At 41.5% G+C, this 131087-nt stretch overlaps 3 protein-coding genes and 2 long non-coding RNA genes across 8 annotated transcripts; 1 reads left to right on the top strand and 4 right to left on the bottom strand.

The window, feature by feature from the left end:
• Positions 1-14223: 14223 nt before the first annotated feature.
• LOC124268157 lies at positions 14224-29223 on the bottom strand. The gene is made up of 3 exons (XR_006896221.1): positions 29144-29223; positions 28719-28721; positions 14224-14234 (listed from the first exon to the last, which is right to left on the bottom strand). It is a non-coding gene; the product is annotated as an uncharacterized LOC124268157 (long non-coding RNA).
• Positions 29224-33379: 4156 nt separating this feature from the next.
• LOC124268155 (polypeptide N-acetylgalactosaminyltransferase 11-like) lies at positions 33380-64333 on the bottom strand. Of its 3 annotated transcripts, none has more exons than XM_046703179.1 (13): positions 64316-64333; positions 61293-61626; positions 60423-60504; positions 60069-60235; positions 59277-59401; positions 57445-57689; positions 50944-51061; positions 49905-50057; positions 48030-48161; positions 45762-45854; positions 43299-43406; positions 42108-42260; positions 33380-33534 (listed from the first exon to the last, which is right to left on the bottom strand). In XM_046703179.1, exons 2-13 carry the CDS (start codon positions 61561-61563, stop codon positions 33403-33405), a joined length of 1779 nt encoding a protein of 592 aa, XP_046559135.1. In that variant the 5' UTR covers positions 61564-61626; positions 64316-64333; the 3' UTR covers positions 33380-33402. The 3 variants fall into 3 exon arrangements, with proteins under 3 accessions (XP_046559135.1, XP_046559134.1, XP_046559132.1); XM_046703178.1 differs by lacking the exon at positions 64316-64333 and adding an exon at positions 64045-64092; XM_046703176.1 differs by lacking the exon at positions 64316-64333 and adding an exon at positions 63824-63970.
• On the bottom strand, positions 51369-56814 carry LOC124268156. The gene is made up of 3 exons (XR_006896220.1): positions 56690-56814; positions 56428-56430; positions 51369-51404 (listed from the first exon to the last, which is right to left on the bottom strand). It is a non-coding gene; the product is annotated as an uncharacterized LOC124268156 (long non-coding RNA).
• Positions 64334-64549: 216 nt separating the features above from the next.
• On the top strand, positions 64550-91908 carry LOC124268160 (polypeptide N-acetylgalactosaminyltransferase 11-like). Its single transcript, XM_046703182.1, is given in 13 exon segments — positions 64550-64634; positions 65966-66258; positions 67032-67113; positions 67696-67862; positions 70137-70264; positions 70727-70841; positions 70844-70970; positions 81329-81446; positions 82233-82382; positions 83588-83719; positions 85707-85799; positions 87856-87966; positions 91774-91908. Coding segments are annotated over 12 exon segments (1617 nt in total). The 5' UTR covers positions 64550-64634; positions 65966-65999.
• Positions 91909-102492: 10584 nt separating this feature from the next.
• Positions 102493-105901, bottom strand: LOC124268154 (zinc finger protein 680-like). 2 transcript variants are annotated; one of them, XM_046703174.1, is made up of 2 exons: positions 105810-105901; positions 102493-105362 (listed from the first exon to the last, which is right to left on the bottom strand). In XM_046703174.1, the coding sequence occupies exon 2, from the start codon at positions 105254-105256 to the stop codon at positions 104210-104212; it is 1047 nt and encodes a 348-aa protein (XP_046559130.1). In that variant the 5' UTR covers positions 105257-105362; positions 105810-105901; the 3' UTR covers positions 102493-104209. The 2 variants fall into 2 exon arrangements, with proteins under 2 accessions (XP_046559130.1, XP_046559131.1); XM_046703175.1 differs by having other exon boundaries at positions 105720-105810.
• Between the last annotated feature and the right edge of the window lie 25186 nt (positions 105902-131087).

Genomic DNA, 131087 nt, shown 5'->3' with positions numbered 1-131087 from the left:
TTGTTTTCTTCCGTTCAGTTACATTTATTCTTCTTCATACAAGAAAATACATCAGATTTCATTTAACTCTCAGAGTCGGCTTTTTTTTGAGTGAAATCCAATGTCAACTTGGAGATGTCTACTAACAACAATTCTCATTGGAAAATTAGCCTGGTGTCAACCATTCATGTTTTGCCTTATTTCATACCTTTCGAAACTGCTTGAGATGGAGTCAAAATTACGATATTGTTGATAAACCTCACACCAAAGTACCAACTTTCACAACTTTAAGAACCCATGAAAATCACAGGTTAAAATTGATTTTTAGTAACCTATGTTTGTAAGAAGAGTATGAAATCGAATCAGGCAGTTAGGCTCTTCCGCTGACTTGGTGGACACACATGTAATCATTATCCCAATCACTGCTATCACTGGATTGTCCTGTCTAGGCTGGATTATTTAAGGACCGTCCCCTTATAGCTGGAATTTTGCTGGCGTGGCGTAAACAACAAACCAACCAAAACTTTAGGTGTGAAGACATATGGTTTAAAATCACTGACTTTTCTTTGGCTGGGCATTCGCAGCATCCACTAAAACCAGGGATAGGCTACTGCTTCAAACACTCCCCATTAGCTCTATCTAGTAAATCCCTCTTATGCAAGAAAAATTCAAAAGGTGTTAAAGATGCACTGACAAAGCGATGTGCAGGAATGAACATGTAGCTGCTAGTATAAGTCTGGAAAAATGTGACCCGTGAAGGTCTGGGTTAGAACTGATCTTCAGTAACCCATGTTTGTCGAATCTGCGAGGCAACTAACGGGATCGGTGGTCAGGCTACGCTGGCTTGGTTGACACATGTCATTGTATCCCAGTTGCACAGATCGATGCTCATACTGTTGATCACTGGATTGTCTGGTCCAGACTTGATTATTTACAGACCCGCCATATAGCTGGAATATTGCTGGAGTGTCCTGTAAGCTAAACTCACTCACCCACTCACTCACTCAGGAACAATGCTAGATTGATACTGCCACAGAGACAACCATAGTCTAAAATGGAACACAGACCTCACTGACAAGTACCATCTTTTACAGTGTTAGAAACCTTTCAAAATTTCCCACTATACCACAGTGAGTGGACAATAATTAGTGGTCCTGTCTGGCCACTTCACTGGTCCAAAATAACATTAAGATAGATTTACCTAACTTCGACTTGCGGTATTCCTTTATTTGAATCTTTGTTAAAATATCACGATCTCACTTTCTAATTCAAAGACAATTTTAATTATTTGATGGGAAAAATTCACTGGCCACCTGGACCACCTGCAAACTTATCATTTAGCTGTCCTGATGAATTTTTACTAGTCAGGGACCACAGGACCAAATGTAATTTCGCGACCCTGCTTTTACACATATAGGTATGAGAACCGTGATGAAACAGACTTTCTGCTCTTTAGAACAAACTTGCTATCCACTGGACCACGGACACTTTTAAAACTTTTTCTAAAATGTCTAGAAATTGAATCATTTGGCAAAATCTAGCTAGGTTTGCCTGGCCTATAATTCTTTCCTCTTGCTAGGAGATGATTTCTCCTAAGATACTCCTAGGCCAAATCTTAAGAGATAGCATCAAAATGAGGTCATATATATGATGCACCTGGCCTTATCATCCATACTGCATATCCTGACCATGTTGAACACCAGTGCTTGGCACCGTCCATTAGACCATGGGGTTATACTCATGCAGATGGTCTGTGAACATGTGGACACTGTTTCAACAGTGGGGTAAACTTGGGGTGAAACGGTATAAAGCTGAATTAGGTTTGGCTCTTGTTGTCAATTTTCTGCATTATGATGATATCTCACATACCGAAACGGACCAGGCCGAACCGAACCAAAGGAAAATACTGCAATACGTGCCGTGCATCACGTAAGAACGCGTACCGTTTCACCCCTACCAAATTCCAACGTAAATCCTTACCTGTAAGCTGTCACAGTAGTAGGCTGCAATCTGTAACAAAACAAGCAAATATGAAACCAATGTTCAGAACAGGTCTCAAGGTTACCTTCCACGCCATTCAGAATTTACTCTCAAGTTATCATTCACATTGGATAATGATTAGGGCTGGCTAAAAAGATCAATAACTGGAGATATTGTTGATGGGAAAAATTAATAATGATTTCAATATGAAAAGTGTGTCATCGATAATATTGAACTTAAAAGTTAAACTAGGGTATTAAATAATGTTCTCATTTACTCAGACAATGCAAAAGATTAGGTCTTGATTCATGGGCTGCTTTTAAATAATGGTCAGGAAGGTATTTTCTTAATAATCCAAGCCTAAATATGTCACCACTCACCATAGATTTGAAATATGTGAAATATGTTGATTTCTTTCAGATATTTTTGCTCAAAGTTACTTTTCAATATTTATCGATAATCAATTGATATAATAACGACATTTGTAATGCACTAAATTCCAAATCCCAGAGGGCACACTCAAAGCTAACAATCTGATTATTATTACCTTGGATAACACAAGCTGCCTGTGAGGCTAGACAGTTAATAGTCACATGACTTATCCCACGAGGTACCCATTTTCTGTTGGGTGAGCGGTTACCCGATGACTGATCTCTATGATTTATATCGATAGCCAGCCCTAGTAAATTGAGATTACTAAACGAGTGTCTGTCAGATACCATTTATCTTCTAGAGTTGTTTCAAAACATATTTAACGAGCAAAAAGTCAGTTAAATTAGTTTTGAAACAACAACTTGTAAGATAAGTGGTATCTGACAGACACTGTAGGTACAGTAATCTGTTTCTTACACACCATTAAATCGCACCATTTGATGGTTGATTAGATTCATATTTCATATTTTCTCATCACAGCTGGCAATAATACACAACACAACGTTTATGAATGAGTGACGCCCTTGGCTTCCTAATCACTACTCATCCCCATGGTGGGGAGTGGGGTAACCAGTGGTTAAAGCGTTGGCTCGTCCAGCCCGAAGACCCGGTTCGAATTCCCACATGGGTACAATTTGTGAAGCCCATTTCTGGTGTCCGCCATGTGATGTTGCTGGAATATTGCTGCGGCGTAAAACCAAAATTCAGTCATTCCCATGGTGACCCCTCCACAAAAAGTTTCTGCCACCTCTTAGCATCATGAGGCAATAGTGATAATAATAACTAACTAGATAAGATCACGGAAAATGAATTTAACCCTCTAAAATGATGATGTTACCATGCAAATGTGGATGATTTTAATTCTTTCAAAGTAAAATATTTGAGTGTGTGATGTCATTGTTATTACTTGGTGGTTGTCGTCATCAGAAGATTGTTTTGGATATGTGCACATTGGGGATCTGTACTTGTGTACCAGTTTACGTTCATAGTTCTCCCATCAACCAGAGCCAAAACTTTTGAGTGTGTGTATTTAGGTGCACCCAGTGTGCTTGAATGTGACATTGCTGAGGTTACGTTCACTATCAATGGGGACTACTCTTCTTTGCCAAATCCTTCGTTTTCCCGAACCAGAAACTGCCACTTGGAATGTAATGGAATTTCACGGAGTTTTCAGTATGAAATGTGAGTTGATAACATCCTGTATGTTATCAAGACATAAAATTGCATTATCATCGTCGGGAGGAATATCTTGAGCAATGGCGTATGTGTAGATCAACTGTTCCTGTACATGTTCAAATAGAAAGGATGTGTACGCCATTTTCACTCATGAAGCCTTGCCAAAACCTTCCATGTCGCATGGTACATTGTTTCAACGAGGTGTGTTTTGGTTCTGATTGTCATGAGTGAATTTGATAACATTGGAATCACATAGTATCTCGGAGCTGGAAGTGGGTCTTCATCATGTGTATCAGTGAAAAATGTCATCTTCATCAATGCATCAAAGAAACAACGAGGCAAATCGATCTCACAATGGCCAGGCACTGACCTTATCGTGTCTTGTGTTTTTGCAAGACGACACATGACACTTGTCGCATCTCTCCAATAAAAGTACCAATGTTGTACATTTTGAATATACTGAAGGAATCCAAGGCTTTATCTCTAACAGTGATTTTCACATAATTGTTTACACAGGTATCACTGATTGTTCGAGCCATTTTGAATTCATGACTAGAAATCAAAAGTTTTAATAAAAGGATGAGAAAATAAATACATTAGAGTTATATTTATTCTACTTGTGACTCATTGTATAAATACCTGTTCATGTTGCAATCGCGAAAATAACAGGTAGGTGTAGAGGGGTATTTTTTGCAAGAGTAACAGTTCCATTGAAGCACGAGTAACTTATCAATGAATCAGGAAAGTAGTCCGTCATAACCTGACCCTAGGTCATCACCATGGAGTAGCCAATCACGGGGATTAGATATCGATCTCACACATATGTGTGATACCAGTGTTCTCACATGGGTTTCTCACCCACAGGTGTGTAAGAATGATAATTATCACATCAGTTCAGCTAATGCCACAAGTGTGTAACATGTTGCATAAACTCACAACAATAATGTTCTATTGATTATGTACTGCAGTAAAGTTTGTGATACCAGGGATTTACAGGACCCGAATTCCTGCCCTATACACATGAAATTGACGATGGATGCAACAAAATTTATTAGCATGTCTACAGGGACTCAGAAAAAGTCCAATACGTTTTGTAAATTTTCCAATCAAGTGACGATAAGTTATCACTGAGTTTGCTACTAGCTGGGTTATGGTATTATTTGCAATTTAATTACTAACAATGTGATGATCATGATACACAATACAATAACAGTATTAATAATAATATTTAAGTGTCTGGGACCCCCATATTTGTATGCAACTCAACATGCTCAAACAATGTACCCATGTGGGGAATCGAACCCAGGTCTTTGGCGTGAAAGGGAACGCTTTAACCACTAGGCAACCCCATTGCCCCTTTTCCGCCATACCCGTGAAGATCCAGGTTTGAATTGGTCTTCAGTAACCCATGCTTGTCGTAAGAGGCGACTTATGGATCGGGTGGTCAGGCTCGCTGACTTGGTTGACATATGTCATCGGTTCCCATTTGCGCAGATCGATGCTCATGCTGTTGATCACTGGATTGTCTGGTCCAGACTTGATTAGTTAGCAGGGTCCTGTAATACTAGCAATGCTACGACTGTCTTAATTCCTAAAATTCATCCCAGACCTACGATAGTCGTAGCTCTACAATTAGCTCAATTTGTATTCTTTGAATTATTATCAGTGTATTTCTATTGTGTTTTTGCTCAGTTCAATGTAAAAACAAAATGGAATGAATCATTAGACTTGCCACCCTGAGTGCCTCCACCATTGTTACCCGCCATGACCATTTACAGGATTACTATTACTGGCTTCACAAAACTATATGTCAGACTTAAGGTTTTAAAGGTCAGATGGGACAAACAGGTCCTGGGTACTAATACAAGGCAAATAATCACGGCTACAGTGTGTAAATAGTACTTAAACGACTCCCATTGAAAACCCCTCCGATTACCTGTGACAAGTAGAAACTGTGTCTCTGGCCCCATAATAAATCAACACCAAGTCAATAGGTAAGGTTTATATCATATTTGGTTCACAACTTATTTCATGAAAAATATTGGTTAGGGGTGAAAAGTAGACTCAAGAAAATTAGAAAAAGTAGAAAAAAAATCTGGATTTTCTGGACCTTTGTTGATTCTTGTAAGACATGCAATTTAAGGCTGTGCAAATAAATGTCCTTACTTGATTAACATAATGTCTTTACTTTCAGCAACCTGTAAATAATCGAGTTTAGACCAGTCAATCCAGTGATCAATAGCATGAGCATCGATCTAATTGTGTCAGTGAGACTGACCCCCGGGTTGCTGAAGACCAATTGATGGGTTCACAGGTACTGAGAATTCACCCTAATTTCCTGATTGGCTGTTTGTTTTATTAGAAAATTTACCCCAAGAAATAGTGATTATTAACTGAGAATGTTACAAAATTGTACCTATCACATATTTGACAAAAGATGCAAGCCTTTTGTGACCTGTGACTATGTCGTCAAAACCGGTTTGTGATGATCATACATGCGTCGGTGGGGGGTTTGCATATCTTTTGGAATGGAATATTCTTCACCAAAATATTATTGTAATTGTTTAACAATTCCATGTGATGGAATATTTCTATGGCAAACAACCAACACAAAAAACAATGTTGATCTTGCATACTGAATGTTCTTGAAAGCGACTGCAAATATATATTCTTTAAACAAAGTAGGGGAACTTAATATTTCATTTACAATTGCAAAAATTGGGAGATATGTCGGAGTAAATCAATGTTAATTTGTTGATAATGAATGTTTTGAGAGTGAATCACTACTTGCACTTCCTTATGACCATAGTTGTTTGTACAGTTATTGCTCTTGAAAGATGATTGGTGTATGACGTGAAATTTGCATGCGTACATTTTTCATTTTCAGACAAAAGAACATGGCTAGAAACAAACACTGACTGACTGACTGACTGAGTTTTGGTTTTACGCCGCTTTTAGCAATATTCCAGCAACATCACGGCGGGGGACACCAGAAATGGGCTTCACACATTGTACCCATGTGGGGATTCGAACCCGGGTCTTCGCCGTGACGAGCCAACGCTTTAACCACTAGGCTACCCCACCGCCCAGAAACAAACACTAACAACTGTGGGATGCAAGATGATTGTCAAAATTAATGGTCTACAAATTTATATAGACCATCTTGATAACTGTCAAAATCAAGAATGATGCTCCATGCACGTGTTTGGGGCAACTGCATGGGGCACTTGTTTAAGGGGGTGGTAAACAGAAATGGTGGTGTGTTCATAAGATTCTTATCCAAATTGAAAATTCGGGTTCCCTTACTGTTTTTTTTTTTAAGAGCATATATAAGAGGGACACAGCGCTTCTTCACTTGTACCTTGTCAAGGTCTAACAACCCCAAAGGATTTTTGGCTGTTAATATGTCACACTCATACGACTAAGTACCTGATTCACCAACTTAGCATTTGGTTGTAGCAAAGATGTGTTGAATAGTTTTGACAAAGCAAACTAATGGAACACAAGTATAACGGATTGTGTTCCACAGGAGATATTGCTTGTGTAAGATCAAACAATATCAACTACGAGATATCGTTTTGACAGTAGATTTTGTACAATGCCCTAAAGTAGTAGACAGAGTGAGGCTTCTGGATCAGGGTAATCTAAGGCTTCATTTAATAGATAAAGCCTTAGTTGGACCCTTCCCATTACCCTCTACTACAGAGCTTTATTTCATAAAATAAGACTTTTTCAAGCAAAAATGTCCCAATTCCCAAAGAAATGTATTCCCCAAGGGGAATTGTGTCTCTCATATCACACGAAACGGTGGGATACGAACTGCTTGCGCAGACTATATATAATGGGTCGACTGAGCTACCGCGGACTTAGCTGAAGTAGGTCAGTTTAACGGGTAGATCATACGCACCCACGCATCACGTGACACGTTGTCTGGAATCAATAATTCCTGTCTGCCTAGCCCATCCTCAAGTAGTTCGTTTTATCTATATCCATGTGCCGCTATGACACTATGTCACGTTGACCTCGACGAAACAGTTTAACGTGAATCGCCTAGGATCTCTTTGGTGTTGGTAATGAAAGCTTGCTGGGCTTTTCGTACCCCCTGTTCTATGTACTTTTTTTTCTCGTCTTCGCTGATAGCAGCAGACTTACGAGACTTGGACCGGATATCTTGTTTCATTTCGTTATATTTTGCGAGTTCAGAGAGGACTAAACGAAACTCCTCCTCCGAGATTTTGTTATCAGTGAGTGCCGTGGAAATAAGATCGCTTATGGTGTTAAGCTTTGCTTCAGCCAGAACCCTGATCTCATCATGCTTCAATGCCTTACGTTGCAGTCTGCGAGAAACAAACTTAAACATCAATCCAACCAACCCTGACACCCCCGCTGTTATTTCGATGCCTAGCACTATGGGTGCGGCTACGATGGTGGTCAACAACCCCACACCTACTGCCCCTAACCCCATACTGGTAGCCATAAGGGTGGTATCAACCCCATCCACAGCATTGAAAGCTCTATGGTACTTCTTGTACAATGCTGCCCGTGTAATGTCGCGGTCTTGTTGTAGTTGGCGTTTCGTCCACATAACTGCCTCAAAGCGAAACCGATCTGGGTTTCTAAGGTCTTCGCTACTTCCTCTACGACTGGGTACAGTCCCATCCTATAATATATATTACAAAAGATATTTTAATTGAGCATCACTTAATAGTTGGCCAGCGTGCCTGAGGCTTATAAAACTTAGATTCTCGTGATGTGTAGATACGGAAGGGTCAATAGGTAACTTTTGGTCTATCTCAACATCATAGCAGTTTATTATGGGGGTAGTAATCCCTGTTGGGAGTCCCCAATCGTATCACCGAATATGCAAGATAAAAACCTGATGTTAAGGGGCCATTACCCCAACGTATTGTTACACCAGGTAAAAGTTCCAAGTTTGGGGATGGGTCAAAGGTCATCCAAATCAAACTTATCCTTGTAACCGACTTCTACGATGAGTGTGGAGTTTGTTTCCATACCCTAACCCCTATTATGGAATGATGGTGGTGGGTGGCTATTAACTGAGACTTCCTGGCTGAAATTAACAGGGTGTCCCTAGGCCAATATTCAGAGTTAGAAACTATCATCCTTTCAGTTGGAATGAAAGAGCGTGAGCAAGGTACCGTTGTTCCTAATTTCAGAACATAACCATCTTTGTCTAGTGAGATATAAGGTCGCGGTGGTGGTCACGTTGATCACCCATTTAGGTTCTTTTAAGACTGCCAGGTTCTGCATTATGTACACACCGTTGTTAAATAATAGGACGTGTATGAGGTGTTGTTATGACCAGGCTTATCAAATCCCTCCGTGTCCCCTAGATGGTTAAGCGTAGTGTTGGGGTGAAGCCAAGACATTGTTATAATACTATTACGCGAGATAATTTCCAACTAGTGTTCTGGTACTAATTCAGGGATATAGCTCAATCCCATAATATATTTTAATTGGGTTTCATTTAACCTTCGATTAATGTACTTAAAGCCGATAATACTTAGATTAACGTCGTGTAAAAGCGGGGTCTTAGCTCGTCCATTAAGGCGAACCCCATCAAGGGTTGGTACAGGGGTCGTTTCCGATACCTTAATAATACAACAGCGTTGGTTATTACACCTGGCTTCCCAACCTATCAGCATATCATCTATAATTTTAATATACCTTCTAGTCAAACTTATATCCCGAGATAGGCGTCTATGAGGAATGTGAAGTTTTCATCGCGACATTTCTAAAGACCTCTTGGTAATCGAGTAATTTGATCTCTGTCTTGACCGTCCCACTGGAAGCTAACATGTTGCCGAGTGGTCTGGTATTGGTATGACTTGTACACTAGATTCGAGACGAGCGATCCTATAATCATACCGTTGTTCCTAATCTCGGAGATAGTATTCTTTTGTTTCAGGGGAGATATAAAAGTGAGGTGAGGTTAAGTTGACTAACCATTCAGGCTCTTTAAAATCTGATAACGACACCCGCCTATACCGCGTTGTCTTTCAAGTGCAGGATGTATAAGGTGTCTTCCTCACCAGGCTGATCGAATCCCTCCGTGTCCCCTAAGTTACGTTAATCGTAGTGTTGGGGCCCGAATCCAAGACATTGCTATATTATTGCGAGATAATTTCCAACTGGTTTTCTGATAATAGTTCAGGGTGCACTTCACCCCATGAAGTGTATGTTGTCAGGTAGGAATATCTTGGTTAGTGATATAGTGTCTTCCACGACCACGGTGACACCCTGCAGACTGGTTTTGGAGTCGACACCCACCCGCCGCGTAAGCGTTGCAAGCGTGATACTGTTGTTGTTTCCCCACGGAGTTTGACCCCCTTCCGATCTCTACATTATCCAGCGATGGTTCCCCTAGGTAGACTTGGATGATCAGTGTTGAGTTAGCCGGTAGACTCTCTCAGGATCCTGACCACACCTTCAATTCAGACACCAACTGCAATGTCACGTTTTGCATCCCAGCTTTACTTTCGATAGCATGTGGGCTGCCATACTGGCGAAGTGGGCTGATGACTTCGCTTCGTCTCTGAGTCGGGATGTAAGCCACGAGCAGGGTTCGTTGTTCCGCGACTTTGTTTAGGTGGTTGTCTTTGTTATCCGTAAACACGTAGGGGCGAGTCTAATATTGAGAAACCAGTCGACTTTATCCGGTAATAACACCCACTTGTCATCATCGGTGAAAGCAGGTATATGGTTTGTTTGGGCGACGGTAGTGCTCTCAACATCGGTTAAGTCGAACAGTTTGCCCCGATATGGGTATATCATCCAGTTATCATCCCGGTGGTGACAAGGGTGTACTTAGTGTTGACTGCGCTCTTGAGGTATCTACTATATCGCAGGTTGCTAGTACCACGGAAACTTCAGCAGCGTTTGTAAATGCTGTTTTAAGTTGCAAAGGCGTACACTTTACCATCTACTCGAGTCGATGAATCCGGCGTGTGTCCCGAGATCGAGATCCCCACATTGGTGCATTTTTCAACTTCATTCCGGGACCTTGTCGCTGGTCATTTTATGTGCAGCGTTACGCTGAGGTATCCTATATTCACGAGATTATGATTTATATCTAACACCGATATTATCAGCTCAGGGATATTGCCCTGGGTTAACCTCTTATATTGCCACGTTGAAGCGACTTCGGTTCTGCCGTGTCGTTGTATTTCTCCGTTTTCACCGGTGCGGCTCTCAATATAGTGGAAGGGTGACCTCCTTGAATATTGTCCGTTATTGCTAACCTGGTTGAGATGAATGCACAGCTTCGATGCGGTACTAAATTCGGGTAACTTAGTGCCTGTGACTGTAGTCGTTGGTTTTATCTCTTCAGGCTGCATACGAGTGTCCTCGCCAGTGGTCGACCGAGCCTCAAGGAGTTTCTTCCGTTGTTGATTAACACCACTGTACCGTTTGAGTCGTTCATCTTGAGTTAGGCTCCCAATGGTTTGAATACCTGCATTAAAGCTTAGAGCACACGCTGTAGTAACCATCAATTATCTTGTTGCTAAGCGCCACCCTACGAACAGTTTATTGTTGCTAGCGTTGATGTTAGTCCATCGCGGTAGGTAGGTTATATCGCACAGTGCTATTCGAGTTGACCCGACGTGTTATCGATCGGCGTCGTCAGCTGAGCGGCCTCGCCGCTCGTTATTCCTGGAAGTGTTATGTACATGTTATATAAACTCATTATATAATAGTTTTAAAACATGAAGATCGTGGTGCGCTGATGGATTGTATTTCGACGCCAGTTCATAGATGTGTTCGATAAATTATAAGTTTTCGGTGACTAACGTTAAGACAGTGCACTTGGTTCAACAACCGATGCAGTTCTGGCAGAATCAACTCAACTTAGCCGTGTGAAGTGCGCTACAACGGGGTGTGGTGTATCCGACATTCGGCGTGGACCGCTGAGTCAGTCTGTGTTCCGTTTCACGTGTACTACCAGGTCAGGCGTATCCTCAAAGAGATCAGCCCCGCTCTCACAGGAAAAAGCGTGGAATGCAGTAAACAACCAATGCGATAGAAGCGGGCCTCTGACGTATTTGCAAAGAATTGAATCGACACTAAAGCGGATTGGCGTTTGCGGGACCGAACCACGGATTAGGTATTCCTATCGTTCACAACATGCCTCGTGGAAGCCAGCGAAAGTTGAAAGAATGGGGTGGTGAAGCGTTATCACGAATGCTTACGTCACAACAAGCGAAAGTGGGATGACCGTTATATGGCATTCGACGACAGCAAGGATTACCGAGTTTGGAGGTTCGAGCAGGGGTGATTGGAAAAATTCATGTTGGAATCGAAAGGGTATACTGCGTTGCGGCACGAGCGGCTTGAATGACGATCGAGCGATGCGTGTGCGGGCACTGTTGGGTCGCAGACGCAAAGCGCAGCGTTCAAATATCCTAGGCAAAGGGACTGCTTCGGCGGCGGCTCAGAAACAGTTAAGTTGTCAATGTTGAGGATGCTATCAATGCTCCAGTTGATCTCCGAGTGCCATCAAAGCGCTACCAAGGCGTGTTGGAATATGCCAGGTCGAAAATTCGACTCGTGTTCGACGTGGGACTGTACATATGGCTCGGCGATATGCAACTGAGAGTAAAAAAAGTGGTGGGCTACAACAACGAAATAATTGTAGCCACGGCGGTCAAAAGTTGGGCGTCAACCTCGATGTCAATGTCCCCGTCCACCACCCACGACCGGTGAAGCGGGTATAGTGAAACCATCCCGGAACCTAGGGTTCAACACACACCTACAGTCCCAGTCTGCACCACTGTGGGTTCACAGCACATCGATCGTTAAAACAGCCATGGTGGTTGGTGGGGTGGCTTTGGGGCTCATTTGGTTAAAATTCCTTAGCCTTCATTACGCAAACCAGCTACTGCGGCGATGGCTGCCCACAGGTTTTGACTGAGCCACGTAGCAGTTTAGCTAAAACACTCAGCAACCACGCGAGGCGATGCTACCCAGGATGCCGGGCAGGGCCGACTGCCTTACCAGCCAGTTTAGCCGAGAGTTTCCCCTAGTTTTTAATCCACTCTTTGACACCACCTGTGCCACCACCGCCACCACTTGGGGGTGTGGGGTACCACTCAGTGACACCACCAGGGTTGATATGATGAAGCCCAGTGCAGTCAAAATGCTGGCGATGGTGATGCCTTGTTCACGGAACAGGATTCGGATCCTGTCAGCTAAGCGTGGTGTCTTCATTTAGGACTTCGATCGATGGTTTCCATTACTCTACTGATCTGAGATCGGAGGGCTTCCGGTTGAGGAAGCGGACTCCAACCGAGTCCGTCTCTCGTCTTCCAAGTTTTTATTCTCTCCTCGATCGGCGTTTCATATCATCGTCTTCAGTTTCGTGAGTTTTATTTTCTCCATGGCGATGCGTCGCTCATCGACTTCGTTCAGTTTACCCATGTTGTTAGCGAGTTCTCCGTACACATGTTTCCAAGGCTTGTCGTCTAGGCCTCGCGAAGTTCTCTCAGAGGAAATTGAGACCGGCAAGGGTTTGTCATGATCATGTAGCCAATATTTTTCGATACTGTCTGGCGTTTCTTTAGCGTTCCTAGTATTGGCTCTGGCTGCTTGCAGATCTTGGGCGGTCTTAGGAGGAAGTTTAGGTCGCTAGCGCCCATCGTAATCCACGAAAGCCTAGTTCATCACGGATAAAGTTACTACCATGGCGACTGGTGAGTGTTGATAAGGCAAAGCGGTTCTCTCGTGCTTATTCATGAGATCGATCTCGGGTAAGCCTTCAATCATAGCGTGCCCTTATTATCGACTGTAAACTTGGAATAGTCCCTCCCCAGCGGTTTGATGTCTTCTCTATTTTCAACTGCGTTGTAATAATCGTTGACAGTTGGCTGTATGCGAGTTCACCACTTAATGAGGATGAAACATCATCCTGGGCACTATTATCCCACATATCCTCCATAGGGATATACTCGGCCATTATTTAGTATTAAAACTTATATATTTCATTTATATAACAATATGCGGTAGAAAACTAGATCCTTTCAGAAGATCGAGAGAGCCACTAGGTGTCAAAGCCGTCGTCAGTCGGTGACCATCACCAACAATCCCAGCAAGATAGACCAGAATCAAAAGCGCTGCTGGTTAGATTTCCAAACCTTAGGCGCGAATGACCTCATTGTACCAGGCACTGTTCGACTGGCGTTCAACATCCGTTGACCTCCGACAGCGACAAACGCGAGCTAGTGCGGGAGCGTGGAAGTCGAGCTATCATCAAGAAAACGACCATCAAGATCACCCGGTAGCGAGGTGCTGAGTATCGGCGATAGCGGCGTCTTTCACTGCTACAAGGACCTCTGGAAGCGAGGAGAGAGCGCGTCAATGGCGTGTACCAAGGTATCAGTAAATCGACCAGATCGGCGCGTGGGTATGCCTTCACGGCAGACCAGTTAGATAAGCTATCAGGCGGGTGAAAAGGCCATCGCTCAAGCGTCACGGGAACCGGTTCTGCGTGCCATTTCGACTTGAGTTGCTCCGCGGAACACGCGCCCGTTTTACCAAGCGCAGCTGGGTGATAGGCTTGAATCTGAGCTCCGCGTTTAATGACTACAGTAAAGTAGTGCGTGCGTCGCACGAGCGGTGATGAGGCCAGTTACGCCATAGACAACATCTCTCTGAGTTCGACATGGTCACTAACCCGGAGCTGGCAAGGCAGGTTGAAACCAGTACTTTCGGGTAATGTAGCCATCCTGTATACGATCGTATACTGAGGCATAGATCCATCGATGCGGGATAAGAGCGACACTGTGTGGAATATCAACCTGAGCGTGCGGCCGCGATCGATGAAAGGCATCCTGGTAGTTCCTGTGGAGGATTACGAGCCGTTCGGAGGGACAGCGAGTTTTTCAACCCAGAGATCGAAAAGGTGGAAGTGACCATCGGTGCCCAACCAGCTGTTTAGTCATGGTATGCGTCGCGTTACCAGCAGTGGGATGAGATAAAAAGCTGCCGAGCAAACATCCATATATAGCCAAAGACCTGGACCTATCCTCCGTTACAAATCGGTGAATACTTAACTAACAAGTGCAGCTGTGGTTGGACATGCGATCCACGGATGGCGATAAACTGCTGCGGTAGCGGCCGTGAGAATAGACAATGGTAGCGAAGGAATTACTATCCAGATTACTAAGAAGGCTCAACCCGCTGGCAAGTTGAAATTATATCTATGCGTTAATTATGGATGGCGCGAACTTAATATAGACAATGGGAGATTAAATTTGCAAGCCATTTACTGATTTGCCCTGCTGACCCACACTGCGCCATAGTGTCTTGCGGGCAGACTGGCTGTGGGAAGACCGTTTTCGTGTTGGATATGTTGGAGGGTACTACAGGGATGTGTTCGACCACATCGTTATCATGTGTCCTACTCTGAGCATGAATAAAAGCGTTACCGGAAAGACCTTGGGTTATGGCCGGACCCTGGCGTTACACAGAGTCGATCCGGGCCACGTCTACAGGACTGGTTAAAAGCTTACCATATGAAATTTAAAGGGTCGGCGTTGTTCATACTGGGCGACTGCAGCTATCGCCGAGATAACAAAAAGAGAGATATGCTATCGTACCTGGCATTTTTTCAGGCCGACCGCATAAAGCACAGCGTCTGGGTGCTAACGCAGAAGTTCAACTTCGGTGTTGAAAGACCTCCGAGCAGGCGCGATGGGTGGCCTTATTTCACTGCAAGGACAGGGATTCGTTGAAGAGTGTTTGAGAGAACGATGTGATGAGCAAATTAGAAGCGAGGAGCGGGTGAAGAAACAGCTAGCTGAAACTAAACACGCTAAGCTCGTGCTCAAGACAGACCAACCAGTAGCCTATAGTGTGTTTTAGCTTAGCAATGCTTAGCAATGCTTAGTAAATTTTTAACAATGCTTAGCAAAAGCTTAGCAATGCTTAGTATAAATACTTAGCATTTAGTTATAGTTATGGTATTTGAAGTGCTGCGTCGTGTGCAACTTAACTTTCATTTCTCTGTGTTTAAACTTATATGGTATATTATATTGTTAAAACTAAAACTTACTTATCATATTATAGGATGGAGTGTGAGGAGTTGCTAGAGCAACTGTTGGTACCCAAATACAGGTGGATGATGATAGCGAGAGAAACTGGTGGCGTTGGCTGTTGGTGGCAAAGCCAAACATTACTTTAGGAGTACACTCGGGATAAAATTCACAAAATGTCAGCCCGAAGAAATCGATAAACTGTGCGCTAAATCTGAGACTAGACTAGGTGCAGAGATGACAAAGACAATAGGATCGGCTATGACCCAGATATACACTGGTATTGCGTCATACTTCCTTCCCATCCCGGGACGTCGACTTTACCTGTGGGAAGACTTAGAGAAAGACCCTTTTATCGAACACGCCTTGAGCTCTATCAGCTGCGAGCTGTACCATAAATCACGGTATGTTGTTAGCCCGGTGGCCGGCGATTATCACGACAAAGCATTGTCAATTTGAGAGGAAAAATAATAATAATAGTATAGATGGATGCTGCACAGGAGACCCCCAAGGAGGAGACCCTTCAGAGGAGACCCCACCCCAACTGGAGGAGACCCCCTCACAGGTGACTGTGAACCCTCCCACAGTCACCAGACAGAAGAATCCTAAGAGAGTAGCTGCCGGTAAAAAGCGGTGGTGTAACCAACATAAAATTATCAGGGTGACTCACCGGGCGACTCTTGTTGGTTGTATGCGCAACTGCTGCGTGGCTATCTGCATGGGTTATATACACGCGACACAGGGATCTCAGGGAGGAACCCCCACAATTAGAGGTCAACCCGCATATCATGTTATAATTTAATATATTTATATCATATACATAATGTCTGAGGGGAAGCGTTAAGTCAACGAGCGCATACCACGCCACCGTGGTCGCCAGTCTAGCCGTGGGATGCGCTTCGGTTGACCAAAATGGTGCTTAAACAACCGACTATCAAGCTAGATTTCAACCTGCAGGATATGGGTATGCTAATAATGAACCTTGGTATGGCGATGGCCACAAAGACATCCTAGTAAAACAAGGAATAATTCCTGAAGATATTATGAAATAAATATAAGGATGGCTCACGATTGCTATGATGGTCGGTGGTGCGTTAGTGAATGCCCTGGCATTTTCGGGGAGTAATTTCCTCTTTTCTAACTTCACGAGAGAGTCACACGCGGCTGAAATACAGGCGGAGAGGAAGCGTACGATCTCGCTATTGAGAACTTACAAATAGCACAGGCCGAGTGCGCTAAACAACGCCTCCAGCGGATCGATTACATTAACGAACAACTCAGGCGTGAAAACCATGCCGTTCAAACATTCCACGATGTCGACGACGCGCAGCGAGACAATACTACTTATTAACTGGTAAGCGATTGGAGCCACTACAGAAGCCAACACTTTCGCTCAGTACTACACACCATCCAAGGGACAAATGGACCGTGAACTGACCTTCATAGCGCTGGGTATAGCGGCTGACTGCTTTGGTTGTGAAACAATTAGACTAATACACATATAAATATGTTAACATGTATAGATGTGAATACATACTTATGGGAAGACCGAGACCTGTGGTAGGGTATCGCGGTACTCATGGGTACTGTTATTCCCACATGGGAAGTCCCAACTACTTCGTGTTCTGTGTGTGGTATAGGAGTCAAAGGACACTATTGTTTATGTAAAGCTCCGCGGTGAGCGTAGTCAGACATCACCTCATCTACGAGAATAAAAGGCCTACATAAAAGAGCGTGGCGATTTCTCAAGATAGACCCCAATTAGAGATTATTACACACTTACGTATATAGATATGTTTGTGGAACTTGATCCCAGTGAAGACATCGAATCTCAGGTAAAAACATACTCAAAGATAAACTGAACTTCAGATTTCAGGTAATATTGAAAATGGTATGGATTAAAGATGGTGTTAAGTATACTCGTCCCTTAAGTATGTGTGGGACCATCACGACTCAACACCAGATAGATTGTTTTACAAGTATATCGGAATACCTGCTAAACTTCAAAAATACTATATCAAACAGTGTGAGCACTGGATCGAAACAACCCATCTAAAATAGTTCATTGGGGTGAGGAGAGGATATATAATTTTTTACATTTACGGCTGACCCAATTAGACATTAATTCCTTAGGTGTATGCGCAATTATGAATACTATACAGTTAAATGCGCACTGAGCGCTGTAGGTAAATATTTAAGAGGCTGGCGCTTGGCGTTGATAGGAATATAGATGTCTCAGATATTAAGCCCCTGATAGATGATAAAATAAAACAGGAACTAGCCAGTCTTGGAAGTATCAAATTTCAAATCACAATTAAAATGACACTTTCGAAAAGAGCGTGGGGATGTTACCGATACGTTCAGCCTTACTTCGAGGTGTACAAGAGGTCGTGACCCAGATAGAGACTATAAACACATCGATCGATACTAGTTTTCAGCAGATACAGGAACACCTAGAACGCTACACACACTTGGGATCCGGGTGGGCTGTAGATAAAATCGATATTGTCTATCTAGACATAGCTAACTACGTGCCGTTCAAAGGCGGGTCATACCTAGATTTGCCTCCCTACTATAAGAAAAAACATGCCATAGTCAACGTCAAGAATAGAGGAAACGATTGCTTGAGATTAGCTATCAGATCAGCCTTGTTTCCAGCTGACACTAATTCGAATAGGCCTTCTAGTTATCCCCAAGACGATGGACTCAACTGGGATGGTATAGATGAACCAACCACCATATCTCAGATCACTAAAGTAGAAAAACAGAATAATCTAGCTATAAATGTCTTTGGACACGAAGACGACACAACAATAATACACAGGCTCAGCTCGTTGGTGGGAAGCGTGTTATCAATATATTCATGATCCAGCGAGGTGAAAAGTATCACTACCGCGTGGATAAAACATTTCAATGCGGTTGTTGTGCGATCAGTCGAAACACAAGAGGAAAAACACTTTTGTATGCGATGTCTACACGGTTTCAGCCGAGCTGATTTATTAGAATCCCACCAGGAGTATTGTCAAGGTGTGGGACAGACGGCTATACGCATCGACATGCCCGAGGAAGGCGACAATATCCTAAAATTCTACAACCACAAGCACCAAATGTCCGTGCCTTATATTATATACGCCGACTTTGAAGCCTTGGTCAAACCAATTAAGGTTGTTGGGGATACTCCCACCACATACAAAACACAAGAGCATGAAGCATGTGGATTTGGATACATAGTAGATCCGTTGTGGCGGTGAAACGAAATCTCCGTGGTGTACAGGGGTCCTGGCGCGGTTGAAAGGTTTCTAAAGTGTTTGAAGGAGGAAGAAGAAATTATTAGGGAAAAGTTGCATAGAATCGGCTCCCATGCGTATGACCCGAGCCGACAGGTTAGCTCACTCCGTAGCATTAACTGTCACGTGTGTGACTCACCACTGAACGGTGATTGGGTGAGAGATCACTGTCACATAACCGGTAAGTATAGAAGCTCATAGCGAGTGTAACCTCAAGCTTAGAATCAACCCTAAGACAATAAACATTCCGTTGTCTTTCACAACTTGAGAGATGCGACTCTCACTTAATCATGCAGGCCATCGCGAAAATCGATGGTAATATAGCGATGCATTCCCAACAACATGGAGAAATATCTCTCTTTCAGCTTAGGCGGACTTAGGTTCATTGACTTCGTGTCAATTTCTATTGTCGTCATTAGCCAGCCTGATCAAAGCCAACGATACCTTCCCTATCACCGATCGATACACAGGCGCCGAGACTAGATCTCTGCTTATGAGGAAGGGTGTGTACCCTATGAATACATGGATAGTTGGACTAAGTTAGCGAGACCAGACTACCTCCCATCAGAGAATTTTACAGCAATCTGACCGACTCGGAAATATCCGAAGACGATTACTTCGTGCGCTATTAATGTATGGAATAAACTTGGTTGTAAAACCTGGGTGACTATCACGATCTGTACTTGAAGATGGATGTACTACTATTAGCCCGGCGTGTTTGAGACATTTAGACGGACATGTATCAAGCAGTATAAACTAGATCCAGCATGGTATTACACCAGCCCAGGTCTGTCGTGGGATGCCTTGCTTAAAAAGACCGGAGTTAAGTTGGAATTGCTTACAGATTATGACATGCACCTATTCATTGAGAAAGGCTTGCGAGGTGGGATCTCCATGGCAACCAAGCGATACGCGAAAGCAAATAATCAATACGTGAATGACTACGACCCTAGCAAACCAACCAATCACATTCTCTATCTCGACGCAAATAACCTGTACGGATGGGCCATGAGTCAGTATCTACCAACAGGGGGATTTAAATGGGTATCATCCGATTTCGATATTATGAGCATCGGCGGATTCGAACAAAGGTTATATCCTCGAGGTTGACTTGGAGTATCCCAAAGCATTACACGAATCACACAACAGCTATCCACTAGCTCCCGAACGTATGAGGGTTAATCCAGACTGGATGTCTGAATACCAACATAACTTGTTAGATAGGCGGGTGACGGTTGCTGCGAAAACTCGTGCCTAACTTAATGAATAAGACCAAGTACATAGTTCACTATCGCAACCTGCAGCTGTACCTGTCGTTGGGTATGAAACTGACCAAAATACACAGGGTGCTCGTGTTCGATCAGAGCCCCTGGATGGAGCCTTACATCAGAATGAACACGGACCTCCGAAAGCTGGCCACCAGTGACTTTGAGAAAAACTTGTATAAGCTCATGAACAACTCGGTATTCGGTAAGACGATGGAGAACCTGAGGAAACGCGTGGACGTGAAGCTGGTTCGGTCGAATGAGGAGGAAAAACTCAGGAAGCTGATCGCTAACCCTGCATTCAACCGTAGCAAGATATTCGATAACGACCTGGCTGCCATACACATGAAGAAAAGTCACATAATATTAAACCGGCCTGTTTACGTGGGGATGAGCATCCTCGATTTATCCAAACACCTGATGTATGATTTTTATTACAACGAGCTGAAGAAACAGTACGATGACAGGTGTGAAGTGCTGTACACTGACACGGATTCCCTGCTGATGGAGATTCGAACCGAGGACGTGTACGATGACATGAAAAAACACCTCGATTTGTACGACACCAGCGATTACCCCAAGGACCATGCCATACACAGCACGGTGAATAAAAAAGGTCCTAGGTAAGATGAAGGACGAGTGTGCTGGCACGCCCATAGCCGAGTACATAGGGTTGAGGCCTAAGATGTACTCCATACTGAAGGCCGACAATGGTGAAATCCGGAAAGCTAAGGGTGTTAAGAAGTACGTGGTGAAACAGCACATCAAACACGCCAGATTCAAGGAAGCTCTGTTCAAGACTCGTACCTTTAAACATAAAATGAACACACTTAGAAGTGATGGGCATAGGATATACGGGTTGACTATAAATAAAACATCATTATCCCCTATGGATACCAAACGTTGGATAGCCATTGATGGGATAAACACGTATGCGTATGGACATGAGAAAATTGAACCAAGAACATAGGTATAAATAAATGGTGACATGTCACGGAACCAGAAAAAATTTGAGGCTATTTACTACAGTCCGCGTGGATATTGGAAAGGAGCTAGCGCTGTAGATAAGCTATCTAAAATAACCCGAGTATCCCCGGAGGAGGTCAAAACATGGCTTGAAAAACAAGCACTTTGGCAGATATATTTACCACCACCACGCTATGTGCCTAGAAGGAAGTTCGGTATTAACATAACTAATAGTGTTCACCAAGCAGACCTACTATTTCTACCTCACGATAAAACCTACAAGTATGCCCTGACTATCGTGGATGTAGCCAGCCGGTATAAGGAAGCTGAACCATTGACCACGAAAGACTCGAATCAGGTGGCTCAAGCCATGGAACGCATATACAAACGCAGTCCGCTGACGTGGCCAACAGAGCTCCAAGTTGACCCTGGTCGGGAGTTCATGGGAGTTGTGTCTCAGTTGCTGACTAAGCACAAAGTACGAGTGAGGCGTGTACGGTTGGAGCCCATCGCAGTCAAGCTATAGTAGAGAGATTTAATAGGACTTTGTCTGAACGTTTATTCGGGTATCAATATGCGAGAGAAATGAGCAACCCGGAAAAACGATCGACTGAATGGGTCAAAAGGTTACCTAAGGTGGTGTCGGCAATCAATCATGAAGTTACTCGGCTCACTGGTAAGAAACCGGCAGACGCTATCAAATTAAAAACAGTGATGGCTGAACCGTCTGCTCCTTTGCGTGGGAAGGAGAAACAAATACCAGATAGATCCCTAGTTAGGTATCTTTACCAGCCAGGGGAACACGAAGGGGACACTCGGAAACGAGCTACTGACCCAATATGGTCAATCAAAACTTACAACATAGATAAAGTTGACATCAAAGCAGACGAGCCTACCTTGTACTACTTGATGGATGGGCCAGGGAGGGGGTTTGTAAGAGAAGAATTATTGATCGTACCGTACGGTACAGTATTACCTCCCGTCAACACGACATAGAGGTAAGATACCTGGTGGAGTTCGTATCCCACCGTTTCGTGTGATATGAGAGACACAATTCCCCTTGGGGAATACATTTCTTTGGGAATTGGGACATTTTTGCTTGAAAAAGTCTTATTTTATGAAATAAAGCTCTGTAGTAGAGGGTAATGGGAAGGGTCCAACTAAGGCTTTATCTATTAAATGAAGCCTTAGATTACCCTGATCCAGAAGCCTCACTCTGTCTACTACTCCTAACAATGTTATGACATCATGAACTTGATGATGCACAATGCTATGACATCTCTGCACTGCAAGTCTAATGACAGTCCCCGGTTCCGAGATGTGCATGTTTCATTGAAAACTAAAGAAGAGTGACGTTTGATGATAAATAGAATCTCACCTTCGTCTCTTCCGATATTAAATATATCAACACTCGTTGACAAAAGTAAAAATATCCTCGTGAAGCCTCAGATATTTGTAACTTTATCAACTCATGGTGATACTCGGGTGAGATTCTCTATGTAATCAAATAGTGGTATTGTAACTTCTTTGTGTGGCATTTTAGAAATTGGAAAGTACAACGTTGACAAACTTTATGGACATCAAGTTCTATTCTTTCTTGAGCATTATTGTTGAGTACTATGTTTCGATAGAGATTATTGTACCACTGTCAAGCTGAAATGTTGATCAACACTAGCAGTCGTCAGTAGTCATATAGTTGCGGCATTCAGTTACCATGGTTACTATCAATCAATCTTTATTTCATACTGAAAAGCCCCAGGCCTGCAGTAAGATACAATTATTCATGTGGGTAGTAATATTAAATAAATTCTTTCTGAGAATAAAAGCTGGGTGAATTTATATGGACAAATTTTCTAAATGTGTTTTACTGGCATTATTCATCAATGATAAATGAGTTTCTGGATGTACAGAATAATATTTCTTCATATATCTATTTCTTAACGAGAGGTATGCTGGGCAAACACATAAAAAATTTAATTCATCTTTGACTCCATTTAAGTTGCACGTTTGACAGACTCTATTTTCTTTCTTACTTCTTTGGTATCTCCCAGTTTCAATATATATACATCATGCCCAGAGCTGCGGAATCTTGCCAGTGAAGATGTATAATTCCTTATGGTCAAAACTAAAAGATAATGTTCTGCATATGTGGAATCAATGTAGTTAAACATTTATTAGATAATGATAATAATTAGATAAAGATCATACGCTCTCACAAACACTTGGTATTTCTTTTCCATTTCTGTAATCTATTTTAGTGAAAACTTGATCAAAGATCAAGTACAATATGACATAAGCATACATACTGAATGAAAAGTTTATTAGAATCTGTTCATGGATCACACAGAGGGTTAATGCATATGTTAACACTTCATCTGTAAACTAATTAATCTGTTTACTCAAGACAGTGTCACAATCCAAAGCCAAGTGACCATGGTTACATAATTTGCAACATGAGTTTTTTAATTCTAAGTTGATATGACACTGAGTCTGTGATGTGTCCTGACTTCCGTGTTATGATGTTAATCTATACAAATAATGCATGAATTCCTTTCTTTACACATTTACAATTTTGGATCTTACATTCTTCAAATACTTCTGGGACTAAATCTTTGGCATATTTCACTTCTATATTATTGAAAATGAACTTTTATGAATTGAAACCCTGAAATAGTGACCTTCATTCTTTCAGCATACATATACAGTATCAAATGACCTTGTTCATACCTCTCTTTATATCACTGTTTATACAATCTGAAAGCTACAATCGTTTTATTTCCGTCAACAGATCAACTGACTTAAATTAATGAGTAGGTCACTAGATTATATTGAGATATGCCATGAAGAACCCGTTATTTTTGTAAAATATTACAAAACAAAGTACTATGTATTCCCTCCAAACGCTAAAACGTCACAATAAAATCAACAGAACATCTCAAACATTGATGCCTAATTTCACAACCGAAAGTAATTTACTTAGTAATGGGCACCATTTGGAGGATTGTTCACGTGGTAAAATTGAAGTGTGTCCGTACAGCATATGTTCATTTTATTTAATGTCACATTGGTTGTGATGTTTAGACAGAACGAGCTGTGAACAATACTGAAAATTTATATACATTTCTGAGCAGGAAACAAAGCCTTTTGTCCAGCCTTTCGAATGTTTGTTTTGTGAAAATTAAGAAGATATGGAATCAACAGACCAATAAATTCACCCTCTGCCATGGAAAACGGATGCCAATTTGACTACAAATTGCTATCATTAAAAAGACCGGTCCCAAACGCTAATCGAAAACAAATAAAATACCCTGCCATATTGGCATAAACGTACCTCAGACACGCATACTGCAGCAGATATCGTCAATCCTAATGTTTTGGCCGCCATTTTGGTTTGACCTTTGACCTTAAATCATCTGATCAATACGTAATTTCCTCGTTAACGGGAGTGCGAGATATAAACTTAGTGGACACAGATCCTGATACATGCTTAGCTATTGCGACAATGTGAATCCAGGAGTTGTGTAGTTAATTCAATACCTAACTGACATATACACGTGAATCTGACACCCTTTTCTCCATATTATCATCTCCATGTACATGGGGGGACAGCATTAAACGTAATAGCTGCTTGTTGACAATGCTGTATTTTGATTGGTCAAAATTGTCGGGCACCTGAGGTCATGCCTCGAGATTTTAGTGTTGTTTATGTTGCGTAACAACTGTATTTACAACACAACACGATATCCCCGAATGATAAGTGAAACAAACAACAGTGCGGCAAGCGACCTGTTAAACTGCCGGAAACCTTCATAAAGATATAAATTTAATGTAACGGAAAGTTAAGCAAAGTGACGATGAATATAAATGTACCCCTGTATCTCTATTTATTGTTACAAACAAATCATAACTCCAAATAAGCATAGTACATGCATGTGTAGGCATCAATGCATCTCCATATCATTTTCAATGTAGGTAGGTGTAAAACTGAGAGAGTTATCGGCAAGTTAAGATTAGAAACATTCTGTAAAACATAGAAAACTATGCATTGTGTCAATATAAATGTATTAGGGAAGAAATATATAATGAAATCATATTTGTAAAAGTTTAGTGCTCATTTGGGCCAATTTCCTAGTTATTTACTTTACTATTTTTAAAGAATTTATTAAAACTGTTTAATGAAGTGATCGTGATCGCGTGACTGTACGCGCTTTGTACACACTTCAAGTGATTGTGGTTTTTTGTTGCAGTTATCGGAGTTAGCATTTATAATCTCATGCGTCAGTGGCTTCATAACAACTAAAATGATTGAAGTTGAACACCTTGATCTCAGCTTCATTAGCACTGGAAGCGAAAAAGATGTAAATTCTATTAAAAAGATGGAGCATGTTGATGACAACGGGCTTACAGCCTGTACAATATGTAACTAAAGTACCAAGTACTACAAGACTCATGAAGTGTTCCGTATAACCAGCAGCTCTGTAGCTTTTACCCCGCTTTTAGCAATATTTCAGTAATATCACGGCAGGGGACACCAGAAATGGGCTTCACACATTGTACCCATGTGGGGAATCGAACCCGGAACGAGCAAACGCTGTACCCACTAGGCTCGCCCACAAGGAAATGACTGATTATGAGTACGTACAGAGCATATAGCTAGATTTGCATTGTGCTGACTGAGTTTAGTTTTACGCCGCTTTTAGCAATATTCCAGCAATATCACGGCGGGCGGGACACCAGAAATGGGCTTAACACATTGTGCCCATGTGGGGAATCGAACCCGGGTCTTCGGCGTGACAAACCAACGCTTTAACCACTAGGCTACCCCACCGCCCCAGATTTGCATTGTAACAACTCAGCTAATGAAGGTAAACGTGGAACAAATTCCTGGCCCAAATTTAAGTGAACCCGCTTCCATAAAAGAACTAGCTATATATTTTACTTTCATATTAGAAGTCTACGATACAAACTGAATGGAATGTCTAATCAAAATTCTAAAAACGTTATATTGTGTTCAACTGAAACATGCCTTGGTGGTTCTGTAAGCACAAAAAATTTGGAATTACACCTTTTTCATTCTTGTTTTAAAAAGGGTAGATTATCATTTAATATATTTCATAATTGTACGTTAAACGAAGAGAAGATTTAGAGTCATACATATATAAAAAATATGTATTTCTAGGCTTTCCTGCCACAGAAGAGTTTATTATTATGTGCATCGTACAGGCCACCTAACACCCTTGTGTTATACTGGGATCAAGAAGAATATTCATTTGAAATTGCACTAGATTATACGCCATGTCTTGTTCGATCTGGTGATTTTAGTGCAGATTTCGAGAAGCATAGAGCTCGATCTCATATAAAGATTTATGTAAAATTGAAACACTTTCGTCTCACAAGTAAAACAAATTTCTTTTTGTGTAGGGGATTACCTGCGAGGTGTGGAACAATTGTTCTGCCTTCAGTGAAAATAAACTTGAAATATAGTTGCGAGCAGCGATGTGGGCTCCTTGGGTTTGATACAATCTAGCCACTTGTACCTGTGATGTAGATGTTGAAAGTAGTAATGGCTACTGTTAATAGGGATCATATCACTGCCAGTAATAGGAAATTCGTCATTCGTTAACTTTGAATTCATATGGTCCAGGGTTAGATGGGTTAGATACAAAGGATTGTGTAGTATTGTGTGGATAATGACACTTTCGATGTAGATTCTCACATCGTTATCAAGCTAACAGTGACTAGAACCAATTACTGAAAAGTGTTCACTGTGAATAACACTATAAGGACTCCTGAAGCAACAAGCCGATATAGACACCACATTCTCCACTTGAAAAGGTCCGGATTAGAATGTCCCTTCTGTAACCCATGCTTGTCGTAAGAGGCGACTAACGGGATCGGGTGGTCAGGCTCGCTGACTTGGTTGACATATGTAATTGGTTCCCATTTGCACAGATCGATGCTCATGTTGATCACTGGATTGTCTGGTCCAGGCTCGATTATTTACAGACTGCCGCCATATAGATGGAATATTACTGAGAGCGGCGTAAAACTAAACTCACTCACTCATGGCAGTTTTGAAGACTCATGAAGATTCTCATGTTAGAATAGGCCTTCAGCAACTAAGGTTTGTCGTTAGTGTGTGTTCGCGCGCGTGTGCGTGCGTGTGTAGGGGGGGGGGAATTAGGATCGCAGAAGTATAGTTGAAATTAAATATATCTTCAGTTGTTTTAAATACATCCATATTATATTTAAAGATATCAATGATGTGTTAAGATATCGGTAAATAACTGAAGATATCTTTAATTAATTTCCCATACCACTTGTTGCTTCCAGGGGTTTGATGGATATATAAATCTGATTGTCATCTGCATAGATGTTGAACTTCAGTCCATGGTTCCCTGTGCACTTAAAAGAACCCACGAATCCGTTGGTATATGACCAGATGGTGGTCACATGAATACGTGCAAACACCCAGTTGCGGGTACAGCAACGTGCAGTGAACTTGGACAAAGTACTGTGACTATGTGTCCCAGTGCACCCAGCTGTGAATGGGTACCTCGTAAGGATGGGAATGCCACAATAACTCGGTGCGCCTAGTGGCTGCAAGAGTTGTATGCTCCCCAGGGAGTTGAGATTGACAATACGATGTGCCGTTGAGATTGACATCCAGTGAACGAGGGAAAAACAACAGCACCTTTGAGCAGCTGAGCTGAGCTGGATATCGGCGCTATACAAATGTATAAATGTAATGTAATGTAATGTAAAAATGTCTCTAATAGGCAGATTGTAGGGCTGAAAAGCATTAGGCCAAGAACCGAACCTTGAGGAACGCCATACACCATGTGTCTAGGTGTTGGGTAAAGTGAAGACATGCCATAACATGGCAGCTAATATACACTAAACGCCAAAAGAAACGTTACCCTCCTTCTTTAATGACGGAGGTACCTATTTTCAGCTGGCGTTGTGATGCGTGGACGTCCACTTCTTGGTCTATCTACGGTGACCCCAGTCTGTCTGAAGCCCTGAATAAGTCTTATAACCATGATACGGTGGCATCCGAGGGCGACCCCATCTGCACCATCTCAGTGGCTCTTTCTCTCTCTTCAGCTGTTAATCGTGGCATATTTCTCGTACATGTGTATCATATGTATTTTAGGTCCTCTTCATATCCTATAGAATAACGCGCCCTCGGGATTTCCTTCCCCTGAGGTTTTACAATCTCAACCAAAACCGAGGAAGAGTCTTTTATCCTACACTTAGAACATAGCCCTAGTGGTTCTAGTGTGATGTTCTCCTTCAAAATTGGTTATACCTACTTGGGTTGTCAGTCAAGACGTGATAAGGGGATTTTACGACGACGTCGTATTGGCCACAGTCGGTTTACTAATGACTACTAGGATCTCCTGAAAACGGATGCATGGGGATGGACCTCCCACGTGTGTCTCTTGCGATGAAGTGTTCACCATCAAGCATATTCTGCTTGACTGTGTGGACTTACCGACCGCAAGGGATTCACATTATGATGTGAGAAATCTGAAATATCTATTTTCCCTTCCCGCGTGAGCGGACATCTCATTGTGAACTACCTGAGGGAAGTTAACCTGTATCATAAATTGTAACAATGTAACGTGAATGGCGAATTGCTCGCTTCTAAATTTGGTATGACATTTTCTGTTTTTAAATAATAATGTAATCAAATTATATGTCTTTTAACATGGACTTTGTACTTGGAATGCTTATGAATGAATACTTGATCTCGTCTCTATATGGCTGTAATAATGCCGATGCGACGTAAAACCCAACTCAACTCAACTGAACTCCTTCAAATAAATTTTCACGGATATACGACCGTTGGGACTTCGGGGCGGAATCAGTATCATTTAAGACAGCGTCAGGTTCTTGACAGAGTCGATCGTTACAACTAAACAAAGGTGGTGGATCCAGAAGGATCTTATTTGAATGGGATCTGGACATAATAGGTCTTTTCGTACACACTGTAAGCAATGACAGTTGAGGGAGTTTAGTTTACCACGCTTTTAGCAATATTCCAGCAATATCAGGGGGCACCAGAAATGTTCTTTACACATTTGGAATCGAACCCAAGTCTTCGGCGTGAACACTTTAACCACTAGGCTACCCCACCAGCCCTGACTGACCGCCTTTATAGAAATATCTTGGGAAGAGACAATCTCACATTCGGCTAAGTATGTTGTTTCGTGTTGTTGTTTTTTCAATCACAATCATTTAACCAGAAAATGATTTATACAAATCTAAATTGTCAAATCTATAAGTGACCACACAAGATCAAAGAGAATTAACATATTGTAATAAAGCACAAATTTGTTACTTAAAGAAATACAAGAAAATGATGTCAGCAATAAATAAGAGACCCTACAATTTTATGTCAGTGCACTCATGTTCCGGATAGTCGGACTGTGGACGGGCTTGGAGGGGGCGGGTAGCCTAGTGGTTAAAGCATTCACGCAGCACGCCGAAGACCAGGGTTCAATTCCCTACATGAGTACAAAGTGTGCAGCTCATTTATGGCTATCTGCTGGAATATTGCTAAAACAACGTAAAACCACACTCACTCACTGAAGTAAGTAGAACAACTTGTTCCGCGCGGTAGTTGGAACAGTGAAACAAATGCACGTGCGGTGCGTGATGAGCGTTAACTAAGACTACCGTAGAAACCAACCCCTTCATGTTCTCGGGGTTTCATTTAATGTGCATACCCCCCTGTAATACAAACCAATAATAGCGATTTGAAACTATGATCGTTTGTTAAACAACTTATATCCCGAGTTGAATAAAATTCTGAGATTTTAATGTCTAATTGGCATGGTAAAGTTATGAGGATTGGTAATCTTAATTTAACTGTATTTGATTTACTTTTTTGTTTAAAGTGAAATTCATCTGTACGTTTTCACTGCACACAGACTATAATATCTCTCGAAACCAAGAAATAAGAACTAGATATGAGAATGTCGTCTGTTGGCAGAGAGCTCCACAGATCCAACACTGGTCATCACTTCCATATTTGTTTTAACCAACAATAAAGTTTGTTCTGTCATGTGAGCAGTTGGTCACAAGTAGAGATTCAAAACACTAACCACTCTGTAAAATCATCGAATTCCACAACAGTGGTGGCGCGTGGTCCTGTGCTGAAAGTTAAGCAGCGTCCGGAGAGTCCTTGGATGGGTGACCGTGTTTGGCAGCTTGACTCCTGAGAGTTTTTTTTGAATTGAGTCCTGCTTCACAACGAAGCACATGTGACACATGTGGTCTCACCTTAGACAAGCGAGTTTGTTCAAACTTGTCTCTGTTCACCCAACAGGAAAATGGGTACCCAGTGGAAAAAGTCATATGACTATAACCTTTTAGCCCCTAACAGGCAGCTTGGGTTATCCGGGGTAATAATGTGCTGTGCCTTGATTGTTAGCCCTATGAACATACCTAGTGTGGAGTTTGGCGCTATATAAATGGACACATTATTATCTGTAGCACAAAGAGCATGCCCTTGAGGTGTGGAGTTACTACTGCGCTCTACAAATGTCCATATTATTATTATTAACCTTAAAAATGACAACAGATATTTAGACATCATCCATTGTCATTCGTCACCTCTCGCCCCTTTCCATAACCTCCAAACTGGTATTTGGTATCCCAGAATAACACGAGTTGGTCGTGAATGCATCCATTGTATTAACTGGTCTGTAGCAGACTAGACCTAACTTCCAACAGGAGACGGATTTGTTCAATCTATGCATGTTTACTATACGAGTAGTTTACTGTATTATGTTGGCAGTTTGTACTGACTGACTGAGTTTGGTTTTACGCCGCTTTTAGCAATATTCCAGCAACATCACTGCGGGGGACACCATAAATGGGCTTAAAACATTGTACCCATGTGGGGATTCGAACCTTTTGTTCTCAGAAAACCTAAAGGCAGGAGGGAAAAAAGTAAAAAGAAATCAATACTAAAATTATTTCACTTTTGGCAATTTATGAAGTGTATATGGGGCAAAGCACAAAATAGAAAAACAATTTATTGTAAATTTATATTTTTGACCAATAAAACATTAGGATATTATTTTTTGAGCGGTAAAAATTTACTTATATTATTTTTCTTATTCTTGAAAAAATATCACCGATGGATCCGTAACACAAGAAATAAAATTAGTCTGGCCTAAAGGACATGCACAAACAAGCCACCCACCTTACTCACCTCTTACTAAAAGCATGGGTTGAAGACCAATTCTAACCCAGATCTTCACGGGTGGGGACAAGCATGGGTTAAAGACCAATTCTAACCCAGATCTTCACAGGTATGTGGGGACAAGCATGGGTTGAAGACCAATTCTAACCCAGATCTTCACGGGTGGGGACAAGCATGGGTTGAAGACCAATTCTAACCCAGATCTTCACGGGTGGGGACAAGCATGGGTTGAAGACCAATTCTAACCCAGATCTTCACCAGTTCAAACCCACAAACCTCAATGACAAGTGTTGTCACGAAAGATCTTAATTCTGTTGCCCAGGTTCGATTCCCCACATGGGTACAATGTGTGATGACCATTTCCGGTGTCCCCTGCTGTGATGTTGCTGAAATATTACTAAAAGCAGCCTAAAAGTAAACTCACTCACCCATGTTAACAGAGCTCAAAGATGGATGCTATGTAATTCACAATCAGCTGAGAATTTGTGGCTGTAAAAACAAACCAGTATTCCACAGTAAACATGTCAAACCAACACTCATTCATTATAAGCATGTTCTACAGAAGTTAGGAGAATATATCCAGTGTGTTTATATTTAGTATTTCATCATTGGTTACAACCTCAAAGGTGCTGCTCATCTAAGAGTTGGTTGGTAAGTTGGTTTGTTGATCCCGCTAGTCACTTTTTAAAACAAGCATGGGTTGCTGAAGACCAATTCTAACCGGATCTTCACGGATGGGGACAAGCATGGGTTGCTGAAGACCAATTCTAACCCGGATCTTCATGGGTACTCATCTGACAGACAACAGATAGTTCTCTATGGTGTCCAGTCTACAAGAGTGCCTGTGAGGCCAGTATCGATGCATTTGAAATAATGTTTGTCCCAACAAAAGTTCAGTATCACTCCACAAGGCTAGTACTAGTGACTTCTCGTGTCAACCAGTAGTTGTAACTGAATGTTTCTCACACTTTCACAGTGTACTACACTCCTTTTGTGGGAACACAAGTCCTACATAATGATACCATTTCTGAAGTCGTATCAATGTCAGCTTCCATCTCGGTAACATCAGAAGTCACTGAAATTACCTCTTGCAGAGACCATGACCATGCTTTGATGTCAAGGTTAAGATTAAGTTCAAGGTTATCCTGTGACAGGATGTAAACTCTACTACTACAACCGTCAGTAGCCAAGTGGATACAGTGTTCGCTCATCACACTGATCACCCATGTTCGATACCCTTCATGTGAAGCCAATTCTGATGTTCCCCACCATGATATTGCCTGATTAGGCCAGACCAATTTTATTTCTTGTTTTATGGATTTTTGTCCTCAGAAAAAACCTAAAGGCAGGAGGAAAAAAATTGAAAATAAAATCACCAAAGTAATATTCTTTCTAAATACTAAAGTTTTTTACTTTTGGCAATTTATGAGCTGTATATGGGGCAAAACACAATCTAAAAGTTTTTTCTTTTAAGTTTACATTTTTAAGCCAATAAAAGCAATAGCATTTATTTTTTGAGCAGGAAAATTAATTTTATTTTTTTTTTCTTATTCTTGAAAAAATATGACAGGCAGATCCGTAAAACAAGGAATAAAATTGGTCTGGCCTTATTGATTAAAGCAGCATAAAACTCACTTTAGAAAATGCATACATTTTTCTGTGTATACACGTTTGATAAATTTGTATAGACATTTTAATGTTTATATGTATATATTAATAGCTTGTTCAATATTCTCCACACATGTGACTAGTTTCAATGAAGAAGCATGAAAAATTCAATCTCTTCCATTTATGCATTTATGCAAATATGAAAGCAGACACTGCTAATCTTCTAAATGTCGCCATCAAGATTGTAATGAAAAGTGTACTATAATAAGTATGCTCATAGAAACAAATAAGGGAACACATGAAAGTACAAGTGTTCCTTTATATATTTCCAGAATTTCACTCACAGTGCAATACATACCTTGTGAAGAAACCTGGAAAAGAATAAAGGAACTCTTGTACTTTCATGTTCAATAATCATTCCATGAGTATATCTCACACAATCATGAGTTGTCGAGAATAAAGTTTTGTCGTGATGTATTTTTACAGATATTCAGCTGCAGGTTGGAGTCTGGCTTTCCATCTCCTGATAGACACTTGCCACTGGCTGGGTTGTACAGCTGAGTTATCTCCCCCTGAAATAAATAACACTTGTTAAATTAAGTTCACGGGACAGTTCACAATTTATGAGTGAGTGAGTGAGTTTACTTTTACACGCACTCAGCATTATTCCAGCTATATATATGGTCTGTAAATGTCGAGTCTGGACTAGACAATCCAGTGATCAACAGCAAGTCACTGAGCCTGACTACCCTATCCCGTTAGTCACCTCTTATGAGAAGTATTGGTTACTGAAGATCACTTCTAACCTGTATCTTCACTTTTTCATAATTTATGGCTAGGTGGGGTGTGATGATGATTTTATGGGGGGGTCACCCATTTTGTTCTGGGGAGGTAGGGGGGTTTATATTTACAGAGTTTATTAATATATTTAAGAGCTGTTAGTATTACGTTTGCTTCTGCTGTGAAAATTGAACTGTCATTGGGTAATGTGGAAGATATTGTTTGGACCCAATGACAGTGGCACAAGCTACTGCACCACCATCCTTGGACCCATCTGTAAATAAGGATTTATATGTATTATATTTACTTTTTAATTTATTGTATTCTTGTTTATATTGTAATTCGTTAGCTTCTGATTTTTTCAATGTAGTGAGTGTTAGGTCGACTTGTGGCCTAACCAATTGCCAAGGAGGAGAAGAAAGAAGACGGGAAGGAGATATATTTTCGAGCTCAATGCAGGCAGCAGTAATGAATGGCTTAATCCTGAGCCCAAGAGGCGGAACAAGAGAAGATTTCTTGTTGTACAAATCCTCATAAAGAGGTTTAAAGATACAGTGAAATGCAGGAGTAAATTCGTTAGAATATAGTTTGGTAATGTATTGTAATAATTTGATACGGCGTTGTGCAAGAGAAGGCTGATCGGCCTCGACGTAGAGACTGTCAACAGGAGATGTTCTGAATGATCCAAGACAAAGTCTCAGACCTTGGTGTTGGACAGAATCTATTAGTTTTAAGTTGCTTTTGCAGGTTCCACCATATACGATGGAGCCATAATCAAGTTTTGAGCGGACCAATGATCTATACAGGTGTAGGAGGGTAGTTTGGTGCCCTCCCCACTTTGAACTAGAAACGACTTTCAATAAATTGAGTGCCTTCAGGCATTTAATTTTTAGGGATTTGATATGCGGAAGAAAGGTTAAATGGGAGTAAAAAATCAGACCTAAGAACTTGGCCTCCAAAACAACTTTGATGGGAGTGCCATTGAGAAACAGTTCAGGGTCTTTTTGCAGTTTATATTTTCTACAAAAATGTATACAATTAGTTTTTGATTTAGAAAATTTAAAGCCATTTTCAAGACACCGTTTATTTATTTTGTTTAAACATAACTGCAGTTGCCGTTCAATAGTATACATATTTTTACCACAACAAGAAATATTAAAATCATCCACAAAAAGTGATCCATCAATATTGAATCATTTAAAACCTTAGATAAACTGTTGATCTTAATGCTTAACAATGTGACAGACAAAATACTGCCTTGTGGGACACCCTGATCCTGATTATAATGGTCAGACAGGGTTGAGCCTACTCGGACTTGAAATTGTCTGTCATGTAAAAAGTTGGATATAAATTGAGGCAAACGGCCCTGTAATCCAAAATCATGTAAATCTCTTAAAATACCATATTTCCACGTAGTATCGTATGCTTTTTCTAAATCGAAAAAGATCAACACTGCATGTTGTTTATTAATTATGGCATTTTTAACAAAAGATTCCAAATGCACTAAATGATCAATTGTACTTCTGTTTTTACGGAAACCACATTGTATATCAGTTAATAGGTTATTGGTTTCCAGGTACCAAACTAATCCATTATTGATCATGCATTCCATGGTTTTGCAAACGCAGCTAGTGAGTGAAATTGGTCGATAATTAGAAGGATCGGTATGATCACGTCCAGGTTTAGGAATTGGAACAATAATGGCATCAGGCCATGAAGAAAGAAAATCCCTGGATGTCCAAATACTATCAAAGATATGTAAAAGTGTCTCTAAACAGGATTCTGGTAAGTGCTTCAGGAGTTGATAATGAATGCTATCAGCTCCTGCAGCTGTATCGTGAGCTTGGTCAAGAGCTTTATGAAGCTCATGAATAGAAAATAATTCATTATAGTCTTCCCCATTATCCGTGTTGAAATTAATAGGTATCTTTTCTTGTTGCTGTTGATATTTTTTAAAGTTAGTTAACAGTTAGAGGAGGAAGAGTGCTTAGCCAAAGTTTAACCTAGTTTGTTTGCAATATCTAAAGTATCTGTTAATATTTCATTTCCATTTTTATAGCGGTGGATGCCAGGTTTAGAGCCTTTACCTTTTATTTTTTGTACCATATTCCATACCTTGGACATGGGCGTACGTGAATTGATTTATGATATATAATTTCGCCAAGATTGGCGTTTACTTTGTTTAGAGGTACGCCTAGCTTTGGCATTTAAAATCTTAAATTTATTGAGATTATGGACCATAGGATGGCGACGGAAATAGTGCTCAGCCTTTGATTGCTTTGGAAATAGCAAACGGGTTGATCTTTAACTGAAGACCATTCTTAGATTCAACAACAATAAATCGTGCCCAAGAATTAGAATTTTGTGGAAGAGAAACATCATCATCAGACGACAATATGTCAGCTTCCAAACATCTCTTTTTTTCATTTCGGTTAGAACCAGAATGATTGTGAGCCATGATTATATCAAAGAGATTTTACAACCCTGCTCCCCATCCACCATGGAACGTCAACGAGGACGATGTCTAACTGCATCGGGTCTCCAGCATGCAAACAACAGGGATACAGGGGTGCTATACTGTAGCAAATATGACATGAATAGCTAGCTCTGTTTACTAAGTTCACTGTCAGGCTGGTTCTGCCCATAACAATAACTTATAAACATATAGAATTCAGCGGTCAACATCACCAGATTAGCCCATGAGCCACTGCCTTCTGGCATAGGACTCTAGACAATATAATATCATGAATAATTGGAATTTCGAAAAGCCAAGACCAAATAACATATCAAGTAACTTAGTAACTTAGTTTTAGTTGATATAAACAAACCAAAAGAGTTAACATGGAAACTCATGTAGGCTTTTGCTATGACTGGTGATATTTTAAATTGATTTTCCCTCCTGCCTTAGAGTTTTCTGAGGACAAAAATCTGTAAAACAAGAAATAATTTGGTCTGACCTAAGCAAGAAAATCTAACCATAAACAAGACTGTGAACCAATGTTAAAGTTTTCTTTATCTTAATTTCCGAACTTGGTTCAAAGAGTTTTTCATGGTCAAATATTAGAAAATGACTTCCTGTAAATCTCTAACAGGCTTAAACTTTTCACATGTTTGCTTGCATATTCATTATATGTTGTTCAAAGTCCAAAACATGCAGACACTTGAAGCTCATTTAGAAGTAATACACATAATAGAAAGAATTAATGGATGTCAACTTCTCAACGTATATTCTTACTCCTTTATTAGGTGAATGACGATCAGTTACTGAGCCTAAACCTGATAAGCGATGTAGTTATTGAGTATAAAACTAACAATCCATGTAGTTGTTGAGTCAAAATCTGACAATCCAGGCAGTTGTTGAGTTTAAACCTGACAATCCATGTAGTTGTTGAGTCAAAATCTGACAATCCAGGCAGTTGTTGAGTTTAAACCTGACAATCCAGGCAGTTGTTGAGTTTAAACCTGACAATCCAGGCAATTGTTGAGTCTAAACCTGACAATCCATGTAGTTATGGTGTATAAAACTAACAATCCATGTAGTTGTTGAGTCAAAATCTGACAATCCAGGCAGTTGTTGAGTGTAAACCTGACAATCCAGGCAGTTGTTGGGTTTAAACCTGACAATCCAGGCAGTTGTTGAGTTTAAACCTGGCAATCCAGGCAGTTGTTGAGTTTAAACCTGACAATCCAGGCAGCTGTTGATTTAAACCTGACAATCCATGCAGTTATTGAGTTTAAACCTGACAATCCAGGCAGTTGTTGAGTTTAAACCTGACAATCCAGGCAGTTGTTGAGTTTAAACCTGACAATCCAGGCAGTTGTTGAGTGTAAACCTGACAATCCAGGCAGTTGTTGAGTTTAAACCTGACAATCCAGGCAGTTGTTGAGTGTAAACCTGACAATCCAGGCAGTTGTTGAGTTTAAACCTGACAATCCAAGCAGTTGTTGAGTTTAAACCTGACAATCCAGGCAGTTGTTGAGTTTAAACCTGACAATCCAGGCAGTTGTTGAGTTTAAACCTGACAATCCAGGCAGTTGTTGAGTTTAAACCTGACAATCCAAGCAGTTGTTGAGTGTAAACCTGACAATCCAGGCAGTTGTTGAGTTTAAACCTGACAATCCAGGCAGTTGTTGAGTTTAAACCTGACAATCCAGGCAGTTGTTGAGTTTAAACCCTGACAATCCAGGCAGTTGTTGAGTTTAAACCTGACAATCCAGGCAGTTGTTGAGTTTAAACCTGACAATCCAGGCAGTTGTTGAGTTTAAACCTGACAATCCAGGCAGTTGTTGAGTTTAAACCTGACAATCCAGGCAGTTGTTGAGTTTAAACCTGACAATCCAGGCAGTTGTTGAGTCTAAACCTGACAATCCAGGCAGTTGTTGAGTTTAAACCTGACAATCCAGGCAGTTGTTGAGTTTAAACCTGACAATCCAGGCAGTTGTTGAGTTTAAACCTGACAATCCAGGCAGTTGTTGAGTTTAAACCTGACAATCCAGGCAGTTGTTGAGTTTAAACCTGACAATCCAGGCAGTTGTTGAGTTTAAACCTGACAATCCAGGCAGTTGTTGAGTTTAAACCTGACAATCCAGGCAGTTGTTGAGTTTAAAACCTGACAATCCAGGCAGTTGTTGAGTTTAAACCTGACAATCCAGGCAGTTGTTGAGTTTAAACCTGACAATCCAGGCAGTTGTTGAGTTTAAACCTGACAATCCAGGCAGTTGTTGAGTTTAAACCTGACAATCCAGGCAGTTGTTGAGTTTAAACCTGACAATCCAGGCAGTTGTTGAGTTTAAACCTGACAATCCAGGCAGTTGTTGAGTTTAAACCTGACAATCCAGGCAGTTGTTGAGTTTAAACCTGACAATCCAGGCAGTTGTTGAGTGTAAACCTGACAATCCAGGCAGTTGTTGAGTTTAAACCTGACAATCCAGGCAGTTGTTGAGTTTAAACCTGACAATCCAGGCAGTTGTTGAGTTTAAAACCTGACAATCCAGGCAGTTGTTGAGTTTAAACCTGACAATCCAGGCAGTTGTTGAGTCTAAACCTGACAATCCAGGCAGTTGTTGAGTGTAAACCTGACAATCCAGGCAGTTGTTGAGTTTAAACCTGACAATCCAGGCAGTTGTTGAGTTTAAACCTGACAATCCAGGCAGTTGTTGATTTAAACCTGACAATCCAGGCAGTTGTTGAGTTTAAACCTGACAATCCAGGCAGTTGTTGAGTTTAAACCTGACAATCCAGGCAGTTGTTGAGTGTAAACCTGACAATCCAGGCAGTTGTTGAGTTTAAACCTGACAATCCAGGCAGTTGTTGAGTTTAAACCTGACAATCCAGGCAGTTGTTGAGTCTAAACCTGACAATCCAGGCAGTTGTTGAGTTTAAACCTGACAATCCAGGCAGTTGTTGAGTTTAAACCTGACAATCCAGGCAGTTGTTGAGTTTAAACCTGACAATCCAGGCAGTTGTTGAGTTTAAACCTGACAATCCAGGCAGTTGTTGAGTCTAAACCTGACAATCCAGGCAGTTGTTGAGTGTAAAACCTGACAATCCAGGCAGTTGTTGAGTTTAAACCTGACAATCCAGGCAGTTGTTGAGTTTAAACCTGACAATCCAGGCAGTTGTTGAGTTTAAACCTGACAATCCAGGCAGTTGTTGAGTTTAAACCTGACAATCCAGGCAGTTGTTGAGTCTAAACCTGACAATCCAGGCAGTTGTTGAGTTTAAACCTGACAATCCAGGCAGTTGTTGAGTTTAAACCTGACAATCCAGGCAGTTGTTGAGTGTAAACCTGACAATCCAGGCAGTTGTTGAGTTTAAACCTGACAATCCAGGCAGTTGTTGAGTTTAAACCTGACAATCCAGGCAGTTGTTGAGTTTAAACCTGACAATCCAGGCAGTTGTTGATTTAAACCTGACAATCCAGGCAGTTGTTGAGTTTAAACCTGACAATCCAGGCAGTTGTTGAGTTTAAACCTGACAATCCAGGCAGTTGTTGAGTGTAAACCTGACAATCCAGGCAGTTGTTGAGTTTAAACCTGACAATCCAGGCAGTTGTTGAGTTTAAACCTGACAATCCAGGCAACTGTTGAGTCTAAACCTGACAATCCAGGCAGTTGTTGAGTGTAAACCTGACAATCCAGGCAGTTGTTGAGTTTAAACCTGACAATCCAGGCAGTTGTTGAGTTTAAACCTGACAATCCAGGCAGTTGTTGAGTTTAAACCTGACAATCCAGGCAGTTGTTGAGTCTAAACCTGACAATCCAGGCAGTTGTTGAGTGTAAACCTGACAATCCAGGCAGTTGTTGAGTTTAAACCTGACAATCCAGGCAGTTGTTGAGTTTAAACCTGACAATCCAGGCAGTTGTTGAGTTTAAACCTGACAATCCAGGCAGTTGTTGAGTTTAAACCTGACAATCCAGGCAACTGTTGAGTCTAAACCTGACAATCCAGGCAGTTGTTGAGTTTAAACCTGACAATCCAGGCAGTTATTGAGTTTAAACCTGACAATCAAGGCAGTTGTTGAGTCTAAACCTGACAATCCAGGCAGTTGTTGAGTTTAAACCTGACAATCCAGGCAGTTGTTGAGTTTAAACCTGACAATCCAGGCAGTTGTTGTGTTTAAACCTGACAATCCAGGCAGTTGTTGACCTTAAACCTGACAATCCAGGCAGTTGTTGAGTTTAAACCTGACAATTCAGGCAGTTGTTGAGTTTAAACCTGACAATCCAGGCAGTTGTTGAGTTTAAACCTGACAATCCAGGCAGTTGTTGAGTTTAAACCTGACAATCCAGGCAGTTGTTGAGTTTAAACCTGACAATCCAGGCAGTTGTTGAGTCTAAACCTGACAATCCAGGCAGTTGTTGAGTTTAAACCTAACAATCCAGGCAGTTGTTGAGTCTAAGCCTGACAATCCAGGCAGTTGTTGAGTCTAAACCTGACAATCCACTGTCTGACATGACCTGTTTCCATGCATGTGACCTCCCAGTGCTATAAGTCATCTTCTTACAACAGGGGGCGTTGGGGTAGCCTTGTGGTTAAAACATTGGCTTGTCACGCCGAAGACCCAGGTTCGATTACCCACATGGGTACAATGTGTGAAGCCCATTTTTGGTGTCCCCTGTCTTGATATTGCTAAAAGCGGCATAAAACCAGTGTTCACAATACCTGCCTGCCGACCGCCCGGGACGGGTTATTTTCAACGCGGACTGCCAGATTCTCAAATTAACCTGCCCGACGGTCGGGTTAAAATGTAGACATGAATATGAAGATATTCATCATATTACAGGATAATGAATCATTACTAATTCACTCAAAAATCAGAAATAAACAGTTAAATTTTTTTCTTGTATTGGCATGAGTTTTATCAATATTTCACAAGTTTTAATTTAATTATACTAAGTAAATTAGTAATTTTTGTGGGCAGGAAAGTTTTGGTCAGGGCTGGCAAGTAACCAGTTCCCCACCTAGTTACAACAAACACGAACCACCTTGTATTGACAAGACTTGATTATGCAAATAGCTTGTTGGGAAATCTAACCCAGGAACAGTTTGCCAAACTCCAACTGCAAAAACACTGCAGCACAGTTCATGACCTGAACGAGGAAGTGTGCACATATGACACCAGTGCTAACTTCCATACACTGGCTTCCAGTCCAAGTTCGAGTCCAATACAAGATTCTCACCTTCTTAAGTAAATGTGTCAATCAAACAGCTCCTGCCTATCTGACAGAACTGATTGGGAGATATGAACCTTCTTGGACACTAAGATCTGCTTATCAGTTACTTCTTGAAGTACCCAAAACTCGCCTTAAAAAAGTATGGACAGAGATCATTTGCTCACATGGCCCCAACTCTGTGGAACGATCTTCCCTTGGGAATATAGAAATCCCAATCATTACAATCTTTAAAAGCTGCATAAAGACTCATCTCTTCCAAAAGTTCTGTAAATATTGATATACCACTGAAAATATAGCACCTCTACTGCAGGGTATTTTAATTTTGTGTAGCGCCATGAGCAGACGCCAAGTGCCTGGAGTTTTGGCGCATAACAAATCTACTGTATTATTATTATTATCATTATTACCAACTAATCTAACTTGTGTCGATCACATGGATAGATTGCTGAGGGATAATTGTAACCCAGAAACCCATGTGAATATAATGACAAAATACTGCCTCAGAGATGTGCCCCTTATCTGGATATAAACTCAGCAGTTCCAAACATCAATGAAAACAGACTCTTAACAAAGGTTGCCGTCAGCACCAATATTTTCAGATTGACAGCGGATGACTTCCAATGACATAAGCTCACATCACTATTGATGCAAGGTGAGCTAAAACGTTACCAGTGAGACGACTACACACCTCATATAACCAGATCCATACTTGCGCTGCTCCAGACTTGTGGCATTTCATAGCCATCGGTTGAGCAAGGTTACCTCCCCTTTTCTGTGAGCTCTCCAGGCAAAGGCGTGTAGATAAGAGCAGAAACTGGTAATCAGACAGTTCTTGCCAAATCTTGAATAAACCATAAAAGACACTACATCAGTTATTCAGGATATCATATACCATTAAAAAAAAGTTGGGGATATTCCATTTTGCGAGCATACCACTAGCCACTGTCAATGCTTATGAGAAAAAGTAATATATATCCATACAGATGAAACATTTCCAATTGTCACATTTTCCCTTAATTTTTCTTCATCATCTGTTTCCTCCTTGGCTTCATCATTTGCATTTTATCAATGTTGTAAATCCAATGTTGTTTTTGAATGGCATATATCAGTGTATGAAATAAGCCAAAAGCCAGACATCAGGGCTGGTAACTTAAACTGTTTCCAGTCCAAAAATGGATTCCACCAGACCCGAAAATCCAAAGAAAATTACTCAAATGTATGGAACATGTTTTCAAATATTTGACCCTTACCATCGGGCTGGCTAGCTGTAAATTTAGACTGTCCGCCAGAAATCAAGCCCATCTCAGGTGGTCAGACAGGCCTTATTTCATACACTGCATATATACATTCTATTATGATATAAACAATGTGTACATCCATTCAGCACCATTACTGGTATATCACGGGCGGTGGGGTAGCCTAGTGGTTAAAGCGTTGGCTCGTCGTGTCGAAGACCCGGGTTCGATTCCCCACATGGGTACAATGTGTGAAGCCCATTTCTGGTGTCCCCCGCCGTGATGTTGCTGGAATATTGCTAAAAGCGGCGTAAAACCAACCTCAGTCAGTCAGTGGTATATCCCTCTCTCTTATCATCATTCTGACGAATTGAAAGGCCAAAACTCTTTGACAAGGGGGGGCGGCGGGGTAGCCTACTGGTTAAAGCGTTCGCTCGTCACGCCAAAGACCCGGGGTTCGATTCCCCATGGGTACAATGTGTGAAGCAGCCCATTTCTGGTGTCCCCTGCCATGATATTGCTGGAATATTGTACTGAGAATTAATACATGACTTCAAAGAGCAAAATTACAGGGCCAAAGTATGCACAGGATTAATAATCTTCTGTTTTCTTTCTGTTCAACGTAGTTTACAACTTACACATACCTGCTGACCTTCTTCAGGCCGAGACTGACATTTCTGCAGGGTAAGGAATTTCTTTTTCCCGCCTTGTTGTGCTGGGGTCACACAGAGGTCAGAGGTCACATGCTTCAGCTGAACAGCAGGGTCAAGGTCACAATATAACAATGACATTTGCAGCATTTATGCATTGGAGACAGCAATTTTTATTTAATAACAAATATCGTGCGACTCAGATATCAAATTGTGCACAATTATAGGTGTTTGGAGTTGACTCCAAAAATCATGACTGATAATTGGGTCATCCGAATCGTTCAATGATCAAAATGAACCAGAGCAATACTAGTATTTTGTGTTCAGCATTAAGCTGAGTAAAACTAGATCACACCTAACAAAGCCAAACGCAAATACTAACTACAGTGGTCTATTTTTTCAACAGTCAATGGCTTCAGTCTTTCTCAATTTCTTTTTTATCCATTAAGTTGCAAGTAGTGAAAAAAAACCTCTTCTGTCTCTGTGTCTGATTATTGAAAATTGTCTGTTTGGTTGTTTGGGCTAAATATTTGACTGTTTCAAGTGAGTGAGTTGAGTGAGTGAGTTTAGTTTTACGCCGCACTCAGCAATACTCCAGCTACATGGCGGCGGTCTGTAAATAATCGAGTCTGAACAGACAATCCAGTGATCAACAGCATGAGCATCGTTCTGCACAATTGGGAACCGATGACATGTGTCAACCCAGTCAGTGAGTCTGACCACCCGATCCCATTAGTGGCCTCTTACGACAAGCATGGGTTACTGAAGATCAATTCTAACCCGGATCTTCATGGGTATTGTTTCAAGTAATCATATCACCAATAATGATTCTGCTGTGAAGTAAAACTGAAATAACATACGGCTGTTAATTAAAGCACTGGCGGAAATAGAAAAAACTTGTTATTTCGCATTTATACCTACAATTTATGTACTTAATATGTGAACATGTGAAATATCTGTTAAACTATGGATATCATACTCTTTAACATATCTCAACATAAACTTTGTGAAAGATAGACACGTAAGATGTTAATCAATAGATGAGACATATTCAACACACATGAGAAAGCATAAAATATCTTTGAGATGACCCCTTGAGCCCGTAGGCAGCACATGCATTTCATGCCAGGTGAGTCAACGGTCCATCATCATACCTAGCTGAGCGACCTAATTGCCATCTATAGTCTGATCTATTGTTTTCAGCTGCAATTGATATATTTTCTAAGTTTTGTCTAATTTTACGAGTAAACATGCTTTTCTGGATATCCTATTACGCATTCCACTGAACGCCCAGTTAGGCCGATGTGGGTTGTTGCGACATATGCTATTTGCAATTGTGTAAATTTTAGGGATAAAGAGTAACAGCCTAAAAACAGTTGTTTTTCTTTTTCCGACAGTACTTTAGAAATCCTAGATATACATTGATTGTATCCATAGCATTTCCAAGTAATAACACCAAGTACTATTCTAGGTTAAGGCCATAATATTAATTATCAGATTTTCAGCAATATCGTACAAAAATGTTTGTTAATGTCTAAATCAATTGTTCAAGGAAATCAAATTACTAATATACTGAACGGCGAAAGAAACATCGTAATATTGGAAATGACATTTAAGTTTCAATGGAACATTTGAACCTATTTTTTTAAAATATACACTGGAAGTCAAATATGAGAAAACATGAATCGTGTTCATATAGCCTGTTTTGCCCAATAAAGTATTGTTTGAGATTGAGGTTAGAAATGTTTTTGTTTGTGGAAAGAGAAGAGTTCACACACAACATTGAAATCAAGATGCACATGCATCATGCATGCATTCAGGCATAAATTGCCGGCTTGAATGACGATTGTTCACTTGTTTTCTGAACACAGCAGCTATGGCTAGGATAACAAGTGATCAACGCCATTGGACATCTACATGCTGGTCGACTTGCTCGTGTCATTGCTAGTGACTTCAATTGCAGCGTATGAATGATAGAACGTCTTAGAGAGCAATACAACGCCACCAACAGCACTGATGACCGTCCACATAGTTTCAAAAAAAATAGGTTCAAATACTCCATTGATACTTAAATGTCATTTCCAATATTACCATATTTCTTTTACCTTTCAGTATATATTCTGGCCTTATGTTAACCATTAGTCAACAAACTCTTATTCTATTACTAATAGTCATATTATTAATTATATCTTAATATTAATTATTTCATGATAATGATTATATCATAATAATTAGTACATTATTGATTATCAAACCAATAATTTGTTTAAATTGTCGTAATTTAACATACAGACAATGAACAAATGTATACATGAAAGCCCATTCAAGTTCATAATATTTGGCAAGTCCATATTTAGTTGATCGGTTCCTTTATATATTTTCAGGGTTAGTTTATTCAGGAACTGTTAAAAATATATGTTAATTTTAGAGACAAGAGGTTAGTCGACCTGTACTCACCTGTCCCCTCTGGACCTCATGAGGTTGGTCATCTCTCATATTGAAGGGCGTTCCAAGCATTCCTGGATATTTGGCTTTCTGTCCAGGAACCACCTGGAAGTAGAGTGAGTGAGTGAGTGAGTGAGTGAGTGAGTGAGTGAGTGAGTGAGTGAGTGAGTGAGTGAGTGAGTGAGTGAGTGAGTGAGTGAGTGAGTGAGTGAGTGAGTGAGTGAGTGAGTGAGTGAGTGAGTGAGTGAGTGAGTGAGTGAGTGAGTGAGTGAGTGAGTGAGTGAGTGAGTGAGTGAGTGAGTGAGTGAGTGAGTGTGAGTGAGTGAGTGAGTGAGTGAGTGAGTGAGGTGAGTGAGTGAGTGAGTGAGTGAGTGTGAGTGAGTGAGTGAGTGAGTGAGTGAGTGAGTGAGTGAGTGAGTGAGTGAGTGAGTGAGTGAGTGAGTGAGTGAGTGAGGTTTTATGCCGCTTTTAGCAATGTTCCAGCGACACCAGAAATGGGCTTCACACATTGTGCCCATGTGGGGATTCGAACCCGGGTCTTTGGCGTGACGAGCGGACACTTTAACCCCTAGGCTACCCCACCGTCCCTACCTGGAAGTAGAGCACACAACAAATATACAGGATTTTATAGTTCACTGAGTTTATCATGGATTTCTGATTATCTAAAATGCCTTTTAAAGTAATGAAAAACACATTTTTTGCCAAACTTGGGAATATTTATGGCAACATATACTAGCTGGCAACCATATTTAAGACCTCATCAGTATTCCTGCTATAGTTGGTTTGTTGTTTAACACCGCACTCAGCAATATTCCAGCTATATGGCAGCAGTCTGTAAATAATCAAGTCTGGACCAGACAATCAAATGACCAACATCATGAGCATCGATCTATACATTTGTAATACAATGACATGTGTCAACCAACTCAGCGAGCCTGACCACCGATCCTGTTAGTCGCCTCTTATGACACGCATGGCTTACTGAAGATCAATTCAAACCTGGATCTTCACGGGTATCTTATGTATATTTGCTAAACTCGGCGGTCCTTAAACATGTTAAATAATCGAGTCTGGACCAGACAATCCAGTGATAGTGACTGAGATACCATGACATGTGTCAACCAAGTCAGCAAGCCTGACTACCGATCATGTAAGTTGCCTCTTATGAGAAGCGCGAGTTGCTGGGTTGTTCAATACCTGCTGTTAGACCACAGCCTGGAAGTTATTAAGTACAAACCAGACAATCAACTTCATCGCAGCACACCAACATGCAATCAGGCAAGTCACAGAACCTGACCACCCAATCCATTTTTAGTTGTTAGCCAGGAGGACGAGTTCTTACCCTGAATTTCCATGGGCACATATACACATGGAAAAAACTAATGCAACATCTGCGGTCTTTTAGCCTCACATAGCCATTTATATTCAGATCTTAATTACATTGGTTTGTATAGTATTTTTATCCTCCGGTTACATAATACATTATTGTTACATATACACATGCTACTATCAAAGGCCAACTTCACGTGTACTACATGTATCCGTCATTAAGCAAATATCAAGTTCCAGTAAAATGTTTTTACCCAACGATAACTTGGAAAATTAACTGATTTTGTTGATATGCATAACCACCTGGTTACCTGTTATTATGCATTATTCAGGTAGGTCCACCCACCTGTTCTAGGTATACATTATCCAGGTAGATCAACTCACCTGTTCTAGGTACACATTATCTGGGTAGATCCACCCACCTGTTTTGGGTATACATTATCCAGGTAGATCCACCCACCTCTTCTAGGTACACATTATCCAGGTAGATCCACCCACCTGTTCTAGGTACAAATTATCCAGGTAGAACCACCCACCTGTTCTGGGTATGCATTATCCAGGTAGATCCACCCACCTGTTCTGGGTACACATTATTCAGGTAGGTCCACCCATCTGTTCTAGGTATACATTATCCAGGTAGAACCACCCACCTGTTCTAGGTACACATTATCTGGGTAGATCCACCCACCTGTTCTAGATATGCATTATCCAGGTAGATCTACCCACCTGTTCTATGTACACATTATCCAGGTAGATCCACCCACCTGTTCTGGGTACTCATTATCCAGGTAGATCCACCCACCTGTTCTTGGTACACATTATCCAGGTAGAACACCCACCTGTTCTAGGTACACATTATCCAGGTAGATCCACCCACCTGTTCTGGTACACATTATCCAGGTAGATCACCCACCTGTTTTAGGTACACATTATCCAGGTAGAACCACCCACCTGTTCTGGGTACACATTATCCAGGTACCACTTGAAGCTTTGACAACCGAGCCGTTTCCTGAGCTCCACTCTCTCTGTGATGTCCCCAGCATCCATATCTCTAGCCAGAGGCTTCAGTTCATAGAAATAATCCTGCCACAGACAGAACAAGACCGTAAAGTCTCCGATAGATCATTTACCCCAATAACTTACCTTCTAAACACACATCTGACAACATCTCCATAGGAGTGAGTGTGAGTGAGTTTAGTTTTATGCCGCACTCAGCAATTTTCCAGCTATATGGCGATGGTTTGTAAATAATCGAGTCTGGTCCTGTGATCACCAGCATGAACATCGATCTACACAATTGGGATACGATGACATGTGTCAACCAAGTCAACGAGCCCGACCACCCGATCCCATTAGTCGCCTCTTACAACAAGCATGGGTTACTGAAGATCAATTCTAACCCGTATCTTCACGGATTGTTTGCGTCAGGAGCTTAAACATAAGAAACAATGTAGAGTTACTGGGCTTTAATTAATATTCTTTTGAGCTTTTAAATACATATTCAGGAAGTGGATTGGAGGATAGAAAATTACGTTTTTGAATGAGAGGTTTGTTACAATAATTACGATAATACGGTCATACCAATTCTATTTCTTGTTTTACGGATCCACCGGTCGTCTTTTTTTCAAGACAAAGAAAATAAATCAAATTAATTTCTCACCGGCTCAAAAAGTAAAATTCTAATGGCCAAATATGTAAACCTGCAAGAAATTTTATTGGGCCCCATATACACTTCATAATTTGCCAAAAGTAATATAATTTAAGTATTTAGAAGGAATATTACTTTGATTGGTGATTTTAATTTATTATTTTTTCCCTCCTGCCTTTAAGTTTTCTGATGACAAAAATCCATAAAACAAGAAATAAAATTGGTCTGGCCTAAAGGACATTTATAAAGTGCCTGTATCAAAACACATGTATATGCTCAAAGCACTAAGACATCATTATCCCAAGTTCACCCATGCTGCCTGTGAGTGCTAGAAGGTTAATAGTCATAATGACTTATTCCACCGGGTACCCATTCAATGATGGGTGAACAAATTCACTTGCCTAAGGTGAGACCATATGAGTCATATGTGATTCGTTGTAGGGCAGGACTGAAGTCCTAGAAACTCTCAGGATTCTACCTGCCTCACCCCGTCACCCATCCAAGCACTCTCTGTGACCAATGTTGCTTAACTTTGGGCCACAGAGATGTGATTCAGAATGTTGTTTTTCTCATCACTGCTTTACAGTGAGTGAGTGAGTTTTAGTTTTAGGACGCACTCAGCAATATTCCAGCTATATGGCGGCACTGCTTAACAGACCAGCAATAATGCCGAATACCTTATACTTTCTTTGATGGGCATTTTAAATTGAGTTGATGAAGAATAATGACAATTATTATGGATATACAACTTCTTTTATTCTGTGGATATCTGAGGTGGTCCAGCTCGGCACTAAGGGATTGAGGTGTTGAACAGATATTCTTGGCTCGTCGGGTTGGGGTCGTGATGACCCCTCTCTTGACCTGAATAGGATGACAGGAGGAGGAATGGATATACCGGTCGTGTGGGTTGGCTTGCGGTAGATGCTGGTGTTGAGTCTGTTTTCTTCTCTCTGGACCAGGACATCTAGGAAGAGGAGTTCTTTGTCAGCTTCTGATTCCATCGTGAACTGCTTACGCGGATGTTGGGCGCTGAGGTGTTGGAGAAGGACGTTTGGGTCGTCGGATGGGGGGAGAATGACGAACACTTGCTTGACAATGACATTAGAATCTATGTCCAAACGTCGCCTCCACAGAATATAAAAAGTTGTATATCCATAATAATTGTCATTATTTTTTACCTTATACTTGTCCATCCATACAAGAGCCACCCTTAGTGAGTTTCGTGTTGTTGTATCAATTCCACTGGGCGAACCATACGGTCGGAAGTGTCGGAATACATGACCCACTCGAGAACACGGGACTATTTCCATCCGACCTCCGCACTGCCAGATCTGGAGGAGTAGTAATAGAGGTCATGTGAGGTTATCTGATGGAAAAACACACATTGTGTTCAAGATACTACCCATCCACTTTCAGATAATGTAATCATAAGGACATAACTTATTCTAATGTTTTAACTTATTTATACATGATGCCATGGGTTCAAACTAAATACTGAATGGTCACACAAGTGTCAGCTCTCAATACATTGTAAACAGTGCCAGCTTGAATATCTGGACACAAGGTTTTGAAAGATTAAAATGGAGGTTTCCTTAAAAAAACAGCCCTCATCTAAATCTAAATCAAGCAATCAAAATCTTTGACTGTTGATGATGACGAGAAGTCATTCAATACTATACTGAATATATTTAATATGATATTATCTCAGGGCATACCATTATCAAAGAGATACCAAATGACAGGTTGTTTTTCATTTTCTGCAATTTTCTTCATTGTCTTAGAAATATTATACCCCAATGTCTTGTGATGACTATTATCTCATTAACCACATCACCCACATATACTGAGAGAAAAAAATAAAGGATACCGATGAAGGTGAACAGGAAAATTTAAATGTTCCTTTATTATTTTCCAGTTTTCATCACCACAGCGCTATTCAAAGCTGGTGATGTAAGCTGGAAAATATTAAAGGAACACTTGAATTTTCCTGTGATCCTTTATTTATTTCTCTCAGTATATGTGAAATTTTGGTTATGGCTTTGATAATGATTCCTTCAAAATAAAATGGAAGCTTTTCAAACACTGGACATTGAAAATATAGTTAGGCGAACTACTTTTTGATTGACATATGTCTCAAATCACAACCAGAGACTACCACTGATGTTGGGCTAGGGCTTTAGCAAGTTTTCTCCAGAAAACAAGATAAATGTCTCTTACCCGGAAAGATATTTCAATGTTTTCACCTCCCCAAACATCCATTTGAGAATCATACTCTCCAAGCTCATGAAAGTAAGATCGGTCCATGGCAAACAATCCACCAGGCATAGTAGGAGTTCTGGAAGAGATACATACATCAGACTTGTAATGATACAGTCGAGCACCGTTGTCTCGATATTCATGGCACCAAGAAAACATATCGTGTTATTCGAACTTTGAGACATCAGACCAACGCGTATCATCACATATCACTATGAAAGAAAACAAAACGCTTCTCAGGATGTTTTGATTCGAAACTATAATCCATTATCAGTAGTGTTTATTCGTAACAGGGAGTACTTCCTAATTATTTCCTAATTAAATAACAAAATTTTAATATAAATTGCATATTTACATACTTATCCTATCTCACGATTTGCACTTCTCTCTCTTGCTTCGACACTGAGTTGAACGAATGAGAACTTTTCCTGTAGGCCTCTCTTGTCCATACGCCCATGTTCCCCAGGCTGCTCTCCTAATAGGACAGGTCCCTGGTCCCCGGCTAAGTGTGCAGCACGTTCCCCTGTCTACCCACGTGACTACCTCAGAGTGATCATTCTCTTCTTGGAGCCAATGATCGTAATCTGAGTAGAGGGGAGGCTGGGTGGGCATCCATCTCGTGAGATAGGATAAGTATATTAACATACAATTTATCTTAAAATGTTCAAATTTGTAAACTTATTCTATCTCATGATTTGCACTCATCCCATGGTTGCACGGCAGGTCACAGATTACCCTAAGTCAAAAGGCACTGACAGCATATACTGTACAGGCTAATGACAACCGTAGATAGCAATGAACAAGGGAGGCCGGATCTGACTAGCATAGTACCTCTACTAGTGATGGGTTCTCCTGAACCCCTTGGCTTACTAGGCATCATCGCTCCCAAGGAGTGGGTGCTCCTGAGCAATGTGGTGTTCGGCCACAGGATCCGACTAGCATAGTACCTATACTAGTGATGGGTTCTCCTGAACCCCTTGGCTTACTAGGCACCATCGCTCCCAAGGAGTGGGTGCTCCTGAGCAATGTGGTGTTCAGCAGCAACCCTCACATACGCAAGAAAACGCAACTAGGCAAGTCACCTTGCTTCACGCCACGATTTATCAGAGTACCCCCGTAATTACGACTAGTAATCAGGCCCACACCTGCTTCGAGACAGCCCCCAGACCCCATCACGAAGAGGGAAAAGGAAACTGAATCGGAAAACTCACAAGTTTAACGTTCAGTACCAAAACAACACCACATGACTTCCACTACTTACCACAGTTAGGTCACAACGGTGTGCTAAGGTACTTAGGAGCTTGAACGCTACGAAATCCATGAGGAAATCGGGAAGGACTCACTACACTGATGTGATTGCTCTGCGGAGTAGAGGTCAGCAAGCGAGATTATTGAACACTTCTACATCCGTAGGGAGCAACGACAAGGTAGGCCCATAACTACCAAGGTCACTACGTGCGATGGTTAGTTCGAACCCATTGACTTACTAAGCACAATTGCTCCCAGGGACCGGGACTCCCGAGCAATGTGGTGTTCAGTCACTACCTTCACGAAAGTGAAAGGACGCAGCTTAGCAAGTGTAATCAGTCGTGTTACCAAAATTTCCAAGGTACCACCGCAATAAAAGTCTAATGACTAGTATCGGGCCAGCACCTGCTTCGAAACAACCCCCACAGACACCTTCCCGAGGAGGGTGAAAGGGTAATTGAATCGGAAAACTCACAATTTTAATGTTCAGTACCACAACATCATCTTATGACTTCCACTACTTACCACAGTAAGATCACATAGATGTGTATAGGTACGTAGGAGCATGAACGCTACGAAGTGTAACACTTCGGGAATGACTCACTTCACTGATGTAATTACTCCGTGGAGCAGAGGACAGTAAGTGAGGTGGTGACTCTCCAGAGTCTCAAATTAAATTGAGAGGATAAATCGAAGTCCCAGAAGAATCGAAGACACAAATCAGAAATAAAATTCAGAACTGTGTTGAGTGAACCGATCAGATGATAAATTCGAATCATCAACTGAAGCAGAGCTGCTGATCCTGTCAACCCCTGATGGTTTATGTACAAAATTACCAACAAAATGTCTGTTTGAATCAGTATAAGAGTGAACCGTAGTTCAACTGCCCAATGCCGAACAGCGAGAATGACAGTGCTGATTCGTTGATATGAAGGGCCCTTTCTCCTGATGACCATTTTTTCTGCTAGGCCACTTGATGGAGAAAGTGAGCGCCCCAGCTTGAAAGATGTGTCGACGAACAGGTGTTGAGTCGGTATGAAGGGCACCATAGAGACTCCAACGCAAACATTCCACTTGTTGAGACACCAACAAAAGACTGAATGTAGTTGTGCGGGAAGACAAATCAACTCCCTGGGGTTGTCGTCCCCGAAGTATGGGCACAGAAACATCTGAAGAGGGCGAAGCTGCAGCTGGCCCCTGTAAGTCAGTTTCTTGTGCCGACTTCAACCACCCTAGTAACTTCTGCCACTGGCGAAAAGTTGTGGGTTGGACCAGCACTAGGGGTGCGTTGCACTGAATCTTGTCCCACCTCTCCTGGGGCACAAACATCATGACCTGTCGTGTTGAATATTGTCCCAATAAAAAGAAATCATCGGGTCGGTGTTACCTCCGATTTCTCCGAATTCAGCAGCTATCCTAATTGCGTGAGCAACTTGAAGATGAGGTGCCTGTGGAGAGGAAGGACGACTGGATCCTGCTGGGCTTGAACACAGTCGTCGATATAGTTCTCGAATGTCACGCCTCAACAATGCAGGTAGCTTGTTATCGGATTGGGTATCTGAGTAAAAACCACGGGGCCGTACATATGCCAAGCAGCAGGACCCTCCATTGGTATCAATGACGCCCCTTCAAAGTAAATCGAAGATACTTCCGATGGTCTGGATGTATCGAGATGTGAATGTAGGCATCTCGAAGGTCGAGGGAAATGAGAGGTCTAACAACTCTTGCCTTTGACAAAAAGATATCTCCTGATATAAGAACGTTTAATAAGTCGAGCTACTATGTCAGTTCTAACAGAGTGCTGAATGTAGTATGTTCGGCACATGGAGATTGTCAGTTAATGTACAGGAACATTCACATTGTAACGAATTGAAGAAATTCGTACGATCGGCGACCTCAGGAAAGTTTCGGTTGGCCGAACAAAATAATGGTTTGCCAGGTGGAGTGATAAAGGTAGTAGATCACTGCCTGGTGACAGTCCATGCATAACTGCAGTGACCTCTGAACTCAGTGCTTGAGCTAGTCAAACCGTTCACGGGTGTTTCTGTCTGTCACCCTCGATAAGCAGTCTCTCTCGACTGGCTGTTGAAATCCCGACACAATCACTCTTACCGGGAATGGCACTGTTCATTGTTACTAGCATTTAAAGGCTGGACTTGATATCCGATTCGTGGGACCAAGACAAGTCTGCAAGGGCACTTCATAGTCACTCTAATCATCAAAATTCCGGTAAACAAACAGTAGTCCGCCATTTGCAAACGTTACACACGAGTGACAAAAAAACGGACAACACGGTCTTCGGTTAACCGGGCGAGTTGCAACCCATAAATTCCAGGCTGAGCTATGCTGGCTATTTGACAAAACATCACTGCTGGTACCATGCGCAAAAACTTGACCCATCTGTTATCTGTCCAGAAACTTGCTTATCATGTAAAACAAAGGGAGCTGAAGATGACGAACCATCTGCAATAATTGCACCCAGCGATACACAAACACGCTGTTACCAGTAGTCTGTAGTAACAAGACTCAGTGGAGCGTCGTAAAGTATTCCTGGCTAGCAAGCTTATCTAGTAATGCCATATCGGGTGGTTGTAGAACTGATATCTACACCGAAGGGTAGATTCGTTGAACCGAATCATTCATCAAAGGTGAAGATCGGATGGTAGATTAAATCTGGAATGAGATGAGCCCCGGTCACGGAGGACTCTTGAGAACTGGGATCGTCAGACCGTCAAGTGCCGAGCGTGATATGTCTAGATGACTGCGCTACTGACATCACATGTAAATCGATTCGGCATGGTGAAGCACATAGCTACTACCTCTGTTCAACCAGCTGAAAAAGGGGTACAAGGTGGGATAAGTTATGTGACTAAAAACATTAAGCGCCTCACAAGCCGTAAGGTAAACCGGATAAACAAATCAAATTGTCGTGCTTAGAGCTTGCCACTTCGTAATGAGGAATTCAGCGCCTCACAGATGCCCTGAAAACTAGGATCGTGTTGAAAACTAGCAGAGTTCGACAAATTTGGCCCTATCTAGATGCAAGTTCACGAACCTCGTTGAGGATGTGGAAAACCAGTGTTGACAAGTCCCGATCCTTCATGTTGAATGTAATCAATAGAACATCTGGTATCTTGCTCTAGGTAGCTGTAGGTGGTTGGCGAACCATGCGATCATGTGTGTCGAATCAACCAAAACAATTCCTGCATCTTATAGGCGACTGGCATAGCCCGAACCATGAAAACAAAGATGAGGTTCGATGTGGGTTAAGTGTCTTGGGAGGCATCCCAGACACATTTGGCATAGGCTCTGATAGGCTGGTAAGATGGGCCATGTTGGAAATAACACGAGTGGTGAATCGCCCAATTTGTGAATAAGCTCAATTGCTGGCAAGGTCCGAGGAATGGATTATTGACGAATGCTGACAGTTCGATGAATGCTGACAATTCAGTGATCTTGAACGGCCAGGTGAACTGGTTCGGCGATAGGAAGCAGTTCGGCCTGGTGAAATGGTACGAGTCGGGCTGGTAAATCGGTTCAGGGTGGTGAGCCAGAACGTTGATGTGATCTGAATCAGTCCGAGATCTGGATCTGGATCATGACTGTGATCTGGATCGGTTTGGTAATCCGAAACGTTTAAATGATCTCAGCTGATGGAGAGATCTAGAACGATCAGATGAACCGGTGAGGCGAGGTGAAATGTTCCGGCCGAGGTGAATTGGTTCAACGAGGTGAATCGTTTCGGTGAAGAGAGCCGTTACGGCGAGGCGAGCCGTTTCGGTGCTGTGAATCGAATCGATGATGTGAACCGTTTCGGCGATAAGAAACAGTCTTAATATTATGGCGAATTGAGTCGATGTCGTAATCCACATACGCTGTGGCGAAACGGTTCGGTCTGGTGAATCCATTCGGTATGGCAAACCGATTCGGTGTGGTGAATCGGTTCGGCGATTTGACGATGTAGATCGGCTGTGTGAGTCAGCTGGCAACACAGAGCGGTTTGATGAGGCGGAACGACGAGTAGACATCTGATGATGCGCCAATAAAATCATCACCGTCCGACATGGGAATCTCCGGACGACGAGCAGTTAATACTGGTCGTTGAAAGCGGGTGTTTGTCGGGTGATCATCTGTTGAAGTGTAACGAGCTCTGTCTGCCAGCCAACGGGAGCAAGCATGTCTATATGCTCTAAAAACGTCCTTGATAAGGGAGCACATTCCTGACAACGTTTGCTCCAGGAACACAGGTCAATACAACCCACACATGACGAGAGGGGATCCGAGGAAGTAAATATTGTTACAGTGTGCGCAAAATTACCCTACTTAGGGTCAACTACCCATGATATATTTCTCATGTTAACTTGTAAGGAAAGCTGAGAACTCTCACAATATGTCCACACAGTGGTGCGACAAGAAGAAGAATGATCACTCTGGTAGTCACGTGGGTAGACAGGGGAACATGCTGCACGCTTAGCCTGGGACCAGGGACCTGTCCTATTAGGAGAGCAGCCTGGGGAACATGGGCGTATGGACAAGAGAGGCCTACAGGAAAAGTTCTCATTCGTTCCACTCAGCGTCGAAGCAAGAGAGAGAAGTGCAAATCGTGAGATAGGATAAGTTTAAAAATTGACACCTTCAACTCAATTAGTCCTAATTAGTTTACACTACCACATGCCTTTGATTCATGCTGCACTGTGTTTAAACGTGGGAGAAACAACTTCAGTTTAGAGGAATACTTGCCCATGAAAGGTAGGTGAATATCGAGTTTCTTTGCAAATATCGAGTTAAAAAGGTAATTTTGCTTGTTGGGACCATCAAATTATATCGAGATATCCGAAATATTGAGACATCCGGATCGAGTTAAAAGACCTTAAATGATGATAATTTATGATAAATTATGATGGATTTTGCCGGGACCAAGATGTTATACCGAGACAACCGAGATATCGAGTTATCAGAGTTCGACACAACTGTACTTCATGATCATGTATATGCTATAGTCCTGCATCTGCGAACAGGTGGAATGTGGAAGCATATCATGTAAAGCGTTTGCTTGCCACAATGAAAATCCAAGTTTGATTCCCCAGATTAGTACAATGTGTGAAGCCAATTTCTGGTGTTCCCTGCTGTGATATTGCTGGAATATTGCTAAAAGTGGCGTAAAACTAAACTCACTCTCTGATTGTTCTTCACCTGTCGTGTCCCAGTACTTACTCAATGGGATCAATAAGTTTATCAATATTTTTCTGGTATCTCGGTGGCAGCCCGTCCCATCTGTGGAGCAGGGACCAGGTGAATCCTCCGCGGACAAGGTGTGACGAGCGGTACATGAAGGTGTCGGCGTCAATCATGTCCACGACTGGCACCACCACCGTAGTCCGCTGTTCCTTGATCCGGGACAGGAGCGGCTCCAACCATTGACTGTTCACTTCTATGTGACTGTCGAGAAACACCAGAACCTGTGAAGGAACAATCTCTGTGGTAAATATGAATTAGTTTGTTATTTGTTTGTTGAAGGAACAATGACTGTGCTAAATCATCCTCAATAATCTCCAAGGTATACGTTCCAATAAATCTCCACTATACCCTGGATGCATCTACAGCTAGGTCCGATGATTTTATTACATCCTTCGCTTGGCTTTTTATCCAATGAGCTGTCTACGCTGGGAAGTTGAGCGTACAAATCACTTTAACCTTTTAAACTATCTGACTGATTAAACTTGGCAACACAATTGTTGTAGAGGTACTCTGAAAGAGGTAGAAGGAGTTCTTGCATATATTTTTTAAGATTTCAGATCTGTCAATTTGTCTGTATGTTTTCCCCTAAATCAGAGTCGCACTGCGTACAAACTTCCTCGGCTGCAACCGCTATCTTTGTTGACACTGGCAACACTCGGTTGTAACGACAGCTTATCTGATTGGCTACTGTGAGAATGTGGAGTCACCAAAGGGAGGTAATTTAATCATTGGCTCGAGCCGTAGATGCATCCAGGGTTTAGTGGAGATTTATCGGAATGTATACCCTGGAGATTATCGAGGATGTGTGCTAAATATGAAGTATTTTGTTATTTGTTTGTTGAAGCACTCAGCAATATATTCCAGCTTTATGGCGGTGGTCTGTAAGCAATGGAATCTGGACCAGAGAATCCAGTGATCGACATCATGAGCATCAATCTACATAAATTGGGTTGGTTGGTTTGTTGTATTATATTGTAATCTAAATACATAATTTTTTGGGGGAATACATCATGTGGTAGCTACCCTGAGGGCTGATAGTTAGTATTATTCAGATAAATCCATTATATATTTCTTGAGAAGCATGGTGTGATATAGTGCCTTTAGTTTAATATTGCCACATAAAAAATACCCAGGATAATTAAGGATACTGCGGGTGAACATTTATTTTTGTCAAAGCAATTCACCGAAACATACAAATCTGTGATTCAAACTGAAGATCATAGGACCTAGGAGTGACTATTGAAGGGGAGACAACTATTGCAATAGCGAAAGTCTATTGCAACATACTATTACGATAGCGATAGTCTATATAACTAACAAGAAACTTGAAACCCAGATCAAGTTTGTTTAAGAGGTAACAAGGGCAGATAACTCTAAATAAACAAGTAAACAAATCTGATACTTCCTGTATTTTGTGCTGCGCATTTATCAACAGAAGTCAATTACTAAACTATCGATAGTCACACATACAATCGATGCATCGATAGTTTTTTGTTTCTACCATCGATTAATTGCTATTGGTGACTTAACAATTGCAATTCATCGATAGTTTGATGGATCATTACAGCCTTAATCAGACCACAATTTCATAAGGAACATGACAATGTACAGATGACAAGTCCTATTACAGGGCATGAAAAAAACACACTGACAGATAATGCCAATGCAAGACCAAATCATACCAAGTTTGATGGGGTCTTGTGCATAATTCTATTTTACTTCTTACGTATAAATTTTTATCTAAATACCCCTCAATCTGAAATATTTGTAATGCTCTAAATTTTAACTTTTCAACTAAATTATCCAACCTGTCCAGTGGCTTGCCTAGCTCCCAGTATCCTGGCTCGAATCAGTCCCAGCCTCTCTGTACTGCGGACTAATTTCACCTTCGACAGGTCCTGTATATACCTGGACAGACGAGCCTTGAGGTGGTCTGCAGCAGATGTATCACACGTTATATCATGTGCATAGTTACCATGGTTACTACAGAGTTAGGTGAGTTGAGTTAAACATCGCTTCTAACAGTATTTCTGTTATATCACAGAGGTCATGGCTGAAGGATCCCATGTGATGAAGGTCGATGTTGTTTGCAACACTTGTAAACAATTCCGAGAAAATAGTGTGAGTGTGCTATTCAAACTCATGAATGTAGAATTCTGGCTTCTAAGGGACCATTCATAATTTATGGCTAGGGGGGTGATGATGATTTTTATGAAGAAGCATGTACAATGTGAATGACACCCCCTAAAATTTATGTACAAAATAAGTGACCCCCTTCCCCTTCTCATAATTTCTAGGCATAATTTAAAACATTTTTATGTACAAACTTGCTGACCCCCCAGCTCCCCAGAACAAAATTGGTGACCACCCCCTAAAATCATCCCACCCCCAACCAAGCCATAAATTATGCGAGGTAACTCTGCATAGCACGTAAAATAGTCGTCACCACTTGCCCCTTTCCGTAACCTCCAAGAAGACTCGTCCCCTCTCGATGCTTGTTATGTGCCAAAACTGACCTCACTAACCTTTTTGTAAAACTAACCTCACTCACTCACTCGCTCACTATTTTTAAGAAGTGAAAATACAGAATGCTGACTGACCAAATGTACTTGCATCATCCACCAATATGATCTCATGGAGATACTTTGCAGGGGTCCGTATGAGGATTGTCTGAACGGATCTGACGAGAGTAGACCACGCTTCGTTGTAGAAACACATGACCACGCTGGCCATGGGCAGGTCCTCTGGGTACTGCTGCTCCTGGCACCTGACAACAAACAAAGCCATGTCTCAATATAAACATTAGTTTATACACCATCTGACAAGTATCTTCAGTGAAAACCTGACGAGGCTCCAGAAAATTCAAATACAGATAGACAGTGATGCGGAATATAGCACTACATGATGATGATGATGATGATGATAAGGAGGAGGAGGAGGGGCACAGAACTCACAATGTATTCCTGGAGTCTTTGATAGGTCTGATCTCCCCAAGCCTCTCACTGAGCAGCTCATTGAAACCATGGTGAGCCATACCTGTCCAAAATGTAATGCATAGTGTAAAATTAGTTAGTTTGTTAGTTTTGTTGCTCAACACTGCACTTAGCAATGAATATTCCAGGTAGGTGACAGTGGCCTGTAAGATGATGATGATGATGATGATGATGATGATGACAAAGATGATGATGATGATGATTTTGTTTGATTTTGTTTGTTCAGGTTTAACGCTTTATATTCCAGCGCTGCACTCAGCAATATTCCAGCGAGCCTGATCACCAGATCCCGTTAGTTGCCTCTTAGGACAAGCATGGGTTACTTAAAACCAATTCTAACTTGGATCTTTCGATGATTGTGGACAAAATGATCTGATGATATGAGGCAAGGATAAAAGGGTACAAACTAATCTATTCTCATCAAGCTTCTCCATCCATTACAATCAAAAATATTGGTAGTGATTCATTCCAACTTTCAAACAGGGAACGATTTAGTGCCTTGATTATTACTTGCACAGGTGCAACCCAATATTACAAAGTACAAAATGCAACCGGTTACACCAAGTCAAGTCAATTTTTGAGTGGGTAAACTTCCGAATAAAACATCTAAATAAATCAATAGCATATTTCTTTCATTACACATTGCAATAAAAGCAGTGCAACTGGAATTTGTCTGGTGCAACTAGGTTTTTATTTTAGGTTGCACCTGGTGCAAGTAGGTTAACATCTCTTAATGGAGCCCTGCTTTGTCAACCATTAAAAGTAATCAGGAACAAGTAATAATCATGACAATGTAAGAAATAGCGAGAAATCAATGAGTTGGGTATTTACCTTCACTTAAGATATTTTCATCTGTTTTATTTCTCACCATACCAACTTTAAATAGTTCCATGTCATCTTCTTTGGTCCACACAGCTTTGACTAGATAGGCATCGGATGAATGTCCATGCTCTGATGTCTCTAATATATTCAACACTGCACTTAACTTCGGGAACAGAACATTATTTGAAAAGGTGTCAAACTGTTCCGTTTGGAGTAGTTTTAATGTCAAGTATGCCACCATACAGACTACTCCAGCTTGGCAGCAGAGTCTCCAGAACATCTTTATTCAAAGAATCATCTTACTGGAATTGTGCACAGGTTATCTCAGTTTCTTCCAGGTTATCTGAATAGAAAACAGAAATGGTATTACATATATTTGAACACATAATCACATGAGGAGGCTCAAGGTAACTGACTGAGTGAGTGAGTGTGAGTGTGTGAGTTTTATGCTGCTTTTAGCAATATTCCAGCAATATATTTTTATAATGGCATGGAAGGTAGAAATTGGCTTCACCCACTGTACACATGTAGGGAAGCAAACCTGGGTTTTAAGCACATGGCAACCCTAATGCCCCGGGTAATGGTTAGAACCACTGAGTCTGTGTATTTACTCTCATGGTATCCTTCAGATTGGGTATTGACTAAATCTATAGTCAATATATAGTGAGTGAGTGAGTATGGTTTTATGCTGCTTTTAGCAATATCACAGTGGGGACACCAGAAATGGGCTTCACACATTGTAACCATGTGGGGAATTGAACCCGGGTTTTCTGAGTGATGAGCGAACACTTTAACCATTAGGCTACCCCACCGCCCCTCAATATACAGTGAAACACAACTGTCGTGGTGTGTGGTCCTGAGCATAGAGCTCAGGTCACTATCAGCTGAAGTTAAGCAACTTGGTGAGGAGAGTCCTTGGATGGGTGAGCGTGTGTGACAGCTTGACTCCTGAGAGTTTCTAGGACTTCACTCCTGCCCAACAACCAAGCACATGTGATGCACATGGTTAGCTTGGGGTGAAACGGTATACTGCAGTATTTTGCCTTCGGTTTGGTATACAATAATGCATTCCAGAAATTCTGTATTTTTGGTTTTTGTACTGTTATCTTATGAATCGAAATGGACTGAACTGAAGACACTGTAACTGCAATACTGTCATAGCATGGAAAGATGTATCATAGCATTTCAAGACCATTAACCTTAGGCAAGTGAGTTTGTTCACAATTGCCTCTGTTCACCCAGCAGAAAATGGATACCAGTGGGAAAAATCACTATTAACCTTCTAGTGCTTAACAGGCAGCTTGGGTTATCTGGGGTAATAATAATCAGATTGTGTTAGTGCTTTGGGCATGTGCCTTGAACATGGAAAAGGCACATTATTCACAATTATTATTATTGTCAAACATTTGAATGTGTAAGCTAGATCCCTGTGTATTCCTTCATTGTTTATCCATTGTATTAAACCTTGAATCTTTTACACAGGTCCTTTCAACTTTGACACAACAGTTATTGATCATAGCTTTACTCCTTAGGGTCCAGTTTTGGAGTATTTTTACACAAATCACTGAAGCATTTATTATGGCACCAGTGTTAGGTACCAATGAGGTTTCTGGGGAAACCCCTTTCTAAATAGCGTGCTGATCGTTGTGGGGAATGAGCTCAGCAAAGAGTCCGAAGTCGGAGAAGCTAATTACAATTTTATTTACAAGAACAGAATAACACGGGGTGGAAACAGAGTCATTAATTACAACCCTCTGGGCTGAGGGCTAAAGCTAACCTGTGTTGGGAGAATCTGAAACCTACTGATTAACATTTTCATTTCCAAACTATTTATCTAAAATTGAAACAACAAAAAGATTATGATTCGTTGATGATACAAAATGGGGTGTGCCCTTTAACACCCTACAATAAATGAAATGACCAGACTTCTTATTTCTGTCTGTTTATGTGATACCCCCAGTGTATCAAATACCATGTGCTCACCACAGCAATACGTGTCTGTGTTACAATAAACAAGATTATTTACACTATTCACTGCAGTTCATGTATGATGGCTATGTTTATTCAGTAAATAAACATCTACACAGACATACTGGTACGAGAGTGAACAGGCTACTTTACAGAGTAACTAATATCTTACTCTTTCTCAGTAAATACCAAGTTAGTACTTTTTTTAGGTCGAGTCCTCTCAAAATTTTCACTATTCCTATGTCGCTATGTTTCTGTTTAACAGCAGCAATAATAAAAAATGAAACCTAAGAAATCTGCTTGACCAAACAAACGTTTGGCATCAAAATGGATCAAATTGCTCATAAACCTACATGAGTAAGTTTTTGCTGAAATATATTAATGATCGAAAGGCAAACCGTTCATGACCCATGTGCTGTTGACAGCAACATTACTTGACAGTATGTATAAACGGAAATATGGCATTCTAACTATAAATGATTGCAATAGTTTAGGTTAAATAAAAGTATTTAAAAAAACAAACAACAAAAGCTACACACAGTTATTAATATAAAGATATGGTGACGTTTTACCATGTAAGGTATATCTTTTTTTTTGCAAAGCAGCTGCAGTTTTCCCATGCCGGCCATGGTGACGTAACGTGTTAATGCTGTGCCATTTTAGCTTTACACTCTTGAAACACGTCTCAAGTAAATGTATGGTATCATTCGCATCGCCTGACTGTTGATGCCTTAATCAACACAACTTAGCATCCTAGGTCTGGAGTAAGTCAACCAGAAAATGTTTCTCTTACGGTTGAGCGGCATCCCATGTGCTTTTGTTGACGGAAGTAATAACCGGATATTACACGTGTAGTCGCTGAAAACACCTGTAAAAACTAATTTCTGATATATACTAATTCTGGATAAATAGCACCAAAGTAAAAATATCAGTATAGAATCAGAGACAAAAAAAATGAAAAAATGGAAACCTTGTGCTAGATATACCCAAAAGTGATATTTAATGATGATATAAGGGGCAAACAGGCAAGTGGACTTTTTCGTTTGGTTAATCGATTGACCCACCAGCAGTTTATGTTTTCAATATAAATTAAAGAAACAGGTCTCGCTTGTCCTGCAGAATCCTACACAATGTCCGTATATGTAATTCTATGCGATATTCCATTCATTAAATTGAAGCTGCATCGGATACAAATCTATTCATTATTTCCGTATTCATCGTGTAGAGATTGGACAAGTTTATCTTAACGAACACACATTCCAAACTGAGTTCTGTCTGTGGGCGTTGCAGCTATACCCAAACGCACGGTGATGAGACCAGTCTACTTGGCGTTGGTGTTGACTGAATGTAAAACGATCAACATCAGATCTCTAATGTACTGAAGTATGTTTCAACAAGTGTTTGTTGGTTCAGAGACGTGTGGGCGTGACATTTGAAAATATGTGATATTATTTTGTTCAACGTAACTGTCAATACTTGCCACATGTTTGCAGTTTCAAGTGTTTGTTTTTGGGTAGCCAAGTGGTAAAAGTGTTTTTCATCATTCCACACACTTATGGGTTCGATTCCCAGATGTGGACTTTACAATAAGCCACGTCTTGATGCCTCAGATCACTCTTTATGTTACTTACTGGTATAATAGATGCACGCACATATACATAAAATAGAGACCCACAAGCAGTTAAGCACAATATAGAACAATTTTGATGGATAACAACTTCTTTATTTCATGAGTGCGACGTTTCAATAGAGATTTTTGTACCATTGTCAAGCAAGAGTGGTACATGAAGTAGAGGAGATGTGTATATATACTGACTATAACAATGAGACATAATTGCCATAAATGGTTAAGCTGTAAGCTGATGAAACCAGAGATGTACAAATACAGGAGTGGTACAATGAAGGAGATGTTTATACAATATGTGAGATGTTTATACAATATGTGAGATGTTTATACAATAGGTGAGATGTTTATACAATAGGTGAGATGTTTATACAATAGGTGAGATGTTTATACAATAGATTGGGCTTGGTGGAGGAGTGCATCATAAGCGGATTGAATGAAGTATGCTTGGTCACGGTTAATATAGGGCTTATGTTTCAACTTTGTAAGAATATGTTTGTCTGCATGTTTCTTATGAAATTGGTTGAGGCGATGGGGAAGCTGAGTTGTTAGAGCATTTGCCCGTCACGGGTTTGATTCCCCATCTGTGAACCCAATTTCAAGTGACATTGATGGAATATTGTCAGAGCTGTTGAGTGAGTGAATAAGTATGTTTTTATGCCACTTTTAGCAATATACCTGTACATTGTACCCATGTGGTGAATTACCCGTGAAGGTCCCAGGTTAGAATTGGTCTTCAGTAACCCATGCTTGTCGTAAAAGGCGACTATGCTTGTCGTAAGAGGCGACTAACGGGATCGGGTGGTCAGGCTCGCTGACTTGGTTGACGCATGTCATCGGTTCCCAATTACGCAGATCGATGCTCATGCTGTTGATCACTGGATTGTCTGGTCCAGACTCAATTATTTACAGACCGCCGCCATATAGCTGGAATATTGCTGAGTGCGGCATAAAACTAAACTCACTCACTCACCCCCATGTGGTGAATTGCACCTGAGTCTTCAGCAAGACGAGCAAATGCTTTAACTATTAGGCTACCCCACCGCCCTTGCAGCTGTGGGATATTCTTAACACAGCACACATGTTCCAGATTATGACAGAGTCCTGACAGGTGTCACGTGGTGATGCCCCGTCTTCGCCAGCTCAAGCTGCCTGTCGCCATCATCATCGGTTTCTGCATCATCTACTTCCTGTTGCACCGTCATGCCAGCGACATTAACCGTCGCCCGAGACCTTTCCGACCACGAGCCCACAAGGGAGTTCCAATGCCCCTTCCCCCTGACGATGCTGACGATAGTGGAAAATCATCCCAGTACAGTTTAGAGTATCTCCACGATTTAGGGAGGATTGAGACACCTGACGACCAGCGTAAACATGATCAAGGTAAGAAAAGCGAGCGGAAACATGATCAAGGTAAACATGATCAAGGTAAGAAAAGCGAGATATAGGGAGGATTGAGACACCTGACGACTAGCGGAAACATGATCAAGGTAGGAAAACGAGATATAGGGAGGATTGAGACACCTGACGACTAGCGGAAACATGATCAAGGTAAGAAAACGAGATATAGGGAGGATTGAGGACACCTGACGACTAAGCGCAAAGCAAACATGATCAAGGTAAGAAAACGAGATATTGGGAGGATTGAGACACCTGACGACTAGCGCAAACATGATCAAGGTAGGAAAACGAGATATAGGGAGGATTGAGACACCTGACGACTAGCAAAACATGATCAAGGTAAAGAAAGCGAGATATTGGGAGGATTGAGACATATAGGGAGGATTGGACACCTGACTGGCGCAAAACATGATCAAACAGTTGCCCCAGGTGGAGTGACCCCAGCATAGGGAGGCATTGTCCTCAGATATCATGTAGAAAGGTATCATATTGGAATAGAAGATCTGAATTTTAGGAGATTCTCTATTGATTATTGGCTGCTAAGCAGGATAGATAACAAGTTAACCAAATATGGGAATCCTTGGGTGTATATCCATCAATGTTGGGGCCGGTGGGGTAGTCTGGTGGTTAAAAAGTTTGTTCATCATGCCAAAGACCCGGGTTCGATTCCCCACATGGGTACGGTGTGTGAAACCCATTTCTTGTGTCCCCGCTAATAGTGTTGTTGTTTAATGCTGTTTACAATGACTGTTCAGGTTACCACCACCATGCGTTCAACATCCTCATCAGCGACCGACTGGATTATGTTCGGCCGATCCCCGACACCAGGAATCCTCAGTACGTATACAACAGCACAGTGACGCTGCTGTGTAGTTCTCTTAACAACAGACTCACTCACTCACTCACTCACTCACTCACTCACTCACTCACTCACTCACTCACTCACTCACTCACTCACTCACTCACTCACTCACTCACACTCACTCACTCACTCACTCACTCACTCACTCACTCACTCACTCACTCACTCACTCACTCACTCACTCACTCACTCACTCACTCACTCACTCACTCATATACCTGTGATCCTGGTTAGAACTGGTCTTCAGCAAACCATGCCACTAACTCGATTGGGTGGTCAGACTCGCTGACTTGGAAGTGACCCATGAAGATCCCGGTTAGAATTGCTCTTCATTAACCCATGCTTGTCGTAAGAGGCGACTAACAGGATCGGGTGGTCAGGCTCGCTGACTTGGTTGACACATGTCATTGTATCCCATTTGTGTAGGTTGATGCTCATGCTGTTCATCATTCTATTGTCTGGTCCATACTCCTTTATTTACAGACTGCCGTTCAATAACTCACTCGGGTAATATCCTGTTCCTGACTTACAGGCTGAGATTGGTTGTCGTGTTTCAGGTGCAGTGACAACGTCTTCTCCAGCAACCTGCCTACTGCTAGCATCATCATCTGCTACATCAACGAGGCTAGATCCGCCTTGCTGCGTACAGTACACACTGTTATAGCCCGGACACCGGAACACCTTCTCAAGGAGATCATACTGATTGATGATTACAGTGACCTTGGTAGGCATACTGTCAACTCAAGGTCAAGGACAAGGGAGATAAGTCTATGGATAGTAGACTAACAACTAGTCTCGGAAATAAACATAGTTTACAGAAAAGAAACTAGTTCATAATAAAAAAATGAAATGTAATGAAAAGGAGTCGTAAGGAGTCAGAAACTGAAGCTATGGAAATCTATACTTGCCACATAATCTAGAGTTGCATGGGCTTTCTTGGATATGTTTGTTAAGGGTCTGTATGACAGACTATCTGTGTAGTTATCAAGTACAAGTTGAATGTTTGTCAAACAAATATGGTTGCTTACAACAAACAACCAATCAGATAATACTCTTGCTTGATGTCAGTATTTTCCCATTCATTGTATAAAGAATGTTTACGTCCATAGAATTTTCTCCCTTGTTTATCTAAATGCCATTAGAAGATGTTATACTGAAGGACTGCCCCCATAGAAATTTGTATTTGGATTAGTCTTGTTCTAAGAGGTGACCAACAGGACTGGTCGGGTGATGATTGTCATTAGGGGGGACTATTGAGGAGGAAACAACTATTGCGATAGTCTATTGCAGCATACTATTGCGACCAACTATTGCAATACCATTGCAATATTTTTTCTCTCCTTGAATTGTCTCATTTGAAGTCATTTCCCAAATGAATGTATAGTTTATATTAAAACAAGTTGCAGTAGCTTCAGTCTCTTTTAATAACTAACAAGAAACTTGAAACCCAGATCAAGTAAACAGTTAAAACATAAACTCAATGAAGCTGCAGTCTGCACCCAAACATCCTGTATCTTGTGCTGCACATTTAGTCTAATTTATCATCGGAAGTCAATTACTAAACTATCGATAGTCACACATACTGTCGCTGCATCGATATAGTTTTTTGTTTCTACCATCGATTAATTGCTATCACAGACTCAACAATTGCAATCCATCGATAGTTTGATGCCTCAACTGTCATTGCTAATGTCAGTCACTGGATTGTCTGGTCCAGAGAAGATTATTTACAGACTGCTGAATACAGTGTTAAACAACAACCGAAACAGTAGATAGTAGACACAGACTGAGACAGACTCTCTACTGAAACACTGTGACCATTTTGTAGATCATTTGTAATGTCAGTCACTGGATTGTCTGGTCCATGCTCGATAGTGTTTAGTTATATATAATCCTCCTGCTTCCCCTACCATTGTGACCCCTCCATCAGGTTGTACATACAACCACATGATAGTTTCTTAAACAATTTATTTTTTCTTATCCTGACTCATGATCTTTTGCTTATGTCCCATTCCCTTGGAAATGGTAGTGGAACACTTGAATGCCTTGAATATTAAGTGGTATACTGAGTAGGCATACTCTCTACTGAGACCACCCTGGGCCTATGTTTTACAAACAAGCCAAGTAGCTGTCCAAGGCTGAGTAGGCATACTCTCTACTGTGACCACCCTGGGCCTATGTTTTACAAACAAGCCAAGTAGCTGACCAAGGCTGAGTAGGCATACTCTCTACTGTGACCACCCTGGGCCTATGTTTTACAAACAAACCAAGTAGCTGACCAAGGCTGAGTAGGCATACTCTCTACTGTGACCACCCTGGGCCTATGTTTTACAAACAAACCAAGTAGCTGACCAAGGCTGAGTAGGCATACTCTCTACTGTGACCACCCTGGACCTATGTTTTACAAACAAGCCAAGTAGCTGACCAAGGCTGAGTAGGCATACTCTCTACTGAGACCACATCCTCGATCATCTCCAGGGTATACGTTATGATCACTCTCCGCTATACCCTGGATGCATCCACGGCTTGGCCCGATGAATTTATTATCTCCCTTTGCTGGCTTTTTATCCAATCAGGTGTCTACGCTGGGAAGTTGAGTGAACCAATCACAATTCTCTTTCGCTTCTTAAATTATCTAACCGTTTAACTTGGCAACACAATTGATGGAGAGGTACTATCTTTGTTGACACTGGCAGGCTCGGATGTAACGGCGGTCTTAGCTGATTGGCTACTGTGACAATGTGGGGCCAGCAAAGGGAGGTAATATAATTATTGGGCCAAGCCATGGATGTATCAAGGGTATAGTGGAGAGTGATCGTAACGTATACCCTGGAGATTATCGGGATGCTGAGACCACCCTAGGCCTATGTTTTACAAACCAAGTAGTGAGTAGGCATACCCTCTACTGTGACCCCCCTGGGCCTATGTTTTACAAACAAACCAAGTAGTTGCCCAAGACAGAGTAGGCATACTCTCTACCCTGGGTTTTGTGTTGCAGATGACCTCGGGTCAGACTTCCTGGAATATGTCCACACCAACCTACCTAAGGTGAAGGTTTTCCGGCTGGAGCAGAGATCAGGGTTGATTCGGGCTCGGATGTTTGGTGCGAAACAGGCCCGGGGAGAGGTAGGGTGAAGCAGAAGCTAGGATGATGTGTCAGATACTTTTAGCATTAGGGGAGCCCATAAGTTAAAGATTCCGCTTGTCACAGTGAAGACCCCGGTTCGATTCCCCACATGGGTAGTATGTGTGAAGCCCATTTCTTGTGTCCCTTCACTCACTCACTCACTCACTCCACACTCACTCACTCACTCACTCACTCACTCCTCACTCACTCCTCACCTCACTCCTCACTCCTCCTCACTCCTCACTCACTCACTCACTCACTCCTCACTCACTCCTCTCACTCACTCACTCACTCACTCACTCACTCACTCACTCACTCACTCACTCACTCACTCACTCACTCACTCACTCACTCACTCACTCACTCACTCACTCACTCATCACTCACTCACTCACTCACTCACTCCTCACTCACTCACTCACTCACTCACTGAACCTAATTTGACTCCCTGTTCTCCCCAGGTGTTAGTGTTTCTGGATAGTCACTGCGAGGTGAATGTCTACTGGCTGGAGCCACTACTGACACGGGTAGCAGAGAGCGAACGCAACGTTGTCATCCCCATTATTGACATCATCAGCCCGACACCTTCGCCTACGAGGCCTCGCCGCTGGTACGGGGAGGATTTAACTGGGGCATGCATTTCCGCTGGGACCAGCTCCCTCAGAGTTTCGTGGATAACCAAGCTACCAACAGCAAACCAATAAAGTAAGTGTTCACAGACTCAGTGTGTCTGTCTGTCTGTCCGTCTGTTTGACACCCATGAAGATCCAGGTTAGAATTGATCTTCAGTAACCAATCATTCTGTCTCTGTTTTTGTGTCTGTCTGTCTCTGTGTTTTTGTCTTTCTGTGTTTGTGTCTGTCTGTCTCTGTGTTTGTCTTTGTGTCTGTCTGTTTCAGTGTTTGTCTCTCTCTCTGTTTGTGTCTGTGTGTCTGTGTGTCTGTGTTTGTGTCTATGTCTCTGTCTCTCTGTGTCTGTGTGTGTCTCTGTCTCTCTGTTTGTGTCTGTGTGTGTCTCTGTCTCTCTGTTTGTGTCTGTGTGTCTGTGTCTCTCTGTTTGTGTCTGTGTGTGTCTCTGTCTCTCTGTTTGTGTCTGTGTGTCTCTCTCTCTCTGTTTGTGTCTGTGTGTGTCTCTGTCTCTCTGTTTGTGTCTGTGTGTGTCTCTGTCTCTCTGTTTGTGTCTGTGTGTGTCTGTCTCTCTGTGTCTGTGTGTGTCTCTGTCTCTCTGTTTGTGTCTGTGTGTGTCTCTGTCTCTCTGTCTCTGTGTGTCTCTCTCTGTCTCTCTGTCTCTCTCTGTCTCTCTCTGTCTCTCTGTTTGTGTCTGTGTGTCTCTCTGTGTCTCTGTGTGTCTCTCTGTCTCGGTGTGTCTCTCTGTCTCGGTGTGTCTCTCTGTCTCTGTGTGTGAGTTAGTGAATGAGTGTTGTCTGTTCACATAGAACCATAATACAGTGGTGAACAAACAGATTGTCGTTTGCTTATGAAAACTTGCAAAGAACAACAACCTGAGTCCTTAAAGTCAACTCACAAATGATCTTTATTCATAACCAGGTGTTTTTTGTGATGATGTCAATTACACTTCGTTACACTGCGCCATTTGGCAGCACCATATTTGAGTCATTGCAAATGACATTTCAATGTTGAGTATATGAGGGGCGGTCAAGAAGTAGTCAGCCTAACTATATTCTTGATGTGAGTGTTTGAAAAACTTCCATTTTATATTGAAGGAATCATTAGCAAAGCCATATCCAAAATTTCACATATGTGGGTAATGTGGTTTAGTCATCACAAGACATTGGGGTATAATATTTCTTAAACAATTGCAGAAAATGAAAAAGGACTTGTCCTTTGGTTCCTCTAGGATGATGGTATGTCCTCAGATAATATCATATAAAATATGTTCAATATAGTATTGGATGACTTCCCGTCATAATCAACAGTCAAAGATTTTTGAATGCTTGATTTAGATTTAGACGGGGACTGTTTTTTGGGGACAACCTATTTTAATCTTTCAAAACATTGTGTCCAGATATTCAAGCTGGCACTGTTTACAATATATTGAGAGCTGACACTTGTGTGACCATTCAGTATTTAGTGATATAATGAATAAGTGAAAACATTAATTTTTAAACTTATCCTACCGGGTATCTCACGGTATGCACTTCTCTCTCTTGATTCGACACTAAGTGGAACGATGTAAACTTTTTCCCTAGGCCTCTCTTGTCCATCCGCCCAAGCACTCCATGCTACCTTCACTATAAGACAGCTTCTTAGCTCTCATGCAAAGCATGCGTCATGCACCACTAAAGTACTGTCTGAAATGCTAGAAAAATGCTTTTTAGCCTAAATATCTTTATAAAGGTGATAAATGTACTATGTTGTCAATATATCAACTCGTCTATTGTCTACCTAATATTTATTGCAACTGATTTAACATTCCCATGCATTTAAAGGGCAGTTTACAGGAGAGAATTTGGTACCAAAACAGCAACTTAAGATTTTTTCAGAGTTCAACAACAGAAATCTGAAATAGTCTTTACATTTATGCTAATAATACAGGTGGTGTAAAAATATGAATTAACGTGTTTTTAAACAAATAAATGTTGAATGTTTGTGTTACTTTATTGAAGAAATATAATATAAATGTTAAGTCTTGATAAATAAGTTTCCCGTCATGCATGCACATCTTTATCACAGCGTCCACTATGGCCAACGATTTGTAGTTGATTGTGGGACGTTGGGGTAGCCTAATGGTTAAAGCGTTGGCTCGTCACGCTGAAGATCTGGGTTCGAATCCCCACATGGGCACAATGTGTGAAGCCCATTTTCTAGTGTCCCCCGCCGTGATGTTGCTGGAATATTGCTAAAAGCGGCATAAAACCAAACTCAGTCAGTCAGTCTGTAGTCGATTGTTGCAAAGGTTTATAGTTTTTTTCTGCTTAAAAAAGACAGAGGTCTGTGTGTCTGTGTGTTTGTGTCTGTGTCTCTGTGTGTCTCCGTCTCTCTGTTTGTGTCTCTGTTTATCACAGCGTCCACTATGGCCAACGATTTGTAGTCGATTGTTGCAAAGGTTTATAGGTTTTTTCTGCTTAAAAAAGACAGAGGTAAAATTTTCATTAGTTTAGAAAGGGTTTATTACAGAACTTGTAGAGCTGTTGGCATGTCTTACCAACAAGTTTACAATATTGTAAACAAATCAGACAAGACAGGGACCGTCTCAAATGCAAAACCGGGACGTAAAACCATCCTTGACAACTTTGACAAGGGAGGGCTTAGACGAGTGGTCTACAAACTTTATGAGAAGAAAAATATATATATTCTAAAGAAGCTACACCAGTGACTTCGTTAAATCTTTGGCCAATGTTCACAACTAGATTAAACTGACCGAATTACATCCATATTTTATCAATGAAATATACTGTTGACATGCAAAACATTTATTAAAACGTTGCACACTTCTACAATCAATCGATAAGATAACACAAGTGATAGGATTCTTTCCAATGTACAGTAATTCGTATGTTTATTTCAAAACAAACACACATACACAAATGATCCCTTACATGATCCCTTACATGACCGATACGTATGCTATACGTACACATATTCAACATTTTGCAGAAAACACCTATTGAGATGACCCCTCGCCCGAGCGTGTGCTCAGGTGTCAATTTCACCTGTCGATACCGTGGATGCTGATGACGTAACACAGGCAGTTAATGTTTGTATCAAATAACGTCCCACTACCCCTTATTTTTCTAAGTTTTTGTATTTTCATCAGTAAAAACACATTTTAGAGCATGTCTCAAAATTTATTCCCTCGGTCTGCATTAGGTAGATGTTTCTTGAAGTGATATTTGTTATTTAAGTAACTTTACTTATCGGAAGATGTTCAGCATTTGTATGGCTCTCAACATTCCAGCCCGAGTCCTTCGTCTTCGACCACGTCCCGGGTAGTGGTTGTCGAGACTGCTACCACCCCTCAGGATACCTCTACACAGCAGGACCTTCGAACTACGCTCTCTGTCTCTCGTTCACCGGACCAGTTATCTCGGCAACCTGGCTTATCTGTTTCAGACAAGAAATAGCTGATCTCTACACCTGACTGCACAGAGCGCATGCGCAGAAGCTGTTTTCACTCTCGTCGTTCATCCAGTAGTGAGAGGAACCAGTCTACCTCGCCTCAACGCCTGTCAGTGGTTATTTCACCATCTCCTTCCCATTCGGCGAAAAGAAGTGTGTCTTGCGTCCAGCTGCCTCGATCTTCTGCTTCGCCGAAGCCTGCCAGATCGAATCACAGTTCGTTCGAATCACGCTTCGCTTGCCCGCTCCCCTCCACCTCGACTTTCCCCAGACTGTCCACCTTCCCCAGAATTAGACCGGCTCTCTACGAAACAGCTTTCACCCGAACCGGTCTTCATCGAAACACCTGTCTAAGAGTCAGCATTCTCCGGATCGATCGTCTGCTAAACGTACTTCACCTAATTGTACTTCGTCAACTACTCTGTTGGACCCTACGGTCATGTCTCCTCAGCACGGACGCGGCTTTCACCGTGTCGTCTGGATCAGTCTCCTATTATTATTCATATTTGTTCACCGGATAGACCTGATTGGGCTACTTCACCACCGAGATGCCACTCTTCGACTCATTCGCATTCAACTAAGCACACGCCTCCCTCTGCTTCGTTGAGATCGGTTCTTCGTTCCAAGTCACCGCCTCAGAATTCGTCTTCTCGTCATCATGGGACTTCTGGTTCTGCCCACTCGACCCGTCACCCTAGATCTCCTACACGGTTGACTGCTGCCTATCGTTCAAGATCAAGGCGTCGTCGTTATCGTTGCGATATCTCCCCTCCTTGCTCCCGTTCTCCTCAGCGGGTCTCCATTTGTGCATCCTCTCCCGGTTCGTCCCCCTCCAGACATAGATATGGTTCTACGGATTGTCGATCTAATCAACTGTTTTCCGAGTTGCGATCTCAGCGTGCTATGACTTCTGACGGGACTCCTGCCTCTTCGCGTCTCTCTACTCGGATTGTACCAGATTCCTGGACTCTTGCGCAGGAAACTACTCCTCCCCCAGATCTGGCTGCGATGTTAAGTGCTCTTACTACTTCTTGGAATCAACAACAGGCTGCTCACTCTACGGGGAATGCTCCTCCCCTCGGACCATCTGTTACGGCGTCTAGTCCTGGTGTTCCACCTGATCCTACGTCTCCAGGACATTCCGTTGTGGATTTTGTCGATGAGCCTCAAGGTTTAGCTTGGATAGTGGAGAAACTCCACTTCCCTATGTCACAGAGCCCGGAGGATTTATCTCATTCCTTCTCCATGAGACAACGAGACTTGACATCTATTACTTTCCCACCATGGCCTTGTATTGCTCATCTCACTACGTCCTTGGATCATGCCTTTAAAAGCCTTAAACGGATTAAGGATGGCCTGTCTTCGCCTAGGTTTTCGCTACCAGCAACTCACTCCCATGGTTTCCAGTCCTTGGCTACTACCCCTTCGGTGGATGAGGATGTCCCAACACTTTGTGGGAAGAGGACTTGTTCAGCTTTTCTAGTTGAAGACCGAGAACTGTCTCACATGGTTACAGCTATTCATCATTCCTTACCCTCGATCAACTGCATCATCTCAGCGGTGGACGTGGTTGCGGCATCAGTGGAGCACTCTTTCACCGATCAGGATGCTTACATCAGCGGCTGTATGTCCCTTATACTGGACCAATTTTAGATCGTACTTGACCAGCTGTCTCATTTCCCTGGCTATCTCCTGGCAGTTCGACGTTGCAGCCCACTCAATTTGTCTTCATGGGATGACAGGTTTAAGGCTGAACTCTTCCGTCAACCATGGTTTGCAGAATCCTTGTATAATGGCAGGTTTGGGGAAGTTTCGACGAAGGTGGATCGGGACACTCAATTTCAGGTTTCGGTGGAATTATTGAAACTCCAGAAGTCTCATCTGCAAGTTTCCATGATACAAAGGAGGCCTCCACGGTTCGTGCCTTCTCATCCGGAACTGCGTCAGGGTTTTCGTGGCCATTTGTCCCGAGCTAGAGGTCGTGGCACTTCTTCCCGATGTCCTCCCAAGTCCAACTCCCGAGCTGGGAGTGGGGCCCCCAAGCTGTGACTCGTTGAAACAAGGGCACGACTAGGAACTCCCGCCTCCAGCCGTCCCCATCTATGACTCTCCAGTGAGCGCGAGGTTCGCTCCCAACTGGACCGTACTTGACGATCCTTTTGTGACCAACCTCCTCACCAGAGGCTATCACCTTCCAGTCATCAGACGTCCGCTGCTGACAGTGCATCCAGTACACCGCAGCTACCAGGCGGACCAGGTCCAGGTTCTTCCTTCCACCGTAGGTACGCTCATAGAGAAATGTGAAGTCCAGTCTCTCAGTCCGGCGCCCAGCACTCCGGGGTTCTATTCCCCCATCTTTCTGGTTCCCAAGAAAAACTCCACAAAACTAAGACTCATTTTCAACGATGGGTTTGGCGAACCTTCTTCAGTTGGCGTTTCGGTTCTTCCATCTGATCGACTCCCTTGCCATCGATGCTCGAGCCAGACACATTCCCAGAGTCAGGAATGTCATCGCAGATGCGCTGTCCCACTCTGATCGGCCGTCTCCCACGGAGTGGCACTTGAACCCACAGATCTTTCGGGAACTGGTCTTCCTGTTATTAAGGCCCCAAGTCGACCTATTTGCCATGCGGTTCAACCATCAGCTCCCGCAGTTTGTCTTGCTGATACCAAACCAACTAGCGTGGGATCTCTCGACGCTCTGGTGATTTAGTGGGAGCGACTCAACGCTTACGCCTTTCCACCTCGGGCTCTCCTACCCAGAGTCATCCAGAAACCCCAGATTCTACTGAATTTGGTCGCCCCTTACTGGCCAGTCAGGAGTTGGTTTGTCGATCTCGCACAGCTTGCAGACCTAAACCCAGTTCCTCTTCCTGATCGGGACGACCTACTGTTACACCCTCACTCGGATCGTTGTCATGTATCCCTTCACACTCTGTCTCTGCACGTTTGGCACATCTGCAGAAGTCCTTAATCGCCAAGGGGTATTCGCAGAGAGGGGCTATGGCCATCACTTCTGCTCATCGGACTTCCACCCGCTCACTTTATGATGAGAAGTGGAAATGTTTTGAGATATATTGCACGTCCAGAGGCATTATATCTCCTGTTTCTACTTCGCCTCACATCGTCGCTAAGTTTCTGCAGCATTTGCAGTCGTCTGAGAAGCTCAAGGGTTCCCCTTTGGCCACTTACCTTGCTGCGATCAACTCGGTCCTGGCTACCACCACAGGCTCTAAGGTCTCCGTGGTTCCTGAGCTTCAGTGTTTGGTCCGGTCCTTCAAGTTGGCTGATCAGTCTAAGAAATTTAGACCTCCTGCTTGGGATTTATCTGTGGTGCTGCGTCATTTGGCCTCGGCGGACTATGAACCCCTAGCTCAGAAGGACTTTGAGAAGATTTCCTTCAAGACCTTCTTCCTTGTGGCCTTGGCTACAGCAGCTGGGATTTCTGAACTTCACGCTTTGGACGTTAACAGAGTCCAGTTTGAACAGAAGAAGCATGGCAAAGTCTTCCTCGGTCTCCGTTGGGATTTTGTAGCAAAGTTGCAAAGGACAACCCGATATTGTACTTTTACCATCCCACCGTTGTCCATGATCCTTGGGCCGCATGACAATGAAGACCTGCAGCTTTGCCCTGTTAGGGCTTTGAAGATTTTTCTTGCTGCTTCTAAAGATCGCCACCGTCTCCGCAAGCGCCTCTTCACTCCATTGTCCTCAACATCCAGGGCTGAAGTGTCTCGCACCACTTTATCCTTCTGGAAGAGAGCCACCATCCTACGGGCTTACACCTTCCCTGGGTTACCGCCCCCGACAGCTTCCAATCCACATGAGACACGGGCGTTAACGTCTACAACGGCTCTGCATAGTAACTGCTCTCTCCACGCCATTATTGAAGGGTGTTTCCGGCGATCTGACTCGGTCTTCTCCTCGCACTACCTTCGAGACCTCTCAGTCAAAGATGTCCAAGGCCTGCACCAGTTTGGACCCCTTTTGCTCGCACAACAGCTGTCTACAGCCCACCAACGCAGATAGGGAACGGTCCCTCGTGGTTGCGGCTTCCCTGTATTTTCTTGGATATAAGTCTGAACTTGCTGTCTGCTTTATGTTTTGATTGCTTATGGGTTAGGACTACTTCACTTAGTTTTATGCTAAGACACAGAGATACTACCACCTCGGTGGTTGGACGAATCTTGAGCTCGATTCTGTATCACGATGTGGAAGGGTTTGACATTTCACGTTTCCTGACCTCTACTTTTCAAAGCAATTACGTCAGTGAAGTGTGTCACTCACGAATTCCAGTGGATTTCGTTGTGTTCCGACTCCAAAGTTGCTGGGCACATCCTTTGACTAAGCTTATGCAAAGGAGTGAGGGTCAATTTAATGCTGTAAAACTCGGAGTTCCCAAGTTTTGCTTCTCTTTCAGCCGCCCCTGGCCGGTGTCTGTGGGGATCTTCTCGAAGCAGGGGCTGGCCCGATTATTGTCAGCTGACTTTAATTTACGGGGGTACCTTGAAAACCGTGGCGAAGTGACATCCTTTCTCATTGAGCTGCGTCCGTCCTTGGAGATTGCGGCAAAACACCAAATCGCTCGGGAGCACCCATCTTCCTGGGAGACGTTGTGCTTAGTAAGCCAAAGAGTTCAAGAGAACTCAGCACAAGCATAGGAGTTGCGTGCATGCTGTCAGGCCTCCCTTGTGCATCGCTATTTACGGTCGTTTCCAGTCTATACAGTTCCTGCTGTTAGCACTGTCAAGACACAGGGTATCTGTGTCCCGCCGTCTGACCGTGGGATAAGTGCATACTGTTACATAGGATAAGTTTTAAAATTTGAAAATTTGAATATAAATTTTATATTTATATACTTATCCTATCTCACGCGACAGATTCCCACCCATCCTCCCCGCTATGCAGATTCTCCAAGATGGATATTATCCAGTGGCTCCAAGAATGAGAATGATGATTCGGAGATAGTCACGTGGGCAGCTAGTGGTGCATGCCGCATGCTTTGCATGAGAGCTAGGAAGCTGTCTTATAGTGAGGGTAGCATGGAGTGCTTGGGCGGATGGACAAGAGAGGCCTAGGGAAAAAGTTTACATCGTTCCACTCATTGTCGATTCAAGAGAGAAAAGTACATACCGTGAGATAGGATAAGTATATAAATATACAATTTATATTAAAATTTTCAAGTATAAGTTATGTCCTTGTGATTATGTCACCTGAAAAGGTGGGTGGGTAGTGTCTCCAAAACAAGCTCTTTCAGTAAACATGAAGGGGGGGAGTCACTTTATCAAATTGCTTTTGATGCACTTTAATATCTACGTTTGATTCTAGAGGACTTCTGTCTATCTCAAACACAGAAAATGTTTCTTTCATATTTTGTTTCCTGAAGTTTGCGATGCATATATTGCAAATTTTGCGTTTTGGGGGTACCAAGATAAAAAGTCAAACGAAATGGGGATCATAAGGCTTTAACATAGAAAAACCAATTTGCTTGAGGTTAACACATAATATGTAGAGAAATAAAATATAAAAACAGCTGCATTTGTATCATTTTCTAGGTGAGGCTTGCTACTTTTCGAACACCGCGCATAGCCTCCGATTAGCAGCCATTTCAGTATCATCAGAACACACAAATGACAATCTGATCATTGAACACACACCATTTCGACTTGATTGTAATGTGTAATATGCATATTTATTACCTACGAGGGCAAAAATATCGGGGTTAATATTTTTCAAACAATGCCCAAGGGCAAAATATCACTTTGCCATGGTAACGTGACATCATGAACAATGCCCTGACGTCATGGTTCTTCTATGACGTTGCATTCTACATGCGGCGACGGTTGGTAGCCAGCCTATGTTTGAATGTTGATTTGGGTTTATTTTCCTCAATTTGACGACTTCAGTAATGAATAGAATATCATATGAGTGCCAATATCAAACTATGTTGACGACACTCGTGCCTAAATATCGGTACCAACATACCAACATTTATTACCCACGTGGTCAACGTATGGGTAGTTGCATACTAATCTCGTACGTCACACGAGTGTCGTATCGCGTTGACCTGTGTCGTAACGACTTGACCTGAGATTATAACGATTTGATCGGGTGACTGATGACCTCTCAATTAGGTCACATTCTGACGTAACTATTTTTTCATTCTTAACAAACACGTGAATTCATTCATTCTACAACTTAAATGCATTGTGGGAATGTAAACATTGCGAACGTTGCCCTGTCGCTGTTTAATTGTGAGTTGAACTGAGACATTATATCCGTCGAAAAACATAAACGCAATGTTTCCACCAGTGATGTTAGCCGAACGAAGCAACTGTAAACCAAGAAACGGGGTGCTACGGAGTAGTTTATCGTGGGAGGCTGTACGAGGCGATGACAACTGACATGCATCGTGACGTCGGTTACCAAGGCAGTGACGTCATTACACTGTGACGTCACGCAAATATTGTACTACAGTACAAAACTCTTTCGCAACCTCTTTATGAAACCGGTTTCGGTTTGAAACCAAACAATAACAAAAATACGCTATTTTGTCAATTTAATGCATGTAAGAAGTGGGTAATAAATAAAATACCACACTCGGTCTCATTACATACGAATTATACGAAACTCGTGACCTCCTTATGTTATCTGACCTCGCTTTAGCTCGGTCAGATACCATCGTATAATTCGTATGTAATGAGACCTCGTGTAGTATTCTCTATTCAGGCACTCGTGTCGTAAACATAATATGACATGGGCACTCATATAATATCCTCTATTTCGTTTGGAATTCAATGTAATATCTTGCCTCCCCCCCCTCCAGGCCCCCAAGGACAGTAGGGTAGCCTAATGATTCCAACTGAAGGCCTAGGTTTGATACCTACACGGGTACAATGTGTGAAGCCTTATTTATGGTGTCCTACGACGTAATAATGCTGGAATATTGCTAAAAGCAGTGTAAAACCTGACTCACTCACTCCAGATCCCCAACAATGGCGGGAGGCCTGTTTGCCATCGACAGATCATACTTCCATCATATGGGAGAGTATGACTCGGGGATGGATGTGTGGGGTGGAGAGAATCTGGAGATTTCCTTCAGGGTGAGTAACCATGGTAACAAAGTATATATAAACTAGATATAAAATAATTCACCATGTCTTCTTCCTCCCTCTCCCATCCCCTCAACTTCTCCTTCTCCCACCCTACTCTTCCTCCTCTCCCATCCCCTCAACTTCTCCTTCTCCCACCCTACTCTTCCTCTCTTTCCTATCTCCTGAAGTTCTCCCTCCTTGTCTTCTTCCTCCCTCTCCCATCCCCTCAACTTCTCCTCCTTCTCCACCTGACTCTTCTTCCTCTCTCATCCCCTCAACTTCTCCTTGTTCTCCACACTACTCTTCTTCCTCCCTCTCCCATCCCCTCAACTTCTCCTCCTTCTCCACCCTACTCTTCCTCTCTCGTCCCCTCAACTTCTCCTTCTTCTCCACACTACTCTTCTTCCTCCCTCTCCCATCCCCTCAACTTCTCCCTTCCTCTCCCATCCCCTCAACTTCTCCCTCTTTCTCCACCCTACCCCTCTCCTCATCTTCTTCTCCCTCCTTCTCCACCCTACTCTTCCTCTCCCTCCCATCCCCTCAACTTCTCCTCTTCCTCCTCCGACCCACTTCCTCCCCCTCTCTTATTCCCTCCATGATATTCCTAGAATATTGCTAAAAGTGGTGTAAAACTAAACTCACTCACTCCCTTCTTATGCTTCCTCTCTTTCCCATCACCTCTACTTCTCCTTTTTAACCTTCCCATTCTTCTGCCTGCTGGCCTCTCCTTTTCCCTCCTCCTCCTCACTTCTACTACACCCCCTCCTGCTCTAAACCATTTGATAATGTTGTCAGATCTGGATGTGTGCCGGCCAGCTGGAGATCATCCCATGTTCGCGTGTAGGGCACATCTTCCGCAAGCGTCGGCCGTACACTGGACCAGGAGGAGACAGTTTCACCAAGAACTCCCTCAGAGTGGCCCTTGTGTGGATGGATGACTACATTGTAAGTGACATCATCGACTCTTGTTTAAGCTGACAACATTGACAACAACTTGAATAGTTTCACCAAGAACTCCCTCAGCGATTTATTTTTTTTACAGTTCCCATGAACATCTGGGTTAGAATTCGTCTTCAGCAGCCCATGCTAGTTGTAAGAGGTGACTCACCGACTTGGTTGATGCATGTCAAATAGCTGGAATATAGCTGGCTTCAGCATTAAACAACAAACAAACAAAGTCTTTCTACAGACCCTGAAAAAAATCCAAACTCTCTAGTTCGATAACCATGATTTTATGAATACATTCTGTCTCCTTCTTTCTATAACATATGATAATTCAAGTTAATACTAGTACATAGAGGAGGCTTGAAATAATTTCATTCCAGTGACTAAATATGCGAAAAATGCATGTATTAGCGTAGAAGGTAATACATTTCTACAATTTGCCATGGTTACATGCAGTGATATGATATTAATATTAGGGGTGACTATTGAGAAGGAAACAACTTATTGCGATAGCGATAGTCTGTTGTGACCAACTATTGCAATACTGCAATAGCTTTTTCTCCTTTAATTGTCTCATTTGAAGTCATTTCCCAAATGAAAGTGTACTTTATATGAAATAAGAACAAGCTGAAGTAGTTTCAGTCTCTTTTAATAACTGGCAAGAAACTTGGAAACCAGTTCAAGTTTGTTTAAGAGGTAACAGGGGCCATAACTCAAAGTGAACGAATCTGGTGCTTCCTTTATTTTCCACTGCGCATTTATCAACAGTAGTCAATTGCTAAACTATTGATAGTCACACATACTATCGATGCATTTATAGTTTTTCGTTTCTACCATCGATTAATTGCTATCCTAGACTCAACAATTGCAATCCATCAATAGTTTGATGCATCGTTACAGCCCTGTATAATATATGAAATATTGTCTCAGCAATGTAATATCACTCAGTGGAGTGATTGGGGGTAGCCTAGTGGTTAAAGTGTTTGCTCGTCACACCAAAGACCTGGGTTCGATTCCCTACATAAGTACGATGTGTGAAGCCCATTTCTGTTGTCTGTCACTGTGATATTAGCTGGAATATTGCTAAAAGCGGTGTAAAGGTAATCTCACGCCCTCACTTCTTGGCATAGCTCACAATAGCGATGTTATTTCATTGGTGAAGGTGTCACATCAACAGGAAAGTCACTCTAGGTCATTTCTTTCAGAAATATTACTACAAGGTCAGTCCGGGTGCCAAAGGAGTTGATGCCGGTGATGTCTATGATCGCAAGACTCTGAGGAGGCAGCTGAATTGTAAATCCTTCAAGTGGTATCTGGACACAGTCTACCCAGAGCTGGTAGGTTTGTCCAGGGAAAGGACAATGTGTGTGTCATTTCAACCCATCGAAATAGGGTAGAGCAATGTTGTTTAATTACTGAACATAATACTATATGTAACATTTATCCTGTTTGGGATTACACTTCATCAGCAAAGTACAGATTCTACTACTATGTTGGGTTGATTCCCATCTGGGATTCAAACCCACACCCTAAGAGTCAGGCACCTAATCGCCAGCGCACAAAGTCAGCCACCTAAACAATTCAGCCTCCACAGTTTCCACTTTACTGAAAAAGTGCAATCCCAAATATAACATGTTACATCTGACCAGGGGAGGTGGGGTAGCCTTGTGGTTAAAGCGTTGGCTCATCACGCCAAAGATCTGGGTTTGATCCCCACATGGGTACAATGTGTGGCCATTTCTGGTGTCTCCCGTGGTGATGTTGCTGGAATTTTGCTAAAAGAGGCTTAAAAACATACTCACTCACTTACTGCATCTGACCACTTTCTAAATGGCATTGTGTATTCATGGCTAATAGTATATCCCAGCTCAGTGTCTGCATGAAGTAATAACAATGCCTTTTTATAACTTTTCACTGTAAATCCTATTCATACTGTGGTAACCACTGGATTCACTGACTGACTCTATCTGTATTTACTTTCTAGCCTTGTCAGTCAGTAGAACACCATGTTTGTCTATTCCAAACACCTGGTTTGGTGTCTGGAAGAAATGGCTATTGTGAACACCCACATCAGGCTATTCTGAACACCCACATCATGCTATTCTGAACACCCACTGCATGCTATTCTGAACACCCACATCATGCTATTCTGAACACCCACAGCATGCTATTCTGAACACCCACATCATGCTATTCTGAACACCCACTGCATGCTATTCTGAACACCCACATCATGCTATTCTGAACACCCACAGCATGCTATTCTGAACACCCACAGCATGCTATTCTGAACACCCACAGCATGCTATTCACAGCACATGCTATTCTGAACACCCACATCAGGCTATTCTGAACACCCACAGCATGCTATTCTGAACACCCACAGCATGCTATTCTGAACACCCACAGCATGCTATTCTGAACACCCACAGCATGCGCACCCACAGCATGCTATTCTGAACACCCACATCATGCTATTCTGAACACCCACAGCATGCTATTCTGAACACCCACAGCATGCTATTCTGAACACCCACATCATGCTATTCTGAACACCCACAGCATGCTATTGCAACACCCACATGCTGCTATTCACTATTCTGAACACCCACAGCATGCTATTCTGAACACCCACAGCTTGCTATTCTGAACACCCACAGCATGCTATTCTGAACACCCACATCAGGCTATTCTGAACACCCACAGCATGCTATTCTGAACACCCACAGCATGCTATTCTGAACACCCACAGCATGCTATTCTGAACACCCACAGCATGCTATTCTGAACACCCACAGCATGCTATTCTGAACACCCGCAGCTTGCTATTCTGAACACCAGTGTCTGGCTAAACATAACTGGGTTTGGTGTCTGGAAGAAATGGCCCTCGGCAGTCTTGGCAAAATGACTTGAAACAATCTGACTCTACCCCAATAGGACCGCAGCCAGTTGGTTGGTTTGTTGTTTAACTCAGCAATATTCCAGCTATATGGCGGCGGTCTGTAAATAATTGAGTCTGGACCAGACAATCCTATGATGAACAGCATGAGCATCGATCCACATAATTGGGATTCGATGACATGGTTGACAAGTCAGCGAGCTTGGCCCCTGATCCCGTTAGTCACCTCTTACGACAAGCATGGGTTACTGAAGACCAATTCTAATCCAGATGTCCACGGGTTCAGTTGTAAATGGGAGACATAGAATGTGTCTGCTGAGTCAGTGTGTTGAAGGAAACATCTGGATGGTGGGAACAGGGGCATAGTGTACGACCTGTATCATACAGCCTGTATTTTATTGTAATGTGAATATTTGTGCTTTCAGTCGTTGCCGAGTAACTACAGTAGAAAGCAGATATTATTCAATAAGAAATCGCTCGGGAACTTCCAGCAGCCGAAGACCAAGAGATCTGGGATGGTATGTTTGATAGGAAGCATCAGTGTAACGGACAATGGATCTGACCTCTGACCCATCGCATCAAACATTTCCAGAATAGGTTTATTATTAGACAATGATGATTTCAAAAAGTGTGTTAAAAGTGTTAAACCTTTACTCGTACGATTGAAATGTTATTATGTGGAAAGACAAATGTTTCAAGGTGTGGTAATGGTCGACAGTGCATAAGAAGAGCGCACCTGGCATATGCAAATAAGCTGCAGCATATGCAAATAAGCTGCAGCATATGCAAATAAGCTGCAGCATATGCAAATAAGCTGCAACAAAAGTGGGGATTCACGAACAAGTTCACACGATCAGTAGCAAATTGGGACAGTGGGGTAGCCATGTTGTTCAAGGGTTCACTGGTCATGCCTCAAGACCCAGGTTCGATTCCTACATGGGTACAAAGTGTGAAGCCCATTTCTGGTGTCCCTCAGGCATATGTTGCAGAAATATTGATTAAGGTGGCATCAAACCATACTCACTCACTCACTGGGTAGTAAACGTGTTCAGCTTGTGCATTGATGATGTAGATGAATGGCTGTCATTGAACTGTAAGGTCACAGCTGTTTGCCAGGTATGGTATGGGTTGTAATGGTTGCAGGCTGTTTCAAATCCATTGGTGTTCACATGGGGTTGTCAAACCTGTAAACTCTCACGTTTTTGCTGTGAGTCTCACATTCGTTAAATGAAAACCACTTTCTTACAGCCAGAATATTAAATCTCACATTTTTTTTTGCATGTGCTAATTTGCCGGCAGAGGCTTCCAAAATACTTTAAAAATGCCCTCCTCCCAAATTTTCGGCTGGTGGTTTCAAGTTTAAGCGGGCGGTGGGGTGGAGTAGCCTAATGGTTAAAGTGTTAGCTCATCACGCCGAAGACCCTGGTTCGAATCCCCACATGGGCACAATGTGTGAAGCCCATTTCTGGTGTCCCCCGCCGTGATATTGCTGGAATATTGCTAAAAGCGGCGTAAAACCAAACTCAGTCAGTCAGTCAGTCAGTCAAGCCCCTAGCCTCTTCACTAGAACTTTGCCCTGGAACTGCGGCACCTGCAACCCGGCCCTTAAATGGTTCTCAATTTCTGGACACATTTTGGGTTGACACCTATTGGTTGTTATTAGTGGGCAGCCGCTATAGGCAGCTGACTATGTCAAATTCACATGGAACGAGTTTAGTTTGCACTTTGAACTGGAGTATGATCAAGTATAGAAAGAAGACAACTCATTTTACTTTTGTCTGTAGATAGTTAGGAGCTGATGTACAGCTGGATGATTGGTAGTGAGGTATGAACGCTGTGATGTGCAACATTTTTGTGTATGAAATAGAAAAGGGAAATATTGTTGGTTCTGTGAAAGAGGCAGTCTATGTAAACTTAGGCTCAGTGTTATTTCTTACACTGCTAATAGCGCTATACTGAGTCTAACAAAACCTTGTGGAAGGTCGCCTCAGGTAACCTTTGGGCGACCTATGACCGTCCAATCAAACGCGAGACGGACAAACGGATTTAACCAATAAGACAACGGCTACTATTTAGGGTTTGGCGGGACTTACAAAATGGATTTTCTCCTCCCTGGTCGCCAACACGGATCTCATAACAAATGAAAACCCGCATAGAACACATATATATGACCTGCAGAATATACGCTTTTGGGTTTCTGTTGACATGGCCATCATTAGCTAATATTTCCGAAAGCTGACATCTTTGAATACTGACAAAATGCTATTTTCAGTGACTGTTTACTCGCTCTTGTGGTTTGCTCCATGTGCATCACTCGGAAGAGATCGTACAGAAAATAGCATTCAGAATCGTTTGGGTACAAAACGTTTTCGAGGTAAAAGTTCAAAAGGTATTTGTGAATGTCAACTTGCACGATTTGGTAAGCTGTGTTCTGATTGGTCCATTGAAAAGGTCAGCTGACGAACCTTCCACAAGGTTTTGTTAGACTCAGTATAGCAGTGTAACAAGTAATACTGAGCCTATGTTTATTTAGTCTGGTGAAAGAGGGTGACACATTTTATGTTTATTCCCCAGTTGAAGCACATGGCCTCAGGTCTCTGTGTGGAGTCGGAGGAAGAGGTGTACAACAAGAAGGCTCTCCTGCATCTGGCTGTATGCAGGTCAACTTCAGAGAGTAAAGATCAGGTAAGCAGCTTCACTTGGATGATGACATTGGTGGTGATGATGATGATGATGGTAGTGATGATGGGATGATGACACTTTTAACACAGAAAATTCAATGTAATGTATATAATCAGTGTGGGAAACACCCCCTTACACCATGTACACCAAGACACAATGAGGGAGTTGGTGTCAACCTTCATCTTTAATGCAAGATGGCTACTTCATACATACATGCCGTCATCATCTTTGTGCAGATGACGTTATCCAAAATGGGGTAATCCCGATATGATGTACATAGTGTTGGTGTTACAACTACTTATAGTAAACACACTACAATTATGATTGTGGTAGTGATGATGATGATGGTGGTGGTAGCATGGTGGTGATGATGTTGATGTGGTGATGATGATGATGTGGTGATGATGATGTTGATGGTGGTAACATGGTGGTGATGATGTTGATGTTGTAACATGGTGGTGATGATGATGTTGATGTGGTAACATGGTGGTAACATGGTGGTGATGATGATGATGTTGATGTGGTAACATGGTGGTGATGATGTTGATGTGGTAACATGGTGGTGATGATGTTGTTGATGTGTGGTAACATGGTGGTGATGATGTTGATGTTGGTAACATGGTGGTGATGATGGTGATGTGGGAACATGGTGGTGATGATGATGTTGATGGTGGTAACATGGTGGTGATGATGTTGATGTTGATAACATGGTGGTGATGATGATGTGGTAACATGGTGGTGATGATGATGTTGATGTGGTAACATGGTGGTGATGATGTTGATGGTGGTAACATGGTGGTGATGATGATGTTGATGTGGTAACATGGTGGTGGTGATGTTGATGTTGATAACATGGTGGTGATGATGATGTTGATGTGGTAACATGGTGGTGATGATGTTGATGTGGTAACATGGTGGTGATGATGATGTTGATGTGGTAACATGGTGGTGATGATGTTGATGTGGTAACATGGTGGTGATGTTGATGGTGGTAACATGGTGGTGATGATGTTGATGTGGTAACATGGTGGTAATGATGTTGATGTGGTAACATGGTGGTGATGATGTTGATGTGGTAACATGGTGGTGATGTTGATGGTGGTAACATGGTGGTGATGATGTTGATGTGGTAACATGGTGGTAATGATGTTGATGTGGTAACATGGTGGTGATGATGATGTTGATGGTGGTAACATGATGTTGGTGATGATGATGTATATGGTGGTAACATGGTGGTGATGATGGTGATGTGGTGTTGGTGGTGATGACAGCTAAATAGTTTTATTACCCACGTGGTCAACGTATGGGTAGTTGCATACTAATCTCGTACGTCACACGAGTGTCGTATCGCGTTGACCTGTGTCGTAACGACTTGACCTGAGATTATAACGATTTGATTGGATAACCGATGACCTCTCAATTAGGTCACATTCTGACGTAACTATTTTTTCCTTCTTAACAAACACGTGAATTCATTCATTCTACAACTTAAATGCATTGTGGGAATGTAAACATTGCGAACGCTGTCGCGGTCGCTGTTTAATTGTGAGTCGAACTGAGACATTATATCCGGCTTGAAAAACATAAACGCAATGTTTCCACCAGTGATGTTAGTCGAAGCAACTGCAAACCAAGAAACGGGTGCTACGGAGAAGTTTACTGTAGAAGGCTGTACGAGGCGATGACAACTGACATGCATCGTGACGTCGGTTACCAAGGCAGTGACGCCATTACAGTGTGACGCCATGCAAATATTGTACTACAGTACAAAACTCTTCCGCAACCTCTTTATGAAACCGGTTTCGCTTTGAAACCAAAAATAACAAAAATACGCTTATTTTGTCAATTTAATGCATGTAAGAAGTGGGTAATAAATAATATTACCACTTCTGGTTCATCATTATACGAATTATAATGAAACTTCGTGATTCTTCCTATGTTATCTGACCTCGCCGGGTCAGATACCATAGGAAGGACACTCGCTTCAGATAATTCAGTATGTAATGAGACCTCGTAGTATTCTCTATATATTGAGGGATGACGTTGTATGGATCTCGATTGAACTAAATACAGGGAAAGAAACCTTTCAAAATTTCCAGCTACAACACAGGACCAGTGAGTGGACAATATTTAGTGGTCCTGCCTGTACTCCACTGGTCCAAAATAACATTCGTAGATTTACTACAGTGATGTGATCCCATTCTGTGATGTGATCCCTCTCTGTGATGTGATCCCACTCTGTGATGTGATCCCTCTCTGTGATGTGATCCCTCCCAGTGATGTGATCCCTCTCTGTGATGTGATCCCTCTCAGTGATGTGATCCCTCTCTGTGATGTGATCCCGCTCAGTGATGTGATCCCACTGTGTGATGTGATTACTCTCTGTGATGGGATCCCTCTTAGTGACGTGATCTCTCTCTGTTATGTGATCCCTCTCTGTGATGTGATCCCACTCAGTTGTGTGATCCCTCTCTGAGATGTGACCCCACTCTGTGATGTGATCCCTCTCTGTGATGTGATCCCTCTCAGTGATGTGATCCCTCCCAGTGATGTGATCCCTCTCTGTGATGTGATCCCTCTCTGTGATGTGATCCCTCTCTGTGATGTGATCCCGCTCTGATGTGATCTCTCTCTGTGATGTGATCCCTCTCTGTGATGTGATCCCACTGTGTGATGTGATTACTCTCTGTGATGTGATCCCTCTCAGTGACGTGATCTCTCTCTGTGATGTCATCCCTCTGTGATGTCATCCCTCCCAGTGATGTGATCCTTCTCAGTGATGTGATCCCTCTCTGTGATTTGATCCCTCTCTGTGAGGTGATGTGATCCCTCTCTGTGAGGTGATGTGATGCCTCTCTGTGAGGTGATGTGATCCCTCTGTCATGTGATCCCTCTCTGTGATGTGATCCCTCTCAGTGATGTGATCCTTCTCAGTGATGTGATCCTTCTCAGTGATGTGATCCCTCTGTGAGGTGATGTGATCCCTCTCTGTGAGGTGATGTGATGCCTCTCTGTGAGGTGATGTGATCCCTCTGTCATGTGATCCCTCTGAGTGATGTGATCCCACTCTGTGATGTGATGCCTCTCTTTGATGTGATCCCTCTCTGTGATGTGATTCTTCTCAGTGATGTAATTTGAGGGCAGAATTAATGAACTCCTACTGCCCTATTTTAATGAAGGTCTGGATTTGGACATTTTGAATTTTAGAACAGAAAATCCATACAGGACACACAAGTTCCTTCTACTCAATGGAAAGTCTCTTCTGGATGTAGATGCCTTGATGTCACTAATGACAGAGTGTAAAATATCTGTAACAATATAATGGCCTGTATCATTTTTAGGCAAAACCAGATGATTGATTTTTGTTTTGAGATAAAGAAAATTGACATGCTGATAAGCAACTTTTGCTTATTCATACCAAGAATTCAGAAGCCTTAATCCTTATTGGTTGATCAGAAAATTCATCTGACAAAACCTGCCCAAACATGTCCTTACTTATTCATGCTGTATCTTTAGGTTTGGTAGTATACAGCCATAACACCCAGGCAGTGGGAAGTGTTTGTTTGCTGCTAGGACTAACTCAACCACTCACTCACTCAACCACTCAAACAATCACTCACTCACACATTCACTCAACTGCCTGCCTGCCTGCTTGCACTCACTCAGCCACTTACTCTTTCAACCACCTACCACCCACTTACTCGCTCATACCCATTCACCACCCACTAACCAAGACACCCAATACCCAACCACCCACTCAACCACACAACCACTCACTCACTCACTCACGCCTGTATCTCTCCGTTTCAGTCCGGGAAGACCCAGCTGTACAACCCCGGTAGTGGGAAGTGTTTGTCTGCCACAGGGATTGAGCCAAACTCCTTCCTGAAGCTCGTCATCTGCTCTGATCATCCCCTGCTCAACTTTGATCTCGTCATAGAGTAGACTCAAGGAGTCAAAGCTCAACATCCGTCTAGTCATGGACTTGGACCTCACGTCAGTGAACCATCCAGACATTTCTCAGAGGACAGTTCACAGCCCCAAGTTGGTTGTGAATGTCAATAGAAGTTTGGAATAGACATTTTGACATTCCAGGGCCAGGGGCCCTGTTTCACAAAGCTGTCGACTGCTGTAACTTCTATACTGCAACATAGACTTACGACAGTCATAGCGGGACCCCGTTTCACAAAGCTATCGACTGCTGTAACTCCTATACTGTAACATAGACTTACGACAGTCATAGCGTTACGATAGTTTTGTGAAACGAGGTCCAGGGCCCTTATTCTCGAAAAGTTCGTAGCCCTAAGAATTCTTAACTTTGATCGTAGCCAATGTGTTAAGAATGGGCTTAAGAAGTTCGTAGGGTTACTAACGTTTCGAGAATAGCTAGCCAGATCCACTAAGTGTTCGTAACATTACAACTAGACTAGCGCTTAGTCTCTGAATATATAAATTTTGATTGAAACAAACAAACCCATTAGATTGAAAAGAAGCCCAGAGATTCAGAACCTGAGGAAATGTAGACTAAATATCGCTTTAGCATTGCAGAAAGGCTAGACAGTAGTGAAAGTAAACGGTTCAGGGACTGTGAGACAGACTGTGTTACAACCTGTCGTAGCTGTATAGTTTAGCAAAAGCTTACGAATGTGGTAGCGCCATGAACACTTAGTGGACCCAGGTTAATATAATTTCTATTTACCTCTGCAAGGATGATTGTCGTACACGAAGGGATATAGTAATGGCGGAATTAAGAAGATGATCGGAAGTGAAACAGTTTTTGTTTACACAGCAATAAGTTAGTGCAGATTGAGGCACCTTGGTTGAATCGAAAGACAAGATAACTGTACAAAGTTGTCTGATAGATCTGCACTCCAGGTTATCATGGCACTAGAATAATGGATCCTGGATACTTCAGCTTTCACACCTTAGGCATTTTCCTCCCACAGAGGTTACTCCTGTCATATCATCCTACGTAACCTCTGTTCTAATACGGCCATATTTCCCGGTTCTCGTAAAATCCCCTAGCAGCAAAAGAACGCAACATGTATTATCTCCCTTCTTTCTATCCAATCAGAACAAGTGTTACATCGACTTTGATTCAACTTGACTAACACAAGCAAATGTGAGGCCACAAATATCCCCCATCTGCCGGGGACTTGTGTTGATGTTACACACAAGACGTTTAATGGCTAGCTTGTCCGTTGTCAACGAGGGCTATGGAGACGCCACTGATCTGACATAACATGACTGAGTTCTGTCTCGAAGAAACGTTTGCGCATTGCGCAGGGGAAGAGGTTTAGTTTTCTCGAAGTATACAGAAATTACTGAGGCCTTGCGAATGATCACTTTTGAAACAACGTTGCTGATTGCACAACTAAATCTGATTGCCTCCAATCACGAGTCTTGAACGCTCACACCATGAAAGGGCCGTATTAGAACAGAGGTTACGTAGGAAGATATGACACGAGTAACCTCTGTGGGAAGAGAATGCACCTTAGGATGATACTGTCTAATCAATGCATAACTGATAATTACCAATATCAGCCTATTGGGATGTCAACAGGTGTTATCTGCAATATCAATACATCGCATTCAACCTCTCATTGCGTTACAAGAGGTCATCAGTAAGGCCAAATAAAAAAAATGTTGTGTTTCCGATTACACCTCTTTAAAATTTACGGTAGGTAGGTAGGATATATATTTATTTTTTTTACATTTTTTTTATAAGTAAAGTACAAAGTGATAACACGTTTATCAATGTATAATTGTTTATTCAATCAAGTTTTCGGGCCATCATGTAGGTCTTTCTCTATAAGAGTGACTGATGTCTCTTGGTGCCAGGAAAAACCAATATCTGAATGCTTATTTTATTCATATACCCTTAATAAAAAAGAGGTCAGCACCAGAATTCAGGGTCGGTCGGTGTCAGACCACAACAGTTTTTTAGGCCTACATGCCAAGTAAACCCAACATTGCCTTAGCAGTCAAACATTGCCTTTAGCAGTCAAACATTGCCTTTAGTAGTCAAACACACGTGACTGAAGTCCCATTGTATGAGAAATAATCAGTGGAGGGTAAAGTTCACCATTTGTCTTTCAAACTTACTCAGCTAGAGTAACTATAGTAGTGTGTCATCCGTACCTAATGGCATTGAAAAAATATTATAACAAATGTTATATTTGAGATTACACTTTCTCAGTAAAGTATAGATTCTAGTACTTTTGTTTGGTTGAGTCCCATCCGGGTTGAAATGACACACACATAGTCAGGCACCTAATCACCAACACACAAAGTCAACCGCCCTAACCCACTCTCAGCCTCCGCATCTTCCAGATAACATTTGGTACATTTGACCACTTTCTGAATGGCATTGTGTATTCGAAAACAATTCTGTTTGTCGTTGCAATTATTTCTCCATGTCATCCAGTGGCTGAATATGTTCACTGACATCTTATTCCTTTGCCTCATGTCCTTCAGTCATTATCATCACTGATATCCGTAAAAGTTTCACATAATACCACTGATAATAAGTAATATTTTTATGGCATTTACAGATTTTGGGCCTGCCACAGAACTTACTTGAATAGGGGAAGGTTGGGTAGCCTAGTGGTTAAAGCATTTGCTTGTTTTGAATAAGACCCGGGGTTTGATTCCCCAGATGGGCACAGTGTGTGAAGCCCATTTCTGTCCCCCTTGCTGTGATGTTGGAATATTACTAAAAGCGACATAAAACTAAACTCACTCACTCACTGTCATGTGTTATTAGTGGCTTGCTGTGTTTGTTGTTGTTTTGTTTTGACAGTGAAGTCAGTGCTAGTACAGATTCCTCACAGTGTTAGTAGAGGCATCCCATGAGGCTTGCTGAGTGATGGAGTTTGTGAGCATGCTGTTGGTGACCCACATTACACTCCCTTGTGTGTTATATTTATTTAACATTTTCTGCTGGACATTTATGCCGAAATTTTACTGTAGGAATGTTTTAATTTGAGATTTTACATACGTTTTGCTGAAATGATTTTTCAAATATTCTGTTCAGGGAATGGACATGTGATATTACAATGTTTATGAAACAGGTCTATGGCATGTTAGATGGACTATGATTGGTAGCAAATGACTGGATGATTGTAAGTGCTGGATGGGTTGTTGCTCAGTAGTTACCATAAGTAATGCTCGCATCCTTAGATGATATCATGATGCGCTCATCCTTAGATGATATCATGATGCGCTCATCCTTAGATGATATCACGGTGAGCTCATCCTTATATGATATCATGATACACTCATCCTTAGATATCATGGCATGCTCATAGTTAAATGATGATATCATGGTGCAATCATCCTTAGGTGATATAGTTCGCTCATCCTTATATATCAAAGCATGCACATTGTCAGATAATTTTATGGTGCCATGATATCACAGGGCATGAGCATAGTTAGTATTAAATGCTGATACATCATGTATGAGAGACCAAACATCAGCAACCAAACATTTCTATATGAGAGTCCCAACAAATACTCTTCTCTCAGTCAAGAGAAATTTCTTCCAGTGGGAACCACTTTGTGATTACTACTTCTATTTGATACTGAGTTTAGAGACCAGGGCCCTTATTCTCGAAACGTTCGTAGACCTAAGAATTCTTAACTTTGATCGTAGCCAATGTGTTAAGAATGGGCTTAAGAAGTTCGTAGGACTTAAGAATTTTCGAGAATAGCTAGCCAGTTATCTTTGATATTGCTTATTCCTAAACTTGGCTTCTGCATGTCTGGATATTCAAAGGAATATCAGATTCTTCAAAGGCTTTGTCAGATAGATTTTTGGGTTGACACATAGGTAGGTGTGTGTACAATATATATACATATTACAAGTAAGGTGGTGGGGTGGCCTACTTGTTAAAGCGTTCGCTCGTTATGCCGAAGACCCAGGTTTGATTCCCCTAAAAGGTACAATGTGTGAAGCCCACCTCTGGTGTCTCCCACCGTGATATTGCTGGAATATTGCTAACAGCGGTGTAAACCCATACTCACTCACTCGCTCATATTACAAGTGGGGAGCAAGTATGGATCCTTGTTTTCCTATGTTCTGTTTCTAGGTTTATCAGCACTGTGGTGAATGTGAGTCGTCATCAAATTGGTGAACTTCAGAGACCTGCATCACTTCCATGAGTGAGTGAGTTTAGTTTTACGCCGCTATTAGCAATATTCCAGCAATATCACGGCAGGGGACATCTGAAAGCGGCTTCACACATTGTACCCAGGTGGGGAAGCAAACCCAGGCCTTCAGCATAACCAATGAACACTTTAACCACTGGGCTACCCCACCACCCCTCATCACTTCCAGCTTCCCTCCCATAACAAGCTGACGTGTTCTGATATAATGTTCAGAGCTGTTTTAAACCCAACTCACTCACTCACTCATATGAAAAGTGATCTGAGGCTGTAACTTTAAGATGAAAGATTTATTTTGCGACTTGTACATATTACTTATTTCTCGCATGCAACACCACTTCTTCCTTGCATATGATGCATAATTTGTATATTTGATTCTATTTTGGGGTCAGTGGGTTGATATTTTTATTGATACTATGGATACTTTGGACATGTTTGTTTGTAGTTTGGTTAACACTGCTATCAGAAATATTCCAGCTATATGGAGGCGATCTGTAAATAATCGAGTCTGGACCAGACAATCCAGTGATCAACATCATGAGCATCGATCTAGGATGACGTGTGAATCAGATCAGCGAGCCTGACCTGTTAGTCGCCTCTTACACAGACATGACATAGCTGGAATATTGCTGATTACAGCATTAAACAACAAACAATCTGTGGACACCGACCTCTGATGGCTGAACATGTCATGAAGATGTACAGTAGCAGTTTCCTTACATGCTATTTTTTATTTATTTGATATTTAATGCCACGCTCAGCAACATTCCAGCTATATGGCTGCAGTATATGAATAAGACATTGTGATCAACAGTATGGGATACGATGACGGTCAACCAAGTCTGGCTCAAAATCGGACCGATGAATTGCAATCAAACTCGAAACAACTAAACATAGAATACTCAATGAAACACTGATCATAATCATAACATCAGACCAACTCTGTGATTTTTTCTCGGAATTTATGACCTAATAATATAAAAGTTGTTTAACAAGCTATCATTAAAATCTTGACACAGTTCAGTATTTGTTATGAGGGAGGAGTGCAGAGGGAGGAACAGCCAGGTATACGTGAAGCACGTGCACAAGTGCCAACAAAGTCATTGATTCATTAATCTGTGCTGTGCCGTCTCCATCCTTTTTGCACACCTGGCTGTTTCTCTTTTTGCACTCTCTCTCTAAGAGTGCCATTTATAATCCTTTGTGTCATGCATCTTTTCTGACAAATAAACATGTTTTCCTACTTCCTGAATCATATAAAGCAGATATGTTTTTTTAATTCTTGAACGTTGTATTAAAGATAAAATTCAGTGTTTGTTCAGTTGTCTTTCTTAATATATACTGGACAAAAATAGTTAGGGATATATGTAAATTTTGAAATTATGAATACTGATCTATTTATTCATTAACACACTGATAAAATATCAATAATAAAATACCAATATCCCTAACTTATTTTGTCCAGTATACTTCCTTTAGAAAAAGCTGACTAGTTTCTCCTCTCAACAGTTTGGTTGAAAACATAAAGTCAGACTTTCGGGAATTTTTTTTGTCCACGCAACATTTATTATACAACCTTAGAGAGATCATTTGTGCTTCCTAACAGCTCACTGGTTAACAGGAATGAATTTTTATGGATAGACAACTTCTTGATTGCAATGGATGTGATGTTTCAGTGTAGATGCTGACACCATTATCAAGCAAATGATGTCGCATCCATTGCATTAACGAAGTGCCATTAAATTTGTTCCTGCCCATCATACCATCTTCTGTATCCCACTCAAAGACCTTTGCTGGTTGTTATGGAAGATTTCTGTTTTAACTGGTGTACACATCGCCCAAACCAAATTTCATTTATGTACAATATGATATACCTGGTATATTTTCTAAAAAGGTTTTCATAACTTGCCAAGGGTTTAAAAAAAGTTGGAAATATATATTTCCAAAGTATAATAATGTTGAAAGGGAAGTAACTTTGTAACATGTCCGGCAAAGAAATACAAATTACATCTTTCATTTTATTTTTTTCACATGTTGTTTTTAGAAATATATTCCAATTTCTTCCATGTTACAATAATTGTATATCTTTCATAAAGGGCTCATAATGTGTATCTCTGGTTGTCTGTGCAATTATGTTGTGTATTCAGAGGTGTTTGTATATCTATCACCAACTCACCTAAGGTGCTATGTAGAGGTAGGGTTCTCAGCTGTATATAATATGGAATAAACTATTTTATAGCATGGCTGGTGTTCATTACTCCACCCCTACGGAACAACAATTACAACCAAGTCTGACAACTACAACTACTACCACTACTGCTGCAGCTACAATTGCTACACATATTACAACAACTACAACTAAAACTTCAACTACTACAGCCACTACTACAGCTACAACTCCTCGTCCTCCTACTGCTACTACTAAGACTGACTGCTACTATTATTACTACTACTACTTATATAGAGATGCCAACCACTCTGATTTGGATGGAGTTACTCCGAATTTCAAATACAAAATCTGCACTCTGATTTCTCTTTCCAAAACTCCGATATTTAATGGAAAAATTCTGAATTTATTTTAACGGTATACAAATTCGAATGTCATCGGTGATTTATTTGAGTGAACTCTGGTAAAAGCATTCAGAAGCTTAGCGTGTGATCCTTTGTGTGTTGATTGTGTATATTGGGTGTTATTGCCTATGAAGTTTCACAAAGTTTCGCATGACATAGTCCGTATGAAAGTGAAACAAAATGGCAGAGCCGACCACGTGCTCACCCCAAACTCACACCTTTGGTGCTCAGGCCTGGATTTCAGCCAGTCATGATCCGTTTTCCTTAGATTCAGGGTTGGCATCTCTGCTTATAACTACATCAGCTTCCACTTCAGCCAACTGCAACATTAATTCTATTGCTGCTACTATTACCACTACAGTTAGGATTAATTCTACTACTTTCACTGCTACTACAACCAAATGCATGTTCATAGTGTTTACATTGATTACACAGAAAGCAACAAAAATTTGTTATGCGGAGTTGCGTCCCTTTTGCATGCCACGATTCTATGATCAGGTGTTGCATCAAAATTTACCGACGTTTTGACAGATCTTTGGTTTCTCAGCCATAAACCGTGTCCAGTTGGTATCGTTTTCTTATCTTTTCAATCTAAAAGATTTGACAGAAATAGTAAGGGCGGTGGGGTAGCCCAGTGGTTAAACATGTTAAAGCGTTCGCTTGTCGATTCCCCACATGGTTACAATGTGGTGATCAGGCTTGCTGACTTGGTTGACACATGTCATCGGTTCCCAGCTGCGTAGATTGATGCTCATACTATTGATCATTTGATTGTCTGGTCCAGACTCGATTATTTACAGACCGCTGCCATATAGCTGGGATATTGCTGAGTGCGGCATAACTCACTCTCTACAATGACATTATCTGGTTTAAATAAAGATGGTACAGATTTGGCAAATGACGCCATTTCATGCAAAAACATTACATATTTCACTTTTCTAGCACAGACTTATTGTGTCAATTCATTGAAAGTCTGGACGGATGAGTTTCATTGCCGAACACAATGGCCTGAAATAACCCACAGGGACACAGTGGGATTGAGAATCCTATCTTAAAACAAAACTGGCATTCATCTTTGTATGAAAGTTCAAAATATGACTGTTATCGTGAGTTTACATCTTAACTTGAACCTGAGTTGTATGTATACAACTTAAGTAATAAAAACCTTCTGATGTTTTCATACATCTGAGATTTGGTCTAAATGATTTATCTGTCAAAATAAGGAAGATATTCATCTATTGTAAAATCACAAAGGTTCTGTCCATTTTGACTATAGAGAATGAATTACACTTTAAATTTCTTTGTCCTATATACACATGTATAATGATTTAAGGCAAATGTATTTCCACAATGGCTACTATGAAATATAATTGCTACAAAACTGTATTCAATACTTTCCTGCATAGCATCCCTATTATAATATAAGGTAGCTCTATTAATCTATCATGCGCTTGTATTGAGAAGAGATTCAATGTAACATGTTTGTCTTTGACTGAAATGGGATGGTCTTGTGGCTGGAGGAGGGCTATCAAAATATGGGACAGCAGCCCTCTCAATGATCTCCCATGGATACCGAGGCCTATTAAGGTTACCATGAAATGGTAATGAGGTCCATCTTGCAACCCAAGCAAATGTATCCCCATACCATAATTGACCGTCTCCAGGCAACCATAGGTGTGTTTTCCTTTGTCTCCAGACATGTGTACGACCATCCATCATATGCAATAAGAAACGCCAATCATTGGAAAAGCGAACCCTCCGCAACGATGCAATGTTCCAGCGAACATGTGGATTACATCAGGCAATTCGTGGTAGCCCTGTGTTTGTTCAAGAGTCTTGAAATGGTGGAAGGATTGCGTCCAATGTGATGTCCACTGCTGCAATATCAAAGCAGGAGACCCCAGAAATGGGCTTTACACATTGTACACCTGTGGGGAGTCGAACCTGGGTCTTCGGCATGACGAGTGACTGCTTTGACCACAAGGCTACACCATTGCTCCTTTTTGCTGGAAGCAAACGTCATGTATCCCATCACAACGTCTGACCCCATACAGCAAGACTGACAAAGTCCTTTTTGAGAAACCACAACATCTATGTACTGGAATGGCCCTCAAGGTCTCCAGATCTTACTCCCATTGAACATTTATGGAATGCACTCGATCAAGGTATACTATCACGTCAGCACGTCAGTGACAATGACTTGTGTCAAATTTGAACAATTAATTATGATCTGTTGATTATATATAATACACAAAGGATATATCTGAAAACAACTTTTGCGTTTCTTTTCATATATATTTGGAGAGGATATGATTTCAGTTTTAAATTTTCAGTCATTGTTGGGAAACAAGAACAAAAGAACCTGTGTTCCTCTTTTGTGACGTAAAAATTCAAGAACAATCGAAGTGTGTTGTCTGCTGGACGAAGGAAGCCATTCATGAGTCACCTGCTCAAAGCGGGAAGCCTGTTTAAAGCAGGCGGCTGAAGTGTGTCGTCTGTTTGCCTCTGGAAGCCTGTTTAAAGCAGGCGGCTGAAGTGTGTCGTCTGTTTGCCTCTGGAAGGCTGTTTAAAGCAGGCAGCTGAAGTGTGTCGTCTGTTTGCCTCTGGAAGTCTGTTTAAAGCAGGCAGCTGAAGTGTGTTGTCTGTATGCCTCTGGAAGTCTGTTTAAAGCAGGTGGCTGAAGTGTGTCGTATGCTTGAACAAGGAAGCCATTCCTGTGTCGTCTGCTCGAAACCTGTTTGAAGCAGCCATCAGATGTGTGTCGTCTGCTTCATTCTAGAAGCCTGTTTAAAGCAGGCGGCTGAAGTGTGTCATCAATTGGAAGAAGGAAGCCATTCGTGTGTCGTCTGCTGGAAGCCTGTTTGAAGCAGGCAGCTGAAGTGTGTCGTCTGCTGGAAGCCTGTTTGAAGCAGGCAGCTGAAGTGTGGCATCTGCTTGAAGAAGGAATCCATTCATGTGTCGTCCCCTTGATGTTTGAAGCAAGCGGTTTGTATAGTGTCATCTGCTTGAGAAGTTTGAAGTTTCCTGCTACGCAAAAATCATGTCATTTTGTCATCTCATTGCTGATTGACTCAACATCAACACGAAAATAGGTTCATTCACATATATTTCAAAGACCTGTTATGTGTTTCTACACATACAACAATGTCAACATTACACACACTGCCAGCCGTCTCACATGAGGTAGTTTATCTTTCTTAAAACATGGATTATATACTCCCCATCAAAAATTTAGACTCACTACTGTAAATGTAGCCACTTACTTCAGTCAACTGTTCTGAACTAGATTTTGTAAAATAATCCATACACTTTAAAGGTATTGTTTATACATGAGCTGATGTATTGTAAAACAAATTCGTGACGTTGAAAAGTTTGTCATGTGTTCAATAATGATGAAACTCGGTGAAAAATGGTGATTTTTTATCAAAACTTTACACCAAAACGCGGCTGTTCTCAAGCACGATATTTACACATGCTTTTCAGCAACTTGATGCATGATCCTTGTGCAATTAATCTGCATAAGGTTTGCAGACGTTTCACCCAAGTTAGTGGAGAAATTCATCTTCGTTGTAACCATATGTACATACATAACTTATAGTGATTGAATTAAGCGAGTCTAAACTTTTGATGGGTAGTATAGTTGAAGACAACAGCTTGTTTATACTGACATGCTTGGGGCAGTGGAATAGACTAGTCTGACTGACTGAGTTTGGTTTTACGCCGCTTTTAGCAATATTCCAGCAACATCACGGCGGGGGACACCAGAAATGGGCTTCACACATTGTACCCATGTGGGGATTCAAACCCGGGTCTTCGGAGTGACGAGCCAATGCTTTAACCATTAGGCTACCCCACTGCCCCTTATAGACTAGTGATTAAAGCCTTTCTCATCCTAACAAAGGTTGGTGTTTCATTCCCCGCCTTATCCTGCCATGTGGGACACTGTATACACAGTATACTGATAATACTGTCTAAGGTCATGAAGCAGATCAAGTGATATCTCCTCCAATAAAACTGCATACAATGCTTTTTCAACTATTATGACATCATTGGTTAACATACATTATAATCAAATGACATCACAATCTTTTTGCCACTGAAGCTGCTACTGTTTATGCACAAAATGTGTTTATTTAGGAGATAAACTTCATGTGTTCGCCAATATCTGGGTGTTATTGAGTATTTGAAGCACAGGAATTCACCATCAAATGGTAGGTTCAAAACATGTCAATGTTTGCTTCATCAATAAATAAAAAACAACAGTGCATGTCAACAGAGCAACCTGACAAACATGAGAGCTGGCAAACGTAAAGAATTTTCAGGATTGTATCTTCTTTTTATTCTTTGATACAAATTGCATCTTCTAAAATGCCAATCAAGCATCTAAGGGACCCTCGCCGCCTGAAATTTATTTCATTCATCATGTAAAGGAATAAATTTGTTTATTCTAGCACAAGTCTCAACTGATGACATTATGCTCACAACATCGATCACTGAATTGTCTGGTTTTGACTGGATTATTTACATGCCACAATCATAGGACTGGAATATTGTTGAGAAAACAAAATCCATTGAACAAGAAACAAATAACTTAGCCTATCTCCAGTAAACATGGCTTTATATCATGCCTGAGAATACTGCTTTAACCTTAAACAACATGAAGTATGCTTTACCCTTTAACAACATGAAGTATGCTTTACCTCTTAACATCATGAAGTATGCTTTACCCCTTATCAACATGAAGTTTACTTTACCCTTAAACAACATGAAGTACCCTTTACCCTTTAACAACATGAAGTATGCTTTTCCTTTTACATTATGAAGTATGTTTTATCCTTAAACAACATGAAGTATGCTTTACCCTTTAACAACATGAAGTATGCTTTACCTTTTAACATTATGAAATATGCTTTACTCTTTAACATTATGAAATATGCTTTACCCTTAAACAACATGAAGTATGCTAACCCTTAAACATCATGAGATATGCTTTACTCTTTAACATTATGAAATATGCTTTACCCTTAAACAACATGAAGTATGCTAACCCTTAAACATCATGAAGTATGCTTTACTCTTTAACATTATGAAATATGCTTTACCCTTAAACAACATGAAGTATGCTAACCCTTAAACAACAAAGTATGGTTTACCCTTAAACTACATTAAGCATACTTTACCTTTTAACATCATGAAGTATGCTTTACACTTTAACATTATGAAATATGCTTTACCCTTAAACAACATGAAGTATACTTTACCCTTTAACAACATGAAGCATGTTTCACCCTTAAACAACACCAAGTATGCTTTACGCTTAACATGTTAAACAACATGAAGTATGTTTTGCCCTTAAACACCATTAAGTATGCTTCACCCCTTAACAACACCATGATGCTTTATGCTTTAACATGTTAAACAACATGAAGTATGTTTTACCTTTAAACATCATGAAGTATGCTTCACCCTTTAACAACACCATGATGCTTGTATGTCTGTGACCCTTCAACTACTGACATTCCTCTGTCATATCCTGTGGTTCCTGCTTTACTTTAACCTGGTACACATCTACAATACACCTCTCCTGTTGGGTGTTCTCAGGACAAGTCTCTTCCATCTTGTGTTCGCAATGATGCATTTCTCTCTCAAACTCTACTCTTGCACGAGCTCTTCTTTCTTCACACGTGCCAACAATGTCTTCTGATATGCCATTACCTTCTTTGTCACGCTCTTCCTGTCTTATTGCCTTTTCAATATTTTCAGAAATATTCATATGAGTCATATTTTCTTCATCCTCTGAGTCTCCAATTCGATTCTCATTCTCTCTATTGAGTCCGCTACGATTAATGGTCTTTTCAGCCATTTTGACACACAACTCACTCTGTTTGCTGATCTGATCTCGGTGTACCCTCATGTGGGCATTGAGGTTCCCTGAGGTCGTGCATCCTCTGTCGCAGAACTGACATCGGTACGGTCTTTCTCCAGTGTGGGTTCGGATATGAACCCTTAGTGACGACGCTTCTGCGAAGCACTTGGCACAGATGTCGCACATATAAAGTCTCTCATTGGAATGACAGATAAGGTGGCGTTTTAGTGTGCTTGATCTGGCAAACCCTCTAAAACACTGGTCACATTTAAATGGCCTCTCACCTGTATGCACACGAATATGTTCTTGAACCAGCACAAAATGTGCAAAGGTTTTTTGACAATGTGCACACTGATATTTGCGGTCACCTCCTATGTTAGTCCAATGTTCTGAAGGCTCATGATATTTTTTCGGGCGCCCTATCTTGTGACGGTCTTCAATTCCTCCTGTTTCTTTTAGACGTGTTGCAAACCTACAAATAACTGAGGTTGCAACATTCATGATTCTGGAGATCTGTCTTCGAGATGTACCATCTTGAAGAAGTGACCTGATTTTCTCTCTTTTTTCCATTGACAGTTTCCTCAAACGCTTTTTCTCAGTCGGCTTTTCAGTTTCTGGACTTGGTATTTCATCACTGTACATTTTCCTTTCTTGACAAGACACAGGCTTTATAGTTTTATGCCTTGGCATTCTCGTTGGTTTATGGTAGCACTCTGTGGATTGTTGTCTAATCACTGGTATGTATTATTTGATTTCATGACACTTGTCTTGTGCTTCACCATCAGGTCTTCATTATCTGCAAAAGACAGAAATGATGTCATAAACATTGTGTGGGGCGGTGGCGTAGCCTACTAGTTAAAAGGACTTCACACTTTTTACCCACCTGGGGAATCGAACCAGGGCATTCGGTGTGACGAGCAAACACCATAACCACTAGGCTACCACATAACCCCTCTGGATAAATGAACATCCAGATATCTGTACTATATCTGTACCACATACAAACTGTTTTTATCGGCAGATGAAATCGAATTTTGCTGAGCCTTCAAGCCCCCAACCGCCATGTTTGTATAATGTATGGGACGATGCGGGCGAAGAGCTCGTATCATACTAGACTACTAGTAGACTACTAGATCTCGAAGTGCTCTGTTACCTCTCAGTCCTCTATGACATCCGTCGGGCCTGATTTAAACTAACACGTATTGCAGTAGTATTTCGTTCACTAAGAATTACATTTACTTACGAAAGCATTAAATAAATCGTTCTTTTGGGGTATAATGACCGTATACCACACAGAATATTCACCTGTCTGCAAATTCTATTTGTTTGGGCATAAGTTCGAAGGGAGGTCATCCAGAGTTGTTCAGTATTGTTGGTTACCACTAAAACATATCGTTTACGTACGCTTCGATCATTCCTCAAGATTTCATAAGTTCGTGCTGCAATTTTTTCACTTACTTTTTCACTGTAAACAAAAACCCGGTTAGACTGACATTTAGCATATTTTTCTTATTCAATACTATATCACTGAAGAACACCGGACTGTCCTTCCCTGGGCTCTGTTTCACAAAGTTCTCGTAGCGCTACGATGGCCTAGTGGTTAAAGCGTTGGCTCGTCACGCCGAAGGCCCGGGTTCGATTCCCCACATGGGCACAATGTGAGAGGCCCATTTTCTGGTGTCCCACGCCGTGATATTGCTGGAATATTGTTAAAAGCGGTGTAAAACTAAACTCAGTCATTCAGTCCTCCATCATTATCTTTATTTCCTCCAAGTGTGGAGATTACAATTAAATGCAAACATGAATATGTACATATTTTATGTATATAGTGATAGAGTGTGAGTGAGTGTAGAGTTTTATGCCGCACTCACCTATATGGCGGCGGCGTGTAAATGATCAAGTCTGGACCAGACAAGCCAGTGACCAACAGCATGAGCATCGATCTGCGCATGTGTCAGCGAGCCCGACCACCCGACCCCGTTAGTCGCCTCTTACGACAAGCAGTATATATTAATAGATCAGTTCATGTGGTTATAGGGAAAGTTATGTGTCATAGAAGAAACAGTCTTTGACGAGGAAGACGTCACATGAGGTCTGATGTACTGGATCACAGCGTGTTGTACACAGAGGCGGAGGCCATAAGGAAGCTAGATGTGAGCTTCAAGAACTCACTACCACAGGATGAGTCTAGGTGGCACATCACTATGACAACTTACATCTGAGTACTTTTGAAAGTCAGTTGTACTTAAAATTGTTGTTGGGGCGGTGGGGTAGCCTAGTGGTTAAAGCGTTGGCTCGTCACGCCGAAGACCCGGGTTCGATTCCCCACATGGGCACAATGTGTTAAGCCCATTTCTGGTGTCCCCCGCCGTGATATTGCTGGAATATTGCTAAAAGCGGCGTAAAACTAAACTCAGTCAGTCAGTCAGTAAAATTGTTGTTATGCAAGTAGCTTTAATCAAGCAACTTGGGGTCTTCTGCTACTGAAAAATGAAGGATAAAGCATCAATATTTTAAGAAACGCCAAATATTGTAATGTTCCGGTCGGAAATATCAAATGGGGTTATCGTCATTTACTTGTTAAAATACACACGCATGCACGCACACACAGAATACACACTTCCTATAGGTGTGTGGGGGCAATGTTGTTTTGAAATGCAGGAAGACAACTAACCAGCAGTTCAACTGTATCATTCAACCCAATGCTCCTGACAGCGCTGATACCGTAGTTCCTGTCATAAACGCTCGGGCGCTGATTTTTCTCAACAGACTTCCAGGCCGGCGCTTATTTGAGGCCCGGCGCTTTTGCGTCAACTGGGTCAAATAACCGTAATTGTTAGTGAGCTGCTTTACCCCCGGTGCTTATTACATTCCGGTGCTTATTAGAGGAAATACGGTATATACAGCTGCATCACACTTCTACTGGGTGATGTCCAACAGATATAGATTGTTTTTGATAAGTATAAGAATGACAGCATCAAAGGTCAGTCCTGTTCAAAGATGGGGAAGGCCAAGGTCATCTGTGCCATGTGAAAGCAGATGTAACTCTTCAGAACTTGAAACGTTTCTTTGCTAAGGGTAAAAACACATTCAACTTGTCACAGCACTACAGTGAGTGTATGATAAGACGGGTACCAGGGCTACTAAAGAAGGGGCAGAAGTTATGTGTTAGTGGCGACCAGGATGTAATATCTATATATGTTATCTTCCACGTAATCGTTAAACTTGTCACAGCACTACAGTGAGTGTATGATAAGACGGGTACCAGGGCTGTTAAAGAAAAGGCAGAAGTTATGTGTTAGTGGCGACCAGGATGTAATATCTATATATGTTATCTTCCACGTAATCGTTAAACTTGTCACAGCACTACAGTGAGTGTATGATAAGACGGGTACCAGGGCTACTAAAGAAAAGGCAGAAGTTATGTGTTAGTGGCGACCAGGATGTAATATCTATATATGTTATCTTCCACGTAATCGTTAAACTTGTCACAGCACTACAGTGAGTGTATGATAAGACGGGATCCAGGGTTACTAAAGAAAGGGCAGAAGTTATGTGTTATTGGCGACCAGGAGGTAATATCTATATATGTTATCTTCCACGTAATCGTTAAACTTGTCACAGCACTACAGTGAGTGTATGATAAGACGGGTACAAGGGTTACTAAATGTGACGAAACCCTGCATCAAGTTGACTTCAATACAATTTATGTAGTCCATGTGTGCTTGTCACGGACATATCATGTCAAGTATTAAAGTCAACTTTTCATTGTAACCTAAATCTTGTATTATGCAACTAGGTCCATAATACTCAGTTTTCGGTCTATATGGCCTAATTTATATAAACGTGTTTATTTTGGGAGAAATACAGTATTTTCCTCTATTAATGCCCATAGAAGACTATTTTCAAATCTTTATTGAGACTATATCTTCATTATTAATCAATGTAGAACAATTAAAATAAAATGTGATGGTAGCCACTAACGTCTGCTATCACATTTCCAGATTTGACTCATAAGATTAATAATATTTTTTTATTATATCATAAAACTTGAAGCTAGAGAAACACAGTCTCTAAGCTTCAAGTATCATTTTCAATCTTTCTTGGCCAAGTCAGAGGTTGTCCCCTCTGACGTCCGGCAACTCCCTATAAATTCCAAACCGTTCTAGTTGGGGGCAGTTCCCACGGTGGACTCACTCCAACTAGGACCTCTTGGAACGCTGGACACAGGAATATGTTGGTAAGTTCCTTGTAATCTTACCTTCAGTCTGGCGTTCCGATTATTACTTCACGTAATACACTATTCCTGTCAGGGGTATTTTTATTATAACTGGTTCTTCATGTCCATATAGGCTTGATAGGAGTTCAGCTCATTGATACATATTGCCATTTTAATTTGGGCTATTCAGATCTACATGTATAGTCCTAATAAATGTATTAACATTACTGTTTGGTTGTGCTCTTTCTTTTTCATTATATATTATTTTATATTTTATCTTTGTTCACTGGTGCGGTCATTATGGTGTCTCTAGACGACCACACATGGTTGAGCCAATGACCCTTAACTCAGGGGTCATTACCGCTGCCAGCACCGTGACAAGACTAAAATTGGGGGCTCGTCCGGGATCTTAATGGTCTATTGTTCTAGTGCCAGGACTCGGGTAGTTGTTACGGTATCTACAGTTAGGATACTTTGGTACCTGCTTGAGAGGTCAGAGAGAGTGTGATATATTCTTTCTACAATGTCTGAATTGAGCCAACCAACTGTTGCCATGATAAGAAGGACTCACAAGGAGGACCTTTTGAAAATGGCCAGTGCTAATGATGTTAGTGTTGACCAGTCAATGAATGTAAGAGAGATAAGGGATACGTTGATAGAGGCTTTAACAACTTCACCACCTGAAACCGCATCTAGGGGGGATGGAAGTAGTTCTGCTGATCAGTTCAATTTCGGCGATAATCTGTCTTACGAACAGAAACTAGAATTTAAGAAATTGGAAATGCAAGAGAAGGAGAGAGAGTTTGAACGAGAAAAAGTTCGGATGGAGCATGAGTTGAAGCTTAAGCAGCTTGAGTTGAGGAATAGGGTTCATGAACAGGATACTGGAAGCTTTAAGGTGAATGAATGCTATCGTTCAGTCCCTAATTTTGATGAGAATGAAGTTGAAAGATTCTTTCATCAATTTGAGCGGGTAGCTATAGAGCTAAAATGGCCGAAAGAATACTGGCATATTCTGATTCAGAGTAAATTTAAAGGAAAGGCTACCCAGGCTTACAACTCCTTAGACGATACTCAGGCTAGATCGTATCCAGAACTGAAGGCTGCTGTTCTAAGGGCTTATCAATTAACCAGTGAGGCTTACAGACAACAGTTTCGGAAACTAAGAAAATCCGAAAGTGAAACTTACTGCGAGTTTGTTTTCCATAAAGAAAGCTTATTTGATAAGTGGTATCGGGCAGAAGGAATAGATGGAAATCTGGATAAATTAAGAGAGTTGTTTATCTTGGAGGAAATAAAAAACTGTATACCAGCTGGTTTAAGAATTCATGTAGAAGACCAAAAGGTTACTACATTGCAAGAGGCAGCAATAACTGCTGACAATTATGTACTCATACATAAATCAACAGTAGGACAACAGTCTAATGTGTCTAAGTATGACAACAAGCAATCAGGGAAGCCAGGGTCTAATCAGAAGGGTGGCGCTCTAGGCAATGGCAATAAATCTGAGGGTGAGACTATTCAGAATGGGAGACTCAATCCAAAGGGATCTAATAGTGATAAAGCATCAAAACCTAAATGTGCTTATTGTGGGATGAACAATCATTTGATTGTAGATTGCTATAAGAGGAAAAATGACAATCAAAAAGTGGTGGGTTTTGTTAGCAGTACAGCTCAACCATCACTCGGTACTACCTTGCATTCACAGCAGCCTGAGCAGAAGTATGAAAAGTACATATCTGATGGTATTGTTAGTGAAGTAGGTCAGGAGAGTTCTCAAAGACAAGTAACTATGTACAGGGACACGGGAGCTTGGCAAACTCTCATTGTTCCGAGTGCGGTTATTAATCCTGAAAAGTCTGCTACTGGGACAAGTGTTGTAGTTGAGATGGTAGGTAAAGTCTATCGGTCAGTTCCATTGCACAGATTTCACATCAAATCCGAATTTGTATCAGGAGAAGTGCTGATGGGAGTTGTGGATGAGTTACCTATTAAGGGTGTGGATATCTTGTTAGGAAATGATCTAACAGATAGCTGTTGCCACAAAGGCTGTGTAGAGGTCCTAGAGGTATCTAGTTCTCCAGTGACAGTGAACAGTAAGGAGAATGCCGACATTTTCCCTGCTTGTGTGACCACAAGGTCTATGACAAGGACAGAACAGCCTAAGGGTGATTTCCTAGGGTTATCTGATACTTGTCTGTCTAAAGCATTTGCGGCATCTACCGATGATAGTTCTCAAGCTAAGAGTAGTTTGGAATCCAAGACAATTGAGTCTGAGTGTGATGATAAGGCACAGGACAGTAATGTGCCAGGCGGGAGTCTGATAGGCTGGGATAAGGCTAGTTTGTGTCAGGCGCAGAGAGAGGACAGTACTCTTAGGGATGCTTGGACGAGTGTGGTAGATGATAAACAGGTTGATATGGAAAATACATGTTTCTATGTTCACAACGGTTTATTAATGAGGAAGAGTGGCAAGGGTGAGACTGGGGATGAAACTGATGTTGGTATTCGGTATCAGGTGGTTGTACCAAAGCCTTATAGGCAGGATATTCTCAGCCTGTCTCATGAGAGCTTATTTGCTGGTCACATGGGAAGGACAAAAACTTATGATAAGGTTTCCAGTGATTTCTTTTGGCCAGGCATGTACCATGATACTGAATTATATTGCAAAACTTGTCATGTATGTCAAGTGGTTGGCAAGCCAAATCAAGTCATACCTCCAGCCCCTCTCAAGTTGGTACCAGTTGACGGGGAAGCATTCTCCAAGGTATTAATTGATGTTGTAGGTCCACTTCCTAAAACTAGTCAAGGAAACCAATACCTTCTGACAATAATGTGTGTTAATACACGGTTCCCGGAAGCAATTCCCTTGCGGAAAGTTACTGCAGCAGTTGTAGCAAAAGCTTTGATTAAGTACTTCACGTTGACAGGGTTACCTGGTGACATTCAGTCTGATCAGGGTTCAAATTTCATGTCAAAACTGTTTCAGCAAGTTATGGTGTTGCTTGGCATTCGTCAAATTCGATCTAGTGCATATCACCCCGAATCTCAAGGTGCATTAGAACGTTTCCATCAAAGTCTGAAAAGCATGTTAAGATGTTATTGTGAAGAGCATGAGAGGGACTGGGACGTTGGAGTTCCCTTTGTATTGTTTGCAGCTAGAGATGCTAAGCAGGAATCACTAGGGTTTTCACCATTTGAACTTGTCTATGGTCATACTCCTAGGGGACCATTAAAATTGGTCAAAGATAGTTGGCTTCAGGAAACTAGGTCTGAGGAATTGTTGGATTATGTGTCACGAATTAAAGATAAGTTGTGGCAAGCTACTGAGTTAGCTAGAAAACATTTACAACAGGCCCAGGTTAGGATCAAAGGTCAGTTTGATAGAAAGGCCAAGGTCAGGGAGTTTAAACCAGGTGACAAGGTTTTAGTATATCTACCTATACCAAGTTCTTCATTAAAATCCAAGTTTTTTGGACCATACACAGTCAGGAACAAGGTTAGTGAGACAGGTTATGTAATTAACACGCCAGACCGAGGTAGGAAGACTAGGTTCTGCCATGTAAACCTGTTGAAGGCATACCACGAGCGTCTGACTGTACAACCAGTAATGACAGTGAGTGGGAATGACAGTGAGGAGTCACTGTAAGAAAGTGACGTTGCAGACATCAAGTTATGCAATAGTGATATCTTGATTGACTTGGACTCTAAGTTGCAGCACACAACTGATACTCAGCGGGATGATTTAACAGCTATCATTGAAGAATTTAAGGACTTATTCCCTGATACTCCAAGTGTAACCAATGTCATGATGCATGATGTGGACGTGGAAGGTGCCCCTCCTGTGAGACAACATCCTTACAGAATGAATCCACAGAAGAAGGCCTATCTCAAAGAAGAAATCCAATACATGCTGGACAACAACATACTAGAGCCATCTAACAGTGATTGGAGTTCTCCTTGTATCCTGGTGCCAAAGCCTGGCAATAAATTCCGGACGTGTGCTGATCTGAGACAGATTAACCGATTGGTTAAGGCCGACTCTCACCCTCTACCACGCATCGATGACTGCATTGATAATGTTGGCCATGCTGTCTTCATAACGAAGCTTGACCTACTTAAGGGCTATTACCAAATCCCATTAACGGAACGTGCCAAGAGAATCCTGACTATTGTGACCCCAGATGGCCTGTATCAGTATCGGGTCATGCCTTTTGGACTGAAGACGGCACCTGCAGCTTTTCAACGGTTGATGCATCTGGTACTAGCGAATATTTCTGGTGTGGAGGTATACATCGACGATGTCATTATTGGATCTGACACCTGGGAGGATCACCTGGCTACTCTGAGGGAAGTGTTTACTCGTCTCAAGGAAGCAAACCTGACAGTCAACTTGGCAAAATGTGAATTTGGTCAAGCACAAGTTACATTCCTTGGACACATAGTTGGCTTGGGGAAGGTAGCTCCAATCACAGCTAAAGTTGATAGTATTATCAACTTTTCTCAACCTAAAACATGTAAGGAGGTGCGTCGGTTCCTGGGAATGGCTGGTTATTATCGAAGATTCTGTCCAAATTTTGCTTCAGTGGCAGCTCCTATTACAGCATTATTGAAGAAAGGAGTGAAGTTCAACTGGACAGAAGACTGCGAGCACGGTTTCCAGCTCCTGAAGACTATGCTCTGTTCCACACCAGTGTTAGCTGCACCCGTGTTCACAAAGCCTTTCAAACTAGCTGTGGACGCAAGTGCCTTAGGATGTGGAGCAGTGTTGTTCCAGGAAGATGACAGGGGAATGGACCATCCAGTGAGCTACTTCTCACGGAAGTTCAACAAGCATCAGCTTAACTATTCTACTGTGGAGAAGGAAGCATTAGGACTGGTTTTGGCGTTAAAGCACTTTGAAATTTATGTAAGATGTGCTTCGCATCAGGTTATGGTCTACACTGATCATAATCCATTAACATTTATCCATCGGATGAAGGACACAAACCAGCGCGTGTTGCGATGGAGTCTTATGCTCCAGGAGTACCCCATTAAAATTGAACACATCAAAGGAAGCAATAACATTATTGCTGACGCCTTATCGAGATGTGCTTGATGTGATGTGATTGATGTTGTTATCATTAAGTCATGTGACTGTGCCTACAACAAGGCATACAACTGTTGATTAGTTTGATGGTTGTCAGATATATTCACTACATGTATATGTGTATGCATGCTTATCATGTTCATTGTTTTCACGTAATAGTGTTAGTTATTAATTTGTCAGCAAATTTGTACACATCTATGTATAGCAAATTTCCTAATTTTGTGGGGGGTCATGTGACGAAACCCTGCATCAAGTTGACTTCAATACAATTTATGTAGTCCATGTGTGCTTGTCACGGACATATCATGTCAAGTATTAAAGTCAACTTTTCATTGTAACCTAAATCTTGTATTATGCAACTAGGCCCATAATACTCAGTTTTCGGTCTATATGGCCTAATTTATATAAACGTGTTTATTTTGGGAGAAATACAGTATTTTCCTCTATTAATGCCCATAGAAGACTATTTTCAAATCTTTATTGAGACTATATCTTCATTATTAATCAATGTAGAACAATTAAAATAAAATGTGATGGTAGCCACTAACGTCTGCTATCACATTTCCAGATTTGACTCATAAGATTAATAATATTTTTTTGGCTATATCATAAAACTTGAAGCTAGAGAAACACAGTCTCTAAGCTTCAAGTATCATTTTCAATCTTTCTTGGCCAAGTCAGAGGTTGTCCCCTCTGACGTCCGGCAACTCCCTATAAATTCCAAACCGTTCTAGTTGGGGGCAGTTCCCACGGTGGACTCACTCCAACTAGGACCTCTTGGAACGCTGGACACAGGAATATGTTGGTAAGTTCCTTGTAATCTTACCTTCAGTCTGGCGTTCCGATTATTACTTCACGTAATACACTATTCCTGTCAGGGGTATTTTTATTATAACTGGTTCTTCATGTCCATATAGGCTTGATAGGAGTTCAGCTCATTGATACATATTGCCATTTTAATTTGGGCTATTCAGATCTAAATGTATAGTCCTAATAAATGCATTTACATTACTGTTTGGTTGTGCTCTTTCTTTTTCATTATATATTATTTTATATTTTATCTTTGTTCACTGGTGCGGTCATTATGGTGTCTCTAGACGACCACACATGGTTGAGCCAATGACCCTTAACTCAGGGGTCATTACCGCTGCCAGCACCGTGACACTAAAGAAAGGGCAGAAGTTATGTGTTAGTGGCGACCAGGAGGTAATATCTATATATGTTCTCTTCCACGTAATTGTTAAACTTGTCACAGCACTACAGTGAGTGTATGATAAAACGGGTACCAGGGTTACTAAAGAAAGGGCAGATGTTATGTGTTATTGGCGACCAGGATGTAATATCTATATATGTTATCTTCCACGTAATCGTTAAACTTGTCACAGCACTACAGTGAGTGTATGATAAGACAGGATCCAGGGTTACTAAAGAAAGGGCAGAAGTTATGTGTTATTGGCGACCAGGATGTAATATCTATATATGTTATCTTCCACGTAATCGTTAAACATGTCACAGTACTACAGTGAGTGTATGATAAGACGGGTACAAGGGTTACAAAAGAAAGGGGCAGATAGTTTATGTGTTATTGGCAGATGTTATGTGTTAGGCGAACAGGAGGTAATATCTATATAAGTTATCTTCCACGTAATCGTTAAACTTGTCACAGCACTACAGTGAGTGTATGATAAGACAGGTACAAGGGTTACTAAAGAAAGGGCAGAAGTTATGTGTTAGTGGCGACCAGGAGGTAATATCTATATATGTTATCTTCCACGTAATCGTTAAACTTGTCACAGTACTACAGTGAGTGTATTATAAGACGGGTACAAGGGTTACAAAAGAAAGGGCAGATGTTATGTGTTAGGCGACCAGGAGGTAATATCTATATAAGTTATCTTCCACGTAATCGTTAAACTTGTCACAGCACTACAGTGAGTGTATGATAAGACAGGTACAAGGGTTACTAAAGAAAGGGCAGAAGTTATGTGTTATTGGCGACCAGCATGTAATATCTATATATGTTATCTTCCACGTAATCGTTAAACTTGTCACAGCACTACAGTGAGTGTATGATAAGACAGGATCCAGGGTTACTAAAGAAAGGGCAGAAGTTATGTGTTAGTGGCGACCAGGATGTAATATCTATATATGTTATCTTCCACGTAATCGTTAAACTTGTCACAGCACTACAGTGAGTGTATGATAAGACGGGATCCAGGGTTACTAAAGAAAGGGCAGAAGTTATGTGTTAGTGGCGACCAGGATGTAATATCTATATATGTTATCTTCCACGTAAGCGTTAAACTTGTCACAGCACTACAGTGAGTGTATGATAAGACGGGATCCAGGGCTACTAAAGAAAGGGCAGATGTTATGTGTTAGTGGCGACCAGGAGGTAATATCTATATATGTTCTCTTCCACGTAATCGTTAAACTTGTCACAGCACTACAGTGAGTGTATGATAAGACGGGATCCAGGGTTACTAAAGATAGGGCAGAAGTTATGTGTTATTGGCGACCAGGAGGTAATATCTATATATGTTGTATTCCACGTAATCGTTAAACTTGTCACAGTACTACAGTGAGTGTATGATAAGACAGGGATCCAGGGTTACTAAAGAAATGGGCAGAACTAAAAAGAAAGGGCAGTTATGTGTTAGTGGCGACCAGGAGGTAATATCTATATATGTTATCTTCCACGTAATCGTTAAACTTGTCACAGCACTACAGTGAGTGTATGATATGACGGGATCCAGTGTTACTAAAGAAAGGGCAGAAGTTATGTGTTATTGGCGACCAGGATGTAATATCTATATATGTTATCTTCCACGTAATCGTTAAACTTGTCACAGCACTACAGTGAGTGTATGATAAGACGGGATCCAGGGTTACTAAAGAAAGGGCAGATGTTATGTGTTATTGGCGACCAGGATGTAATATCTATATATGTTATCTTCCACGTAATCGTTAAACTTGTCACAGCACTACACTGAGTGTATGATAAGACGGGATCCAGGGTTACTAAAGAATGGGCAGAAGTTATGTGTTAGTGGCGACCAGGAGGTAATATCTATATATGTTATCTTCCACGTAATCGTTAAACTTGTCACAGTACTACAGTGAGTGTATGATAAGACGGGATTAAACTTAATACAAAGGGTTACAAAGAAAGGGCAGATGATATGTGTTAGGCGACCAGGAGGTAATATCTATATAAGTTATCTTCCACGTAATCGTTAAACTTGTCACAGCACTACAGTGAGTGTATGATAAGACAGGTACAAGGGTTACTAAAGAAAGGGCAGATGTTATGTGTTAGTGGCGACCAGGAGGTAATATCTATATATGTTATTTTCCACGTAATCGTTAAACTTGTCACAGCACTACAGTGAGTGTATGATAAGACGGGATCCAGGGCTACTAAAGAAAGGGCAGAAGTTATGTGTAAGTGGCGACCAGGAGGTAATATCTATATATGTTATCTTCCACGTAATCGTTAAACTTGTCACAACACTACAGTGAGTGTATGATAAGACGGGATCCAGGGTTACTAAAGAAAGGGCAGAAGTTATGTGTTATTGGCGACCAGCATGTAATATCTATATATGTTATCTTCCACGTAATCGTTAAACTTGTCACAGCACTACAGTGAGTGTATGATAAGACAGGATCCAGGGTTACTAAAGAAAGGGCAGAAGTTATGTGTTAGTGGCGACCAGGATGTAATATCTATATATGTTATCTTCCACGTAATCGTTAAACATGTCACAGTACTACAGTGAGTGTATGATAAGACGGGTACAAGGGTTACAAAAGAAAGGGCAGATGTTATGTGTTAGGCGACCAGGAGGTAATATCTATATAAGTTATCTTCCACGTAATCGTTAAACTTGTCACAGCACTACAGTGAGTGTATGATAAGACGGGATCAGGGCTACTAAAGAAAGGGCAGAAGTTATGTGTTAGTGGCGACCAGGATGTAATATCTATATATGTTATCTTCCACGTAATCGTTAAACTTGTCACAGCACTACAGTGAGTGTATGATAAGACGGGATCCAGGGTTACTAAAGAAAGGGCAGAAGTTATGTGTTAGTAGCGACCATATGTTATCTTCCACGGATGTAATATCTATATATGTTATCTTCCACGTAATCGTTAAACTTGTCACAGCACTACAGTGAGTGTATGATAAGACGGGATCCAGGGTTACGAAAGAAAGGGCAGAAGTTATGTGTTAGTGGCGACCAGGATGTAATATCTATATATCTTATCTTCCACGTAATCGTTAAACTTGTCACAGCACTACAGTGAGTGTATGATAAGACGGGATCCAGGGCTACTAAAGAAAGGGCAGAAGTTATGTGTAAGTGGCGACCAGGAGGTAATATCTATATATGTTATCTTCCACGTAATCGTTAAACTTGTCACAGCACTACAGTGAGTGTATGATAAGACGGGATCCAGGGTTACTAAAGAAAAACTTGGCAGAAGTTATGTGTAATTGGCGACCAGGAGGTAATATCTATATATGTTATCTTCCACGTAATCGTTAAACTTGTCACAGCACTACAGTGAGTGTATGATAAGACGGGATCCAGGGTTACTAAAGAAAGGGCAGAAGATATGTGTTAGTGGCGACCAGGATGTAATATCTATATATGTTATCTTCCACGTAATCGTTAAACTTGTCACAGCACTACAGTGAGTGTATGATAAGACGGGATCCAGGGTTACTAAAGAAAGGGCAGAAGTTATGTGTTAGTGGCGACCAGGATGTAATATCTATATATCTTATCTTCCACGTAATCGTTAAACTTGTCACAGCACTACAGTGAGTGTATGATAAGACGGGATCAGGGCTACTAAAGAAAGGGCAGAAGTTATGTGTTATTGGCGACCAGGATGTAATATCTATATATGTTATCTTCCACGTAATCGTTAAACTTGTCACAGCACTACAGTGAGTGTATGATAAGACGGGATCCAGGGTTACTAAAGAAAGGGCAGAAGTTATGTGTTAGTGGCGACCAGGAAGTAATATCTATATATGTTATCTTCCACGTAATCGTTAAACTTGTCACAGCACTACAGTGAGTGTATGATAAGACGGGATCCAGGGTTACTAAAGAAAAGGCAGAAGTTATGTGTTAGTGGCGACCAGAATGTAATATCTATATATGTTATCTTCCACGTAATCGTTAAACTTGTCACAGCACTACAGTGAGTGTATGATAAGACGGGATCAAGGGTTACTAAAGAAAGGGCAGAAGATATGTGTTAGTAGCGACCAGGATGTAATATCTATATATGTTATCTTCCACGTAATCGTTAAACTTGTCACAGCACTACAGTGAGTGTATGATAAGACGGGATCCAGGGTTACTAAAGAAAGGGCAGAAGTTATGTGTTATTGGCGACCAGCATGTAATATCTATATATGTTATCTTCCACGTAATCGTTAAACTTGTCACAGCACTACAGTGAGTGTATGATAAGACGGGATCCAGGGTTACTAAAGAAAGGGCAGAAGTTATGTGTTAGTGGCGACCAGGATGTAATATCTATATATGTTATCTTCCACGTAATCGTTAAACTTGTCACAGCACTACAGTGAGTGTATGATAAGACGGGATCCAGGGCTACTAAAGAAAGGGCAGAAGTTATGTGTTAGTGGCGACCAGGATGTAATATCTATATATGTTATCTTCCACGTAATCGTTAAACTTGTCACAGCACTACAGTGAGTGTATGATAAGACGGGATCCAGGGTTACTAAAGAAAGGGCAGAAGTTATGTGTTATTGTGGCGACCAGGAAGTAATATCTATATATGTTATCTTCCACGTAATCGTTAAACTTGTCACAGCACTACAGTGAGTGTATGATAAGACGGGATCCAGGGTTACTAAAGAAAGGGCAGAAGTTATGTGTTATTGGCGACCAGGATGTAATATCTATATATGTTATTTTCCACGTAATCGTTAAACTTGTCACAGGACTACAGTGAGTGTATGATAAGACGGGATCCAGGGCTACTAAAGAAATGGCAGAAGTTATGCGTTAGTGGCGACCAGAATGTAATATCTATATATGTTATCTTCCACGTAATCGTTAAACTTGTCACAGCACTAGAGTGAGTGTATGATAAGACGGGATCCAGGGCTACTAAAGAAAGGGCAGAAGTTATGTGTTATTGGCGACCAGGATGTAATATCTATATATGTTATCTTCCACGTAATCGTTAAACTTGTCACAGCACTACAGTGAGTGTATGATAAGACGGGATCCAGCGTTAGCTAAAGAAAGGGCAGAAGTTATGTGTTATTGGCGACCAGGATGTAATATCTATATATGTTATCTTCCACGTAATCGTTAAACTTGTCACAGCACTACAGTGAATGTATGATAAGACGGGATCCAGGGTTACTAAAGAAAGGGCAGAAGTTATGTGTTAGTCGCGACCAGGAAGTAATATCTATATATGTTATCTTCCACGTAATCGTTAAACTTGTCACAGCACTACAGTGAGTGTATGATAAGACGGGATCCAGGGTTACTAAAGAAAGGGCAGAAGTTATGTGTTATTGGCGACCAGGATGTAATATCTATATATGTTATCTTCCACGTAATCGTTAAACTTGTCACAGCACTACAGTGAGTGTATGATAAGACGGGTACAAGGGTTATAAAAGAAAGGGCAGATGTTATGTGTTAGGCGACCAGGAGGTAATATCTATATATGTTATCTTCCACGTAATCGTTAAACTTGTCACAGCACTACAGTGAGTGTATGATAAGACAGGTACAAGGGTTACTAAAGAAAGGGCAGAAGTTATGTGTTATTGGCGACCAGGATGTAATATCTATATATGTTATCTTCCACGTAATCGTTAAACTTGTCACAGCACTACAGTGAGTGTATGATAAGACGGGATCCAGGGTTACTAAAGAAAGGGCAGAAGTTATGTGTTAGTGGCGACCAGGAGGTAATATCTATATATGTTATCTTCCACGTAATCGTTAAACTTGTCACAGCACTACAGTGAGTGTATGATAAGACGGGATCAAGGGTTACTAAAGAAAGGGGCAGAAGTTATGTGTTATTGGCGACCAGGATGTAATATCTATATATGTTATCTTCCACGTAATCGTTAAACTTGTCACAGGACTACAGTGAGTGTATGATAAGACGGGTACAAGGGTTACAAAAGAAATAGCAGATGTTATGTGTTAGGCGACCAGGAGGTAATATCTATATATGTTATCTTCCACGTAATCGTTAAACTTGTCACAGCACTACAGTGAGTGTATGATAAGACGGGATCCAGGGTTACTAAAGAAAGGGCAGAAGTTATGTGTTAGTGGCGACCAGGAAGTAATATCTATATATGTTATCTTCCACGTAATCGTTAAACTTGTCACAGCACTACAGTGAGTGTATGATAAGACGGGATCCAGGGTTACTAAAGAAAGGGCAGAAGTTATGTGTTATTGGCGACCAGGATGTAATATCTATATATGTTATCTTCCACGTAATCGTTAAACTTGTCACAGCACTACAGTGAGTGTATGATAAGACGGGTACAAGGGTTATAAAAGAAAGGGCAGATGTTATGTGTTAGGCGACCAGGAGGTAATATCTATATATGTTATCTTCCACGTAATCGTTAAACTTGTCACAGCACTACAGTGAGTGTATGATAAGACAGGTACAAGGGTTACTAAAGAAAGGGCAGAAGTTATGTGTTATTGGCGACCAGGATGTAATATCTATATATGTTATCTTCCACGTAATCGTTAAACTTGTCACAGCACTACAGTGAGTGTATGATAAGACGGGATCCAGGGTTACTAAAGAAAGGGCAGAAGTTATGTGTTAGTGGCGACCAGGAAGTAATATCTATATATGTTATCTTCCACGTAATCGTTAAACTTGTCACAGCACTACAGTGAGTGTATGATAAGACGGGATCAAGGGTTACTAAAGAAAGGGCAGAAGTTATGTGTTATTGGCGACCAGGATGTAATATCTATATATGTTATCTTCCACGTAATCGTTAAACTTGTCACAGGACTACAGTGAGTGTATGATAAGACGGGTACAAGGGTTACAAAAGAAATAGCAGATGTTATGTGTTAGGCGACCGGGAGGTAATATCTATATTAGTTATCTTCCACGTAATCGTTAAACTTGTCACAGCACTACAGTGAGTGTATGATAAGACGGGTACAAGGGTTACTAAAGAAAGGGCAGAAGTTATGTGTTAGTGGCGACCAGGAGGTAATATCTATATATGTTATCTTCCACGTAATCGTTAAACTTGTCACAGCACTACAGTGAGTGTATGATAAGACGGGTACCAGGGTTACTAAAGAAAGGGCAGAAGTTATGTGTTATTTGCGACCAGGATGTAATATCTATATATGTTATCTTCCACGCAATCGTTAAACTTGTCACAGCACTACAGTGAGTATATGATAAGACGGGTACAAGGGTTACTAAAGAAAGGGCAGAAGTTATGTGTTAGTGGCGACCAGGATGTAATATCTATATATGTTATCTTCCACGTAATCGTTAAACTTGTCACAGCACTACAGTGAGTGTATGATAAGACGGGTACCAGGGTTACTAAAGAAAGGGCAGAAGTTATGTGTTATCGGCGACCAGGATGTAATATGTATATGTGTTATCTTCCACGTAATCGTTAAACTTGTCACAGCACTACAGTGAGAGTATGATAAGACGGGATCCAGGGTTACTAAAGAAAGGGCAGAAGATATGTGTTATTGGCGACCAGGATGTAATATCTATATATGTTATCTTCCACGTAATCGTTAAACTTGTCACAGCACTACAGTGAGTGTATGATAAGACGGGATCCAGGGCTACTAAAGAAAGGGCAGAAGTTATGTGTTATTGGCGACCAGAATGTAATATCTATAGATGTTATCTTCCACGTAATCGTTAAACTTGTCACAGCACTACAGTGAGTGTATGATAAGACGGGATCCAGGGTTACTAAAGAAAGGGCAGAAGTTATGTGTTAGTGGCGACCAGGATGTAATATCTATATATGTTATCTTCCACGTAATCGTTAAACTTGTCACAGCACTACAGTGAGTGTATGATAAGACGGGATCCAGGGCTACTAAAGAAAGGGCAGATGTTATGTGTTAGTGGCGACCAGGATGTAATATCTATATATGTTATCTTCCACGTAATCGTTAAACTTGTCACAGTACTACAGTGAGTGTATGATAAAACGGGATCCAGGGTTACTAAAGAAAGGGCAGAAGTTATGTGTTATTGGTGACCAGGAGGTAATATCTATATATGTTATCTTCCACGTAATCGTTAAACTTGTCACAGTACTTCAGTGAGTGTATGATAAGACGGGATCCAGGGCTACTAAAGAAAGGGCAGAAGTTATGTGTTATTGGCGACCAGGAGGTAATATCTATATATGTTATCTTCCACGTAATCGTTAAACTTGTCACAGTACTACAGTGAGTGTATGATAAGACGGGGTCCAGGGTTACTAAAGAAAGGGCAGAAGTTATGTGTTATTGGCGACCAGGATGTAATATCTATATATGTTATCTTCCACGTAATCGTTAAACTTGTCACAACACTACAGTGAGTGTATGATAAGACGGGATCCAGAGTTACTAAAGAAAGGGCAGAAGTTATGTGTTATTGGCGACCAGGATGTAATATCTATATATGTTATCTTCCACGTAATCGTTAAACTTGTCACAGCACTACAGTGAGTGTATGATAAGACGGGATCAGGGCTACTAAAGAAAGGGCAGATGTTATGTGTGTTAGTGGCGACCAGGAAGTAATATCTATATATGTTATCTTCCACGTAATCGTTAAACTTGTCACAGTACTACAGTGAGTGTATGATAAGACGGGATCCAGGGTTACTAAAGAAAGTGCAGAAGTTATGTGTTATTGGCGACCAGGATGTAATATCTATATATGTTATCTTCCACGTAATCGTTAAACTTGTCACAGTACTACAGTGAGTGTATGATAAGACGGGATCAGGGTTACTAAAGAAAGGGCAGAAGTTATGTGTTAGTGGCGACCAGGATGTAATATCTATATATGTTATCTTCCACGTAATCGTTAAACTTGTCACAGTACTACAGTGAGTGTATGATAAGACGGGATCCAGGGTTACTAAAGAAAGTGCAGAAGTTATGTGTTATTGGCGACCAGGATGTAATATCTATATATGTTATCTTCCACGTAATCGTTAAACTTGTCACAGTACTACAGTGAGTGTATGATAAGACGGGATCCAGGGTTACGAAAGAAAGGGCAGAAGTTATGTGTTAGTGGCGACCAGGATCCATGGGCGGATCCAGGAATTTTGAAAAGGGGGTTGGGTGATGGGGGTTGGTATATAGGGGGAACCCACTGAACCCCCCATTGGCTCAAACATTGTGTGTCTCACAGTCCCTGAACCACATTAATTTCCCTACTGCCAAGCCCTCTCTGCTGTGCTAAAGCCCTAAATAAAGCAAGTCTAGATTTCCTCAGGTTCTGAATCTCTGGTCTCCCTAGGACTCCTTTTCAATATAAATGGGCTTGTTTGTTACTATCAAAATTATATATATTCAGAGACTAAGCCTTAGTCTAGCTCCAACACAACGCATCTGGATCCGCCAATGAGGATCTATATCTTTCACGGAAGTGTAATACAGGCTGACGGTCTGTTCTCAAACCAGGATGAAACTGACACAAGAACAATGCTCCATGTAGCCGCTGTGCGGAAGATGGTACATAGTCCTAATGTCCGTGTCCTGTTCGTACACAATAGCCATGCACTCAAAGTGAAGCCAGCCGTCTGCCTGATATCGTGTCACTGACAGGAAACACCTTAGTCTATTTTCTAGTTTGGTGCAATATATTTGTTCCTTGCTGATCTCTATATGAACTGATAATTTTGTCTTCCACAGCTTTGTCATGAGTAAACCCAGCAAATGATGTAAAGAAATGTACTTACTGTGTTACAATTGAAATGTCTCTCTAAATGAAAGACAAAAGGATCCATAGGTATCCGGAGGGTACGGGTGAAAAACTAATTTTTGTCAAAACGCTATCATATCACAGAATGTCAGAATGGGCTTTCTGAATAAGTAATAGCAGGGCATCAAATTTTACAAGAGAGAATGTTATGCTGGTTTTGGGTCCCCATTTTATCGTCACAATCAAGAATGACACCCCATTCACGTATATGGCACCAATGCGTAGTGCACGTGCATCGGGTTGTTTCGTTGGAAAGTTTCTGAAAGTATAAGAGTAAACCAACTTTCCAACGAAAAGTTACATTCCATGCAAATTGAAAGTTCAGGTTCGGCTTCCTTTTCTAAGAGGATACTTGGGAAGTGGCCAGATAGACTTTTGACCATTTTAACATTTTCGTATGGTCCTATGGCCTTCTTTCAGGGCACTATTCGATGTTTAATGGACAGTATTGTGACTACAATCGTGTTTTTAAGATATAAACTATTGATACATTGAATTTTGTAATTTCAAGGAAAGCTGTGGGTTTTGTTTTGAAAATGACACTACTGATTTAGAGCCAGGTTTTGCTTTGCTGCAATCCTTACTGAAACCTTATATCTCATCTGTGTTCATAGGTATCGGCAGCCATCACTGTGTGTTCTGGTTGAAGCAGGGAGCCATCATTGTGTGGTCTGGTTGAAGCAGGGAGCCATCACTGTGTGGTCTGGTTGAAGCAGGCAGCCATCACTGTGTGGTCTAGTTGAAGCAGGGAGCCATCACTGGTCTGGTTGAAGTAGGGAGCCATCACTGTGTGGTCTGGTTGAAGTAGGGAGCCATCATTGTGTGGTCTGGTTGAAGCAGGGAGCCATCATTGTGTGGTCTGGTTGAAGCAGGGAGCCATCACTGTGTGCTCAGGTTGAAGCAGGGAGCCATCACTGTGTGGTCTGGTTGAAGCAGGGAGCCATCACTGGTCTGGTTGAAGTAGGGAGCCATCACTGTGTGGTCTGGTTGAAGTAGGGAGCCATCATTGTGTGGTCTGGTTGAAGCAGGGAGCCATCATTGTTTGGTCTGGTTGAAGCAGGGAGCCATCATTGTGTGGTCTGGTTGAAGCAGGGAGCCATCATTGTGTGGTCTGGTTGAAGCAGGGAGCCATCACTGTGTGGTCTTGTTGAAGTAGGGAGTTTTACTCATTTTCTTTACCATGCCTCCCCCACCTCTCCCCAAGACCCCACGCTGAGCCAAGACCTCCTGCTTCTGCCTGTCCTCTCACTCCAGACAAACAACGTGTGTGATTACACTAGAGACCTGATGACTTATAAAATCTGAGTATTTTCTTTAACTGTTTCATTTTACACTGGCGAGGAGAGGGGATCATTTCCAAAAGTTTTCCATCTCAGGGTAAAAATGAATTGGAACTTTGATGAGGATGAAAGCAAATATACACAACATTCGTCCAAATCAGAATACAATGATTGAAAAGTACTTAAGTGGTGAAAATGTGTTGTTTTGTTCTCCATCCAGGACATTCGAAATTCTCCCTATTCAGATAAGTCAGTAGAAAATACAAGCCATGCTACTGTTGTTGTTGTGTCATCCTTGATTTGCATGATGAAGAGACAAACAGAAATATAAATCATTAGGCTCAAAGCAGTGTACCTCAACGATGTAGGCATTTGTGACTTTATCCATAAACTTTAAAAAGACATTGTCATTGGGATCTGATGGCATATTGTTATCCTCTGCAACAACGAATTTGCGGGAATATAGAAACGAGTTCCGTCCGTCAGTGGGTCCGTCACGCTTTGTCCGAAGCATATCTCCTAAACTATTTGTGATAGCTTAACCAAACTTGGTACACATGTCAACCATGATCCCTACAGATCCAGACATGAATGTTATTTTTTGTTGTTTCCATGGAAACATGACTTAGGCTGCGACTTTGAGAATGTTATCTTGTCCGAAGCAAAGCTCCTAAATTATACATGCTAGCTTCATCAAACTTGGTACACATATCAAGCATGATCCATAAATGTGCCATATGACGCTTAGACCCAGATATGACTTTTATTTTTTGTGGTTTCCATGGAACCGTGACTTGGTACACATGGTAAACTTGGTACACAAATCAAGCATGATCCATAAATGTGCCATTTGATGGTAAGACCCAGATGTGAATTTTCTTTTTGTGCTGTTTCCATGGAAACATGACTTAGGCTGTTGTGACCATGAGGATGTCATCTTGTCCGGGGGGCGGTGGGGTAGCCTAATGGTTAAAGCGTTGGCTCGTCACGCCGAAGACCCTGGTTTGAATCCCCACATGGGTACAATGTGTGAAGCTCATTTCGGGTGTCCCCGCCGTGATGTTGCTGGAATATTGCTAAAACCAACTCATCCAGTCATCTTGTCCGGAGCAGATCTTCCAAACTATACATGCAAGCTTCATCAAACTTGGAACATATGTCACGTATGATCCATAGAAGTTTGACCTAGACTGAAATTCGTGGTAGTGCTCATTTCCGGAGTAGAACTTAAAAACCTTTCAATACTCTCCTTCCACTTTGTAATATAGTCACAGACTTGGTTGGCACATATCATTGCATCCCATTTGTGTAGATTGATGCTCATACTGTTGATCACTGGATTATCTGGTCCAAATTCTATTATTTACAGACAGCTGGAATATTGCTGAGTGTGGCATAAAACTAAACTCACTCACTCACTGCTATATACACACCAAAACATTCGACATAGTCATAACTAACTGACATATACATGAAGAGTATTTTGCCATTGCGGGGGATATTGATGACCTTTTCTGCTTGTTACATTATATATATGCGACATCAATTAAACTTCCACATGTAGTGCAGACACAACCTTTGGATTTTGGAGAATATAAATAACTTTGGATTATTTTTTTTTTTGAGATCCAGTTGTCCAGCCTAGGAATATCAAGAGATGCTACCCTTAGCTGGTATCCCTGCTTGCTCTCACTTGGCGACACTTGATACTAATTACCCCCAAATTGGCCCACACCACTGGCAGTAGGACCGAGAGGCGGTGGGGGCAGTAAATATACCTGTCACACACAATTAAAGCAGTAATGGGTTATAATAATCTTTGCATGTGTTGTGAAATTCCAAGAAATTATCCCTCTGCAGATTTGTTTATTCTCTGAAAATGAAGAAAGTCTCAGGGCTCCTTTTCTTTATATATATTTTTTTACTATGAACTTTTTTCAGTAAAATATGTACATTTCAGAGACTAGTTGTTAGTTTAATTGTACCCATGTGGGGAATCCAACCCGGGTCTATGCCGTGATGAGCAAACGCTTTAACCACTAGGCTACGCCACCGACCCCTGCTTGGTTCAGATCAAACAGAATGTCCAATGATACAACTACATTACAATGCTTTGTAGAACACTGTGACATTACCCGTTACCATGACATTATCAAATGACATCACAAAAGATTCGTGTACAGGTGAAATTGGGTTTTATCGTCGTGCTTGAGAATATTTCGCTCATATGACGACGTGCATGCGTGTGTATGTGTATGTGTGGCTGCTTGTACTAGCCCAGACTGAAGCTGGTTTTATAGTGCTAGCCCACTGAGATACCATGCCGCAGTGAAGCATGAATACCCCACTCAGACACATTATACTGACTCCGAGCCGACCAGTCCTTGTACCCATTATTGCCGAGCGCGAGACAGGGACCAACAAGTACCATATTTTAACGTCTTTTGGTATGACGCGGTCGGGGAAGATTCGTACGCAGAGGCTGGTAAGCTGTACCAGTTACAAACAAGGTTATATATTCTTTATGACAATTATTCAACCATTAATAATACAATTATCAATGTATAATATACACAAAAGTAACTCCTCAAACCATGAAGCTGTACTGATGTGTGTCATGCACCTGTCACGAACTCTTCAAACCCACATTGTTATCCATAAAACTTGTTCTATATCCCACATTGTATAGTTTGGCGTTCATTATCCTCTGACTTCAATGTATCCATGAGCATGTACCATGCATCATAAAAGTCATTTATTATCATCATTATTATTTATGTCACATTTTCTATATTACAGCAGGTGTTTAGGGACTGACAATCTTACATTCATGGAGTTAATCATTCTCAAACTTATAGTTCTTTTTTAAGAAATAATATAAAGTGTTCAGTGGATGTTTGGAAAAGAACTGTGGGTAAAAAGGAAACTGGCAGAGCATGATCATCGGAGCACATCATCATAACACAGTCACCAGAGAGCACAATCATCAGTGCACAATTATCAGAACACAATCATCAGAGCACAGTCATCCGAGCACAATCATCAGAGCACAGTCATTGGAGCATAATCATCAGAGCACAGTCATTGGAGAGCACAATCATTAGAGCACAGTCATCGGTGCACAATCATCAGTGCACAATTATCAGAACACAATCATCAGAGCACAGTCATCGGAGCACAATGCAGAGTGTGGTGTTAACCTTGCACTAGAGCTAAGCTGACCATGGAGCCAGCAATCACATGACAGTTAGTCATCAGCATGTTTGTTACAACAACATATGAAATGTTGCAGGTCCGGAGATATCCATGTGTTCCACATAGTGAGACTAATTCCACCCGTACTCGTGTATCAATAGTTCTTGATACTTCTAACATGACATTCTATCAACCTTTAACGCTTTCCACATGTTGAACATTTGTAAATATATTGACCTATGAAAGTTGAACTGACAAATTATTTCAATGAAAGTTGAAAATTGAAGTTGTTAGACAAAACAGGGGATTCTGTGCCACTTCAAACTCTGATTGGTCCATTGATGTCACAATTATCTTGTTTGATTGTCAGGGGATGACAAGTTTAGTTCAGTCAAGCATGAGTGAGTGAGTGAGTGAGTTTAGTTTTACACCGCACTCAGCAATATTCCAGCTATATGGCGGCGGTCTGTAAATAATCGAGTCTGGACCAGCCAATCCAGTGATCAACAGCATGAGCATCGATCTGCGTAATTGGGAACCGATGACATTTGTCAACCAAGTCAGCGAAACTGACCACCCGATCCCGTTAGTCGCCTCTTACGACAAGATTGTCGCTTTTTATGGCAAGCACATGGGTTGCTGAAGACCTATTCTACCCTGGATCTTCACGGGTCTCAGTCAAGCATGAAGTATGCTTTGTGCTTTAACATCATGAAGTATACTTTACCCTTAAAGATAATGAAGTATGATTTACCTTTTAACATCATGAGATATGCTATACCCTTTTACATCAAGAAGTATGCTTTACCTTTTAACATCATGAAGTATGCTTTACCCTAAAACAACATGAAACAAGCTTTTTTCTTTACCCTTTAATATCATTAAGTATGCTTCACCCTTTAACAACACCATGATGCTTGTATGTCTGTGACCCTTCAACTACTGACATTCCTCTGTGGCTCCTGCTTTACTTTAACCTGGTACACATCTACAATACACCTCTCCTGTTCGGTGTTCTCAGGACAAGTCTCTTCCATCTTGGGTTCACAATGATGCATTTCTCTCTCAAACTCTTCTCTTGCACGAGCTCTTCTTTCTTCCCACATGCCAACAATGTCTTCTGATATGCCATTACCTTCTTTGTCACGCTCTTCCTGTCTTATTGCCTTTTCAATATTTTCAGAAATATTCATATGAGTCATATTTTCTTCATCCTCTGAGTCTCCGATTCGATTCTCATTCTCTCTATTGAGTCTGCTACGATTAATGGTCTTTTCAGCCATTTTGACACACAACTCACTCTGTTTGTTGATCTGATCTCGGTGTACCCTCATGTGGGCATTGAGGTTCCCTTAGGTCGTGCATCCTCTGTCGCAGAACTGACATCGGTACGGTCTTTCTCCAGTGTGGGTTCGGATATGCGTCTTCAGTGACGACGCTTATGTGAAGCACTTTGCACAGATGTCACACATATAAAGTCTCTCATTGGAATGACAGATAAGGTGGCGTTTTAGTGTGCTTGACTTAGCAAACATTCTAAAACACTGGTCACATTCAAATGGCCTCTCTCCTGTATGCACACGAATATGTTCATGAATTTTTACAAAGTGTGCAAATGACTTCTGACAATGCGTGCACTGATATTTGCATTCACCTGCAATGGTGGACCGTTAGTCCAATGTTCTGAAGGCTCAC

The sequence above is a fragment of the Haliotis rubra genome, unplaced genomic scaffold (assembly GCF_003918875.1).
Source record: "Haliotis rubra isolate DU_JTF1 unplaced genomic scaffold, ASM391887v1 Scf1366, whole genome shotgun sequence".
NCBI classification, from domain to species: Eukaryota; Metazoa; Mollusca; class Gastropoda; order Lepetellida; family Haliotidae; genus Haliotis; species Haliotis rubra.
Note: the sequence above shows the minus strand (reverse complement) of the source record. Positions and strands in the feature narration are given on the sequence as shown.

Bases quoted from the DNA above. Each gene is read 5' to 3' on its own strand.
- LOC124268155 (XM_046703179.1), bottom strand. From the start codon at position 61,563: ATGTTCTGGAGACTCTGCTGCCAAGCTGGAGTAGTCTGTATGGTGGCA. The intron at 51,062-57,444 runs GTAAGTACTGGG...TATCTCTTCCAG, and splicing joins AAACTTATTGATCCCATTGA to AACTCCTACTATGCCTGGTG. The intron at 45,855-48,029 runs GTGGGTGGTTCT...CTCTACTTCCAG, and splicing joins ATAATGTGTACCCAGAACAG to GTGGTTCCTGGACAGAAAGC.
- LOC124268154 (XM_046703174.1), bottom strand. From the start codon at position 105,256: ATGCCAAGGCATAAAACTATAAAGCCTGTGTCTTGTCAAGAAAGGAAA.